The sequence below is a fragment of the Alligator mississippiensis genome, chromosome 12, assembly GCF_030867095.1.
Source record: "Alligator mississippiensis isolate rAllMis1 chromosome 12, rAllMis1, whole genome shotgun sequence".
Taxonomy (NCBI): Eukaryota; Metazoa; Chordata; order Crocodylia; family Alligatoridae; genus Alligator; species Alligator mississippiensis.
Window position 1 is genome coordinate 33,099,474 of NC_081835.1, and position 144,179 is coordinate 33,243,652.

Sequence of the window (144,179 nt, forward strand, 5' to 3'; positions counted from 1 at the left end):
TACAGTGAGCCTGTTATGTGGCTAATGAGAAGGAAATCTGAAAACAGCAGTTTGACTTTTTTCTACCATAGTATGACCCATGAAAAGTGGAAATGGTAATGCCACTAGGGCTATTAGTTGCAACTGATCTCTGCCTTTGTCATTGGAGTACCATAGATGCAAGTCATAAATGAGGCTTATGCAGGCAAAATGTCACAATGTTGAAGTAAAGTTAACGGATTTCTTGTTTTACTTGCTGAAGTCTAGCTATTATAGGTGTGATTGCTCATAAAACACATCAGCTCTATCCTCCATTGATAATCTTGACATAATTTTGGAATCTAAAATTTAAAATATTTTACTACTATTACTGTTCTATAGGGTTGTTCAAAATTTCGACCGCCGTTTCGTTTTGGAGGTGTTTTGAGCATTTCAGTGCTTGCAACTCTGAATCCAAAACAAAACAGGAGACGTTTGTCAAAGTTCAAAATGAAATGAAACACGTCGAAATGTTTTGAAGATGTTTTAGTTTTTTGAAGGTGTTTTGAAGGAAAAGTAAAGAGAGGGAGGAAGAAGAGGGGGGAACAGACTGATATCTGTAGCTGGCTAGTGTCTGCCAACTGTCTCTGAGGTCCCTTCCAATCCCAGTACTCTGGGGGAGGGACCTAAAAAGTTTTTAAACAGTATATAAGCTTGTGAGTGCCTTAGCTGTCAGCCTGTCTCTCACCAGAGAGCACCATTTGAAAGGCACTGACTCTGACTACTTCTTAGCTGCTACTGTCTAGCTAGGGGGTGTGTCTTCTACTTGCAAAGAATTGGATAGAATATATCTTACACTGACAGCTTAGCTATACTAGCCTAACTACAAATCTAGTATTGTTATCCCTATATCATTTCTTTTTTTTCCTGCATCTATTCCTTTGAAATTATCCTTTTTTTTTTTTTTAACCTGAAGAAAAAGAAATCTGTGTTTTGCCTGACAATGTGAGTGCTGGGGACCGTTCAGGAATGCACAGCATAGTTTAGATAGATTGCACATACAGACACCCACATATAGATACACTATACACAGTCAGACACCTTTTCCAGCACAGGAAAACTTGAAGTGTGCTGGAAAGGCTGGCGCTGCCAAGTCTGGGAGGGGAGTGAGAGGGGGCAGAGGGACGAGATGTCAGTTCCCTGACACCCAAGCTGAGACGCAGCCTCTTTTCAACCAGCCATGAGGTTTCTGCTGGTACTGGGAGCAAGGAAGTCACAGCAGTGCCTGCAGCTGCACCCCCTCTGACACCAGCTGTGATAATAAACCCCAGCACCAGCAGCATGACAAAAAGCAGCACCAGCAACACAGTCTCCTCCACCTCAATTGCAGGTCCCAGCATGAGCCCCCCACTCCCAGTCTTAGAGGAGCTCAATCTTAAAGTAGGGGACCTCAGCTTGATAGCACAAGAAATTCCAGGGCAGGAGGAGGAAGCAGAGTTTGTGCTCCACACTCCTCAAAGTTCCCCTAGAGCCAGGCCTCCTTCCCCAGAAGGGACTGTGGAGGAGGCTGTGGGGCCAGCTGGCTCAGATCCTCCTGTTGTTGTGTCTCTGCCTGCTGAAGAGGGGGATAAGGCAGGAGCCCCACCTGCACCCCAGAAATGAGGAGGTAGTGTGGTCTGGGATCATTTTGAGATGATCTCACATATGCTACCTACTTGCAATGCTGAGCCAAAACCAACTGGGGCAAGGGGGGGGGGGGGCGGGCAGGGAATGCATGAGGACCACGGGGATGCTGATGTGTCTCTGCAGGCACCACCCCCTTGCCCTTGCTCCCCCTGAGCCTGGCACCAGTGGGAGCATGCCCAAAAAGAAGCCCCTCTGTTGCTTGAAAGCCCCCACCCCCAGGCCACCCTGGAACAGTGGGGGAAAGGTAGGCTCACAGGGGGTCACATTCCCAAGGCAAGTGAGGTCACCCACAGCATTGGAGAGATGCTTGCTGTGGATGGCCAGCCCTTCTCCTTTGTTGAGCAGCCAGGGTTCAGGCGGTTCATGGCACTTGTGGCCCCATTATACAAGGTGCCCACATGTACCAACTTCAGCAGAACAGTGGTGCCCTCCCTGTATGAGGCATGCAGGGAGTATTTGAGGGAGGGGATGTGCAAGGCAGGTCCACAGATGGCCATACACTTCACCTCAGACATCTGGAGCAGCCTGGGTGGAGATCAAACCTACCTTTCCCTCACAGAGCACTGGTGCAACCAGTCAGGCCATCAGTGGGCTCTCCTTCAGGATGAGGTGAACGATGAGTCCCACATGGCACCGAGATCATGGGGGCCATGAACCGCTTGGTGCAGGGGTGGCTCGTTGGGCAGGGCGAGCTCACCCGCAGGTTCATGGTCACCAATAATGGGACGAATATAGTCAAGGTGGTCCACGATGCCAGTGTGGCATATAAGTTCCATCTTATTGTCAGGGATGCCTTGGAGGGGGACAAAGATGCTGGTGATGGTGCCAGCATCACCAACAGGTTCATTTCCAAATGCAGGAAGGTGGCAGGCTACTTCTACCAAAACATAAAGGGGGGCAAGATGTTGCAGGATAACAGGCAGAGCTGAGTGTTCCACAGCACAAAATCATACAGGATGTGCAGACTCAGTGGAACTCCACATGCCTGATGCTTGAGAGGCTGGTGGAGCAACAGAAGTTCATTCGTGAGATCACCTTGCTCAGGGAGATTGGAATCAGCGCCCCCCTTAAAAGAGCTGAGTGTAATACCATCTCCCAGATCTTGCTGGTCCTCAAGACCTTCCCTGAGGCCACCGAGATCCTCAGCACTGCCGACGCCCTTCTTAGCCAGCTGATCCCTGTAGTGAGGGAACTTCAGAACCAAATGGAGAAGTTCCAGGAGATCAATGTTCCTGGCTGGAGAAAGCCACTGCCACCAGACATGCAGGCACTGGTGAGGTGGCTGAAGGAGGGCATCAGGAAATGGCTTGATCCCTTGTGATCCAGTATGGTCCATGTGCTGGTCTGCATGTGTGACCCAAGGGTGAAGGGGAGCATATGCAGCAGCAAAACCCTGGATCATTGGATGGAGGTGCTGGTGAACAGAGTCAGGGAGGCAGAAGGGCATAGGAGGATGATGTGGAAGACGGGGATCCCCTATCCCATGCCAGAACGTTATCCACCAGCCAGTCTCCTTCTCTACGACAGCCACTGCCAATGTGGGTCAAGGGCATGGTTTCCATGGTGGGGTCTAGAGGCACCAGACCCCACCATCAGGCAGGTAGCACTGAGGCCTTGGTGGCTGCCTATCTCGCCGGGGACGTGGAGCTGCTGCTACGTGACCCCTTGGCCTACTGGGCAAACCGCAGCCAGATGTGGCAGGATCTGGCCAGTTCCCCAGGAACACCTGTCTTGTCCACCGACCAGTGTTCCAAGTGACAGGGTGTTCAGCATTACTGGTGATGTTGTGGCACCTCACCACACCTCTTTGGATCCTGGTTTGGTGGAGCAGCTGGTGTTCTTCAAGGTGAACCTGCTGCTGGTGGGGTTCCCCAAACTCCAGGTGCAGATGGAGTGTCACTCTCCTCCCTCCATTTCTACCTATTTCCTTTTGGTTTCTGATTTCTGAACCATTTAATGCTCCACTCTCAGAGCTGGAGGCAGCTCTCAGTGCATCACCAGCCAGCAAGGGAAGAACATGTCCCTGCTGAGTTCCTGTGCCAGGGTAAGCTTGGAGGTTTGGGATGGGACTATGGGGAAAGAGGAGACCCAAGGTCATAGGCATGATCTAAAATGTCACCCTGCCATGGTTGGGAGGCCTGGTGGGACTGCCGGTGGCACACCAGCTCCCAGGACATGCCAGGACCAACAACTTCCTGGGTGAAAGGTGGGTAGGAGGCACCTTATAACCTCCAGCCACCACACACACACACACACACACACACACACAGTCCTGGCTGGGGAAAGCACAGACCCCTAAGATATTTGAGAGGCCTGAGGCTTGCTGGTTGCAGTGGAGTTGTGAGGCTCCAAGCGAGCTCAGCTTAGCTGCCTGGGATGCCACTTGTGAGGCATGGGCCACAGTGTAGGGGAGGTGCAGAGCTGCAGAATTACACACCAGGCAGACAAGGTTCTTTGGGTCAATCCAGTCTGCTTTTGACACCAGTGTCCAGATCTTTTTTTATGAAGACATTAAAGAGTACAGATCTAAGAATGGAGCCCTGGTGGATGCCACTAGTCACTGAGTGCCATGTTGATTCAGTTCTGTTAACTACCACTCTCTGATTCTGACCTCAGAGCCAGATCCCCAGCCATTGGACTGTGGAGTAATCAAGGCTGCAGTTGCCCAATTTTTCCATGACATCATGGGATACCAGGTCAAAGTCTTTTTAAAAGTCCAAATATATTACATCAACCTCTTCCCTTTTGTCCAGGTGATACATCACCTGGTCATAGAAGGAAATGAGATTGGTCAAGCAAGACCTACCTACAACAAACCCATTCTGGCTATCCCTCAGAATGTTGCCTTCTGTCAAGAATGGTTTATTTGACAATTTTTTTCCAAAATCTTCCCAGGAATTGAGGTGAAACTGATTGGCCTGTAGTTTTCAGGGTTTTCTTTCCTGCCTTTCTTGAAGATGAGCACTACATTGGCCCTCTTCCAATTCTCAAGTACTTCACCTGTGTGCAACAAATTCTCAAATAGACTCACTAGTGGTTGTGCTATGATGTCTGCCACTTCCTTTAGCACTCTTGGGTGCAACCTATCTGGACCAGCTGATTTATGGGGATCCAGCCTCTCAAGATGCTCCCTCACAAGATCCATGCCAATGGTAGGCATATATTCATATTCACCCTGGTCATCCCACAACATGTTTGGCAGGGTGGTCTCTTTGGGATGGTGAAAATCTGACACAAAGTAATCATTAAGTAGATCAGCTTTTTCTGGGTGTTGCTAGTCAGCTGCCCCAGTTGATTTAGCAGGGGTCCAATGTTGCCCTTGTTTTTCTTTCAACTCCCCACATATCTGAAGAAGGACTTGTTATTGTCCTTGATTCGTGTAGCCAGATGGAGTTCAGTTGCAGCCTTGGCTTTTCTAGTTTGCTCCCTGCAGGTGCGGACCAGTGCAGTATAGTCCTCTTTAGTAGTGTTTCCTGTCTTCCATCCATTATACGCCTCTCTTTTTAGATTTGGGTGTTCTTGTCTTTGATAGATTTTCAGTGTGCGCTCATTCTGGTGCACAGTTGTTGCTTGGTGTCTCCTACGTATTTTCCATCTGGGCATTTGGTGCCTTGATGGAGATATGTATTGTGAAGATATCTCCATACTGAAGATATTGTTGGCAGGTTTTGCATGTCTTGTCATGGAATGGTCTGGATCCATTCAGTGTATTTTGGGCTGTAGGAAGTTGGCTTCTGGTGATGAGGCTAGCAAGGTGCAGTGCTTGTTTGAATTTACAAACCACTTTTCACAGATGAGCCTATGAACCTCCTAGGTACCTCAAGGACCTATATAGACATTGGAATTATGACACACTACAACCTGCCAGACATCTGACTCCTCAGGTACCTCTCCACTTTCACCTGCTACATCCTCCTTCCCCCTACCCCAGCCTGTCTCTCACCCCCTGATGCTTCCATTTCCATTTTCACTGACTGGCTTTCTTGCCTGCATCGCATGCCAGCCTCTGGCTTCTTTACTATCCCTTCCATCCAGGGAGAGCACACACAACAACTGCAGGTGCTTCCTCAGCCTGACAAAGGGTTTTCAACCCAAAAGCTTGCTAAGATATATTTCTCCAACTATTCAGTTGGTTTACTAAAAGATATTGGATTGACACCATGAACCTTGTCTACCATGTCCTTAGACAAACGCAACTACAACCTACACCCCTAGCACTTGTTCCCAGTCAGCTGACCAGAAGGTGGCAGGGCCCTGGGCACATCTAGGTTCCAGAGCTGTGGCTGGTAGGGAGAGCTCTCTGGCAGCTGCTGGAGAAGAAGCTCCTGCAGGAATGGAGAGAAAGGCTCAGAGACAGTTTGGCTGCCTGAGATGCTAGTGCTACTGCGCTGCTTACCCGTTGTTATTTAAAGTGGTGGACCAGGATGAGGTTGTAGGGGAGGAGGAGACCTCATTGGGGCACACTGCCGTATCATGTGACCAGTGAGGGTGCAGTGACAGGGGCATAGAGAGCCCAGCAACAATAGAAGGTAGAGTGAGACTGAGACCCCATTACAGGGATGATATTGATATATGATCTGCAAGGCATGGGGCATGGTAAGGGGTGGTTGGAGCCATTCATCTAGCCCATAAGGCTCAGGGTGACTGCTTGAGGAACCTACTTAAAGTTGGTCCCAGCAAGGGGTCCAAGAACCTACAGGGCTTAGTGGGGTCCATTAGGACCGTGACTGAGCAGAAACTCAAGGGCAGCCTCCCTATGATCTTTTCCAACAAGATGTGGTGGCAGATGAGAAGAGAAGATGCTCACAAGGTGGAGCTGGCATGGTTACAGGGCCCTAGGAGTATTACCGCCATCTCTAGAGACCCTACTCTGTGACAAAGTGCAGTTTCCCAGAAACCCCTGCACCTATCTCCTTGAAACATGGCAGACTTCATGGCCTCAGTGGGGGCCATGAGTTTTGCTTTCAGCACCTTGAGGTGCAGTTTCCCAGAAACCCCTGCATCTATCTCCTTGAGTCTTGGCAGGCTTCATGCCCTCTGAATGGGCTACCATTTTTGCAATTTTCATCAGAAGCAGGCAAGAAATGAAAAAAGTTATATGCATTTTAGTCATTCCCCATTATAGCCTATGACCGAAACACCGAAACAGCAACAAAACTTGAAAGACTTTTGGCTGAAACGAAATGAAACAGCAATTCAAAACACCAAAATGAATCACTGTTCCATTGAAATGCTGAATCCAAAACTGAAATGAAATGCAGGCATTACTCACAGCCCTGTTGTTTTATAGAGTGACAGGTTCCAAGGCTAGAAGGGACTACTTTCCTAACTGAATCTGACCACCTGCATAATATATGCCAGAGAATTCCAACAGCAGTTCCTACAGTGGAGGAAATTAATTTTCCTTATTATGTAAATGAGTATTATCCAGTCCAGTGACTGAATTATTTTAAACTTTTCCCAGAGCCCTTCTAAGTTACTTACCTTTTAATCCTGGGCTACTCCCATTTAGAAAGTATGGTTATAATCCCCTGGAAAATGTGTGGAAGGCTAAAACTACCTGAACTAGAGCATGTTTTAGAGAGAGATCCAATTACAACTGAAATGCTCCAAGTGGTGGTGGATTTACCACATGTCTGGGTAGGTTGTTCCAGTAGTTCATCACTTGCACCATTAAGTTGTTGCTTCTTATTTACAAAATGAGTATTTCTGCCTTGATCTTCTTTCTTTCATGTCTCTGATGAAATAGAGACTCCTAACATTTATTTTTCCCCTTCTCTGACTCTACTATGAGATAGTCGGAATAGATTTGGTTAAAGCATCTCAATGATAGTTATGTTTTCCATTCTGTCCATCTTCCATTTTTAGCAAAATGAAAACTGAATATCTTGTCCTTTAATACTGAGTTCTTTAAATACATCTGATGACATTAAGGATCTTAAAGACAAGATAATTGAAAGAGAATGAAAACAATACTTTGCATTTATATTGTATCTTTTGTTTCAAGATTCCAAGGGCCTGTGCCAGTACTACCCATGTCTCTTATCACACCTTTGCTTATGCTTACTTAACAAATGAACAGAAAGAAAACAGCAAAGTTTTAGCTTGCTCAAGATCACTCAGCAAATTTGTATGCACTCAGAAAATAGAACCTTGATGACATAACTCCCAGTTCCTCTCTTCTATTACACTACAATATTTTTTCCTAATAGGGTAAGAGTAGGCAGGAGAAAGCTCTTCTCCTCAGCCCATCATATCTTTGTTGCTAAGTTAATTTAGCAATTTTAGAAGTACTGAAACACTGTGTTTTCATTCTCACAAAGAAATGCACCAGGCTATCAAGATGGCAGCAGGAGGATAGTATTGTTAGGCTGAATTTTAGAGGTCCTTTAGAAAATGAGAGCATGAGGCCTTCCTGACTATAGGGGTATGAAAGAAAAAACAGTGTTTCCTCAACCCATCCCTAAATCACAAGACTAAAGTATATCTGCTGAGGCCTAGACATTATATGAAGTATACCTGATGAAGTCTAGAGATTATATGTTATGGAAGCTGGTAGTATTATGTCTGGGCTGCCACACTATCCAATGATATATACCGCTGAGGGGGACCCTACAGGGATGAACTCTTAATGAAGTTCTGCTTACTATTTCTTTTAACTAGTTCCATCAAAGGAGCACATGGAGGCATGTGTTGCTATGCTGCAATCATAGTATAATGTGGCTGTCAGCTTATATATTGCTAAATATCCTTCCTGTCCTCTGCATGATCATATCTTGGTGTGATTATTCTGGTACACCTTAAGCAGGCCCAGCACTTATGCCAGTAGAAACACTTTAATTAACTATGTTTTGGTTCTTGAACTTATGTTTAGAAATCCAAATTTAAATGTACACACTGGGTCACCATTGATTCATAGCGTGTGGATAGGAATATCTGCTTTTAGGGATTGCTGCAGTACCTAGAACAATGGATCAGCCAGTGACTCTGCAAATGTTACTTATTAGCTTCACTTCCAGCTGAATACCTCTCTCAGTCAAAGTAGAACCAGTCTTGTTTCCTTGGCACATTTATAGATTAGCCCTGAATGTGTAAATAGAATTTTCAACTTGATTTTTGAGATATAATTACATTTAAGTGACAGCAAAAGAAACACATACTTTGGATATCCATTTCTCTTTCTCTAAAATCTTAGTTGCTGGATGCAGATTTGCATGAATATTTTATATAGTGAAAGGTAGCATGCATGCACTAACTTTAGCAGAACTTATTAGGGGAAGGAGAAACAGTACATAACTGTTACTCTAACATAACTATCTCTGCAAGTTCAGAATCAATTGTGCATTTTCTTAACAGGAGTAACTAGCATATAGTGGCTGGTAGAAGTCTTACATACAGTAAACATGGAAAATAGTTGAAGCATAGAAAATTATTAATGTGTTTTCCAGTGAAATGAACAAACACTGAAGAATGTTAAACACAATACCCAAGATTTATAGCACATCACAATACAACTTGGTATCTCTAAAAAGTGCATTATACTGGGGAAATTATAAATAAACAGGATACATGTGAAAAAAACAACAATTCAAACTCCATATTTATACTACATGAAAAAATTATGTGGTAAGCAATCTATGCCTTCAACAAGATGCATGTTCCCAGGTTTAAAAATGTATATTATAGAAGTCAAAATGAGTATTTGGCTAATAATATAAACTGCAGTCTGTTTCTTTCTATAAACTTTCCAGATACTTCTATATCACTGAAGATTTCTATCTTCTCTCCAGTTTTAGTATACATAATGGAAAGAGGTAGTCTTAAAAGATGTAAAAAATGCACAATAGCCTAGCAGTCCTTAGACTGGCCCCTGAGTTATCAGGGGTCCTGGTCAAAGCCAGATCCCCTATAAATACTTTGAACTCTTAAGCTCCTATTTGCCATATGAACATACACATTGCCCACTTTCACAGACACTTGTTTTACAGATAATTTTCCAAAGTTTTATACCTCACGCATGATTATTTTTCCCTTGAAAGTGAAAGGTTTTGTGTCACTGAAGAGTCATGAACACTTCATTGTTTTTCCACACCAAATAAAATCAGCCACAAGATAAATTATGAAGAGATACGAAGGATCTTTTTGAAAATCTTCTTGAAGTTCTCATTGCAGAGAGGATAGATAAGTGGGTTAAAGGTGGAATTCACATAGCCAAGCCAGATAGTGAACATGTGTAACTTAAACTTCTCACACCTACAAACAGCTATTATCATAAATACCACAAAGTATGGAATCCAGCACAACATGAAAGCTGCCATTATAAAACCCAACTGCTTGGCTGCTTTTCTTTCTCTGTTCATATGTAGTCCTTGTATGTGTTGCTTGGAATGGATGCGCAGTCTCTTCCAGGTGTTTTTCAGGTAACCAAGACCTACAAAATCTTTGTTATTAGTCTTTTCTTCAGAACCAGAATTTGACTCCAAAGTAGGATCAGAGTCATTTTTACATGAGGCCACTTCTGCGAAAGTGTGTTCAGACGTGTCACTTAATTCAGGATCCCCTGGGCAAGGCACCTCTTCATTCTGTTTGTGCTTATCAACTGACGTATACATCCTGCTCACTTTTTCTATGCCTGGCTGAGTCTGGGCAATAGTGAGGGGGAAGCAGCTAAGTTTCATGACTTTTCTGTCATTTCTTCTAGGGAGGGCCTTTGAGGCTTTGTCTGAGCTGCCTCGGTGAAGCTTTGCCTCTACACTTTCAGAAGGAGGGAAGTTGATATTGACATTGCAGCTGGGATCTACCAAGCTTTTTTTCAAAACATTTGTGTTTAAGCCCAAGTTTTCCTTCTGGAGACAAATGTTATGCTCTTCTTGAACCTTATCACTATGTGTGATTTTGTTTTCTGAGAAAGACCGATATGATCCATTGATGAGTTCTCGATGCTGACAGTGTTTCTGAACAGCCCTGAATATTTTCACATAGAACCATAACATCAGTAAAGATGGCACATAGAAGTTGACAATGGCTGTTGACACCTTAAACCAGGTGACTTTGTGGAACTCAGTTTCACAAACATCTTCACAAACCTTCCTTTCTCCACCATTGGCAAAAACATGCCAACCCAGAATTGGTATGATCCACAGAAAAGAAACTAGCCAAGCTCCGGAAATCATTACAGTTGCTCTAGTTTTGGTCCGGTACTTGAGATACTTGAGCGGCTGCTGAACGGAACGATAACGATCTATGCACAATATGAAGAGGCTGAAAATGGAAGCAGTGCTGGCTACATAATCCATCGAAAGCCAGAACAGACAGATTGGTCTACCTAGTACCCATGTTGGAGTCAGTAGGTACACGATATTCAGGGGCATAACAACTGCACCAACTATAAGATCTGCAACAGAGAGGCTAACAATATATAGGTTGCCAACTGTCTGTAATTTCTTTTCTGTTCTCACTGCATATAGGACCAATATATTTAGGACAATAGTGATCAGCGAAATGCAACCTAGGACCAAACCTAATGGGGCTAAATGGACCCCTGTTGAGTTCTGTGTTGTGGTTTTGTTCAGGTCACACATCTTGTGGTCAAGGTCACAAAGTAGGAATCAAGGCAGATGTGAAAATCCTGGAGAATTCACTCTTTCTACCTATTTCTAGTGAGTTTATGGTGAGCTGTTTTTTTATTTTTTCAGTGGCTGTAAAAGAGAAAAAAAATGCTTAATAATTATAATAATGAAATAAAACAAAATATATGTTCCATAGTTTAACACAGAGCCTTTACTTTCCTCAATGTGTCCAAAAATCTTTGTATGATCCTTTTTATGCCATACCAATCACATATGACTCACAGAATTCTCTCATCCTCAAAGTTCTGACTCGGGTAAGTTTTCAGTTTTATATACTGCGTTTACTTGATTCTAAGACAAATCTAATTTGTTATAATTTTCCATGTATAGAATCAAATTATTGTTAAATGGTAAAATGGATAAAATGGTTGTAGGATCATCTTTAACTCATCCTTCCCACTGCTGCAGGGAAACAAGAAGTGGGGAGGTCAAGTATCTTACCTCCTGCTTGTGCCTGCCTCCTCCCTGCTTCCCGCCACCAACCCTCTGCTCCCTTCTTCCCCCAGCCTCTGCTCTCTGGTCTCCTTCCTCTTCCCCAGTGTCTTTTCTCCATGGTAAATAGAGAAAAAACCTCATCTTAGAATCGGGTAAATGTGGTATTATGTTAATAACTTTACTTATTTGTGCATCTAATTGGCAAACTTCTAGCTGACTAATTGGTGTTTGGTCCTTCTGATAGAATTCAGTGTGGCCATGTAAGCCTGCACCTGTAGACTGAATATATGCAGTACACACAAGCTAGGTAGCTGCAGGCTACACACTGGTTGGGCAGCCACATGACTACATACATACATACCTGAGCATAAGTTGAGGATTGATATGTTGTTTTTTCAGCAACAACACTCTGGACACTCCTATGTTGAAATAACAAGTATTTATTAATATAATTCTCTGGAATTATATCCAGGGTGGATCTTAACAGTTGTCCTAGTACAGGGGTGGGAAAAATATGGCCCGTGAGGCCATTCTATCCGGCCCATGGGGCCCCTAAAAATTTTAGAAAATTAAAATGTATCTGTCCTTGGTTCCTGTCAAAGATGACAGGGACCAAGGGCAGTAGGACCCAGAGGAAGCCCTGGAGAGTTCCTGCAAAAGCAGGGTCCGCCCAGCCCAGCCCAGCCCAGCCTCCCCCCCTTGCCCGAAGCCCAAGCAGGGGCTTCTGGCCTGGGACCATGTGGCTCCTCCAGCGTGGGAAACACAGGTAAGGGGGGGGGGGAACGAAGGGCAGGGGAAGAGCTGGTGCTAAGCACAGGGGGAAAGCAGCCCCTCCCCCGCCCCATGCCCAGAGCTCCCTGTTGTAGCCGCCCGCAGGCCATGCAGGGCTGTCCTAGCAGGCACAGGCAGCCCCAGGTAGCCTGTGAGGGGCTGCAGTGCGGGGCTGCAGCCATGGGGCAGGGGAGGGGCTGCTTTTCCCTCCACACTCAGCACCAGTTTGTAACCCACCCGTGCTGGCTCCAGGCTTGCCCATTGGGGCTGCGCCATTGTGGCAGCAGCTGCGGCCCCCCAGCTTGCCACACTGGGCAGTGTTTGCTGCTGCTGCCCAGCACACGAGCTCCAGGTGGGCAGTAGCAGCAAACACTGCCTGGCATGGCAAGCTGGGGGGCTGCAGCTGCTGCCACAATGGTGCAGCCCCAATGGGCAAGCCCAGAGCTGGCACAGGGCCCAGGCTGGCAGTGGGGCAGGTTACAAACTGATGCTGAGCACAGGGGAAAAGCGGCCCCTCTCTCACCCTGTGCCCAGTGCCCCATGCTGCAGCTACACGCAGCCTGTGTGGGGCTGCTTGTACCTGCTCAGGACAGCCCCGCATGGGCTGCAAGTGGCTGCAGCAGGGAGTGCTGGCTACAGGGTGGGGGAGGGGCCACTACCCCCCCCCCCCCCGCACTCAGCACCAGCTCCTTCCCTGCTGGCAAGCAGGGGGTCAGGGCTGTGTGCTGCCCCCTGCCTGTACCACGGGGCTGGGGGGGGGCACTGGGAGTGAGTGGATGCAGGAGCAGGGCCCACACCCACGTCCCAAGGCCAGCACCAGCAGGGCCCAGAGCAGGGTGGCAGGGTTACAGAGTCCTGGCTGGCAGAGGATCTATGGAGCCAGGCCAGCTCCCCCCTCTCCCTGCTGGTACAGCCCAGCACAGCTCCACATACCCCTGCCAGCCTGTGCCCTGCTCCGGGCCCCACCAATGCTGGCCCTGGGACATTGGTCCCAAGACATTGGGACATTGGTCCCAAGATGGTGACCAGGGGGCAGGGCACCTTTCAAGGGGTGAGTCTACCCATGTGGCCCTCGACAGCTTGCCACAACTTGGTAAGCAGCCCTCTGCCCAAAATAATTGCCTGCCCTTGCCCTAGTATGTATGCAAGACTTATACTTGCTCTGTCCCTGACCTTGACCCAGCCCAGTCCTGGCGAGTGAGAGGAACCAAGAATATATCCCCTAGCTCCTTGTGGCAGTGAAAAAGGAGTGCCCAGTGCTGCAAAACTGCCACAAAACAAACTAAACCCTGCAGTGCTGAAAATGAGGTCTTTGGCCTTAAAGGGACAGTGCAAGGAAGGTACAATAAGACACAACACACCTTCCCCCTACGCAGAATAGTCAGCCAACCATTTGGGAGGGCTCCACTTCTGCTGTGGTCTTTCTGTAGAGCCTGACTCAGTGAGGGGTTCAGCAGATGATGGCCCTGTCAGCCTATCACAAGAATCAACAGCAATGCTTCCTTCTCACGGTATAAAAAAGGGTTTGAGCTGGTGGAAACAGGTAGGCACTTGCCCAGTGACTACATATCTGTTGGTGGTGGACTGGTGCCTGGAGACTGTTCAGGTGTAGAGTTATTAGTAGGAGAATGTCCACGCAGCTGGTCCACATGAAGTCTCCAAACTCGTCCATCATCAGTCTGGACTGTATATGATATGGGTCCTGTGATGCTTACTATTTGAGATTGAACCCACTGTGGGTCTGTCTCATAGTTCCGAGCAAACAGAGTCTCTTGTGGAAACAAAAACACATAAGGTACCAGATGCCAATGAAGAGTTCAGCTTTTTTTCTTTCCTGAACTGCATGCATCTCACAAGGTCTGGATTAACACAGTCAAGGCATGTCTTGAGATGATGAGCCATAAGAAGCTCTGATGGGCTGGACCCTGTTGTAGGCAAGGAATTACATGTTGAGCAAATAGAATTCTGGCCAGACTGGTAGGCCAGTCTCCTGTAACAATTCTTTTCAATGCATCTTTTGTGGTCTGCACCATTCACTCAGCTTGCCCTTTGGCCTGGGGCCTGTGAGGTGTAATGGTAACAGTTCAAATGAGGTTGAGGCTGGTAAAGTTTTGGAACTCTGCTGAAGTGAATGTGCTGCCATTATCAGAAACAATATTTTCGGGCACACCATGGGTTATGAACAGCTGACGGAGAGCTGTTATAGTGGCAGTTGATGTAAGGGTTATGACAATAATCACTTCAAGCCAGTCTGAATACGAGTCAACCACAATTAAGAAGTTCTTACCTTGGAAAGGGCCAGCAAAATCAATGTGGATGCATGGCCAGGGTTCCTTTGTCATTTCCCAGAAAAATACTGGTGCCTTTGGTGAATTATGACGGGTTGCATGACAAATACTGCAGTCCCCTTCCAACACTTTCTATGGCATTGTCCATACCTGGCCACAACGCATAACTTCTAGCCAGTGCTTTCATCCTCATAATGCCTGGGTGTGCTGCATGCAGTGTTGTTAGTATGTTTTGGTGCCCTGCTTCTCAGATTATGATACGATTTCCCCACAAGAGACACCCCTTGTGGGCAGGCAGCTCACGTTGCCATGATGAAAATGGCCTGAATTTCTCAGCCGATTTGTCTGCAGGCCATCCCATCCCCTCCATACCCAGTTGAGGACACAGGCAAGGATAGGGTCTTTTGCAGTCATCCTTGCTAACTGATTAACTTGCAGAAGGGCTTCTGACATGGGTTCCAGCATAAGGACTTCTGCTGGTGGAGGAGTTGCACAATAAGGTATTTGTAGTGGTAGGCGGCTCAGTGCATCAGCATTTGCAATCATTTTTCCAGGTTGTATATGAGTGTATAGTCAAATGCATTTAGCATGATGCTCCAACTTTGCATAGGGGGAGACAGAATACGAGGAGTTGGTTTGTCCATAGTAAAAATTTCAAGAAGGGGTTTGTGGTCCATTCAGATTTCAAATTTGCAGTCATAAATATAATTGTGATTTTTTTTTTTTACTTCTGCAATGATTGCCAATGCTTCTTTATCAATCTGTGCATAGTTCCTCTTGGTTGAAGTCATTGTTCTTAAGTAAAAAGCAACGGGTGCATCTGTGCCATCAGGCAATGTGTGACTGAGGACAACACCAACACCAAATGGCAAGGCATCACAAGTAATGGACAGTGGCTTCTGCTCGTCATAGTGAACAAGGACAGAGTCTGATGTCAGCAACTTCTTGATGCCCTGGAAACCCTCTTTGTGCTGGTAAGTTCATTTCCACTGAGCTCCTTTATCCAATAAATGATGAAAGGGCTCTGCTATGGTGGCTTTGTCTTTCAAGATGTGATAAAAATTGAGAAGTCCTAGGAATGGCTGAAGATCTTGTCTGCATTTTGGTATAGGGGCATCACATATTGCTTTTGTCTCATCTTCAACTGGGTAAATGCCAGAAGCATCAAACTGATATCCCAGAAAATTGATACTGGAAACTCCCAATTGACATTTCTCTCATTTTTCTCTGATACCTGCTATATCGACTCTCTGTAAAACTTCTGAGTCTCGCAGTGAGTTTCTCTTGAGACAGGCCCATGATCAACACATCAACGTATGGAGCAACCCCAGGAATTCCTGCTAGCATTTTCTCCATGAAACACTGGAAAATTCCTGGTGCCACAGAAATTCCAAACTAGAGGAACTTGACATGGAATGCGCTCCAATGTGTAATTATTGTTTGGGCCTGAGAAGCCTTGTCATCCACTATCAGTTGCCTCAATTTCTGGCAAAAAGGGCAAAAGTTATATTCTGAGCCTTCATGCAGATAGGGGCTATCGCAGGATCCATTTGGAACATGGCAGGTGGACTTGAGTAAGTTCATAATTCCTTAGAGAATACCTGGGGAAACTCCCTTGCAAGCTTTTCCAGACCTTCTGTGCAGAGAATGTGTACGCCTTGAATACTGATTCCCAATGGTGAGAACTAGGGCTTTGCGAAGCTTCAGTCGCTGATTCGATTCAGTGGAGATTCAGCCCGATTCGGCAGCTGAATCTCTGAATCTGAACTGAATCAGGAGACCCTTTAATCTCTCTGAATAGAATCAGAACCCTATGAATTGATCCAGAGAGATTCGATGATTCGGACATAGGCACAGGCAGCTCATAAACTTTGAGATGCTCGAGCATCCCCCCCCGCCAACGCTCCAGATGCTCCATCCAACCCACCATCTGAGCATTCACAAGCCATGCCTAGTACCTCGAGGTATGTAGAAAAAACATTTAAAGCTGTGTCTATGGCAAAACTGCTGATTCTCTGAATCAGCATTGAATCTTCAGATTCGGATTTGGCTGAATCAAATTGGGACAGTGATTCAAATCAATTAATTGAATTAATGTCCCCTTGTAGCATGAACTGAACTAATGTAGCTGATGTTAACATAGTGTAATAATAGTAAAATATAACCATGTTAGTCTTGTCCTGTAAGCAACTTGAAAACTCCATTTTGTATCCTTCTGCTTGACGTAAGGGAATGAACTCTGCATAGCCTTTATGTATGAGTGTGTGTAAAAGGGTGAATGGTGAGACAATGGCATAAAGATGGGAGAAGATGATTTAACTGTTTATGTAAGCAACAAGGTGCCAAATGTAAGTTACCAGTCAGTAACTAACTAACAAATGGCTGAAGAATCCCTTTGAAGCTGGAGGGTACAAAGAAGATAACAAGGAGAAGAAATGCACCCATCCTGCCAGACAGGCAGCAAAAACACTCCAAAGCTAAGATAAGCTGAAGACAGAAGTAGAGCAACCGCAAAAACAGAAGCTGGGTATGGAAAAACCCCAAAGCACTGAAACAAAGGATGCCAATCCTTATAAAAGAACACTTTGAAAATGCCAAGTTGGGTGAATCTCTTTCTGTACTGCTGTTTCATCGGAGCACAGATGCATCTGTTCACCCCGCTCCAGCTGTTATCTTTAAATCTGCTATCTTCAAATTATCATCATCTACTCAATAAGTCTGGGTTGGCCACCCTGGGCTGATATTGAGCAACTATTGCTAGTAACTATATCTGGTGTATGTGTGGATAAAATGGTTGTTTTGTGTATGTGTATACCTGTGTGTAATGATGTGTATGATGATTTATGTCTGTTTGTATGAATGGTGTGCCCAAACCTCTGTGTCTAGCATATGTAATCAATAAATGCAGCACCTTGCCTTATCCCCCTTTATAAAGTCTCGCTCATGATTTGAGCAATTGGCAATTTGTGTAACACCCTGAATCAGGCTGAATCTGAATCCGAATCAAATACAGCCCACTTTGCACACCCCTAGTGAGAACCAATTTCTTCCCAGAAGGCTTTTGAGGAAACCCTTAGTGACAATGAGGGGTAGATGCTGTCTAACAGATTCATACTGGACATCTACACTGCAGCTGCCCAAAGTTTCCACAATCTGTCTATTGTAATCATGCAGGCGACACTCAGGTTTCAATAACTTGGGGAGAGGGTGCTGAAACAACTGGAAGAAGGTGTTTTCATCTATGATGGATATTCCTGAACCAGAGTCCACTTCCACTTTGCACTTCTGTCCATTTATTACTACAGTTGCAATCATCTCAGAACCTTGAAGTCCAACAACACCAACATTTTTAAACAAATATAGTTTTTGTACCTCACGTTGTGGGGAGGACTCTAACCTCTGAGTGGTTTAGGAATGAATACATTTGCCAGTCTTTTTGTCTCCATAATTGGCCTTTGAGTGGCAAATCCTCTCTATGTGGCCTTTCTTCTTGCAGGCATGACATTCTGCATTCCTAAACCTGCACTCCCTTCGTCTATGTTGGCCACCACAACTCAAACACGTCTGTAGATTAATTGGCTTACGTGGTGCTGTTGGTGAGGGTATAATCTGCTGAATTTTCTGGTGATGATCTCATTCTTGACCTTTTTGGAGTATGTGAACGTTGATGGAGGACACTTAGCGAATTTCTCTCATGTTACAGGATGCTGCTTCAGCTGCCAAGGCTTTTTCTTGTGCAGTAGCCAAAGTCAAATTTGGTTAGAGAGCAGGTGACATTGGATTGTTTCATCTTGAACCCCACAGATAAGACAGTCATGAAGCAGGCCACCCAGGAGATCACCGAACTCACAAAATTCTGCAAGGTGAGAGCTCAGCCAGGTAATTTGTTATGCTTTCATTGGCCTTTTGGTCCTGTTTAAAAAAAATGAAATCTCTGCAGAGTAACAGATGGCCTTGAGCAAAAATATATCTTTAGCAGAGTACTTAGTTCAGCATAAGACTTAGTATTTGGTAAGGCAGGTAGTGCGAGGGAACAAACAATGGCAAATGTTTTGGCACCACAGACTGTCAGGAGGATTGCATGCTTTTGTTCTGGGTTTCCCACTTTGTTGGCTTCCAAGTAATAGGATAGTGTTTCAGCATAAGAGTCCTAAGAAGCCAGCTGGCTCACATCAGATTCTGCTATATGACCCAATATAGCCATCTTAACTAACATCAGCCATAATAGAGAGAAAAACAAAACAAAGACAAAAAAAACCCAACCTTCCCTCACAAAAACACAGCCTCGTCTCAGAATGCTGTCCTCACCATCTAGGGGTGTTTTTAGCAAGCAATCCTGTCCTCGTTGCCAGATGATATGTTGTGAGTTCAGCAACAACACTTTGGACACTCCTGTGTTGAACTAACAAGCATTTATTAATATAACTCTATGGAATCATATCCAGGGTGGATCTTAACAGTTGCCCTAGTATGTATGCAAGACTTATACTTGCTCTGTCCCTGACCTTGACCCAGCACAGTCCTGGTGAGTGAGAGGAACCAAAAATATGTGCCCTGGCTCCTGGTGGCAGGGAAAACGGAGTCCCCAGTGCTGCAAAACTGCCGCAAAATAAATGGAACCCTGCAGTGCTGAAAACAAAGGCTTTGGCCTTAAAGGGATAGTGCAAGGGAAATACAGTAAGACACAAAAAGGATCCTCCCACAACAAGGATCCTCCCATCAAGTGATGAGTGGCTGGTGTACCCCCCTTGTCAAGAGAGATTTTGAACTGTGGGTCCATCCAGTTTCCCAGCATGGCACTCTAACCACTACAGCACAGATCAGGCATTTCCAGACCCCTCTCCAATCACTCCTTTTCAAGCTCAGCCATTGCCCCTCAATTTTAATAGTTATTAGATAAAACAGATAGAATAGGATAAGGAAGTTACTGCCTCATTGGAAACAAGGCTCCAGGGTAAAAATGAGCATTGATCTTGCTGAGGTACACACTCTCTATCTTGTTCTCTTTTTCCTAGGCACACCTATCTCCCTCTCTTGGCACTTGGGGGTAGTTTCAAAACGTGTGCTGGAGAGAGCACTAAGGCCATGTGTAGACAAAACAAGAGGCATGTTTACACAACACTTTAAAGTGGGCTAAATGCTTTTGCACTGCTTTAATGGTTTCGGTGTTTGCACGCCTCAGCGGCATATCGCTCATTAATTCCAGTCACTGTAGGAAATTTGGCAGCGTAATGTGCCTTAAATGACTTGGGGCTCAAACTAAAAATCCTTTGAGGAGTTTTAGTTTAGCAAGGAAACCCTGCAGGCAGCCAGCCTGAAAGCAGTCCAGGAAAGCAGCTCTGCCCAAGAAAAGCAGCGAGCCTGATCTTTTTTTTTTTTTTTTCTTCTTTCTCCCCTGGAACCTGCCTGCCTGCCTGCTGTGCAGGTGGGACTGGTGCTTCCCTCCACAGCTGCGGTGTCCCCCGGGACTATCCAAGCCAGGTGCCTCCGGGTGGGTGCTGCTGGGGGGGGGAAGGGGCACAGCTGCTGTGGAGGGAAGCACCAGCTACCCCCTGGAGCCCAGGGACTGCTCTGTCCGCTGGCAGCTTGCCCTTCCCTCCCCGCTGGAGAGCCAGGTAAGTCAGCAGGATGTTTGCACAACATGGGGGTTTAATCAGCCCTAAATTGAAGTGGTGTTTTTTAAAATCCACCGCTTTAATTTAGGGCCCCTGTTTCATCGGCACATGCTCTAAGCTGACATGGTAGTTGGAACATTGTGCTGGAGACACACAGGTTCAAACCCCTCTGGGTAAGGGAGGCCAACAACCTGGTCTGGCTTCCTGGGACGTTGCCCTAAGGCAGCACTCAGCTATTAGGGCTAAAACCTGAGAGGTCCTCCCTATTTCTCATCTCTCTGTTAGTTGTGAATTTCTGGCTGGCTTCATTTTTGGGACTTAGGTGCAGGCATGGGTGTACAATGGGCATACTACAAAGCTGTGTAGCTGCCGAGCCACAGTGTAATTTACTGAACAGGCTCAGTTTATACATGCATGTTTAAGCATCCATACTGCAAGGGAAATTGCTACATGTGCTTAAGTGCAAAAATACCACTAACATGGCTAGAAGGCTGCCATTTAGATGCACACAGTAAATTCTCCAAAATAACTAATCCAAATATAAAATAAACTGTATATATAATAAATTGGGTTAATGACTCAACAAATTAATCTAACTTAAGTTTTTAAGCTATTAGCCTCAAAATAAAAGAGTATCCTCAGTCTCAGTGTTGACTGGCAATATTTGCTTTGGCAAAATGGCTGAAGTCAAGAAAGCTGAAGTGAAAGATGAGACTGACTGTGGTTTAGCAGCCTGTCAAAATTGTTGGAAGTGAAGTGGGAACCTGAAAGCCATGGGGAGGCCAGCACTACAGAACAGGTAAGAAACAAGAAGGTAAGAAACAATGGGCCCCTTGGGGACTCGGAGCGGGGGGGGCAGCAAAGGCACCAGTCGCAGGGCTCAAGTGCCTATATACTAATGCTAGGAGCATGGGGAACAAGCAGGATGAATTAGCGCTCCTGCTTGCACTAAACACCTATGACTTAGTGGGGCTAACAGAGACCTGGTGGGATTCATCTCATGACTGGGCGGTACGTAGTGAGGGCTATAGATTGTATAGAAAGGACAGGTCAGGGAAGAAAGGGGGGGGGGTTGCACTTTGTCAGTGAGCAATATACATCAACCCTCATCAAGACAGAATCTGAGGTTGAGGAAGTAGAAGGATTGTGGGTTAGGCTACATGGGGGGCAAGGAGAAAGGGATTTGGTGGTAGGGGTCTGCTACAGACCCCCACACCAAGGGGAAGAAATAGATGCGGGACTCCTGAGGCAACTCTTGGAGACCATAAAAGCTAAAGAGGCGGTAGTCATGGTGGACCTAAACTACCCGGACATCTGCTGGGAGACGCAGACAGCAAGGTCCCATCGCTCACGCAGGTTTCTAACCTGTGTACAGGACCTCCACCTGACACAGGAGGTGCATGGTCCCACTAGGGGGAATGCCATACTGGATCTGGTATTGGCAACGGGAGATGACATGATAGGGGACCTCCAGATCGGTAGCCATTTGGGAGACAGTGATCACCTTATAATAGAATTCAACATAAGACGGCGAGTGGGTAAGGTAACTAGTAGGGTGAAAGTGCTAGACTTTAGGAAAGCTGATCTCAATGCACTCAGGCGATTAGTCAAGGAAGCACTGCAGAGTAGGAGTTTTGATGGGATGGGAGCCCAAGAAGGGTGGATGTGCCTAAAGGAAACGATCCTTCGGGCACAAAGCAAGACGATCCCCGAGCGAGGCAAAAGAGGGAAAGGGGCCAGGAGGCTTCCATGGCTGACCAGAGAAATCCAGGGCAGCCTAAGGGCCAAAAGGGGAGCACATAAAAAGTGGAAACAGGGTGAGATCACTAAAGATGAATATACCTCCTCTGCTCGTGCTTGTAGGGAGGCAGTTAGGCGGGCCAAAGCTACCATGGAGCTGAGGATGGCAACCCAAGTAAAAGACAACAAGAAATTGTTTTTTAGATATATTGAGAGTAAAAGGAAGGCCCAGGGAGGAATAGGACCGCTGCTAAATGGGCAGAAACAATTGGTGACAGATAGGGGGGGCAAGGCTGAACTCCTCAACGAGTTCTTTGCCTCAGTGTTCCTAAGTGAGGGGCACGACAAGTCTCTCACTGGGGTTGTAGAGAGGCAGCAGCAAGGCGCCAGACTTCCATATGTAGATCCTGAGGTGGTGCAGAGTCATTTGGAAGAACTGGATGCCTTTAAATCGGCAGGCCCGGATGGGCTCCATCTGAGGGTGCTGAAGGCACTGGCCGACATCATTGCAGAGCCACTGGCGGGAATATTCGAACGCTCGTGACGCACGGGCCAAGTCCCAGAAGACTGGAAAAGGGCTAATGTGGTCCCCATTTTCAAAAAGGGGAGGAAGGAGGACCCGGGCAACTATAGGCCAGTCAGTCTCACCTCCATCCTTGGTAAAGTCTTTGAAAAAATCATCAAGGCTCACATTTGTGAGAGCCCGGCAGGGCAAATTATGCTGAGGGGAAACCAGCATGGGTTTGTGGCGGGCAGATCGTGCCTGACCAACCTAGTCTCTTTCTATGACCAGGTTACGAAACGCCTGGACACAGGAGGAGGGGTGGATGTCGTATACTTAGACTTCAGGAAGGCCTTCAATACAGTATCCCACCCCATACTGGTGAACAAGCTAAGAGGCTGTGATGTGGATGACTGCACAGTCTGGTGGGTGGCGAATTGGCTAGAGGGTCGCACCCAAAGAGTCGTGGTAGATGGGTCGGTCTCAACCTGGAAGGGTGTGGGCAGTGGGGTCCCGCAGGGTTCGGTCCTTGGACCGATACTCTTTAATGTCTTCATCAGCGACTTGGACGAGGGAGTGAAATGTACTCTGTCCAAGTTTGCAGATGACACAAAGCTATGGGGAGAAGTGGACACGCCGGAGGGCAGGGAACAGCTGCAGGCAGACCTGGATAGGTTGCACAAGTGGGCAGAAAACAACAGGATGCAGTTCAACAAGGAGAAATGCAAAGTGCTGCACCTAGGGAGGAAAAATGTCCATCACACCTACAGCCTAGGGAATGACCTGCTGGGTGGCACAGAGGTGGAGAGGGATCTTGGAGTCCTAGTGGACTCCAAGATGAACATGAGCCGGCAGTGTGACGAAGCCACCAGAAAAGCCAATGGCACTTTATCGTGCATCAGCAGATGCATGACGAATAGGTCCAGGGAGGTGATACTTCCCCTCTATAGGGCGTTGGTCAGACCGCATTTGGAGTACTGCGTGCAATTCTGGGCGCCACACTTCAAGAAGGATGCGGATAACCTGGAGAGGGTACAGAGAAGGGCAACTCGTATGGTCAAGGGCCTGCAGACCAAGCCCTACGAGGAGAGACTAGAGAAACTGGACCTTTTCAGCCTCCGCAAGAGAAGGTTGAGAGGCAACCTTGTGGCTGCCTATAAGTTCATCACGGGGGCACAGAAGGGAATTGGTGAGGATTTATTCACCAAGGCGCCCCCGGGGGTTACAAGAAACAATGGCCACAAGCTAGCAGAGAGCAGATTTAGACTGGACATTAGGAAGAACTTCTTCACAGTTCAAGTGGCCAAGGTCTGGAACGGGCTCCCAAGGGAGGTGGTGCTCTCCCCTACCCTGGGGGTCTTCAAGAGGAGGTTAGACGAGTATCTAGCTGGGGTCATCTAGACCCAGCACTCTTTCCTGCTTATGCAGGGGGTCGGACTTGATGATCTATTGAGGTCCCTTCCGACCCTAACATCTATGAATCTATGAATCTATGATAACCAATCTCTTCCCACCTATCATAGCATTACAAGCTGCATTCAAATACATTTGAAGATAACACAAAATAATCACATTTCAAATTTAAATTAATAACAGTTTAGGGGAAACTAACATGATTTTTCAGGACTGATAGCTTCCAAATCATAAAATATACGAATGCATGCTTTTTTTTAAGACAGTGAGCATATTTAACTGATGGATCATTGAGGTATCAATGGATCTAAGCATATATACTCCTGTGTGCACTCACATTCGCTACCAGCTGTCCACTAAAAATTAAACAAAACAAAACACTGGAGAAAATACAAGACAAAGTTTTATCCCTGTGCTAGAGACTTGTCGTATCCAGGTAGCTCAATTTAACATGAAATTGACTTAAATTATTTAAATCTGGGTTGTATCCAAGTAAGACCATTTCATAATAGATTTTTGTACCACTTAAGTTATATTAGCTTTTAAATATATTTCAGTTAAACCAGGGTAACTTATGTCTGGACATGATCTGAGGTGCTAAGAGAAGGCAAGGCTGCACATATAGTATAAACTTACGCTCACTGCAGGAAAAATTGATTACAACTGTTTGCTTTTAATATGTTATTATAATATGTCTAGGGCTTCTAGCATTAATCCACTTCAAACTGTTTTTTTCCTTCCTTCCTTAAGGGTTGGGATTCTCTAGATAACCTCAGGGAGCTGCAGTTATTGCATTTCATTTATTTACGCATCTAACTTGCAATTAAGTTTGGGTTGCTACATAAACCCAGAGACTTGTTTTAAGCATATGCAATGGAACAGGAAGTGGTAGACAATGGCTGGCAGAGCTGAGATTTTAATTTTTTATGTGTCAGGAAGGTACAGGTAATGGAGTAATAGACACAGATCTGTCTGCTTGCTGATTCTAAACGCATATTTTATAATTAATGTAATTTTTACAGAGCTATACAAAATGTCTCTTCTTATGAAGCAAATGTTTGCCAGGAAAGCCTGTGTTTTTATATTAAGATGTATCAGTTCTGAACATAGGCTCTAATTGTGAACATGAGCTCAAGTCTTACTGATATGCTTAACATTAGAAATACATTTAAGTACCTTCTGTATCAGGGCCATATTAACCACCGATAAGTGTGCCACATGCCAATGGCTGTGTGATATGTTTTTTTTTAAATTTACTTGTATGCAATGTTTCAAATAAAACTCCACTTACATGCATTTCCTGTTACAGAAAATCAAGAGAAAGCTCTTTTTGAGCATAAGTAGACAGATGTATTGCAAATACAACCTACCAGGCTGCTCCATGTGTGTGCACACATGCATGCACACAAAACTAAAACAACTTGTTGCAACAAATCAGACAGTAGTACAGCTCAGTCTACACTGGAGAAAGATTCAGCATACCTCATCCCTCTGTGCATGCAGCTGATGAAATAAGACCATCGGGTGGGGAGGAATCAGCCAGTGGGTTCTCAGTTTCATTCTTTCTGACAATTTTTTTTTTCCTAAAGGTATCACAAATTTAAATTAAACAGACTTGAATAAAAGACTGGGTGCACAATGGTGATGGAAAGAAATCAAATAAGCAAACGTCTTCTGGCAGTGTTATTATCCCAGCACTCTTTCACCTCTTCCCATGATGCATCTGTCTCCAGACAGCTTTCTGCACACAAACAGACCACCTCCCATCTCCCTGTCCCCACTTCCTTTGCAGATTTAAGAGAGAATGTGCAAGCTAGTTATCCTGGTGACACTGATTCAGACAAACATTTTTACACACGCCATCCAGAATGAGGGACAACATCTTACATATCCAAACAGCCATTGTACTCACTATCTATATTAGACATACAATCAATTGCATATGAAGGCTTTCATATATAAGGGCAGAAGCTGTATGTTGAATGTTTGGCCCTTAAGTCAACTCAGTATTTCTACCATATTATTCCATTCTACAGTATAGCATAAGCACAAAATCTAAAATGCAAAAAATAAAGGGAAAAAGTAGCAGGGAAAAAGGTAGAAAGAATGAGAAAGGTGGTCAAATAGTTACCTGTGTTCCCTTAGACAAAAAAAGCCTCCATACCTTTGATGTAGTCTGCTTCTCTTCCATTAGCCTCATGGAATGACCTAGGAAACCCTAAATCATTCCTAACTTCTGAGCATCCAGTTGTGAGCAGACTTACAGACTAGCCAAAAGATTTATAATGACTCTTACCAATGATGGTGACCTGTATGATTTTCCTGTCATTTCTCTTCCACTGAATTTAACTTGTGTCTTTTTCTGTCTTAAATACAAAGGTGATACCTTTGCCTGTATGTTTCTGTGCAGCATTTACCTGAATAGAACACAAGCACATACACTGGATTTCTGATCCTTATTATTTCAAAAATGTACAAGACAGACACTCCCCTGTACTATTTTAATACATATTCTAGCCAGTGCCAGTGCTGGAATGTCTGCGCCTTCCTTCATGCAGGGAGGTCAAATTCCTTATTCTATAAACTTTGTACTCAGAAGAATTGACAGTCAGCAGTGCTGGTGCTATAAAGCAGAGGTGTGGCTGCTACAGATAGGAAACTGAGCAAGGACAGAACAAAGATACAAACAACGGGATGCTTTACTGGGAGGAAATTTGACTCAGTGAAGGCTTCAAGGTTCTGCCATGCATATTTCCTCCACATCATCCCTTCAGTGGTGTGGGAGTGACAACTTCCTGGAAGGAGCACAGGGATTAGAAAATTCCAGAGGATTCAACCCTGAGCCTAGTTAAACATGAAGAGCAGATGCTCTCTGTACTTTCCTAGCCACCCACCCAGAAACACAGCCTCATCAATGCCTAGCAAGTTATCGACTTTCCTATCATAGCTATCCCCTACTCTCCCTTTATGGGAATTAGAGGCATGGAAAGTACTTAGCTTCCAAAAGGGAAAGATGTCCTTGAAATAATAACTCACAGAAATTAGTGATATTTTCCATTTCTTTTCTTTTATTCTTTTTAGTGCTAAACACTACCAAAAAAAAGAAAAGAAAAAAGAAAAAAAGTGAATTTTAGCTGAATTTCACAACTAGAGTAGCAGCAGAGGAAGGAGTCCGCCTTGACCAGCTATTTAATGTCTGCAAATGAAACAACTTTTATAACAAATACTGATAATGTCAAGACATTTAGGCTGCTTGCAGACATTAAACAGCTCCTTCCCTGCCCAAAAACAGCGTTCTACTTTAAATGAGGTGCATTCCCACACTGAGCCTAGCACACAGTCAGAAAAGGCACCAGTTGGACAGGGTTCACCCAACTTCTGTATAGAGCTGGTGTTTTAATGGGGCTTTCTTAGTGCTTTTATCTAATAGATGATTAAATCAGCTTTAAATAAAAGCACCAAAAAGCCCTGCTGAAGTGCTTGATCTATACAGACGCTGTGGAACTGGGTCAAATTAATGTGCTGCTTCTTCCAGTAAAGCATGCTTTTTTGTTTTGTTTTTAAATGTCTGTAAGCAGCCTCAGATATGTATGGGAATATATATAAAAAACTTGAAAAATGTGTGCTTATTGGAAAATACATCTGTCCTTCCCAAATAAAGCTGAGCAACAGGAGAAAGATTGTTGAAACAGTTGCAATCTTGCTTGTATATGCGTGTGAGTGCTTTCTCTCTCTCATCCCCCTAGCATCTACACTGACTCACCATCCCTAATGGTTTCATCTTCTCTGCTTCAAAGACACTTGGTGAAATGCTATTTCCATTCTAATGTGGAACTGAGGCATGGGGTACATTATGGAAATCCAGAAAGACTATGGCAGAACCAGGAATGAAGCCTAGGGTCCTCTTAATCTCATGGCAGCATCCTATCCACTTCTCTCAATGTAAGTGGCCAAAATGTAATAATGGTTATAATGTGTCATAAATCCGATGTCTATATTTTGTCCATGATTTTTAGTATCCAGGAGGTTGATGAAGTGGAGTTCATAGGCTCGTCTCTGGGAAGTGTTTTGTAAGTTTCCTTTGAGGATCAGGACTGAGAGATTGGAAAGAGAGTGGTTTTCTTGTGAGAAATGTGCCCCCACAGGTAACTGGGTATTCCTGTCTTTGATAGATTTCCGGTGTGCATTCATTCTGGTGCACAGTTGTTGTTTGGTCTCTCCTACATATTTTCCATCAGGGCATTTGGTGCGTTGGATGAGATATATTACATTTCTGGAGGTGCAGCTATAAGATCTAGGAATGCTGATGACTCTTTTGTGGGGTGTAGTAATTGTAGGGGTGGTAGAGATGTGTTGGCAAGTTTTGCATTTCTTGTCATGGCATGGTCTGGATCCTTTAGGTGTGTTCTGGGCTTGAGGAAGTTTGCTTCTGGTGATGAGGTTAGTGAGGTTCGGTGCTTGTTTGAAGGCTAGGATGGGTGGCTCTGGGAAGATCTTTTTAAGAATAGGGTCTCTTTCTAGTATGGCTTGCAATTGTTTGAGGATTTTCTGTACGGGTTGGAGGGAGGGGTGATATGTCATAACCAGTGGTGTGCGATTTGTGGGGGGTTTTCTTCTGTACTGCAGCAGTTCTTCATGTGTTATCCGGGTGGCTCTTTCAAACATACGCTCTCTCTCTCTGGAGGAGTGTCCTTGTTGGGTGACAGCCTTTTATAAATGTCTATATAAATATAGACATTGGATTTATGACACATTATAACTTGCCTGACATCGGACTCCCCAGGTATCTCTCCACTATTCATCCCCCTTCTCTCTCTCCCCCCCCCACCCCCCGCAGCCTGTCTCTCACCCATTGACTCCTCAATCTACATTTTCACTGACTACCTGTCTTGTATGCATACCAGACCAGCCTCTGGCTTCTTTACTTTTCATTCCATCCAGGAAGAGCACACACCAACTGCAGAAACTTCCTTAGCCTGACAAAGGGTTTTTGAACCCGAAAGCTTAATAACTGTTTTCCAACTATTTAAGTTGGTCTAATAAAACATATCAGATTCACCCAAAGAACCTTGTCTGCCTACTCACATTTATTTAAAACTTGATTATACAAGTACTAAATAAACCTGCCGTAATCACTGCACAGTAGCGTCTTGTGTAGTTGTGCCCACTGAGTTCAAGGCCTGTTCCAGGAAATGGCTTGTTCTGTCTGTTTATAGTCATTACAACCTTGAATTTGCGTGCATATGAGCTGTGATTTCCTCTGTAAGCGACTTTAAAAGGTTCTGAGGGTTTTACATTTGGAGCATGATGAGACGGAAACAAGCAAGACAATATTTAATTGGCAGATTTTCTCCATACTCTGTTCCTTCAATGTTAATATGATGTTCCCTGTATGTACTTCCCACCTAATTGTTTTTAAATAAAACAGAATAATCTCTTTCAGGAGTTCATAAATTCTGTCTAGGGACTGAAGGACCTGACGGCCAGTAGCTCAGTATAAACCAGAAACTCTATCTTCCTGCTGCACTCCACTTTCAACAGCTGCCTTTTCCTTCTCCACTGTGGAAATTCATGCTCCCAAATGACTGCTATCATCCAATCTTGGATCTTGGCAACATGCAGCCTGCTCTGCTTGAAGATGCAAACAAATTCTGCTCTCAGAGCCAAATGATGGGGGCCCTTGTCAGCTGTGTGCAGAGAAGGAAACCATCTTTCCCCTTTCCCATGCCTCTTGCCTAGCTAAGCAGTGATTTTCTACAAAAGAAGTCTGCGTGTTCTCTGCTCTCTCATAAACTTCTGCTTTCTGTAAGTGAAAAAGGGCAGAGAAGAGTCAGAATCACAGGGATGCTTCTCACTTTGCACTTGCCCACAGAGTGGTATCAGTATAGCAAGGAAAGCAGTGAGCTTCAACTTAAGTATTGTATGTACACAGAATAGCTCTGGACAGGCTGTGTTAGTCAAGACATAGTTTTCATGATATTCATCCCTTGGCAATGCAGCTCCACAACACCTTCTTCTCAAGGCTGTGGATTCAGTATGACAATGGTACCTCTACTGTCATTAAGTTAATCACTACAATTCCATGACATGAATAACACACTCCGCTGCACAAGTTTGTCCTATAGAAAATACTGTGAAAAACAGCATCCGTTCTTAATACCATACCACTCAAATGTACATCTGCCCCTCCCTCTAAACTATTTTAACAGAACATTGTTAGTACCATAACAACTCTGTTTAAACATTTAACTTCTTAATATACTTTAACATTGAGAAGTATTAATGTTCCCTCCATTGCAGGCAGGACCCTGTTGATATATAACTAACTATAAAGAAAACAAAGTCTACCATCTTGGATAACTATTAAGATGTGTAAGTCCTGACTTTCTAAAATGTCTGAATTAATTATTTTCCAGAAAGATAAAAGTTTTTACTGTAACTGGAAATAAGCCATGGCAACTTGTTTGTTACTGTACAAGGAGGAATATTAAAGGCCCTGATGACTCACTTTTGCGGGTGCCAGTAAGCTCTATAATAAACAGAAGAGAAGTGGAAGTAAGTTTCTAGAAACAGAGAATCGGGGCTGAACCATCCTCAGGGAAGACTCTAAGAACAACCACAACTAGAGAAAATAAGGTCTGGGCTGAAAATTTGAATCTCTTTTGTTTATTAAGCTGCAAGTAGAAGGCACACTTTGACCTCAGACCACATATACAGTAGGCCTCTGTGAAGTGGCTAGTGTTTACTTCAGATTCAGCTGATTTGGGGGACAGTGATTCGATTCAGTGATTCGAATCAATATCCTGAATTGATTTGGATTAAGCTGATTTGAAGATTCGGCTTGTGCCCAATCTCCGAATCATACAGACCCATCTGTCACCCACTCTCTCATCCCCAGCAATAGCTGCTCCACCCACCCCAGCTCCTGGTTCTTAAAAAAAAAAAAAAGCTCCAACTCACCAAGTGCTGCCAGGCTGGGGGGCAATCTCCACTGCCCCCCACTGCTCCATGCTACATGGCGAGCTCTGCACGAGCCCTCTGACCCCCCTGCTGCCCCAGTCCCCACCCCCATGGCTGCCCCGCCTGCCCCAGCTCTGGTCTTTTAAGAGAAAAAAACCCAAAAGACCTTGAACTCACCAGTTCCTTCCCAGTGGGGGGTGATCCCTGCTGCCCCCCACTGCCCCATGCTGCATAGGGGGATTTGCATGAGCCCCCAGAAGCCCCAGGCTGCTGCAAGAGCCAGTGAGTTTGGGGTGTTTTGGGGGGGGTTCCTTAAAGAACCGAAGCTGGGGCATGTGGGGCAGCTCCCCAGTCGGAGTGGGGCTAGGAGAGTGTGCAGGGGTCAGTGGGGCTCATCATAGAGCCTCCCCATGCAGAATGAAGCAGTGGGAATCGCCCTCCTGCCTGGCAGCACCCGGTGAGTGGGACTTTATTTAAAGCACCTGGAGTTGGGGCCAGGTGGGGCAGCCATGGGGAGGGGGGCTGGTGAAGTGGGCGGGGGTTGTGGGGCACTGGGGGGATGCTGGGGGAGCAGGCAGGGAATGGGGCCTGTCAGGGGTCCCCCCCTGGTACCCTCTTCCCTTCTCCAGCTCCCCCTTCCCCACCCCCTCCTTACCAGCTCTGAGTCCGGCTCCAGCTTGCTGATGCAGCAGGCAGGGACTGTCCAAATTGAAGCTGTCCAAATCTTTTCCAAATTGATTTGGAGAGCTTCGAATCAATTTGGACCTTTTTATTGGTCCCCTGGTTCAATTCAGCTTTGGAGATTCAGCCTGCAAAACGGTCCAAAACTCCTCTGAATCAAATCAGCACACGAAGCTTCACACAGCTCTAACATACAAACTGTTCTGTGCCAAGCTGAGAAAACTACCAATTCCCAATGACCCTCTGTTCTTCAACCTTGAGTGATAAACACTTAAAACAACAAATGATTAAATTCCTCTTCTTGCTTGAAGACTTGTTTATCCCATCAACAAAAAGCAGTAAAATTACTTTCTGTGCAAATTGGCCCTTGAGTGATAATTCTCACAGAGGCTTGAGAACTAACTGCTTTCAAAGCATTGCCATGTGTAACTTAGTCTTGTTTTCACAGACTCACAGAATCATAGAAAGTTAGGGTTGGAAGGTGTTAGGGTGATAATATTTGGAACTTGGGAAGCACTGGATTTGCATCTGAATAAAGGCTTTAATCTGCGTCTCAGCAAAAGCTGCTGGTCACAAGGCAGAGTGATATATTAAAAATAACATTGCAAATTCTTAGGCAAGCAGTTTTCTAACAATGTCGTAGTGTTAGAGACCATTGTGTAAGAAGAACAAGATGCAGCCCACCAGCTATCGTCAGGAGATAAAGCAGAGGCAAGACCTTGGAGATGAAGAAGGAGTCAGGAAGAAACCAGAAAGAACCAGCAAGTCACCGGAGAAAGCTGAGGTCAAAGTCTTGAGTACGCGCTCTTAGCAGAGAGGCATGTATGTGAATTAAATGCATAGGCAATTCCATGCTAATGAAGTAAACAGTAAACCGAGGTGGAGCTTAAGATGGGAGGAAAAATGGGTGGAACAGAAGGAGGGACAGAGGTGGAATGAATGTTAATAAGTATGAACCAAGGTGTATAACATGTGAAAAGAACTAATGTTCAGTACAGGTCCCCGATTTGTTGGTTTTTTAGGACCTTTGCCCAAAATTGTCTTCATTCCGAATAAAGCCATTGCGAGCAATGTGTGCTGGTGTTTGCTCTCCGCCTGCTCTGGCTAATGAGTAACAGGATCCATTAGCAATTAGATCGTCATCTCCCCAGTTGTTGGGTACTGCATGGAGTCGGGGTCTAACAGAAGGGACCTCAGGTGGTTATCTAGTCCAACCGCCTGCTTAAAGCTAGATCATTCCAGCCATGGCTTTGTTGATCTGGACCTAAAAAACTTCCAAGGATGGAGGTTCCACAACCTCTCTAGGTAACCCGTTCCAGTACTTCACCACCCTCCTAGTAAGAATTTTTTTTTCCTAATATCCAATCTAACCCTTCCTTGCTGCAATTTGAGACCATTGCTCCTTGGTCTGTGATCTGCCACCACCAAGAAGGGTCTAGCTCCATCTTCTTTGTAGTCATCCTTCAGGTAGTTAAAGGTTTATATCAAATCCCCACTCCGTCTTCTGCAGGGGAGGAGGATCTTTTCAGCCAGACTGGCTGACCTGCTCCACCAGGCTTTAAACTAAGTCAGCTGGGGGACGTGGGGACTACCGCCACTGCTGGCCCACTCAGCAACCCTTGCAAAGCCAGCAGGTCAAGGCACTTAAGGGAGTCCACCCCTGCTACAGCCCTGATACAATCTGTGGCCTAGGCAAGAGCCCCCAAGGGGACACTGGCCTGCCTGTGCACAAATGCCAGGAGCTTGGGGAATAAGCAGGAGGAATTCGTCCTCCTGCTTAACACAAATAATTATGATGTCATAGGGATAACGGAGACCTGGTGGGACTCCACTCATGACTGGACCATGGGTATATACAGCTATACCCTGTACAGGAGAGATTGAGTAGATCAAAGGGGCGGGGGTGTAGCTCTCTGCAAGCTGATGCTGGCGACCAGGGCAGACGACTGGAGACCTTCCGGGTTAAAAATCAGTGGGGAACACAGCACAGGGGACACAATAGTGGGAGTCTACTACAGACCTCCCACCCAAAGTCAAGAGCTTGACCAGAAGTTTGCTCGGGAACTGGCTGAGGCTGCACGCTCCAGGACCATGGTTGTCATGGGTGACTTCAACTACCCAGACATCTCATGGGAGGATCACTCAGCAAAAACTGAGCAGTTGCAAAGCTTCCTATCATGCATGGATGACCTCTACCTGACTTAAGAAGTCTACAGGCCAAAGAGAGGTAAAGCGCTGCTCAACCTGGTACTGGCTACTGGGGATGACCTAATCGGTGACATAGTGACCGATGGGAAGCTGGGTGACAGTGACCATGAGTTGATCACCTTCACCATCCATCATAAAGCTGGCAAGTCAGTCAGCAACACTGAAGTCCTTGATTTCAGGAAAGATGACTTTGACAAGCTCAGGAGGCTTGTCAGTGAGGCCCTAAGGGACCACGACCCCAGGGAGAGGGGAGTCCAGGAAGAGTGGTTGCTCCTCAAGGGAGCAATCCTCAAAGCACAAGCTAAATCTATTCCATCTTGGAGGAAAGGCAGCAAGAGGGCACAGCAGCCCCCCTGGCTCTCCAGGGACCTAGCAGACCTCCTAAGACTAAAAAGAAAGGCTTACAAAGGATAGAGGGCGGGATTCACTTCCAAGGAGGAATATTCTGCACTGTTCTGGTTTTGCAGGGAGCAAGCCAGGGAAGGCAAGGCTGCAACTGAACTCCAACTAGCTCCGAGTATCAAGGACAATAAAAAGTCCTTTTTCAGATATGTGGGGAGCGGGAGGAAAAGCAAAGGCAACACTGGACCCCTGCTGAACTTGATGGGACAACTGACGCCCAGGAAAAAGCCAACCTATTAAATAGGTACTTTGCGTTGGTCTTTCATCAGTCCCATGGGACGTCAATGACCACTACGTGACAGGGAGATCTGGTTGAGGGAGATTCCCTGCCCTCCATCAATGCTGACCTCCTGAAGGAACACCTTGAGAGGCTGGATACCTTCAAGTCAGCTGGCCCTGACAATCTACGCCCCAGGGTACTCAAGGAGCTGGTGAGCATCATAGCCCAGCCTCTGGCAAAGATCTTTGAGAACTCCTGGCACTCTGGTGTAGTGCCCAAAGACTGGAAGAAAGCCAATGTGGTGCCTATCTTCAAAAAAGGGAGGAAAGTGGATCCAGCAAACTATAGGCCCATCAGCCTGACCTCTATCCTGGGGAAGGTCTTAGAAAAGTTTATTAAAGTGGATATTCTTAATGGACTGGCCAACACCAACATCCTGAGGGATAGCCAGCATGGGTGCGTTGCGGGTAGGTCTTGCTTGGCCAATCTCATTTCATTTTATGACCAGGTGACCTATCACCTGGACAAGGGAGAAGAGATTGATGTCATATATCTTGACTTCAAAAAAGCCTTCAACCTGGTATCCCATGATCACCTCTTGGCGAAACTGGCCAATTGTGGCCTTGGGTCCACCACAATCTGCTGGCTGGGAAATTGGCTCTGTGGTTGGACCCAGAGGGTGGTGGTTGACAGAAGTCAATCTTCATAGTGCCCTGTGACCAGTGGGGTCCCCCAAGGCTCTATCCTTGAAACCATATTGTTCAACATCTTCATTAATGATGTGGACATTGGAGTCAGAAGAGGACTGGCCAAGTTTGCCAATGACACCAAACTTTGGGGCAAAGCATCCACACCTGAAGACAGGAGGGTGATCCAGGCTAACCTGGACAAGCTCAGCAAATGCGCGGACAAGAACCTGATGGTATTTAACATGGAAAAATGCAAGGTTCTCCACTTTGGGAGGAAAAACCTGCAGCATCCTTATAGGCTCGGCAGTGCTACGCTGGCTAGTACTATGGAAGAAAGAGACTTGGGGGTCGTCATTGACCACAAGATGAACATGAGCCTGCAATGCAAAACCCTGGCTTGCATCTGTGGAAATAAGTTTAACCAGGTCTCTTACTTGACTAAGAAGAGAGACAGAGAGAAAGAGAAGAGAAAAAGATGCTGATGCTATGTGTTTCAAAATGTTCTAAGATAAGGAAAAACCTTCATGCCTTGTTTTGTCTTGATATCTTAATCTCTGTGTACAGATGTTAACCTCCTCCTTTCCGGGAACCAGAAACTGATAGCTGTTCCCAAAACACAATGTGTTTGCTGAATAAGCAAACTGCCTACGTGTGCCAAACGAATGATCAAATTCTTCCTCTTTCTTCAAGGTTGCTCTGTCTGAGCCATGCATCTTTTCTCGCTGTCTAAAGTATAAATACGCTTGTAAACTTATAGAGTTCAGAGTTCCTTTGAGAACCCTCCTTGTGATCACTTGTATAGCCCTAAATAAACCAAGATGCCTCTGTCAATTCTGATACAACCACAATGCAAAGTTTGATTTCTTTCACACATCCATAGATGCTTCTCAAGCAGATCCCAGGACGTCATTCTCCCATTGTACTCGGCCTTGGTGAGGCTGCAGCTCGAGTACTGCATCCAGTTTTGGGCCCCACAATTCAAAAAGGATGTGGAGAAGCTTGAGAGAGTCCAGAGAAGAGCCACACGCATGACCAGAGGTCAGGAAAACAGACCTTATGACGACAGCCTGAGATCTATGAGGCTCTTTAGCCTGGAAAAGCGCAGGCTCAGGGGTGATCTGATGGCCACCTATAAGTTTATCAGGGGTGACCATCAGTATCTGGGGGAACATTTGTTCACCAGTGTGCCCCAAGGGAAGACGGAGGTCGAATGGTTATAAACTACTGCAAAACCGTTTCAGGTTGCACATAAGGAAGAATTTCTTTACTGTCTGAGCCCCCAAGGTCTGGAATAGCCTGCCACTGGAGGTGGTTGAAGCACCTATATTGAACACCTTCAAGAGTAAATTGGATGCTTATCTTGCTGGGATCCTATGACTCCAGCTGACTTCCTGCCCTTCGGGCTGGGGCTGGACTCGATGATCTTCCGAGGTCCCTTCTAGCCCCAATGTCAATGAAATCCATGAAACTCTATACCCATTACTATTATAGGTTCTAAATTCTCATTCTGTTGCATAAATTCAAACAGAACACTCCCACATCACATGAGTCTTACAAGAATGTGCTGCCTTTGCTATCTTCTCCAGAAAATCTTGGAACTAGGGGTGCACCGATAAAAAACTGGGGGGCCAATATCAAAGGCCAATTATTAATGAGCCATATTGGCCAATAATCGATCCAATTGCCAATATGCAGCCCCTCAGCTTGGAAAGCAGCATCTGGCTGGTAAGTTTATTGGGGAGGAAAGCGAGGGAAGGGAAGTGCGGGGGACAGATCGAGGCCCCCATGATGAACCACTGTAGCCCACCCCATAGCTCTCCCCTCCCAGCGCTGCCACCGCTTACTCCAAGTGCAGCCCAGGCCCAGCACCCCTGCATAGGGAAGAGCCCTATGTGGCCCCTGGCCCCGTCTGCAGCAGCAGCCCGCCACCACCCTCTGCACAGATCTGGGGGGTATGTACCACCCATGCCTCCCCCAGGGGTGCATGCAGCAGTGGGAGCCACTGCTCCCTCCTCGTGCCCCCCTGGATGAGTCACTCATGGCTCCATCCCGTGCCCCATCCTACCCCACTTAGGCAGCACCTGCCCCAGCCCCACTCCCTCCCTCACCATAGAGGTCTCGATCTTCCTCACTGCCTCTTACCCCCAACAGACTTACTAGCTGGACAGTGCTCTCCAAGCTGCTGGGCTGGCCATGTACAAGCTGCAGCTGTGCGCATGCATGTGGGATTTATTGGCAACATTATTTGCCACATCAGCCAAAAAAGCCAATTGCTGATAATGTCAATTTTCCTTTTATCAGTGATGATACAATATGGACCGATGTATCTGTACACCTCTACTTGAATTACATGGTGGAGTAAAAAAGATCCAGATTCAATAAATGACCTTTGAATAACATCAAAAGCAGCTTTTGTGCCCCAAAACTTGCAAAGAACAATTTCTCCGACTATTAAGTTGGTCTAATGAAAAAATATCACATTTACCCAAAGAACTTTTACCCAAAGAAAGCAAGACTTTCCAGGCAGAATACAGAAATAATTTTGCTGGGAATGAACTGAATTGCTTGAAGACTTATCAATTATTATTATTTAGATTTATATCCCACTGTGGCGGCTGGGGCTGCTCGCAGGGGTTGGAAGTGACGAGAACAGACCCCGATGCTCCCAAAGGCAGGCCCAGGAACCCTAGTGCACCTCTAATGGATGCCTTGTGAGGAAGATCCATAAGGGCCCCACAGTGGACTCCCGAAATGTCTGAGAGTTTTGAAAAATTAAAGGAGGCACTGCGTAAAGATGTAGCGGTACATGCCCCTGATTTTGCAACACCTTTTATCTTGCAGACGGATGCATCAAACAGCATACTGGGAGCCATTCTAGTGCAACAATGGGAAGGAGTAGGGTGCCCCGTAGCATTTGCAAGTTGTAAGCTTAACTCAGCAGAGGTCAGGTATGTGACTATCGAGAAGGATACACTGGGCAATAGAGTATTTTAGATATTATCTACTAGACTGGGAGTTCATCGTAGTCATGGACCATGCCCCATTGCAGTGGTTAACAAGGTCCCACATAGAAAACACTCGTATAACCCACTAGGCATTGGCCCTGCAGCCGTTCAAGTTTATGATAGTACATTGTCCTGGCGAGGACAACCTCATTGCTTATTTCCTTTCTAGGTATATTAGCCAAGAAGACCCAGGAGAGGAAATGCTGCAAGCACACAAGAGGCAACACCAGTTGGCAAAGGAAGACCAACAAAATGTCAAGACATCACAAGGCAGCTTAAGGGGGGAGGTCTGTGGCTGCTGGGGCTGCTCATAGGGATTGGAAGCACTGGGAACAGAACCCAACACTTCTGAAGGAAGGCCCAGGGACCCTTATGCCACAGGAAACTTACCTGGGAGGGAGACGGAGACAGGGCTGAAGCTGTGTGAACCAGTGCTGCATCGACTTTTCAAATGACGTTCAAAAAGACCGGGCAGCAGCTGGCTGATGACATCCACCACGAGAGGTTTAAAAACCCTGGCAGAAGCTGGGTGTGTGTGGGAAAGGTAGGAGGCAAGACACAGAGCTCACCTGGGTACAACCCAGCAGAGCAGATTCCCACCACGACACTGTCCCACCATGGGCAAGCGGGTGCAGTGCAAGGGAGCCAGACAGGACTCCCCAAAGCTGAGCTCCCCAGAAAGGGGTCTGGGGTCAGACACTGCCCATAGGGCCCTGGATTGGCACAACCATCCTCTAGCCTGTGGAGGATACCACAGATACAGGCCCGGCGCAGGGACGAAGCACGGCCAGGGATTAGGGGCAAGTGGCAAGCTGCAACTACAAGCCTGCACTTCATACTGAGGCCGACAGGGCCGAGGTCCGATTGGAGGCCATAGGAGGCTGGAGCCAGGGGTTGGAGTGGCAACACAATGGCCCTCACAGTTGGTGAGTGGACTGGGGTGTAGGGGAAGCAGAGCCCCAGGATCAGCTGCATCAACCCAGTGAGTATTACTGTCTCCAGGCCAGGGCAGGAACACCACTCCTTTCAATTATGGTTCCATCAAGTTGTGGCAGATGAGTTGGGGGTCTGGCTCAGGGAGTGGGGAGATACAGCACCAACTGATGGCACCACAGTGGTGCACTGGCAGGGAACTGTTGATAGAGGATCAGTGATTCCGACCTGGCAGAGGCCACCATGCAGCTGGCAGCCATGGCTCACACAGAGCTCCTAACCCAGGCTATATCCTGTATTCTGATGCCTGTACTTTTTAATATTCATTGACAAATGGGAAACTGTACTAACAGGAAGAAAATGTAAATAACCAAATGAAAATGATGTTAAATTTACTGAGAATCAAAGCTGCTGTTGCCACTCAGAATTTTAAAGTTGCTTTAATCTAATACATATTAAATGGATGTTAATGAACCCACACTTAGCCATTGCTTATGCACCATTCGCTTTTAAATATTTCCATTATGTTATATAAATTACAAACCTAGTTAAAAATCGTGAATTTAGACAAGCATGAACTGAGATTATGTTTAGCTCTGACAGAGAGAGAAACATATGGCTGATTTTGTTTGTTTGTTTTGTTTTGGGTTTGAGAGAGAAAGCAAGAAAGGGAAAATAAAGTTCTAGTCTTTAAGAGATTGCACCTCCTTAATTTGAAAAGGATAGACCAGCATGGGTACAGGCAGAGGCAAACACTTTAGCTCCAATGGAATGTGGCTCCAGCGGAATGTGGCTCCAGCGGATCCAGTGGCTGTGAACCAGGTGTTGCTAACCCCTAGTTTAGTTTGTTTATTTCTTTGCTGGTAACTTAAGGCTTGTGTTATTTGAAGGGCTGAATTCAGGGGGCAAAATCAGTCTAAAAGGACCAGTAAGATAATCAGTCTGCTTATAGGGCTTATAGCACACAGCACATATTATTCCTGGACAAGTGTGGAGATCTCCAGGATGGGGGGAGGGGGGGCAGGGGGCACTTAAGAGCTTCTACTTACCCTTTAATTAATGGTTGACTTGAAGGCAACATTAAACATTGACACAAACTGAGGACTAGACATTTCTTGTGTTCTTTTGCCACTTTCACATTAAAATTGTCTACCCCAAGTTATAAAAAAACCTGGCCTTGGTTTCCCTTGAATAAAGGACAACAACAGATCTGATCAGCACAAAAAAAGCACGTGAATTCCACAGTTTTACTATTTTAAGAAATGATCTTTAAAAGCTTAAATTCTATATTTTTTATTCTAGAAAAATCCTGCTCTGAATCATTCCTTGAAAAAAAGAGGCCACAGTTTAAAAAGCTGAAAAAAGTAGATTTTCAGTTTTGAAGTTAAGTTCTAAAATCTGCTCTGAAAATGCATAGAAAGAAAAATATGGACGTGAGACTTTGTCATGATGTTTTGTAGTTCCCCTCTTCCCCACCACCCTGAAAATTTTCAATGAACTCAAATATGGTTAGCTGAACCCTGTAAGCAGACTGATTATCTTGCTGGTCCTTTTAGACTGATTTTGCCCCCTGAACTCAGTCCTTCAAATAACACCAGCCTTAAGTTACCAGCAATGAAATAAACAAACTAAACTAGGGGTCAGCAGCACCTGGATCAGAGCCACTGGATCCACATTCCAGTGGAGCTAGAGTGCTTTGCCTCTGCCTGCACCATGCTGAGGCTGGACAGCAAGGACCTCTACCCACATCACCACCACTTCTCTCTTCCCCCTGCTCCTCAGCTGCAGTACAGGTGTGGCTTCCAGCAAACAGGAAACTTAGCTGGGGCTGAGCAGCTTCCAGATGTAGCTGGGGAGTTGGGGGGGGGGGGAGGGGAAACGACTGTGGGTACGGGTCCCACATGCACAGCCCCAGATCAGTTCACCACTGGCTGGATGCTGTCCTTGTGCAGCATCCAGGATGTTTCTGGGGGAAGGTGGAACAGGAGATGCATTCTGTTTTGCTTTTACTGTGGACAAACAGACTGACAGACATGAGACAGTTAAAACTGCAGCATGCAGTTTACATATTAAACTGGAATGAGACCAATCAGTGAACTGTACACTCTTATAGCTGATATATTACTGTATACTTCTGATACAAACAAACTTCCCAGAGGCTCTGAGGCAGGCACAAAAGAGCAAAGTTGTTAATGACCTTTTTTTTTTTTTTTTTTAACTTGTTAGTGCGAAACATGTTAAGCTAAGGGAAGAAGTTCCCTTATGTGAATTTGTGGACCATTAACAGTAAGCTAGATGAAGTAAGATTCATCCATCTTGGGGACAAAATTCTACAAACATCATATTTGTCCAGGGACAAACTACTTTAACCCAGGACAAAGTGCAGTTGTTCGGACTGTATGTCTGTTGTCCTGGGATAAATCCCAAAAAAAGTTCATAGGATAACTACTAACAGTTTATCTGGGGGCATAAAAAAAGTATGTCTGAATGGTTGTCCTGGCATTGCATCATTGAATCAATGGCAGAAAAACATCCATGCATTCAGCCATTCACTAAACCCTGAGCAGAAGGGAGATGTGTGTACCGACCAAGCCTGGGATATTTCTGTTCCAAGACAAAAACAGGCACAAATTGTCCAGGGATAAAAGCAAAATCTGTTCCTAACCTTAATTGTTAAATTGTGTTTGATATCTTAAAAGAGTCACTGGGGAACTGGTTCTCATATCCCAGAACAAATAAAACTCTTGGACAATCTACCCTTTTGCCTAGCAAACCTTTTTTTTTTTTTGCCTGCCAACACCTTTTTTCTAGGTAAACTAAATCTTCAAATGCATATTCCAGGAACACATGACAATATGCTGATCTTTTACCCCTGTGCCTAGTAACCCTCCAAAGGAAATTTAGAAGAGGGTATGCTTAGCAAAAAAACTTGGGCCTTCATTTTACTTGTACTTTCTATCAATGCTATTGATAGAAAGTTACACATTGCACTTTGCAATGGTCTTGTTACACATTGCACTTTGACCTGCTTACATGTTGATTGGTGTTAATATCAGTTTGAGTTTAGAGCAGTCACACCTTGGGTGCATCTTCAAATGTGCTTTACTGTGCATTAGGCTAATCCAATGCACAGTAAAGCACCACCATCTACACATGTGTGGCAACTACTGTGCAGTAGATTAATATGAAGTGCAGTTGGCTAGTACCAAGATACAGGTATTAGCCAACAGCGCTTTACTTTAATGTGCCGGAATGCATGTGTAGATGCTGACCCACGTGCAAACTGCTCCTGGTCAGTCCAGGCAGCAGGGGGCCACAACTACTGCTCAGTTTAGGGGTGGAGGGAGGAGCTGTCCTTGGCTCCAGGGCAGCTCCAAGTGGTATGGAGCTGGGGCTTACCTCACTTCTTTTGCCAGGAGAAAATTGATTCTTCTGATGAATTAGATTAACTGGAGAGAGAGTGCCTGGTTGGTTGTGGCTGTTTTAATCCCTGATTACCGTGTCTTATGTTGTGATGGTGTCCATTCAAATCTATTGGGGTGCTGCTCTGTCATGGCACGGTTTGTAGTTTCCAATAAAATATTGTTTGACATAGAAACATGGTATTGGTCAGCACTTTGGTGTGTGCAATGTTAAAACTGTATCATCTGGTGCCTGTTACATTTGAAGGAATCTGCTTGGGAACCTTTCTTTCATGGTAAATGTGAACTGGGGATGAATTTCTTTCCATTTAGTTGAGTATATAATTTGTTCCCATTCTCTCAGCTGCCAACTGATGAAATGTCTGGGCTACAAATAACCCACAAATGGCAAAGTTCAAGTTTGAGTCTGATATAGTGGGAAACAGCAGCTCAGCTCAAGTGATGACTAAGTTAACTCTGGCTGCTTCCTGCCCATTAGTCCATCTCCTCCCAAAAGCTTCAGACCAAACAAACTGGGGCAACAGAAAGATGCTCTTTGTCAGTCCCTAGAGCCATAGATTGTGGTGTGTTCCCTTGTTTACCTCTGCAAATAGTGTCAGGGCCATGCCTGGTGGGGGCAAATGGGGCAACCGCCCTGGGCCTCACACTTTGGGGGGCTCCATGGACAGTGTTGTGCAGGCCCCGTTGCAGCCGCCATGTGCTGCCGCTGCCACGGTTGCCAACCACTGCCAGTTCCGGCTGCTCACCATCCCAAAAACCCCCAACTCCTCTGGCTCTGGCTGTTTGCCACCCCCTCCCCCCAGGCCCTGCACAGGCTGATATGCCCCAGGCCTCACACACTCCTAGGGACAGCTCTGATAGTGATCGTCTCCATTTCCCCTCCAAGGACTCACCTGTGGTCTAAGCAGGGCAGTGCCACCAGGGAAGTTCAGAGCCCTTCTCGGGCAGGCTCTCTGAGGCACTGTCTCCAGCCCTGCCCACTGGAAAGGAATATCAGGTGAGTCCCTGGGGGGAAACACAGGCACCCAGGCAGGTGTGGCCAGAGCCTGGACCTCCCCTTGGCTGCTCCACAGGGGCAGAGCAGTGCAAGAGCAGCCCTGGACTAGGATGCTCCTGTAGTGCTCAATTTGCTCCCGACTTGGGCACATGTGTAGATGTGGAGAAAATTCAGGTGCATTAACTGTCAATTAACTGTCAAGGGACAACATGTCCCTTAAACCTAAAAACTTTCTCTGACAGTCCCCCACCTGCACAGCTGTGACTTGCCACTAAAAGGCTGGTAAGCAGGGTCCTGACTAGGAGCTATAGCTATGGGTTGGTACTACAGGGCTGGTAAGCCAGAACAGGCTTTTATTCCTGCTATAGGTGGGGGTGAGAGAGATGGGTTGGGGTGGTGGGGCGAGAACATAAACCTGGGAGGCAGAGAGTTAGTGGGACAGGGTGTGGGTAATGAAATGAGAGGTGGAAAAGAAATTGGGGTGGGGAAGGGTGGTGAAATGAAGGAAGTCAGTCACTTAAGGATAAAATAAAAGTAGTAAAAAAAAAAAAAAAAGAAAACTTAAAAAGAAATAAAGATGAAATAAATGAAAGAAGGTCTCATTTTTTAATACATTGGCATATAGAATTGTGCTGGTAGTATTTCCTGGGGTGGCGAGGAGCTGGCAGTGGTGAGAGACTTAGTATAAGTGGATTTATTAGAAATCTAAGTCCACTTTAATCTGGGTTGGCTCTACAGTTCCTCTGTCACTTAAACTGATGGGGGAAAAAAAAGAGAATCTGGCATAATTCCCTTAGTTCACTGGATCTTAGTTGATTGATTTTTCTTCCTCTGGGCAATTCCTATCTTTCTAGAGGAAACTAAAAAGCAATGTTTTTAAAAAAAAAACACTCTTAATTAAAACATCTTATTTGTATGTATTCATTAGGTACCAATACTAGCTGGACATGTAGTTTGTAAATAGTAATATTATTTCCCTATATATTGACACTGTAAGACTAGCATACTCTGAGCCTTTGCTTCCCCAACACTGCAAAACATAGACAGTAGGTTCCAGAATGCACAAGCAGCAAATAACAACTTGCAAAGTAAAAGGCCTGTGCTAAATTCACTCTTGTCAGCAACTAAGTGCCAAAGGGTGAGTCATTACACATAAAAATAGCTGCAGGGTTAAAGTGTCTGCATAGGACTGGATAGCACAGGAATCAGAAATGGAAGCACCTATGTACTTAAAATCAAGCATATGCTTACAGCTTTTCTTTTTTTAATGTGCTTAGGTCAACTGCAATTTAGTTTTACTATCTGCGGTGTGTCCTGATGAGTGTGCATATGTGGTATGCAGCGCCATACAACCCATCTGTGCATTGTGGTTCACACCATACATGCCACACATATGGGCGTTCCCCACACCACTAATTTGCAGCACAGGGGGTGGGGGGAGGGGGGTTTGACACTGGGAGATCCAAATACACGCCCAAAAGATTACATACACTTTTTAATAATAAGACTACTTAAACGGCCTATGAAAGTCTACAGTAGATTTGCCATCACTGCATATTTATGTGGAAAAAGGATCTCTTATGACAGCCAATTAGGTTAAAAATATACAAGGGTGAAAAGATAAAGTACTGGAGGAAAGGTATTGCCTCCTGCCTAATTCAGGCCCTAGACTAGATAAAAATATTTCCTTTATGACTTTAAAAGTCTTAGACTTTATGAGATCACAGAATGATACATCTCTGGAAAGTCTTCAATAATGTATGATGTAACAAGGAGATTGCAGAGAGAGAGAAGAAAAATGCAACATGATATTTGGGTTGAACATCTGATTATATAGACTGATTAGTGGGAATGTTCAGCACAAACTCCAGCTTATCAATTTATTTTAACTTTCCAGTTCTCAATAAACTTTCAGACAGTCTAAGTGTATGCTACTAATCTACTGAACCAGGATTGTATTTCATATCACAGGCCTTTTAAAAATGTTCATTAAATATTCCTTATGTAGTTAAACTGTGCTTGAATGGTCTGGACATTTTTCAAAACTGTTGTATCAGAGGAACAGAATTATTTCTATAGTAAAATGATTTGCATTACCAACTGGAAGCTTAGTATTTCAAATCCATGCTTTGAGCTATGGAACTGGAACATAGTGTTAGTGTGGCCCAACCTTTTTTGGACTTTGTCTAAACTGAAACTGAAAGGTATAGAAGGATGTTAAATCTCAGATTCTTATGACTCCAAAACTGGAGTTTAAGAAAGAGAGAGAGACTTCCAATAAAATGCCGAATGAATGGTATGAACTCCAAAGGATCTTCCAATAAATTATACTCTTTAAAAACAAACAAACAACAAAACTTTATTTATTAATGAATCTAACATCAAATAACAGATTTAATATTTAAATATACATGCAATCCCCTAAAATATATATAAAGACAAATATTTATCTTTAACAGTGTTCCCTTAACCCAGGTCAATATCTACAGGAGGTTTGTGTTCTTTCCTTCTCTTCCTTTCAGTCCCTGACAGCTCCTTTGTTTCTACTGATCTAAGCTTTGTGTTTCTTCACTTACTATAATAATGCACCCCTTCCTTTTTCCCTAGAGCTCTGCATAATATATATCTCACTATCTTCTACTCACCTCTGCCTTCAAATTTTAAATGCGTTCCAAATTTGTTCTTAAGTGTTAGCACTTGCACTTTTTTGCAATACTCAAAAAAAGTTTATATTTTCTGACTTGGTGGAACAAATTTCTTTCTTTTTTTTAAAAATCAAATTCCAGTAATTTCCACCAAATTTCCAAATAAGCATCTTTTTTCCTCCTCCCCTGCAGAACTCTTACTTGACAGGACAGTGTTTCCATTACTAAAATTTTCCAAACTTTTTTAAACCAGTCAGTGATTTTAGAGGTGTCACTTCTCTTCTAGGCTTTTGAAACTGTAATTCTTCCAGACAACAAAAGATGAGCGACTAATTCCTTATTACTCTTATATGTTTCAGAGTCCTCAGGAAGGTTCAATAGGAACACCAAGAGGTTATCTGATAGCTGGCATCTTGTTATTTCCCTCACTGTCTCCAGCCTTCTTCCAGAACAGCTGGATTCTGGGACACATTCACAATGAGCCAATGATGCATAATTTACTCTAGCGTAAACCCACCCTGGGCAAGCATCTACATGTGTGGGGACCCAGGAGCAGATTTGCTGCTCTTGGCAGCAGTCTGCCCCCTGCAGCAGACAGGGGGAACTTTAAGCTTCCCCTTGGTGCTAGTCCAGGGGCTGGTAAGGAGCACGGGGTCAGGAGACAGCTGGGTCCTGGCAGGGGCTGGGATATTGCTCCCTGCCCCTGGGAGCTGCCTGCTGCCGGGTGGGCTCCGGGGGCAGAGCCTGGGTGGGGACAACGTCCCCCTGCCCTGGCAGCAGGGAGCTTTCAGCCCCAGCTCCCCAATTCTGATTCTCAGCCCCCCAGCTGGGGACTCATTGCTAACTTCCCCACTGGTGAATCAGGACAAGAGGCTGGGATCTGCCCCTCCCCCACAGCTATTTCTAAGCCCTGTGCCTCAATCACCTGATTGGGATGCAGGGCTGGGAAAAATCTGCAGGCCTGGGACCTGGCCCTGACTAGGACAGTTCCTGGCAAGCCCTAGGCTGCACAGGGAAGTCTGCATGTGCAGCCCAGAGCTGGCTGGGGATTGCCTGAAATGGGACAGTCCCCAGCCACCTCCAGCCTGCATGTGCAGATTTTTCCTCACAGCCTGGGGCCAGCCAAGAACTGTCCTGGTCAAAGGCAGGTCCCAAACAGTTCCAGGCTGGGTGGGGAACCCTTCCTAGGCAGGGAGCTCCCAGCCCCATCTACAAGATTGCAATTGCAGTTATTGAAAAATGGAATTTTAATGTCATCTTTGGAATTTTGTATATCTACAAAACTTCTAAATATATTTTCTTTACATCATTATCCAAACTTTATTATAGCAATACTTTCTCAGCTATTAAAACTTACTAATACATTAATTGAAAGCCCTAATAATAATATAAAATTTAATCCTAATAATCAGAGGTAACCTGGTGGCAGCCTGTAAGTATATAATAAGTATGCATCAGGAAAACAGAGAACGTCTGTTCACCAAGGCACCCAAAGGGAAGACAAGGTCTATCTAAAGGGTACAAACTGCTGGAAGATAATTTTAGACTGGATAAAGAAAAGTTTCTTTACCATCCAAGTCTCCAGAGTCTGGAATAGATTCCCACCACAAGTGGCGCAAGCACCTACTCTGGATACCTTTAAGCAACGCTTGGATGCTTATCTTGGTGGGGTGATCTGACCTCAGCTGAATTTCTGCGCCTTGGGCAGGGGGCTGGACCCAATGATCTTGTGAGGTCCCTTCTAGCCCTAATGTCTATGAAATCTATGAAATCGCCATTAACATGCACAATTAATGCAAGAACCAATTAACATGTTAACATTTTTAATGTGTTAATTGTGCAGGCAGCTCCACTGTGGTGGCTCTGTGTGGGTCCTGGTGGGACGCGGACTCTGAGTAGCTGCAGCAGGAAGGTATGGGGGGGGGCACACCCACCCATCTACAACCCCCATCCAGGACCCCACGCAGCTAGGGTGGCAGCACTGGCGGTTTGGGGAAGGTGGCGCTGGGCTGCAGCAGGGTTGCCTGGCATTCTTGGCTCTGGGACACGTCAGAACTGCCTGGGACCCACTGAGCAAGTAAGCAGGGAATTTCAGGCCTGGGCTGGGGCCAGAGCAGCTTCCCCCAGCCTGGGATACCAGGTTTCAATTTCATAGATTTCATAGACATTAGGGCTGGAAGGGACCTCGAAAGATCATCGAGTCCAGCCCCCCGCCCAAAGGGCAGGACATCAGCTGGGGTCATAGGATCCCAGCAAGATAAGCATCCAGTTTCATCTTGAAGGTGTTCAATGAAGGCGCTTGAACAACCTCCGGTGGCAGGCTGTTCCAGACCTTGGGGGCTCGGACAGTAAAGAAATTCTTCCTTATATCCAGCCTGAAACGATCCTGTAGTAGTTTGTGACCATTCATCCTCGTCATCCCTTGGGGCGCTCTGATGAACAAACGTTCCCCCAGATACTGGTGGTCACCCCTGATAAACTTGTAGGTGGCCATCAGATCACCCCTGAGCCTGCGCTTTTCCAGGCTAAAGAGCCCCAGGGCTCTCAGCCTGTCATGGTAGGGTCTGCTTCCCTGACCTCTGATCATGCGCGTGGCCCTCCTCTGGACTCTCTCAAGCTTCTCCACATCCTTTTTGAATTGTGGAGCCCAAAACTGGACGCAGTACTCCAGCTGCGGCCTCACTAAGGCCGAGTACAGGGGGAGAATGACATCCCGGGATTTGCTTGAGAAGCATCTATGGATGCAAGCCAGCGTTTTGGTCGCTTTACTAGCCGCAGCATCGCATTGCAGGCTCATGTTCATCCTGTGGTCAATGATGACCCCCAAGTCTCTTTCTTCCATAGTGCTAACCAACATAGCACTGCCGAGCCTATAAGGATGCTGCGGGTTTTTTTTCCCAAGGTGGAGAACCTTGCATTTATCGGCGTTGAACACCATCAGATTCTCATCCGCCCACTTGCTGAGCCTGTCCGGGTCAGCCTGGATCACCCGCCTGTCTTCTGGTGTGGATGCTTTGCCCCAAAGTTTGGTGTCATCGGCGAACTTGGCCAGTCCGCTTCTGACTCCAGTGTCCACATCATTAATGAAGATGTTGAACAGTATGGGTCCAAGGACAGAGCCCTGGGGGACCCCACTGGTCACAGGACACCACGATGAGTGACTTCCATCAATTACTACCCTCTGGGTCCGACCCCGGAGCCAATTTTCCAGCCAGTGGATCGTGGGGGACCCAAGGCGACAATTGGCCAGTTTCTCCAAGAGACGATCATGGGACACCAGATCGAAGGCTTTTTTGCAGTCAAGATATATGACATCAATCTCATCTCCCTTGTCCAGGTGATAGGTCACCTGGTCGTAGAAGGAAATGAGATTGGTCAAGCAAGACCTACCCGCAACAAACCCGTGCTGGCTATCCCTTAAGATGTTGGCGTCGGCCAGTCCATTAAGGATGGCCTCTTTAATAAACTTTTCTAAGATCTTCCCCGGGATAGAAGTCAGGCTGATGGGCCTATAGTTAGCCGGATCCACTTTCCTCCCTTTCTTGAAGATAGGCACCACGTTGGCCTTCTTCCAGTCTTCGGGCACTACACCAGAGCACCAAGAGTTTTCAAAGATCCGCGCTAGAGGCTGGGCTATGATGCTCGCCAGCTCCTTGAGTACCCTGGGGTGAAGATTGTCAGGGCCGGCTGACTTGAAGGTATCCAGCTTCTCAAGATGTTCCTTCACAAAGTCAGCATTAACGGAGGGCAGGGGATCACCCTCACCCGGACTTCCCGGCCCTGTAGCAGGCACAGGCATCCCATGGGGCTGATGAAAGACCGACGCAAAGTACCTATTTAATAGGTTGGCTTTTTCCTGGGCGTCAGTTGCCCCATCTGGTTCAGCAGGGGTCCAACGTTGCCCCTGCTTTTCCTCCGGCTCCCCACATATCTGAAAAAGGACTTTTTATTGTCCTTGATGCTCAAAGCTAGCTGGAGTTCAGTTGCAGCCTTGGCTTTCCTGGTCTGCTCCCTACAGGACCGGACCAGTGCAGAATAATCCTCCTTGGAGGTGACTCCCATCCTCCATCCTTTGTAGGCCTTTCTTTTTAGCCTCAGGAGGTCTGGTAGGTCCCTGGAGAGCCAGGGGGGCTGCTGTGCCTTCTTGCTGCCTTTCCTCCGAGATGGAATAGACTTAGTTTGTGCATTGAGGATCGCTCCCTTGAGGAGCAACCACTCTTCTTGAACTCCCCTCTCCCTACGGTCACAGTCCCTTAGGGCCTCACTGACAAGCCTCCTGAGCTTGTCAAAGTCGGCTTTCCTGAAGTCAAGGACTTGCGTGTTGCTGACTGACTTGCCAGCTTTTCGGCAGATGGTGAAGGTGATCAGCTCGTGATCGCTGTCACCCAGCTTCCCATCGATCACTAGGTCACCGACTAGGTCCTCCCCAGTAGCCAGCACCAGGTCGAGCAGCGCTTTGCCTCTCGTTGGCCCATAGACTTCTTGAGTCAGGTAGAGGTCATCCACGCACGAGAGGAAGCTCTGCGACCGCTCAGATTTTGCTGAGCGATCCTCCCACGAGATGTCTGGGTAATTGAAGTCACCCATGACAACCATGGTCCTGGAGCAAGCTGCCTCAGCCAGTTCCTGGGCAAACTCCTGGTCTAGCTCAGGCCTTTGGGTGGGAGGTCTGTAATAGACTCCCACCATTGTGTCCCCTGTGCCGTGTTCCCCACGGATTTTAACCCAGATGGTCTCCAGCCGTCCACCCTGGTCACCAATATCGGCTTGCAGGGACGCGTAGCTTTCCTTAACATAGAGAGCTACACCCCCGCCCCTTTTCTCTACACGATCCCTCCTGTACAGGGTATAGCCATCTATCCCCATGGTCCAGTCATGGGTGGAGTCCCACCAGGTCTCCGTGATCCCTATGACATCGTAATTGTTTGCACTGAGCAGGAGGATGAGCTCCTCCTGCTTATTCCCCAAGCTCCTGGCATTTGTGTACAGGCAGGCAAGTGCCCCCTGGGGGGCTCCTTCCTTGCCCACAGATTTTACCAGGGCTGGGGCTGGGGTGGGCTCCTTTGAGTGCTGTGATCCGCTGGCTTTGCAAGGATTGTTCAGCGGGCCAGCAGTGGCGGTAGTCCCCCCGTCCCCCAGCGGGCTTAGTTTAAAGCCTGGTGGAGCAGGTCAGCCAGTCTGGCTGAGAAGAGCCTCCTCCCTAGGGGAGAGAGGTGGAGACCATCTCTTCCCAGCAGCTCGCTGCCTCTCTCGCCAAAGAGCGGGCTGTGGTCATGAAAGCCAAAGCCTTCCTGACGACACCAGCGCCGCAGTCTTTGGTTGACCACATAGATCCTCCTGTCCCTTCTCAGCCCATAGCCTGAGACTGGGAGGATCGATGAGAACACCACCTGTGCCCCCAGACCCTTAAGCCCCGCTCCCAAATCCCTGTAGCGCCTCATGACCTGGCTGGGAGTGCTCCGAGCCGTGTCATTGGTGCCTACATGAATAAGGAGCATGGGATAGTGGTCTGTGGGTTTGAGGAGCTTGGGGATCCTCTCTGCAATGTCCCGGATGCGGGCCCCTGGGAAGCAGCAGACTTGCCGGGCTAAGGGGTCGGGGTGGCAGATTGGCCCCTCCGTCCCCCTCAGGAGGGAGTCTCCCACAACAAACACCTTACGTTTTGTCTTGGGGAGAGCAGGGGCGGGAGTTGCAGTTAGGCCCATGTTGCCTGTGGGGGCCGGCAACTCAGCAGGCTCTGCTGGGGCAGCAAGAGGTGCGTACCTGTTGCTCAGTTCTGGCGGGGGAGGGGCCTTGGTGCGGCGGGCCTTAGGGCCCTTGACCACCTTGGTCCATGCCCCTGGCTGGACACAGCAGGAGGTCCCAGAGTCCTCCTCTGGCCTGGAGGGAGACTGTGATCTACCCTCTGCCTCCCGGGGGAGAAGGGCCTGGCAGTAGGAGTCTATCTCCTGCTCGCAGTCCCTGATGGCACGCAGTCTGTGGACTGTGGCCTGGAGCTCCTCCAGCTGGCGTGCCAGAGACCCCAAAAGGGAGCAGACCCCGCAAGGGGAGGTCGCCATGCTCCCAGGCCCCAGAGCCTGAAAAAGGGACAGGCAGCCCCCGCAGCCGAGAGCCAGGGGCTCCGTCTGCGTGGAGCCCGGAACCAGGGGCTCCGTCTGGGTGGCCGTCTCTGAGGTGCCAGGGGGGGGGCCGCGGAGCCCGAGGGGACCCTCGGGGTGCGGCGCATGCCCATCCATGTCATGCCTCCGGTAGGCTGGCTACGGCTGGGACTGTCTACCCTGGGGGATGCGCAGGCAGGGTCTGGCGCCCTCCCGCGCGAACTCCGCGCTAACTCATGCGCCGGCAAAGAAGCGCGCCTGTTTGTGCAGCCTGTTCGTGCGGCTCCGGTCGCGTGGCTCCCTGGGGGGCTGGGCGAAGTAGGGGCCTGGGCGGGGCTTGACCCGGCCCGGCTCCACTCAGCTGCCGCCTCCCACACACACACTAAGGGGGTTAGCCCCTTCTCTCCACGGGCCCCGCTTACCCCGGCTGCGCTGGGGGTCAGCGGGGGGCTCCGTGGCTGCTGGAGGGTTTCTGGGGGGCTTTGGGGGAGCGGGGGCGCAGCGAGCTTTCACCCGCGCGTCTCTCGCCGCTCCCGCGTCTAACTGGGCTTTTTCCCGGTCGGCGGGCCCTTTTAAACTGCGCGCATGCGCAGTGGGCCTGCCGTCGAGGAAGCTGCTCTTAAGGCAAATACGGGGGCCCTGCCCGGGATTTGGGGGACCCTGCCTTACTGGAGGGGGGCTGGTGAGTACCCCCCCTTCTCTCTCTCTCTCTCTCTCTCTCCCTGGGGGGCTGGGCCAAGTAGGGTCCTGGGCGGGGCTTGACCCGGCCCGGCTCCACTCAGCTGCCGCCTCCCACACACACACTAAGGGGGTTAGCCCCTTCTCTCCACGGGCCCCGCTTACCCCGGCTGCACTGGGGGTCAGCGGGGGGCTCTGCGGCTGCTGGAGGGTTTCTGGGGGGCTTCGGGGGAGCGGGGGCGCAGCGAGCTTTCACCCACGCGTCTCTCGCCGCTCCCGCGTCTCAAGGTGATAGGTGCAGGAGTTTGGGGGGAACTGCACCCCAAATTCTTGAAAGACAAACTCATGTCATGTGTATGTGTTACACCACAGGGGGGTGAAAACTGCAGGGGTGGTGGCCCCTGCTGAGGCCACAAAGCCTGCCAACTGTCAAGGAGATAAGTGCAGGGGTTTGGGGGAAAATGCACCTCAAGCTGCGGACAAGCAAAACTCATGACATGGGTAACACTGTGTGTGTTAAGGTGCAGCAGGATGCAAGCTGCACGGATAGTAGCCCCTGCTGAGGCCACAAAGCCTGCCAGCTGTCAAGGAGATCAGTACAGGGGGGTTCTGGGACCCTGCACCTCTAGCTGCTTATGAGCAAAACTCATGACATGGGTGCTTGTGCAACTGTGTCTGTCCTGGGGAGAGACGGGGTGGGGGCAGAACTACTGCAGGCCTGACTGCTAAGCTACTATGTTACCAGTTAATCATGATCCACTCAGGGACCAGCTCAATAGTCAGTTGCTAGCTAATGTAACCAGTTAATTTGCAACAATTAACACCTACAAAACCACAGACTAAGGAAATAATCAATACAGACAATCAACTGCCTCAAGACAGAGACAGTCAGTTGCACAAGCACCCACGTCACAAGTTTTTCCTGTTAGCAGCTAGAGGTGCAGGGCCCCAGAATCCCCCTGCTCCTATCTCCTTGATAGCCAGCAGGCTTCGTGACCGCAGCAGGGGCTACCATCCCCGCAGTTTTCACCCTGCTATGCCTTAACACACAGTATTACCCATGTCACGAGTTTTGCCTGTCAGCAGCTTGAGGTGCAGTTCCCCCCAAACCCCCGCTCTGATCTTTTCGAAATTTGGCAGGCTTTGTGGCCTCAGCAAGGGTTACTACTCCTGCAGTTTTCACCCCCCTGTGGTGTAATATATACAAGTGACATGAGTTTTGCTTTCAAGAATTTGGGGTACAGTTCCCCCCCAAATTCCTGCATCGATCTTCTTGGACCTTGGCAGGCTTCATGCTCTCAGCATAGACTACCATCCCTGCAAGTTTCATCCCAATAAGACAAAACCAAACAGAGTTATAGATGTTTCATTGATTCCCCATTATACCCTATGGCCGGATCTCTGAGGCAGCTCTGAAGCTTCAGAGCCACTTCGGCCAGATCGAAGCAGAAACCCAGTCTGGAGCTCCGGATCAGATCCCTGGCATCTGAAGCAGCCAGATCCAAAGCCGGATTGAATAGCTGCCTACTTGCACAGGCCTATAGAATAGTAGCCAGTGCTACTACTGGGAATACTGAATACAAATTCTAGAACTATAGAATAAAAAAATCTTATAACTTGCTGAGCCAGTTGTTAAGTCATTTGGAGCTCTCCAGACAGGTAGTATAGTTTTACTGCAATTCATTTTTTTTTTTTAATTTGCTAATAGTCTATCACATTGTTTTTCCCCTTTGCATAATATGACTGTGTAGTGGGTTTGTGGTTGTTGCTTATCTTACAAAGTATCTAAACACAATATGCATCCTTCACTTCCAGGCATGCCTGTCCCATAAGCATCTTCCTAGATTAGTCAGTCCTCAAATACTAATATAAACACAATCTATAAAGGGTTAACTCACAAGTTTGAGTCCTTTTCAGCCTCTGAGAAGGTGCCTCTGGCTTGTTGCTACTCCTTTCTGTCTTCAGACTTTCCTGTCAGGTTGCCTGTGACTCAGCTGTCTGCCCTAGTGCTGCTGGTCCCAGTCTTACAGCCCCTGGGTCTCTCCCCAGGTCCTGAGAGTCCCTGGTCTGGTATTGCAGGCACTGGCTAAGTCATTCTCTCTCACCTTCTATCTGTCTGATTCCCTGGCTTCCTCTCCTTGGGAGCCTTTTAACTTCTTGTGATTGCTAATTCTCTCCCTCCACTGGCCCAGTATTCCTGTGCAGCCTGTACTTAGCATTACCACTTGCATCTGGGCTGTAGTCTATGGTTCCAACAGCCTGCCACAGGCTATTTTATATATTATACTTAATTTGTCTGCTCTTTCAGTTTGTAATAAATCTACCTGGCTTTAATTTCTATTAATTTTTAATACAGTTTCTGTCATTGATTAATCTGATATAACTTGTCTTTCTAACTCACTAGCGACATTTTGCATTTCCTATCTTGCGGTCTTTCTTAGGCAAGGCACTTTACTTATTAGGCTGCCTCTAATGACTGCCCTGAAAACATTTAATAAAATATTATTTTAAATTTGATTTACATTATTCTCAGTGGGTGCATCTACATGAGACATTTACTTCAGAGTTGCCTAACAGGCTCTGCAGTAAATGTCTCAGTATCTACACATGCAGTGCTATTAGGACAGAAAAAACTAATTTTGGTTAGTACTTGTAAATCAAATACTATCCTGTGGTGTTTTTTACTCCACAGCAATGAACATGTAGATGCTGACAGGCCTGGCTGGGCAATGAAAGTGCTTCAGTGTGGAGGCTGCTTGCTGGCTAGCCTCCACTGCAGCATGCTGAACCAGGTTGAAACAGCCTTGGGTTGGCAGGAAGACTCCCCAGACCTGCTGCCAGCCAGGACTACTCTGACCCAGCTCACCGTGTTTTGGTCCTGGGTCCATGTTTAAATGTGATATGCACCAGAGCTTATTGCTGTGCATTAAAAGAACATATAGCTTGATTTTTTTTTTAATAGTTCACTTTTTTTAATAGTTCACTATCCTACAAAAGTGGGATATTTAGTTGCCAAGTTTTCATCTTGGGTGTACTACTCATACACACATAGCCTAGTCATATTCTTAGTGCTGTCCCCGATTTTCTATCCTGTGTTATACTTCCATTAAACCAATCTACTTTTAAGTCCTTAACATAGTTATAGACCCCTCCCAACATACCTCTTTATATTTTTCTGAAGTTTGAGACAGCTTTCTAAAGAAAAACATCTGGTTTTGATTAGGTGCATAATTACTCCCTAAAGTTAACATTCTATCACCAATAGTTCCCTTAACAAGTAGGTATCTTTCTTCCTTATCTATACATTTTTTCTTTAACTGAAAAAAATGTTTTAATATGGTAAATATAATTCCTGTCTCATTTGATGTATCTGGGGCATGGAACCACTTGCAGCAGGGCATGGCAGGGGTGTGTGCCCCCTGGATCTGCGCAGGGTGGCCAGAGCCGGGGCTCCACCAGGCTGCGCTCCAGCCAGGCAGCGGGGCCTATTGCCTTTTTGTATTTACTGTGTTGCTCCTTAAGGTGGGTTCCTTGGGTGAAACAAAAATACAGTGCTTCATCTTTGATGGGTTGTACCACTTTCCTCCATTTAACAATACTTTTAAAACCCTTAATATTTATAGTGTCACATTTGAGTTTCTTAGACTTCACAAGAATAGTAGACTGCTCCCTGTTGAACTGTTTCTGGCTACATGTCTGAATGGGTTGCTGGAGGCTGAGTTTAGGTGAGACAGCAGGGACTTTGTCTCATTGTGAAACTAAGCCCACAAGATCATGTGACATCTCAGAAAGCACACTAGCTGCTGCTGGACATAGTGCAAGAAATAGGAGCTGAGGGTCTTGCTGCTCCCAGCTGCCAACTACATTTATGTTGCCTCCTGTGTCAGGTCCTGCCTGGAGAGGTTCCTGAAAGATGCTATGTGAGCCAAGTACAAGAGTGACCTGAAGGTGATACCTGATCAAAGCAAAATCTTTGAGGTAACCTCAAAATGGGATGCCAGCAGCCACTTTATGCCCCACAGTAACTTCATGCATTTCACAGACTGACCCTTCATCTACTGGGACTGTTTCAATTGCCTCCTGCTCAATGGCAGCATCCACTATGGACACTGTAACAAGAGGTGCTGCAGGTGGGAGGATGAGTGCAAGACCCTGCCCTACATCTTGTGTCATGTAAGCCCCACACAAGAGCTTTTCAACTGTGCCACAACACCACCTTAGAATCATGTTAGGATAGTAGCTGTGAATCACACCATCCCAGGCTGTGACAGTCAGCTGTATTTGATATTGTGGTCAGGGACAAGGACAACAAAAAGTCCTGTGATTGATGTGACTATCCCATTTGAAAACTGGTATTCACCAAAGCCTGAAAGAGAAAGCTGATTACATACAGCCACTGGCTGATACCCTGAGGGAGAACGAATACGAGATGATGATGCACACACTAATCCTTGGAGTATCTGGAGCATGGGACCCAAGCAACAAGAGCATCCTGTGAGCCTGCAGAGTACTCATCTGCTATGCAAAACTGATGAGGTGCCGTGTGGTATCTGATACCATCTGGCGCTGGGCCATTGCCAATATGAAGACAACCATCTGAGACCGCTATCCAGAAGAAAGACCCAGGGGACAAACTGAACAACTCCCACACACACCATTAACTACCAAAGACTTTTAATGCCTTAGACTTTTCCCCACCCCACCAATTGTACACCACGTGATAAAATGAGTGGGCAATTACTTCAGGTGAAGGGCCACTTAATGAGTTTTGGTAAGATGTTGAGGACTGCAAGGGTAGCCCTGCCCCTTAACAGGTGCCCCACCTACTGGTCATCATCTTGGGACTGGAAGTCCCACCTCCTAACCCCTGACATTTGCCACTGGAAGTCCCTCCCCTTGCCCCCAGAAGTACTCCTTTTGGGAAGGGGATTTGCCATCTTGGAACTGGAAAAAAAAATTATACTAAAAATCAAATGTTGACAATAATGTTTTAATTTTATTTAAAAAAAAAATTTGTCCTGGTCTGTGTGGTGTATATAGAGGTGATTGCATAAGAACTCAAAAGGAAGTCTTACTTTTGCATATTGTAGGGAAGTGTGGAGGGGTGGGGTGGAGGGGTGTTTGTATGTGGGGTGTGGAGGGCATGGGGTGTGTGTATGTGGGTGGGTATGGGATTTGTGGGGTATCTGGAGTGGGAAGGTGGCTGGGGGTGTGTTTGTGGGGTGGGTGCATGTGTGGGGGTGTGTGTATGGGTAGCAATAAGTGGGGCTCCCCCCAAGGGAGTACAGGTGTGTGGCGGGGGGGTGTCGGGGAGGGTGTCAGGTAGGGTGTTGGCAGAGATGACCTGAGCAGTTTGCAGGACCCAGGGCAAATCAGCCTATGTGGGGCCCCACCCACAGACACGAGGAAGCCAGCAGTGGATTTGGCTGCAGGATGAGTGGGGAGGGTGCCAAGTGGCGAGAGGTGACAGATTCAGCAGCAGATTTGGTGGAGGCGGGGGAAGGGGAGGGGGAAGTGGCTAGACATGAAGCTGGTGGCAGCACAGAGTTGCTGCGCTGCTCCACCTGGCTCCGTCGGGCCCCCCAAAGATCAGGGCCTGGGGCAGTCGTCTCAGTTTGCTCCCCCCTAGGGATGGCCCTGGGTGTGGGTGAGTGTGGTGTTTGTGGGGTGTGTGGGGCAGATGTGGTTGTAGGGTTTGTGAGTATGATGGGGTGTGCATGGAACACACACTCCCCTGCACACACTCCTCCTGAGCTGGTCAGCACCTGTACCTGCCTCCACCCCGCAACAGCCCGGAGCCAGCTTCCCCACCACTGCCAGCAGCGCACAGCCCCTCCCTGTCCTGCCCCATGCCAGATTCACCGCCACTGGAACAGATCAGATGGAACCTGCGCGCAGCCCTGACTTGGCCCGCCCCATGTCGCCCACCTGTGACGTGTCCTGCCACCCCATGAGCATGCAGTAGGGCAGGGGTGGCTCTGCAGCTGGATTGCCTTTCTAGATAGTCCAGGTGGCAGCACCTCCTTCCAGTTGCAGCTGTCACTGGCCACAGCCCTGCAGTATCTGTAGGAACCCACATACACAGCCACAACCCCACACACCCCGTGACTGCTCCAGGCTTGCCTGTCCAGGCTCAGCAGCAGCAGTGCTGGACAGAAGCTGCTGCTAAGCGTGGGGTAAAAGCAAACCCTCCCCCTCCCACTGCCATCAGTTCCCTGCTGCAGCCATCCAGAGTCTGCACTGGGCTGCCCTGCATCTTTTCTGCACTGCCATCTCTGCCCCCCAGGTCATCCTGGAGGCAGCAGTGATGGCAGCAGAGATACAGGGAAGCCCCGCACAGGCTCTGGGCAACTGCAGCAGGGAACTGCTGGCAGTGGGAGAGGGAGTGGCCACTTTTACCCTGTGCTGAGCAACAGCTTCTGTCCAACCCCACTGCTGCTGAGCCCAGGTGGGTGAGCCTGGAGTAGGCGTGGGGTATGTGGGGCCGGGGCTGTGTGCACAGGTCCCCACTGGTGTTGTGGGGCTGAGGCCCCTGGTAGCAGAAGCAGCAGATGGAGGGAGCCACCTGCCACCTGGGCTGCCTAGAAAGGCAGTCCAGCTGCAGAGCTGCCTCAGCCCAGCTGTGTACCCAGGGGACAGCAGGATGTGACAAGGCTGGACTGTGCCAGGGCTTGGGGACTGAGGGACCCACCACAGGCTGGACAAAGACCAGCCACAAGCCAGATCTGGCCCACAGGCAATATTTTGCCCACCCCGTGATAAAACCATTGTCTAAAAAGATTTTGACACTTTACAGCTCTATACTGATACAGTTACCATACAAGGGGCCTTACCTCTCTTCCAATCATGCTATGGCACTGGAACTTCTTAGCCCCCGATACCCCAGGTTAATGTAGCCTGCACGACTGCATGTTCTAGATTGCATTCACATATACCAGCTATGTACCCATGTAGTTACCATGAGTGGGGCCCTATATTCTCTTTCAAATCTATAAAGCCATGTAAAAATCTATGATTTTACCATTCACTATTAACATTTTAAACTTCTCTTTGTATCTGTGCCTATATTTTGTGTGTAAAATTAAATTATTTATTTTCTGAGGGATCTTTTTGGATTCAAAATGGTTTTTGTTTTTATTCCACTTTCCCAACATACCCACCCTAATCCCTCCCCACCCCCTTCCATAAAAATAAACATCTTTAATTTGAACCACAAAAGTATTACTAATGCTTTGTGTCTCCCCAGACTCTTCCTCCCTCCTTCTTGTGTCCCCAAACAATCCCTACTAAAGCGCCCTTCTCCCCCTCCCTTTCCACTCCTAAAATGTAAAGGTTCACCATTCTTCCAAGTAAAATTAGTGGTTAAACTAATTAGTGTGGTGAACTCCTTGAAGGACCTCTGACTGCCATGTTGGGTAACATCTTGTCATTATTTTAAATGCTAGATCCAGGAGAGGCAGAAAGTTGTATAAAAGGTCAGTCTCTCCCTCTGAACATACTCCATTTTAAATCACACTTATTTCTCCCCTTCCCCCTTGTTTTTTTTTATCCCCCTCCTTCCTTTTTTTCAATTATGTTCTCCCTTATAAAATTTCAAACCTCACATATGTTTCTCTACCCAAATTACTTCTGGTAGTGTTCCAATCTCTGCAGGATTTACTTATATTAAGAAAGCCTATTCTTATTTTTTGTTTTTACACAGATTTTCTTGCAAATCAGTAGCTTTGGATTTCCTGTTTCTATTCTTCAAGATCTTCTAAATTTTTTCTGTTTACAATTTGACACACTATGTTTCTGTTTTGTTTGTTTCATGTTTCAACATGCATCTGAAACTTCTTGTGCTTCAATGTCCTCTTCTAGCAGTTTTAATCTGCTGAGTATTCTGACTCCTGCTTTATCTTTAATGGTGTATCATTGTACTTCCTGAGCAAACAAGAGCCTAAAGGCATATCCCTATCTTTATCATAATTTTGCTTCTCTAAGACATGTTGTAAACTCTTTCAGTTCTTACCTTTTCTTTTTTTTTTTGTGGAGTACAGGCAGTCCTCGACTTAGAACATTTCTAGTTATGATGAACGATGTTTATGACATTTGTAAATTAACACTCTGTTTTGAGGTTCCAATGCAGGTTTCACCTTCACGATGCTCAGCACAGCTCTGTCCAGCTGGTTAGTCTGTTGTGGTGGGGAAGAGGGAAGCGGCATGGGGGGGCAGATCAATGCCCCTGCAGCAAGGGAGGGATTATGGCTGGGGCTGGGACAGGAGCTGGGGCAAGCTGCCCAGCTGGGGCGTGGGAGTGCAGGGAGGGGTTGAGGTGGCTCCTGCCGCTGCATGCTGCTGGTTCAGGACACAGGGTTGGCATGTGCCCCCAGACCTGCGTGGAATACATGGGGCCGGGGCTGAGCTTCAGTTGGAAGGCTCTGGCCTTCTGCTGCTCACCCAGCCAGGGTGGCAGGATGTGGGACAGCCCGTTGCACTGCCTTGGACAAGCAGTGCGCAGCAGCAGGAGTCATCCCAGCCTCCCCATGCCTCCCAGATGAGCCATGGCTTCACCCTGCCCCACCCTGCCCTGCCCCAGCTGGGTGAGTGGTGGCAACAGCAAGGCATGGTGGGGGTGTGTGCCCCCAGATCTGCACGGGGTGGGTGGTGGATCAGGGGCTAAGGGGGGGCTGCAGCCACCCTAAAATTCCCCATAGCCCCTGCCACCCAGCCGGAGAATAGCCTGGTGCACCTCCAGCCACCCCGTGCAGATCCAGGGATCCCAGCTGGGGCAGGATGGGGCAAAGCCACAGCCTGTCCAGGAGGCATGGGGAGCGGGGTCGGCTCCTGCTGCTGTGCAACATTTGTCTGAGGCAGCAGAGCAGTTCCGTCCCGTGTCCCGCAGCTGGGTGAGTGGTGGGAGGGCAAAGGTCCCACTCCCAGTGCTGCCATGCCTGGCCAAAGCAAGCTCCGAGTCCTGCACCACCCTGCCCTGGCTCGGCAAGCAGTGGTAAGGTATAGCCCCTGCTCCCAATGCCGCTGAGCCCATCCAGAGCACAAGATGGTGCAGCCCAAGCCCTACCCACCCTGTGCAGATCCAGGGGTACACACCCCCCATGACCTCCTAAGTCAGCAACATGAGCTGCCTCACCTCTTGCCTGAGTTCCATGCCCTTCCTGCCCCAGCTGGGCAGCTTGCTCTAGACCGTCCCAGCCCCAGCCCCAATCTCTGCCTTGCTGTGGGGTGTTGATCTGCCACCCCACACATTTTCCCTCTCCCCTCCCCCACCACAACAGACTTACCAGCTGGACACAGCTGTGTGAAGTGTGGTAAACAAACTAATCCCCCATTTGTAGCATTGTTCTTATTGGAAAACTGGTTCCAAGTTATGATGCTTTGACTTAAAACATGGTTTTCAGGAAACAATCATGTCGTAAGTCTGAGGACTTACTGTATAATAAATTTTGAAAAATATCTACTTTGTATCCACCTGACTTAATTGCAGAGAGCTCTCCAAATCTTCTCATAACCTATTGTTTCTGTTCATAACAATCCATTCTTAGAACTGGCTCCAAGGTTAGGGACAGATCTTAAAAAAGTCAGAGCCTGAATTGATTCAACCTTTGCAGGTTAGTCTAATTTGCCTAGGTTGAATCAGTTTGTAACAGGACAAACATTCTCTCTGGACTGAGGCAATGCTGGCACATGCCTGCAGTTGCTCAGGCCAGGCTCCAGGGGAGAGCTAGAGCTTGACTTTGGCTGCAGGGAAGCAATGCTGGGGGATGTGGTCAGTCCAGCTGAACTGACTAGGGTGGGGTTTAATTCCCTCTCTCTGTCCCACCAACAGAGATGCAAGCTAGGTCTGCTGGGCATTTTCCCCTTGCTGCTGCAGCAGCAGGGTGCCATGGCCCCTGAGGAAGAGAGGGGCAGGGAGGAGGGTTAGTCTACTCTCTACACCCACTGGCAGTTGGGTCTGCGTGCTGTCGCCACCATGCTCACTCCCTGAAGCAGAATTAGCTCCCTGATGTCCCCTCCGCCAGACGACAGAGGGAGGAGGAATAAATGCCATCCCTGCCCCCACCCCACCGCTACAGCAGGAGGGAACAGGGCCCTTATTGGGGGTAGCAGCCCCTGTCATAATGTTGGGAAGCGCGAGCCCCTTCCCAGTGGGGGCACTGCACTGCGAGATAGGCAGAGCTGCAGCAAGCTGTGCATGGCAGCTCTGGGGTCCAAAGCAGGGCCAAGCCCTCCAAGCCCCCCACAGTGCTGCCATGCTCTACAGGAGCTCTGCCAGCCCTGCAGCGCAGCCCCTGCTGGGAAGAGGCTTGTGCTTGGGGAAATGGGGATGGGGGCTGCTGCCCCCATCATGGTTGCTCCCCACTCACTGCTTCAGTGACCTGAATTCTGATATGAATTCATCAATTTCATCTGTGGTAATAAGAGGCACTTGGGTCTTCCGCTTCATTTACTTTACTTTCAACTCGAGCAGCCTCACGGTATACCTGCTGCTTTACTAGTTCATTTCCTTGTGAGTGGCCTGTCCTTGAACCTGGGGTCTCAGCCTGACCAGCACAGCTGCTCATCCCAGATGCCACCCAGACTGCACAATACTGGCCTGAAGTCTCCATCAGGATTTAGCCTTCTACCCACTCACTTGCACCCAAGTGGACAGTCAGGGTCAGCTGACCCCTTGCTTCCTTTGTATAAACTCCTGAACAGGAACAAGATGCATTTGGTCCATAGGGTTCAATCTGATCTTAGACTGCTTTGCTGTACCATCTGGCTTGTGCTCTCTGCTCTTGATTTCCTGGCTTCTCAACACAGATGGCTCTTGGACTCCATTCTCTGCCTTATTTCCCAGATTCATGATTCTCCTAGACTCTGCTCTTAGATTGACCTCCTGGATTGTTCTTAAATTTTGCTCGCTCCTGACCTCGATCAGAACTTTAATCCCTGAGTGGCCGCAGACCTAACTGCTTATGACCTAGTGTGATGGTTCCTTTGGACAAAATGGCTTCTTATGTCACTCCCTTTATATATGGCTGCCCCCTAACATTTAGGAGCCTGAAAGGGATTAGGGAGAGGTGATGCCTTTGGATTGTACCAGATTCCCCCTGAAACTATAGTTCTAAGTAGCCATCTCCCCCAGTGGATCTCTGGTCCTCTTCTCTAAGGCCTCTAACAGATATTCATTTGAAGACATGATGGGACCTGATCCATGATCCCAACAATTATGCCTTCTGCCATGCCACATGTGAATAAGAGGAGGTGTGACTGTGGGATCAGGGATCAGATCCTAATCAGGTCATACTGCCAGTGCAGAGGGCCTGGGATTATGATCCTAGGCTCATCCTGCACCAGCAAGGTGGGTGCCTGACAATCAGCTGATTGGTGGCTGGCTCCAGGAATCCAAAGGGCTGATTCTAGCCCTCGTGTGGTCCCCAGAGCCAAATAATGATCAGCTGATTGTTGGCAGGATTGGGACCACCCCAAGGTTCCAACCCCAGGGTTGTCCAGATCTGCTATCAGCTGGCAGGGACTGTAGCAGGATTTGAACCCCAGAGCAGTCCCTATCAGCCAACAACCAGATGATCAGGAATGCCCAAGAACTGAAACCCCATGGTGGTCCCAATCCTGTTCAGGATCAGCTCACAGGAAACAGCCTGGGGCTCAAACCATGGGCCAGTACTGATCAGCTGATGGTCAGCTAGCCAGGCCTGCCCCAGGGTTCAAATCATGGTGCAATCTCTTCTACCTGACAGCAGACTGGGATTGTTTCAGGGATGGAATCCCAGGGAAGACTGTGCCACACATCCAGTTTAAATTGCAATGGAAACCATCCACAAATGATTACATATATTTTGTATAATAGACTCTGTAGCTAGTTTAATTTTTTATTGCATAATTAATCCCATGAATATATGGCTGGTTTACATTTCAAAACATGATTAACTAATCTCAAAAATTAATCAAATCTCAAAGCTGGCTTCCTTTCCCTCACTGAAAACCAGTAAATCAAATGTTTCAGAGGCATCTTGCTATCGGACAAAATCCAGACTTTTGGCTCTGGTCTAAATAATACTGAAGTGGTGAGTGTTTCAAATTTCCTTTCATAATGAGGACCAGTGAAATTTACTAAAATTGCAGATTACCTCTTCAAAGAAAAACAAAAAAAATGCTTTAAAGGAGTACTAATTAATCTCTCCCTAACTTAGTCGAATGATAGGGAAGAGTGGCTCTTTACAGACTAAATCAGAGCCATAAGCTTTTGTAAGCAACAGCTTCTTGTCAGACACTGAGCAAGCAACCTATTCCTTACAAAAGCTTATGATTCTCTGTATTACTCTATAATGGTTGAGCAAAATATGGCAGCCTGGGCTATGGTGTGTGTGGCTGATCCTGTCACCCCTGGGTGTGCAGCAGGGCTGGGGAAGCATGGCAGCTGGGCTCCATTTCCTGGCAGCCCGGATGGCAGTAGATTCTTCTGACTGTCACAGCTGCCAATCCCAGCCCCACTGCTCAGGCACCCTGGCCTGTCTGCACCACACCCACCGCTGGGGGTGGGACCTGCATGGGCAGGGTGCTGAGTTAAGCAGCTAGGATGGGGCCGCAACCTGGCAGAGACCAGTTTCTGGGAGCGAGATGGTTGCGCAGGGCCGGGGAGACCCTGGGATCTTGGGCCAGTGACAGTGCAGGGTCAAGCCCAGGACAGAGCCATGATCTGCTGCCTATGTGCTCCTGTGACAGGTGCAGGTTTCACAGGCAGAGGCATGTGGGGAGCTGATCATGGCTCTGTCTTGGGCCAGCCCTATGCTGTCACCATCCCAAGATCCTGGACCAGGCCCCAGATGCAGCTCTCTTTCTGGCCACAGCCCCATCCTGTACACCCAGCCATGTCCCTTGCCCATGCAGCTTCCAGCTGGTCTCCATGGAGACCCCAGGATCACAGGGGAGTGACAATATGGGGTCAGGGCAGAGTCCCAGTTCTACAGGCAGGGATATGCAGGGCACTGCCCCAGCTTTAGACTGTCACCACCCCGCAATCCCAGGGTCTCCAAGGAGACCAGCTAGGAGTCGTATGGGCAGGGCACACGATCAGGCAAATGGGATTGGGCCATGGCTGTGTGAAGAGCTGTGTGCTGAGCCAGGACCAAGGGCAGAGCCACAATCTGCTCTCTGCACACTCCTGCCCACAGAACTGGCACCTGTCACAGGGGCAGGGCTGTCCCTGGGGGATGCGAATCAGGGCAACTGCACCAGGTCCTGCACTTCAGGAGTCCCACAGAGCAGGGCAGAGAGGCTGCAGCTGCAGTTTAGCCCACCGTCCCGCCCGGCAGGTTGGATGGCTCTTTGCTTGTTCCATCTGGAAGTTCCAGCCACGACCCATCCTGCCATGTCCGGTGTGCCGGGGCTTTCACTTCCTGGCATAAGTGTGCCATGAGACCTGGAGGGGGTCCCGCGCAGGCTGCTTTGCCCCATACTCTGCACCCTGCTGGGATCAGCTCTGCACAGGGACATGCAGGCAGTGGATTGTGGCTCTGCCCCAGCTACAGCCCCACACTGTCATTGCCTCCGGACCCCCCGCCTCGTGATCCTGCCCACCCCTGACTCCATCCCAAACAGGAACTTTTGGTGAACTGTTGTATGGGGGGGGGGGGGGCAAAACTCCCAAATAATCACCAACCCCTAGTCTATAAATTGTCATTCTGTCATGGCTCTCCAAACTCAATGAAATTGAACAAGCATTAATCTTACAACGTTATTCAGAAACTAATGCAGACAACTTCCCAAGGGAAGCCTTGGGTAAGGTATAACCACAAAGTTTATCCTTAACACATGAAAAAAAAACAAACAGGAAGACTGGATTTTTTTTTATTTTCACCATTAAGTTCATTATCATAGTTTTACTATTCTACTTTTCCCTCATCTCTGTGGTTTTGTGTTGAAACCAAGGCATGTGCCTTTGACAGACAAGAAAAAATAGTTTTTTTACAAAATCCAGGAACAGCCTATGAGTGGAAATTCCCTATCTCAAATGAGTATTAAATATATTTTTATTTTTAAATGTGCATCTATACTCACATTCTTCTATCTTTCTATTATACGCTTGATCAGTTAAACAAGAGAAGACATATTTTTCTGCTAGTAGTTCCTCTTAACTCAGGTCTAATCTAATACCTCTTACATCATATTCATTTAAATTCCCTTGATTAAAAATCTATTCTCTTTCTGTTTCCTTAATTTTGGGGACCAAAAAAAAAAGACCTCTTTGCCTGATAGACAGTGTCTATAACAGGAGTGGACAATTATTTCAGGCGGAGGGCTGCTTACCCAGTTTTGGCAAGCTGTCGAGGGCCTAAGGGGTAGCCCCGCACCTTGACAGGTGCCCCACCCCCTGGTCACCGTCTTGGGACCAATGTCCCAATGTTTCAGGACCAGCACTGGTGGGGCCCAGAGCAGGGAACAGGCTGGTAGGGGTATGTGGAGCAGGGCTGGACTGCACCAGTAGGGAGTGGGGCACTGGCCAGGCTTCATAGAGCCCCTGCCAGCTGGGACCCTGTACTCCTGCCACCCTGCTCTGGGCCCCGGGTCATCGGTGTGAGCCCTGTGCATCCGCTCACTCCCAGTGCCCTCCAGTCCCGCAGTACAGGCGGGGGGCAGCACGCAGCCCCAACCCCCTGTTCCCCAGCAGGGAAGGAGCTGGTGCTGAGCCTGGGGAAAAACAGCCCCTCCCCCACCCTGTGGCCAATGCTCCCTGTTGTAGCTGCTCATGTGGGGCTGTCCTGAGCAGGCACAGGCAGCCCCACGTGGGCTGTGAGTGGCTGCAGCATAGGGCGCCAGGCACAGGGCATGTGAGGGGCCACTTTTCCCGTGCACTCAGCTCCAGCTTGTAACCCGCCCCCAGCCTGGCCCCCACACTGGCTCCAGGCTTGCCCGTTGGGGCTGTGCCATGGCGGCAGCAGCTGCTCAGCATGGAGGAAAGCAGCCCCCCCGCTTGCCACACCGGGCAATGTTTGCCACCACTGCCTCTGGGCTGCCCAGCACACAAACTCCAGGCAGCCAGCATCAGCAAACACTGTCTGATGTGGCAAGTGGGGGGCTGCAGCTGCTGCCACCATGAACAGCCCCGTTGGGAAGCTGGTGGGGGGCCCAGGCTGGCAGTGGGGGCAGGTTACAAGCTGGTGCTAAGCACAGGGAAAGGGGCCCCACCCCCGCCCGATGTCCAGTGCCCCGTGCTGCAGCTGCTTGCAGCCCACATGGGGCTGCCTGTGCCTGCTCAGGACAGCTCAGAGCAGGCTGTGAGCAGCTGCAGCAGGGAGTGCCAGCCACAGGGCAGGGGAGGGGCCACTTTTTCCCAGGCTCCTTCCCTGCCCGGGATCCTCCCCTGCCCTTCCCCTCCACCCTTACCTGAGTTTCCAGCACCAATGCAGCCACATGGTCCCAAGCCAGAAGCCCCTGCTGGGGCTTCTGGCTGGGTGGGCAGGGCCGAGTGGGCCCTGCTGTTGTCGGAGCCCATCAGGCTTCCCCTGAGTCCTACTGTCCCTGGTTCTGTCATTTTTGACAGGAACCAAAGACAGATAAATATAAATTTTTTAGAGGCCCCACAGGCTGATTAGAATGGCCTCGTGGGCCAGATTTGGCCCACAGGCCAGATTTTTCCCACCCCTGATCTATAAACTTGCAAGTTATTGTGGTCTTTCATGTAGTAGGATCAATAATATACGCCCTGGCAGCAACAATGTAACTCCTCCATTTATGCATCTCTTTCTAAACTATCAAGACCCATTTCAATTTCCAGTACAAAGACCAGAGAAGGGGAAGAAAGGCAGGGGGGGTCCCTCTATCTTGGGCTCTAGGTATCCTGGACAAAATTTAAAAAAATACAGTGACATTAAGAAGGTTTCCTCAGACCTGGGAATAGGCAACAATGCCACAAAACACCAACAAACATACAGATTGTGTGTGCGTATGTGTCTCCCTTACCAAAAGCCTAGCTAAAAAGATGGAGGACAGAGGAGTGACTTCCTAGGACCTTAATAGAGGGTAAAGCTACATCTTGCTATATGGTAGAACCTTTCCTTGTTACTGGCACAGGGGAGTCTCAGATGGCAAGCCTCAAGGCACATAGGGATAATATTTGTCAAGACCCATACCTTAAATTCAACCAAAAACCTTTATAGAGTTACTCTCAAAATAGAACCCAAATTGATACGGTCACGTTGTCTCTTCCTTGCAAGATGCAACGTTAATAAAAAGAGTTTTGAACCAGAAAACCTAGCTTGCATTAAGGGGTCAGAACCTAGCCCAGTGAAAGGTGACCATCTTTAAAGGCCCAGTAATGCCATCCTTACTCACCCTAGTGAGAACTTATATGAGGAGTGCCATTGTATACAGTGGAACAGTGGGCGTCAATAAGTATTTATCAAGGTGGTTACAGGTATTGTGTATCATCCCATTTCAATGAAGCCTAGTTCTCTAGAAAATGCAGGAAGAAGAGGAATTATCAATTCACCTAAAATTATACCAAGGGGGCCAGTACACAGGCACACTAATGCAGAAGGCAGTATTTCTTAATAATATCTGAGGATGCACTATGAAAATAACAGAAAAGTAGATGGAGTATAGATTGCTCCACCTGATTTTCTCTTCCATGAGTGGAGACAGGGCTTGTACACAGGGGGCACATATACACAAGACTCTATTGCATAGTCCTTACCACACACTTGTTTAATATTTGTATTAGCAAGTACTAAATGCTACTACTTGCTAATACTAGTGCTAAATAAACGTGCAGTAACCAGAGTTACTGTGTAATAGCGCCAGTGTATGTCCTTTAGGTGACACCACTGAGCAGTAGCCTAATAATACTTCAAAGTAGCATATTAGCACTGTCCTTGTCATGATGCACTACTGAACAGTATTTTTTGGCTACTGCACAGTCAGCATCTCACATAGATATGCCCAGGGGCTACTACTATGAGGGCCCTCCTAATTGCAATGGAAAGTTGGGGCAGTATCTTGCCTTTCCAGCACTATCTGGCAAACAGGGGTCTGAAGGCTTATCTATGCAGCTATCCAAAGGCACAATTGTAGTTTGTATAGGTGCACATTAACTATAAACGTAGCTAGCTTGGGATCTTAAGGCAGCACCACCCAGCAGCTCTCTTCTGTGCAAGCTATAGAAGTCCAGTCAGAACTCTAGGTAAGAACTCAACTGCTAAAACTTAGCTCACTTTAGCCATATGATGATTACCCTTTACCTCTAGTAGGACCACAGCTGGCTTTATTCTGCCTATGACAGCTATAGCTACCCTCCTAGATTGCGACTTAGACATACTCTCTTTGGCTGTACTGTAATCCTTCTTACACCGATGTGTGTTCAGAGTAACTCCAGAGTCCACTTTCACCAGGGTAAATTGAGACTGAAACAGGGACTTCAGGCCAAAGTTTTACAGGGGTCTCTACTTGGTCACAAATATGCAGACACTACAAGCATTTTTACATGTGTGCTGGGACATGGTGCCAGGCACAATCTCAGTGTGAGAGTGTGACAGGCCACCACCCAAGTTACTTCAGCTCTGCAGCCTATGTGGCTGGGCTGCAATTAAAATGACCAAAACCAAGCAGCTCGGGAATGCACACCCAGTTGGCCCAGAGGCCACATGCTCAAAACAGGCCTGGGGGCTGAGGCACAGGCTGGACACATCTGGGCACTGAAAGTGGAGCTGGATGCTTTTCCCACTGCCAGTGTGGCCAGGGGAGCAGCGTGTGTGCACTCTGTGAGGAAGACTACTGCGGAAAACCCGGACGCATTCCTGAAGGCCGGGTGGAGACCAGTCATGCTCCCTGGGTCTGAAGAGCCCAGGTGAACACAGGAGGGCTCCTTTGACCATGGAACCTGGAAGACTGAAGGGGATGCCCACCCAGCCCAACCAACAAGCAGCTCAGCACAGATGCAAGCCCACTCGCTACTGCAAACCAAGGACAGCCTAAGAACGAGCAGGTCATGTGGGGCTGCAAGAGGGCAGCCCAGTGGGCCCTGTGGGCACCAGACACAGGGGAACCCCAGTGGGGAGCCCCATGGACCCCATGCATCCCATCAGTGTAGCCATGAGCCCAGAGCATGCTAATGGGGGACTGGTAGAATGTCAGGTCCCATAAAGGCACGGCATGGAATTACATGGGGCTGTGGCTTCCCTGGTCTGGTGGCTGGATGGGAAGAACCTGTAGCAGGAAGCCAGCTCACCAGGAAGACAGTTAAACCCAAAGCAGGCAGGGAGGACAGAGCAAAGAGCGCATCAGGCACCCAATCCCCCATGCTCAGAGGTGAGCTGTTTGGTGTGGGAGCAATGTTGCCCTGGCCACCACCCAGACTGAGCTCTTCTGGTTAAGTTTTCTATTGTGTTGAGATTTTCTGGGAGCAACAGGACAGCAGTGAGAACCCTGCAGTACTCCTTCTTGCTGGGGCCCAGTGTGGAAGAAGCAGTCTCTGATCATGCCAAGGCACTGCCTGGATCCATCGTAATACTGCTAATACACTGCATAATACACCCCATACTGGTGAACAAGTTAAGAGGCTGTCACTTAGATGATTACACAGTCTCGTGGGTGGCAAATTGGCTAGAGGGTCGCACCCAGAGAGTGGTGGTGGATGGGTCAATATTGACCTGGAAGGACGTAGGCAGTGGGGTCCCGCAGGGCCCGGTCCTTGGACCGATACTCTTCAATGTCTTCATTAGTGACTTGGACGAGGGAGTGAAGTGTACTCTGTTCAAGTCTGCGGATGATACAAAACTGTGGGGAGAAGTGGACACACCGGAGGGCAGGGAACAACTACAGGCAGACCTGGATAGGTTGGACAAATGGGCAGAAAACAATAGAATGCAATTTAACAAGGAGAAATACAAAGTGCTGCACCTAGGGAGGAAAAATGTGCAGCACACCTACTGCCTAGGAAATAACCTGCTCGGTAGCACAGAAGCGGAAAGGGATCTTGGAGTCCTAGTGGACTCCAAGATGAACATGAGTCGTCAGTGTGATGAAGTCATCAGAAAAGCTAACTGCATTTTATCATGCATCAGCAGATGCATGACAAACAGATCCAAGGAGGTGATACTTCCCCTCTATTGGGCGCTGGTCAGACCGCAGTTGGAATACTGCATGCAGTTTTGGGCACCATACTTCAAGAGAGATGTGGATAACCTGGAGGGTCCAGAGAAGGGCCATTCATATCGTTAAGGGCTTGCAGGCCAAGCCCTACGAGGAGAGACTAGGGCACCTGGACCTCTTCAGCCTCCGCAAGAGAAGGTTGAGAGGCAACCTTGTGGCTGTCTATAAATTCATCATGCAGGCACAGAGGGGAACTGGTGATGCTCTACTCACCAAGGTGCCCCTGGGGGTCACAAGAAATAATGGCTATAAGCTAGCAGAGAGCAGATTTAGACTGGACATTAGGAGGAACTTCTTCACAGTTAGAGCAGCAAAATCTGGAATGGGCTCCCAGGGGAGGTGGTGCTCTCCCCTACCCTGGGGGTCTTCAAGAGAAGGTTAGATGGGCATCTGGCTGGGGTCATCTGAACCCAGCACTCTTTCCTGCCTATGCAGGGGGTTGGACTTGATGATCTATTGAGGTCTCTTCTGACCCTAACATCTATGAATACCCAAGTGGAAATGGGTGGGGTTTAGGGGAGGAAGAGTCACACCAATGGAGTTGTCCCTGGCCCCCAAAAGAACTACTGAGCACCACCACCAGAGGTATACCAAGGAACAACAAGTCATCATGGGCAAATAGGGTCAGGTGCAATGTGGCCTAAGGCAACAGGGTCTCACCCACTGGCCAGTTGAAAGCCCAAGGTGACCGGGTCTCACCCACTGTCCAGGGTCTCACCCACTGGCCCCCAGGGGGGCTGGAAAGGGGAAGTGCTGGGCCCCTAATCCTGACATATGGGGCAGGAAAGGGGTAGAGATGACCATGCAGGGCCCAATCCTGGTGCAGGGAGGGAGTGATGCTAGGCCCCATGGGGCTTTATCTGGCCACAGACTGACCCTGCTTCATGCATCTGGCCTGCAGGGAGAAAAGGTTGAGCACCAGTGCTTTAGAGGGAAAAGGTATGAATGGAGCATATCTAGATCAATCCATCTCCTGTTATATCCCACTTCGCATATATTGCTGGTTTAGCAATGTCAGAGTACACATCCTACCGTGAATTTATCTTATTTCTTTTTAAACCCTGTTATACTCTCTGCATCTACAGGCTCCATTGGCAACAAGTTCCACACATTACCGACCATATTTTCGCACATATAACATGCCCCCAAATAAAACACACAACTTGTTTTTGGAAGGCAGTATTTGGGGGTGGTAAGTAGAGGAAGATTTTTCCAGAGTCATGGCCCATTGTGCAACAAAGTAAGTCTTCCTAAAAACATAAAGTGTTCAGAAGTCTGGCATCAGGAAATTCCTGGTATAGCAGAATGTATCCCAGGATGCCACATTTCCTGGGCATTCTGTTTTCCCAAGATGACTTACTGTCACAGTTTCCACACAAGGTTAGGTCCCATACTCTTGCAAGGGCAGTAGCAAGACTATTATGTCTTTACTGTAACTAGCTCTTTATACAAGTTCCTGTAAATAAAATGTTTCTACACCACAAGCCTCATCAAGATGCCACCAACAGTTCACTTGATGCTGCAGGCACAAGCTACTGCAGTGGTCACCAACCCGGGGCTTGTGACTGACTGGCCAATCCCAGAGCCTCTTTAGGTCAATTCTGGGCTGGGGAGAAAAGCTGGGCATGCACGCACCTGCCACCTTCAGCCCTAGCAAGTCAATCTAAGGGAGGGAAGGGGCAGGGGCCCGATCAAGGCCCTCTACAGCTCAGCCAGGAACAGAGGAAGGTAAGTAGAGCCCCAGCCCCATTGGGTGGTGGAAGGATTGGAGCCAGGGGGGCTCCTCTAGGGGCTCCCTCCCCATCTCTGAGGGGGCGGAGGTGGTAGCAGCAGAGGTAGCTGCTGCTGCTGTACCTCGAGCCTCACTGCAGCTGGCCATGTGCGGCTCAGCTTAGCAGCAGGAACTCATGTGGCAGTAGGCCCCAGCCAGGTCTGGGGATCACCTCCACCCAGGGGCATGTTTAGGGGACTCCTGCCACTAGGCACAGCCCGGCAAGGATTCCGGGGCTATGGCCCCCCACCTGTGCTCTGGGATGAAGTGGCTCCTGCTGAGGGCTGCTGCTGTGTCTGGAGCATGGAGTAGGGGGAGGGGGCATAGGCCCCCAGGGCCCCCCCTGGTCTGCCTACCCCATGCACTCCTAGCCAGTGGAAAGTCCCAGACCCGGCTGGGCTGGGGCCCAATGCCACTTCTCTGCTGCCGCTGGGATGAGCCGCACCTGCCCGGCAGCCAAAACCATGCCCCCTCCCCTCCTGTGCTCTGGGTGCAGCAGCAGCCCTCAACAGCAGCCGTTTCATCCCAGAGCACAGGTGGGGGGGGGTATAGGCCCCTGGGGCCCCCGTTACCCATGCCAGGCTGTGCCCAGCAGCAAGAGTTTGCACCCACATGCCCCTGGCCAGGGGTGCATGGGGGGCACTCCTGCCACTGGGCGCAGCCCAGCAGGGCCCTGGGGGGCCGTGACCCCCCACCTGTGCTCTGGAGGCCTCAGGAACCTATGCCTCCCCCCATCTGTGCTCTAGGAGCACCGGGCAGGCAGCAGTAGCCACCTCTGCCCAGAGTACAGGTGGAGGGGGCACAGGCTCCCAGGGCCTCTGCCAGGGTGCACCCAGCAGCAGGAACCCCACCTCTGAAGAGCCCCTGGCCCACAGAAACATCTAGGCCCAGGCAGGTCAGGCCCTGGGTGCAGTTCAGCACAGCAGCACACAAGCAGGCTTGGGCCCTAGCCTGACTGGGTCTGAAAAGATCTGGTCATCCAGGGGCATGTGGGGGAAGCTCCCACCACTGGACACAGCGCAGCAGAGGCCTCAGGGGCCCGTGCCCCCCCCCCCCGTACTTCGGATGGAGCCAGCTGCTGCTAAAGGCTGTCTGTTGTATCCTGAGCACAGGTTGGGGAGGAAAGGGTCGACCAAGGGTGCAGAAGCATTGAGCAGCCCCTTGGGCACATGTGGAATCTGGATTGCAATCCTGGCTGCATGTGTGCCCCTTCACCCCTACTACAGCTGCCCAGAGTCTCCAGCCTGGCTTCTCTGCAGCCCTACCCACTGTCCCTGCCACCTACTGTTATATAGTGTTATTTCTACATTTTCTTTCAAATGAGCCTTGCTCCCTTGCCTGCCCAGTGGTGGGATGCATGTCCCAGTGAGGGGAGGAGGGGTGGCAGGGCAGAGGAGCACAGTAGGTCCTGGGATGCCCTTTAGTTCCAAAAACTGTTCTTCACCATAAAAAGATTGGAGATTACTGAGCTACAGTGCTCAGCCAATAGCTAGAGCTGTGAAAGGACTGACACAAAACTCTTCGCCTTCAATTCGCTGAGCGGACACAAGTGACTGCCACCTTGGCAGCTGCATGACTTGGACAGTGTCTTCAGGCTTGCTCCTCTCCTAGCAAAGAAAATAGCTTCTCTGCTTAAAATACACATTCCAATTTTTGGGGGAAAGTTATGTTGTATGCAGAAAAAAACATGTGTGCTATATAAAAAGTACTTCCTTTTGCTTAAAACAGGCTTCCTGATAATATCAGGGGGGTGAGGAGAGGAAGATTGCATTTTGCCTGTGAATGTCTAGGAAACAGCTGACTACTTCTCAGTGAATCTAAATATTTGGAATGTGGGGACAGGGAGGAGACCAGCTGCTTCAGTGCTGGTAAGTAAGAGCAAATAATTGTAATTCTTTTGCTGGATCAATTTTGCAATGTTAATGTTGAATGGTAGTTGTAAAATGGACAAACGTGTAATGAAGTCTGCTGATACAAGTAGGTCAGGTGCTGATGTTCTCATACTACAAAAAGTTATAAATAGTCCCATTGAAATAAATGGGAACCTTGATGGAATAGGGCACTGCAAAAGGATAGACACATCTGGCTGAATGTGCTTAGCTATCAAGCTGTTAATACTCTATGAAGAAGAAAAAGTGATACAAAGTGTAATCAAGTTCTATTGATCATACAATGTGCAAACAGCCAACACAGCATAAAAATCATAGGCTCATAGGAAAGTAGGGCTGGAAGGGAAATCACCAGGTCATCTAGTCTAAGCTCCTGCTCAAGGCAGGATCACCCCTGACTAAATCATCCTAGACAAGTGTCTGTCTAACCTGTTCTTAAAAACTTCTAAGAATAAAGAGCCATTATTTGTCGAGGTAGCAATGCTTGACTACCCTTGTAGTGAGAACGTTTCTTCTAATCTTCAACTTAAAGTTCCCCTGCTGCAACTTGAAGTCTGCAACAAACTCCCCCAGGGGTGGTACAAGCACCTACTCTGGACTCTACCAAAAAAACATGTGGATGTATTTCTTGCTGGGGTCACTTGATCGCAGCTGACTTCCTGCCTATGGTGGGGGAGGTTGGACTCGATGATTTTATGAGGTCCCTTCCAGCCCCCAATGTCTATGAAATCTATTAAAACATCCCTAGTTTTCCTCACCCCAGTCTTTCTTCAAAAGCTATGTTTTGCAGACCTCTTAAAATCGTTTTGTGGCTCTCTGCTGGACTCGTTCCAATCTGTCCACATCCTTCTTGAAGTGTAGGGCCCAAGACTAGACACAGTACTCCATGTAAGAAGCTGAAGAATCAATTACCTTGATTTGCAAGTGAGATGCCTGTTATTATAACCCACTATGCTGTTGGCCTTTTTTCAACAAAAACACATGGTTGGGTCATATCACACCTATGGTCTATTGCAGCTCCCAGGTGCTTCTCTGAAGCACTGCAGTGTAATGCTCAGTCAACCCTAAGGAAACGTTCACCTAGTGTACATGAGTATAAACCTCCTGATTCACTCCTTGAAGGCAGCAAAGGAAAAAATTCCAGGGGCAAAATTCACAAAACACTAAAATCCAAAAATTCCTTTAAGTTTGATCCTGTGAAATGTTGGTAGGTACTAAGATTGACCCCCTAACACTACAACAGAACCAACTAAAAGAAATAAAACTGACCAATATTGCTATATATTTCAGAGTTGGCTTTTACTAACACAGGGCAAAAGTCTACTCTGTCTATACTGCATTTGTTAGGTAGTATTATTAAGGCAAGACAGATGATACAAATGCAAATCATGAATCAGTAAAAGAAAGAACAAAATGTTTAGCCTCACAAATTGAGAAAATTAGGAAATTCTACGTTTATTTTAGTTATTAAACTGTAAAATAATAATTTACCAGTAGATTCCAAAGAGCAGAACAGATATGCATCTGTAAACCACAGCCCGGTTGTTCATAATAAACACAACATATAAGTTAAAATTTATATGAAAAACAAGCTGTCTTTTGTTTCCTGTTAGCATGAAGCTTTGTGGTAAGCACTACTATTTTAAGGAAATTAAATATGGCCCTGATCCATGTGACTGCTTGAGTAATGTTTGATGCAGAACTTGAGGTGGAGAAGGAAGTGGTTTTGTTTCATCTGCTTTCTCTTGATATTGAGATGAGCTGACCAAAAGTTGCTGCCTCAAGGCTACACCAATTCTTACCAGGTTACAAACCCAAGCATAAGGTGCTTGTATGTCCCATTTTGGCTAGGACAGTCCATTTTTCCTCTCCCCACTCCCCAGTTCTTCAGCATGCTCAGCTGAGACCACAGAAACAGAAGCTCAGAAACAGCTGAATGGACTGGAGAGTGGAGATGGGAGTAGAAAGCTTCAGTGATGCTGGAGGTTGTCCTGTTTTGATACTCAAGAAGTATGGTCACCCTCCATAAGGAGCTGTGTTGCTAGGCAGTGAGGTAGTATACAGCTGGTTACACTTGCATTATCTCACCCAGGGATTCTCTCAGACAAGGGTCGTCACCAGCTGACTACTTAAATCAGGATTGCTGTCACTTTAGTAGAATAAAGGGGCCAAGGGGATGGAGCAGTCAAAGATTCTGCTGCATTATGTTGAACTATACTAAGACAACATCTAAACTCCCCATTATCTCCTGAAATTCCTCAGGTCTGGAGAACGATGAAGTAAGAGTAGTATCAGCGAGTTTTTGCCAACTATTGATAGAACTCAACACATTGTCAAAAAGAGAACTAGAAGTATATTTGAATGAAACTATCTAGCTAAGACCCCTCAATTTGTTGTAAAATTGTGTGCATTCAACTTTTCCAAGGACATCCAAAATAAAAATGTTTTCCAACTAGCTTTTCAATGGTACTGTAGCCACTGTCACACCTAAACAGTTAGTCAAAAACAGGGGCAAAGTAGGTTGTTTGGGTTAAAAAGAGAAGTTGTTGATGAACTGGGGTATTTCTTTGATGCAATCCTATTTATAAAAAATGGACCAAGTTCCTTTTCTCTGAAATCAAACTTGAATCAATATGAATCAAACTTCAGGAGACGAGTCTCTTTCCTCACAGTCCCAAGCCCCTTTCCAGCCAGCGTTTAGGCTAAAAGTTCTCTTTCTCTAGGCCACTTTTAGGGATGTTTTCAGAGCTTATTAGGGTTTTAACCTTGCTACTGTGCTCTGAATTCTGTGATTTTCCAGCAGCTCCTTCCACAGGTGCACATGCTTCCACCAAAATATTATCAGCAAGTACTCTTTTAGTCCCATGTAACTGTTTCTATTATGTTTGGATTGTGACAGGTACCTGTATTTGGAATGGAAACCCATCTTGTTTTGGCTACCTACTTCCAAAAAGGAGCTTAATGGCTTCTAAAACCCTGTGCAAAGTGGCTAGTATTTGCTTCAGATTTGGCCAATTCGGGGGAAAGTGATTCGTTTCGGTGACTTGAATCATTGTCCAGAATCGATTTGGTTGAATCTGATTCAGAGATTTGGCTGCTGCCAAATCAGTGGAACCTTCAAATCCTCAACCCCCACTCACTTTCAAAGCCCCTGCCCCCATGGCTGCCCTGCCTGCCCCAGCTCCCAGCCCTTTAAAAAAAAAAATCATCGAACTCACCAGGTGCTGCCAGGTGGGGGAGGGGGGGGGCGATCCCCCCACTCGCTCGTACTGCACAGGGGGCTCTGCCATGAGCCCCCAGAAGCCCTGAGGCTGCTGCAGCAGCCGGTGAGTCCAGGTTTTGTTTGTTTGTTTTAAGGGCCAGGAGCTGGGGCAGGCTGGGAGAGTGGAGGGCGGGTCAGGGGGCTTGTGGCAGAGCCCCCCATGCAGTGTGCAGCAGTGGGGACTGCCCCCCTGCCCGGCAGCACCCGATGAGTAAGGGTTGGGTTTTTTTTAAACAACCGGGAGCTGGGGTTGGGCGGCAGCCATGGGGGTGCTGAGAGAGCAGGTCGGGGTCAGGGCACTCAGGGGGTCTGGGAGAGCAGGCAGGGGATGGTGCCTGGCAGGGGTCCCCCCCATTGTTCCCTCCCCCCTCCTCCAGCCCCCCCTTCCCCACCCCCTACTTACCAACTCAGAGTCCAGGTCCAGCTCCCTGCTGCAGCCAGTGGGGACTGCCCAAATTGCTAAAGCTCTCTGAATCTTTTCTGAATTGATTCGGAGAGCTTTGAATCAATTCAGGCCTTTTAACTGGTCCCCCGATTTGATTTGGATTCAGAGATTTGGCTGCTGAATTGGGCCGAATCTCCTCCGAATCGAACCAGCTCCCCAAGCTTCACGCAACCCTAATGCTCATGAGCTTCAATAATGTTTTGCCCTATTCGCAACAGTAGCATCCTCTTATAAGATCCTAACAATTCACAGACATCAAACTACTTAGTTTTTCCACTCTTGAGTGACAAATCATATTCAGCAACACATTCAAACTGATTTTTAATATTTTGTTCCCTGAAAACAGCAATCCTGAGGTCAACGACAGAATGCCTAGGGAGGCTGAAGTGTTTTTCCACAGGCCTTTATTTCTACAGCTGATGTCAGATTGGCATTTATTCATTCTTACATGCAGAAATATCACCCTTTGTACAATACAGTGCTTTCTACAAGCAGGTGATGGCATATATGACACTGATAGATTTGCAGGTGAATGAACCTTGGATGTTATAATTGTCATTTATGGTCTGTATTGATTTAGAGACACAATAGGCATTTGGGTCTATTGCAAGGACTGGTGCCCTGCTGAGGATGAGATTTAGTCAGTCTGTTGCTTGAGAGACGCTGTTTGAGGTTGGGGGGGCTGTCTGTAAGCCAGGACTTATTTGTCCCCCATGGCTACCTTGAGATGGTTATCTTTTATCAGGAAGAGTTGGAGTTCATTAATGACAGGTCTACAGTGCTCACCCTAGAGGTGTAGGTGACAACGGGAGAGATCTTCTTGTCCTCATGGAGATGGCATCGTACCGGGTTGGAGCAAGGTCCAAGTTTGGCTTTGTTGGTTTGACAGCTCCTTAAGGTGTTCATCCTGTTCAGCGGGATCAGAGCAGAAACAGTGGCAAGACAGAGCATGGCTGTAGACCAGAGATGGGCAAAGTATGGCCTGTGGGCCAGATCCAGCCTACTGACAGATTGTGTGCGGCCCATGGTGGGTCCCTCAAGCTTGCCAAGCCCAGGTGCAGACGGCAACCTGGGCTGGGATGCCTAATGATGCTAGACACACCTGACAAGATAGGCAGTTACTAGCTTCCAAGCCAGAGTCCCAGCACCAAGGCAGCTGCTCCCACTCACCTGCCCCAGCAATTGCAGGGAGCATTGGTGCCCAACACAGGCTGCAGGGTAGGACCTCATGCTGGGTACCTTGCAACAGGAGCCTGGCAGTGACCAGCTGCATTCATGGAGCTGCTGCTCCCAATTGCCCATACTGCACAGCATCTCTGATGTAGCCCCCATTGTGCATCTCCCACCCTGGACGTGCTACCTAACATGCCCCACACAGCTCTGCTAGCCCATGCTCTCCTTCCCCATGGCCCAGGCTCTCTGGTGCTTCCCACCTTAGCGGCAACTCCACCACCTTCTGAGCCTTGACATGCTATGAAGTTTCCATTTCCATTCAACCCTTTGTTGCCATCCCCAGCTCCTTCAAGCCGTGCCTGGGGTTGCAAATAGTGCCTGCTTAGGTGTCTCTTCCAGCACCATTTGGGTTGGTCTAATGCTCGGGCCCATGCAGCACTGGGAGTTAGAGCATCTGCAGAAAGATCTGAGGCCCCACTGGGACTGCAGAGCTTATGGAAGCCCCTTGCATTCCCAAGGTCTCCATGGAAACTGGTTGGGGCTCACACTGGCAGGGCACCCAGCTAGGCAGACAGGATGGGGCTACTTAGGGAGTTTTGGTGAACTGCTGCGGGGACGGAGGGAGGGGGCAGTTCTGATCTGGTCTGCAATAAGGTCACTACAAGTCCTTTATGTGGCCTGCGGCCCAAATAATTGTCCATCCCTTGTGTAGATAACAGATCTAGTGGTGTATTTAGGGTGAAAGCTGGTGGTGCAAGGGTAGCTGTGGCAGTTGGTTGGTTTCTGTTACAATGTAGTGGTGATATAGCCATTGCAAACCTTCACTGTAGTGTCTAGGAAATGCATTTGCTGGGCAGAGTACTCCAGAGTTAATTTGATGGAGGAGTGGGATTTCTCTAGAGATTCCTTCCCACACATCCATATTATGAAGAGGTAATTAATGTACCTGAAGTATACCTAGGGATAAGAGTGCAGCTGTTGAAGAAATGGACTTCTAGGTCAGTCATAAATATATTAGCATACTGGGGAGCCACACATGTGCCCATGGCTGTGCCTTTCATTTTGTAGGTATAGGGAGGCCCCAGATCTGAACTACTTGTGAGTGGCAACAGAGCAAGAGAGCATAAAGGAAACAAGCAGGTTTCTTGTTGGTGATAAAATTCTTTTTGGCTTGTACTCAATCCTTATGGGAAATGCTGGTGTTTAGAGATGTGACATCCATGGTAGCTAATATGGAGTTTGTTGAAAGCTTTTCAACAGAGCTTAGTTTCTTCAAGTCTGTGACATCTTTCAGATAGCTGGCAGCTCCAATAGCATATGGAAATAAGGTAGTCAACATAGCCAGAAACTATGAGGGCAGTGATAATGCCAATGCCAAAGACAGAGGGGCATCCTAGGGGGGCATCCTAGGTAATAAGTAAAAGTTTCCTGGCCTAGGTTCCCAGGAGGTGGAAGCAGAAATCTTCTCTGATCCTTTAAGAGTTTATCTAGTTCCTCCTGATATTGTGCTGTTGGGTCCCTTGTCAGTGTAACATATCAGGGTCACAGGGGTGGCTGTGACGCCCCCGGGTGGCTCCGCAACCATACCATGCTCCACCCCTAGAGCATCTTCCTGTTTCCCCTGCCACACCTTGACATTATTTATAATAAATAGGGAGGCTGCCCACAGGCATTCGCTACGCCTCAGTCCCATTGGACCCTGCCAGTCTTTGTCTGCACTCAGGACCCTGGTTGGGCCTGTGTAAGCCGAGGCCCTTGGCTGGGCCTCTATAATTGGCTGGGCCCAGCTGGGAACCTAAAGCCTTAAGAGCTAATTGCGTGGCTCCAAATCCTGCCTTTTACCATGTCCCATGTCTCACAGGTGATACAGGTATGCTGTTCCCTCTGTTGGGGCTCTGTCCTCCTCAGCCTCTGCCACCTTTAATCTCACTAGGCCTTCTAGTCTGGGATCACTGAATTGGAACGGGCTTTGAGGCTCTAGCTCAGCTTGCCCCTTCCGTTACCCGGCCTCAGGCTGAGTAGGAGCCAGCAGTGGACAGATATGTACCATCACATGTAGAAGAGCACTACCCTCTGCAGGTATGCTTTACACTGGAGGATGTTACCCTTACACATCACCAGAAAGCAGAAAAGAATCATGGGGAATGGGGGTGGGGAAAGGAATCATAATTTGTTGGTTTGCTTAAAGCCACTCATCAGAATGGACCTCCCTTTCCCATCCCTTTGCTGCAGGAGTGGAGGAGCGACACTACCAAAACCGGTGACCCAAGAAAGGTGCGCTATCTTGCAACGTGCATGTCAAATCAGAGAACTGTCTTTGAAGATCAGCTGAGAGTACAGTATAAATAGGTTTCTTCAGAAGCTTGTTCTGAACCCTAGGGATTAACAATGCTGAGCCTGATAAAAGCAACCCGAGTGTCTTTTCTTTACAAATGAATCACTTAGGAAAACACAGCTCATAAAACACTAAGGTATTAAAGCCTCTGGTTACTAGTCAGACTGTGAAACAAGACACTTTTAATATTGCTTCCTTGCTTTCTGCATTTGCCATTTCCATCAGTGTGCCTTCAATTACAACCACAGTTTGTTTAGTTTTAAAAGCCCTGTGGTGCCACAAGTATGAATTGGGATTTGTATGGGGTATATACTGGAAGGGAGAGAGAACAGTGAACAAGGTAGGAAAGGGACTTAAGAGACTTTCCAACATGTACTTATAAAAATAAACACAGAAACTAAATTATTTGGTGTGCAAATATACAGGAATCAAAATGGAAAAGGGTAACACAAAATTAGCATTCAGAAGATTCATAAGTGCCCAAAATAGCAGTGACCATCACATACACAAAACAAAAGATGTTTAATCTACTATAAAATTAAAAGTAGCACAAAGCACTTACTGGAAAAGGTCTGCAACAGGAACCCAAACCCTGTTACCTGTGCACCACAAAGGGAGAAGAGAAGGGAACAGACCCCTTGTGGGAACCAGACAGTGGGCACTCACAAGGGAAAGGGATTACAGCAAGCAACTCACAAGAGACTCAAGGTTGGATGCCAGGGACTGCTAACAAGCTGGGGAGGGCTGTGGGGCAACAAAAGCCAAACAGTTCGTTAGGCTGGGCAGGAGCACCTGGGCCCATCTTCAGGGGCAGCAGTCCAGTGACATGGTTACAAACAAGCCCAGTCACTGATCTGGGGCTGGTAGTTTAGGGTAGCAGGGGAAGGAACAGAAGACAAGGATGACTGACAGTGAAAAGAAAGTACTCTGGGGAATTGAGACAGCTCCTTGTGAAGGTGACAATTGTTATGGTTATGTGGGGTTTGTAGTTGAGTTATAACCAGATGGTAAGCCTTTTGTGTTCTGGTGCTCTCCTGTGTATTTAAGTTTAAGACCAGAGAACTGAGAGTGGCTGTAGGGGCAGAGAAGGCCATGAGCACGGTACCTGACAGGCACCCTCTTCTGCACATCTGAGGCCTGGAGAGCCAGGGTCTGAATCAGTGGACCTAGGTTGACAAAGTAAGGGCTGAGGGAAAAGGCAGAAGCCTGGACAAAGATTGAGGCCTGAGGGACCCAACATTAGTCTGGCACACAAAAAGAGGAAGAGTGACAAACAGTCCCAAAAAGGGGCAGGTGGTTCAGGCATGGCTAAGGGGGAAGCAAGAAGGCCAAAATAATAACCCAAAAGCAGCCCAGAAAGGACTCTCCCACTCCCAAGAAAAGCTTGCTCTCTCCAAATACATGAGTTACCAGCAAATCATGACAGGCAAGAAGGAGGTAGTACAAGAAGGAGCAAGAATGAAAGCCAGGACAGATCACAAGGTCCCCTTCATAGCATCTGATGAAGTAAGCTGTCACCTACAGAAGCTTATGCCTCTCTGAACCAGCTATCTAAGGTATCCCTGCTTTGTCTTTTCCCCAGGACTGTTATGCTAGGTGGTGCCCTAGGTTTGGGAATCTGTTTCTCAGAGTTTGCTCTTGTGGAGATTAGATGCTGGCTTTTTGGGAAAAAATCCTTGTCAAGATCTGCAGTCTTTTGGGTGCTCCCCTCAAACACTGGAAAACAACTATCATCTGACAAAAATGCAGTGTAGCTCATAATAGCAGGACCTGGTACTGGGGACGTTGCTGGAAATCTTGTTCTTGTCACTGGAATATATATACTCCTGCCAATGTTCTGTTTCCCCATTGCAGCATTGGAGTGTCAACATTGGAACACTTTGCATTCCAGTGACTGGGTTAGGATCAGATTATCTCCTCTCCACAGTTTGCAGTGAAATTTGTGACTGCTGCATGGTTCCATGAGGATGTGCAAGGAAGCACTTGCTAAATGCTGAGAAGGGTACATGAACTGAAAAGTGTGCAAGCGTTACAAACCTGGCTGATGAGATGCAGACAATATGAACTCAGAGCAGTGGCAAACAAACAGGTGTAGATCAACGAAGAGCAGAATAGCAGTGGGAGTACTGTCAGAGGAGGAAAAACTTATTCTAAAATAAAGATGTGTCAGTGCAAACATTTCTGGATTAATTTATTCTGAAACTAGCTTAATTAATTTACAAAGTAAATTATCTGATTATAAAAAGGAACCAAATAAGGCATTTTAATCTGAAAAGCCCAAACATAAATACGAAAAAAAAAGTCTTTATCATGTGGGCAAATCCTTGCATGCATTTTGCAGCAAAATGCCTATGGAGATATACCGATGTAAAATAGATGTGGTAGAGACACAGGCTCTGCACCTCAGATTCAGAGGCTGTCTCTACATGAGATGCTGACTGCACAGTAGCTCATTGCTACTGCACAGTAGCATTGCCTGACACAAACCATGATGTGACACTACTGCACAGCAGTAGCAAGCTACTGCACAGTCAGCATGACCAGAAAGCTGTTTGGGGATGCTACTGTGCAGTAACACTGGTTACTGCACAGTTAGCGTCTCATGTAGACACGACCAGATAGTTTCAGGTATAATGACCTGCTTAGCTGTTTAAGGGTAGAAACTCATGTCTTCTTTGTGGCAGAACAAACTGCTCTGTCCCAAGATAGAGCAGTTCCCGTTCAGCTGCCCCTTGCAGGTGTCCCAGGACAAAGGCCCAAATCTGCTCCCACAAAAAAATGTAGTAAAGGACCTTGCAAAGGGTGTCTAAATGCCTAGCCCATGCAGTATGGCAGGATAGAGGACACAGGCATTCCACAAGCCACTGCTTTTGCACAATCCAGTGCCTCTTCACCCCAGGGCACATATGCAAGTGCAGAGTGATGAACTTCATGAAGTTTCCCAGCTCTGCACCATGAAATGCATGTCCCGGAATCCTCTGGAACATTTTCCTGCAAGGAATTTCAAGACGTGCAATTTATGCAGCAGAGCAAAACAACCCTATGCAGGTCCCTGCACCCTGTTTACAGATTCTCTTTCTGGATTGGAGCCAAGCACCCTGGGCTGCTATCTTGTAGCATCAGGCTCATGCCACTCTCAGGACTTCAAAGATTCAATCCTGTGGGACAACAGGCCATGGTGATATCTGTACCTGCCACTCAATTGGGATCAGCTAAGCCAGAACACATCCCAGCACCGCGGATGCCATGACAACACTGACTTCTGTTTCTAGCTAAAACGACATTTACAGAAAACAGAAAGATGAGAGGGAGAGGATAGTCTCAGTATCAGATCCACTAACCAGTCCTGCTGAGTGAAGTTCAGTTTGGTCCTGAAGAGAGGGTTTTTCCATCTGAAATGCTGAAGGTGGCTGTACCAAGGCTGTGACATGTTCACCATGCTGCAGTTGCTATGACAACCACAGTACAGAGGAAAAAATAACAGCAGGGTCTGATGGAAGAGTTCCACACTTGTTTCTTTAATCCCACTCACTTTATGCAAGTAATAGCTACAAATACTGGCTGATGGGTTGCTGCAAACATCTTTTAAATTGTTCATTTTGCTACTGGAAGTGTAGATCCAGGCAACAGGAGAGGAAAAAATAAAAATAAATGCCCTGCTGCTTTTAAAATGACCCATAAGCAGATCTTCCTTGCCAAATGGCAGGGGGAATGCATTGCTACAAAATATCATGAAGACTGATGTATCAGCAGGATTAAAATGAATTGGGCATTTTTATAAATAATAAGAACATTCAAACTTGCATTAAACAGGACAAAAATGTATGAGAGCTACAGGGTTCGAATTACAGGAGGTGCTCCAGGGGGCTGATCTCCTCCCCCCCTCCTTCCCCCCCCCCCTTAAGAGACAAGAGCCCCACTGTAAGATTTGAAAATCATAACCGGGGGCGGGGCTCTGAATTTATTAGTGAATCGTGATGCACAGCCTAATTTTTCTTTGCAAACCCCCCCCTCCCCCCGAGTCAAAGTGTAATTCAATACCTGGTGAGCTAGTTGTACATAAGGTAGTGATTGCCAGAAAAATATTTCATAGATGTCATAGATGTCATAGACATTAGGGCTGGAAGGGACCTCGGAAGATCATCGAGTCCAGCCCCCCCACCCGAAGGGCAGGAAGTCACACAACAAAAGGAAAAACTTCTGAGCCTGTTCTGGGATCTAATTCTGTTACTGGTAGCTGCCCCGAGCCTGTGATCTCTTTGATTCATTTCCTCCGGGCAAATCACTATACTCCATTCATGTTACTGCATAAATGTCCATTATGTTTTGCATCTTCTTCTAAACCATATTATAATTTACTATAAAAAGACAAGCGAGTGAATCAAGCAAGACTGCTGAAAATCCCTAGTAAAGCTAAGGACAACTAAATCTGAAATGCCAAGTTTCATATTCCTTAAAGAGTTAAGGAATGTATAACTAACTGAATTTATACCTAAAGTCTAAGGAATTTATAACTGAAGTTATTTTTTCCTTATTTTTCCCCTTCATTAGAATTGTTATCATTTTATTTCTGCTATAACTACACAAACGTTAACACAATGAAGAACAAGAAGTTTATTCCTATACAACTCTTCTATAAAGAAAAATGTTCTCAAAAGAATGCACATTGCTTGTTTATCCGGAACTATTTTCCTGAATGTTCTGAATATTGCAGAAACAAAATATTAGTTAACTTAGCGTTAGTTAAATGGATGCACTGCATACTCATTTTCTTATTGGTGCTTAGCAAATATATGTTGAAATGTTGAAATTGGTAATGTCAGCCTCAACAATTACAGAATAAAACAAAGGAGTAGGTGTTACGTGTCAGCTCTGTGTTCCTGGGCAACCCTGGCACAGGATGCAGTCTGTCTGACTCACAAGGACTCACCCCCCCCCCCCCCACCTAAATGAAAATGATTAAAATGCAGTGAGAGACGCACCTAAGACCCTCACCAGATAAGGGTGACAAGAGTGAATCAACTGCCCTAGGTCTCATTTTACATCCGAGATGGAACCAGATGACCATTCATTTACATGAGAGATGGAAAACAGAAAGCCTGAAGCAGAGACTGCAGTGAATTCTGGGACCAGAGAAGCAGGAGAGCACTGCATGATGGGGAATCTGTGCTTCCAATGTTAATCAACCCATGTTCACACACACTCAGCTCAGCATTTATCAGACCAGTTCTAATCTGGATTTGCTAAGGACTTTTCTCCCCCCAGACACACACACACAGCTCTAAGTTTAATAGGCATCTCGGGCCGTACATTCCCCGGTCCCACTATGGGAGGCCTATTTAAACTTGATTGACTAAAACTCGGTTGCCGGGTTAGGGAATGCTGAGGCAAGAGACCGAGTCAGAGGGGGTATGGGCAACATTGGAACAATGGTTAAGGGTTCATCACAGCATCCAGCCTGATGGAGCCCTAATCCCAGCTGTTGTTATATCTTTCCCGAGACGACTGGTGGAAGTCCTCTCCACAAAAGGTTATGAGCACCCCAATAATTGCTTTAAGTCTGTTAAAAGACTATAGTAAGATCTGGAAAAGTCATGCTAAGCTGAGGCTTGTGCACAACAAGTAAAAATCCAAAATCCTGATGCTGCAAGCTATCTATTGTTCCTGAAGAAACCATGAGATATCCCATCAGTATATCTGCCATCCATAGGAATTTCAAGCTGGCTCCCAAGTATTTGGGTTACTCCCTAATCTTAAGTGTTTCCTGATTATCAGTCAGTTTCCTGAGATGGTCCAAACCAGATAACCCCTTGTCAATAGAAAAGACAATGATTTACACTACTGAGGGTGCTTCGAAGCAGCTGAACTGAGGGTATAAAAATCTGTAAAAAGTGTGTGCTACAAGAAGAAAAAGAAGAAGAAGGAGGAGGAAAGGAGAAAGGGGAAAGAAGGAGAAGAAAGAAAAAAACTCCTGTGCTGACACCATCCCCTGTCGTTCTTGAGACGCTGGAAGAACAGATCATCTCTCTCTTCAAGGATTGTGCTACAGACTCTGCCTGTCAGCTTTGCAGCCTGAGTACCGTGGACTAGGTGAGATCCCAGCGTTCTCTCTTCTTTTCTCTCTAGGCATAAACTTCTGAACCTGAACTGTATCAGTTAAGCTTGAGCTAAGTTTCCCCAAATACTTAGTGAAACCAGGGTAGTATTGTCATTGTTTGTGTTTGTTTTTCTTTTGCATGTCTATTACTACTAGTACTATTATATATTTCATATGCTTAGCAATAAATAACTTTTATAGTCAAACTGGTAGTAATTGGGTATATTTTTCCTTCCCTGCTTCTTTTTCTTCCCGCGCTCTGCAGCAACGCTTCTTTTACCTAAGCTAAAGATCCCTGTGAAGCCCAAATTATTGTGGGGTCTGCTCATCAAGAGGCCAAAGATTGGGACGTGCTGAGTTTGAAACACATAAGGGGATCAGCTTGTACAGGCTGATTGACCCAGTTTGACTCAGACGTGCCCTTATGAACTGAATGCTGGCCCGTGAGGGTGTCAGCTGGACACCCAGCCAGATTCAGAGGGATTTTGTTCACCTGTGTGCTTGTGTCTAACTGCATTTTATTGTTGCTCTTATGAACTGATCCTTGGCATATGAGGGTGTCAGCCTGTCCATGCTGATCAGCCCGGCCAGGTCAGGTGTGTCACGTTAATTTGTGTGTGTTTGTGTGTATGACTGATTTGGTGACTGGAGGAACCCAGTCCCACTGAGATTGAGTCCTGCAAGATAGCTCCACTGGAGGTGAGGGCTTGCAGAAGGGAGAGATACAGCTCCGTATAGTAACACAAGCAGCACATTGACAGAATCACCAAGACCCTAGAAACTATCCTTTAATAAATGAGCACACCCCAAAGTAATGGGCAAATTTGGTAACATAGGAGATGTCTTATGTTATATTCCAGATAAGGTTCTGACCTGTAAAAGATTTAAAAGATATAATTGCATCATGTATAAACATGCTCACATGGAAAAAACAAACAAACAGCACCTTTGCTCTATTTCCTGATCTGTAATTGATTCACTGTATGGCTTTGAGTAAGTCACTTAGTGCCAAGACTCATAAACATGTTAACACCCCCGTGACCTGCCTATATGCCATTATAAACAAGAAGTAGACACACTACGTAGACCCCTACACTGATGTAACTTAGTAGAAAATGGTATAAAGTCCCTGTGGGAAAAGCAGGGATAAAACTTCACTGGTGAAGTGCAAGTTTCCTATATCAGTCTATCATGCATCTCTTTCTGTCCCAAGGTAGCTTTTTGCTCAATGCAAACGAGGTATTACCAACTCCCAAGCCACTTAGTGGTGCAGCCTACATAAAGAAAATTGCTCGGCATAGCTGTACTCACTATAGTTTGGAATAGTTTATTGTAGAAACGTAAAATAAAATAAAAATCTGACTTCAGTTATAAAATAGAAGATTCCTAATTGGGGAGTTACTTTGGAATAGTTATGACAGTCAGTTTTCCCACAAATCAAATGCTCACTCTTGTATGCCTAACATTTTATTACCAGTATATATAGAATAGAAATGATAATACTTTCATACTTTTGTAAAATTCTTTGTATATACATTATATGTATAGGTGTAAATATGTATATTTACACCTATACATATAGTGGTCACCAACCAGTGGATCTCGATCCACCGGTAGATCTCAGAGCCTCTGGGAGTTGATCCGAGGCTGGGGTGGGGAGGCTGAGTGTCTATGTGCATGCACGCACATGCTCCAGCCCAGCAGGCCAGTCCATGGGGGAGGGAAGGGGTGTGGGCTAGATCAAGGACCCTACAGTGAGGGACAGTGCCACATAGGCAGGAGCAGGGGTAGGTTGAGTGGGGCCCCAACGGGGTGCTAGGGAGGCATGCCCCCAAATAATTTTTTCTCCCTCTGCCCCACCTCTTTCCTCCCCACAGATTTACCTGCTGAGCAGGGGGACAGGAGGGGAGGGGGGTGGAGGCAGTGCACGGTAGAACTTGAGTTGCTTTTACATGCCAAACGTGATCTACTTTTAAAGGTTAGAAACAACTGGTATATAGTGAAAGGTTCACAGGCTAGGGACAGAGATTATTACACATAAACTGGTTTAGGTGATCAGAAACTAGTTTAAATGTGCAACAGAACAAATGTTCAGTGCACATAAACCAGTTTGAAAATGGCTGAAACTTGTTTAAGAAAAACCTGGTTGAATGCAGTATCAGACTTAACCGATTTGGGTCAAACCGGTTTATGCAATGTCTGTCCCAGACCCCTTCCTGTTTTAAGTTAAAGTAGAGTCCCCCAGCATCCCAGATGCTTTGCAACTCTGGGCAGGGCTCTGCTCTCTGCTCTAGCCCGGCAGAGCTCTGCCCAGCCCTCTGCTCCCTGGCTGCAGCTCCAGCAGAGACTGCAAGTACAGCCACATCTGCCTTGCTTCCTCCTGCTCTGTCCCCCTCCTCTCCCCACTCCCTGCTCAAGCTGGGATTCCCCAGTCCCTTCTGCCTTACACAGATACCTCTCAGCATTAACTAGCATACCACATGCTGGCTACAGTCTGTCCTGTGGGAGACAGGACAAAGGCAGACAGGACAATGCTAGCTTAGGGCTTTTTGGAGCTAATCAACAGGTAGCTGGTAATGTTGCTCTATTCCTTCCTTGGAAAAAGTTGTTTAAGGATGGCTTGAACTAATGAGAGAACCTTTGTTTTGTTTGATGGGCTGATAAATGCTAACAACTATCTGTGTAACCCCTTGCTGTGTAACTCAATGCTCTGTTATGAACAGCTGGCAGCCCGACTGTGACGCTCACTGGCCAGGTTCCCTTTCCGAGGGTGCATGCTGCTGCATGTGCCATGCTGCTTTTTCCAGCAGCAGTTTCTTTTGTTTTTTTACACCAAGATCTCCTCATAATTTGCAGTGCAACACACAGGTGCACGTGTGCCACATGTGGTTTGCAGAGCCTCAAACTCCTTTGAGGTGCTGCAAATAGCACATGCAAGCTCGTAGGGATGCACCCAAAGAGCTTAAAGGGTCATTTGACCACAGACTACATGGGAAACAGAAATTTCATCTAGCAGGAAAAGGTGTAAGAACATCCAGTAGCTAGAAGTTGAACCAAGATGAATATAGATGAAAAACAAGTTGCAAATTGTTAACATTGAAGAAAACTAGTAATTAAATTGAGTAAACAAGGATTCTGGCAGATTCTCCACTATTTTTTTTCTACAAAATATGCCCTCATTCAAATTTGAATCAATTGAGGGAAGTCCTATGGCCTGTGTTTTTCAGGAAGTTAGATTATAAATACTGAAAGGACCATGGTGATATCAATCTTTGAGATCTACAGATGAAGGCTATTAGCAAAAGCTCTTAATTTTGGTAATTTTTGATTTAACAGAAATAAGATATTAGAGAGAGCTCAGCATTGGTTTATCTGAAAAGTTGCAATTTATTGTGTATCTGGTTTTCAGTTATATAAATTACAGAAAATTACATAACACAAGGAAATAATCTCTCTGAATGTTACTCATTTATAAGCATTATACATTTATGATGTTTTGCTTTTGCTTCTCCTCTCAAGCAGAGTCAATCTAAAGAAATTATCAGAGTGCAGCTTTAATGTAAAGGTAGTGCTAGAGTACCTAGTATTCTGTTTAAAGTACATTTGTAATATTTCACCACTAACAACTGTGATAAATTACATTTTCCCAGAAATATTGTGCAGTACGGGCGGGAGGAAGGGGGGGGGGAGTTGTCTTTTCTGAATTGTTATGAGTTTTACTTGGAATAGAATAGAAGCTAAGACTAGAGCCTAAATCTTCTTTCAGGCTATTAGAGACATGTTATTGGTAAAATGCATGTTTCACAACACTGTAAAATATTCCCCCAGACCTAACACTCCAGATGTAGCATGACACCTCTGGTTTTGTTTAAACTCAGGGAATAAAACAGGACTCATAACAGACTAACAAGAGTAAAATAAAGCTGCTTAATTCACAGAAGAATTGTACAGGTACAGAAAATGTAAGAGTATATTTATCATGTCAAGTACTTGACTTATTTTCATAATAGAAGAAAAAAATACTTCCACCATCTTTGAAACACAAGAGTAGACAGTACTTAGTGCCAGTAGACTCTGAATCACTCCTTAGTCAGCTGGGTTAGGGACAAAAATTACAAAATCCAGAGCCTAAATTGATTCAAACTTCACAGGTTAGTCTAACCTGCCTAGACTGAACACATTTAAAGTGACTCAGGAAATGCAGGCACATGCCTGCAGTGGCTCAGGCCAGAAGCCGGGGGACACTAGAGTGAGTCCTCAGCTGCAGGGAAGCTATGTTGCAGGAGAGGGGCGTGGCCTAAGTATGATTGGGGAGGGGTTTAAAACCACACCCTAACCTGTAGGGACCTCAGCCAGTGTGTGCCTGGAGGAACAAGGGAGAAGCAGCCCCTGCCAGGAATTTCCTACACCTGCCCTCACAGCTCCAGTGGCGGGGGCATGGCCAGCCCCCACAGCAGCATAAAGCAAATAGAGATGGGGGTTTAATTCCCACGTCTGCCCCGTCCCAGTAGCATGGACCCCACCCAGAGTCTGCCTGGCCGGGGTGCAACAGTTTGTATTAGGGTCCCTGTGCCTTGCTGCTGCATAGGTGGGGGCATGGCCAGGTGCCTGCTGGCATGGCCCTCTGAGGCAAAGGTGGCAGGGAGGGGGTTTATTCCCCCCCACCTCCTCTCTCCCCAGGACCTGAGCTGCAGTCTGCCTGGCAAGAGCAGAGCAGCCTCTGTCGGGTATTCCCCACCATTGCTGCTGGAGAGGTGGGGGGCATGGCAATCACAGGGGCTGCTGACCTGTCAGGGTCCCTTCTCCCCTCGCTGCTCCAGTGGCAGGAGCAGGGCGTAGCCAGAGGCCAACCAGCATGAACCCCTTAGGAGAAGTGGACAGGTAGGAGGTTTATTTCCCACTTTTCTCTAGCGTCTGGTAAAGTAAACGGAGACAAGGGTTACATGTATCACTTCTGTCCCAAGCACTGAGGTCTCCAGAATGAACTCCTGCTTGCTATATGGCACCTTCTCAGAGCTTTCCAAACTCAACCAAGCAGCAAAGGCAAAGATAACACAATGAGATACTACTAAGTGAAATCTGGGTCCACTTGGCAAGGCAAAGGACAAAATGTCTTTCAAGCCAGTTTAGTATGCCAAGCTGATGTCTAAAGAATACTGTGTAGCTAACTGGATAACACTGTCATTCTTTATTTACAGACTTTCTTGGTTTTGTTAAGAAACATAATTGGAATACATATGCATTGACTTCACTGAGATAAGAAAACATTGTTTTGAAGACTTTAATGGTAATTCATTACATTTATTTTCCTTGTTTGTAAATTTGCCATGTGAATTAAAAGGGCCCTTTGAAAATGGCTAAGCTGCTACACTTGTATGCTGTACTCTCTAACATACAACATGCCTCTAAATAAAATACAGATCTTACTTTTGAAAGGCAGACTGAAGAAAAAAAAATAAACTTGAGAGCTTCTGCAAGGGTGAAAGAAAAGTGAAAGCAGAGGGCTAGAGAGCCCTGCATGCAGTACATGCAGCTTTAGTTTATTTTCCTTGCAGAAGCTTAAGCAGCAGAAATTGCTGTTACCTTATTTCTTCAATTATAATGTTCACCCCAATTTCTAGAAGATGAATTTTGGAAAAAAGGTGTGCTGTATACACTGCCAGATCAGGGCCCTGTGGAACCACCCTGGGGCATGCATCATAAAAATCAAGGCCCCGCACTACTTCCCTTTTAAGTCGCATCTTGTCTTTGGCTCTTCCCCTACATAATTTTCTTAGCTATGATTCAGTCATGGAAATTTACCCTTCTGCATACAAAAAGAGTACCTATAAATGGACTGTTAAAATGGCATTAGGTTTCTGGTTTCTGAGCTGTGGTTCACAGACCCCTGGGGGTCTCCAGACTAAGTCTGAGGAGCTCACAAAAGATGAGTATGAGCAATCAAAAGTATGTGAATACCCACACTTACCATTCAAAGGGGTTCACACTAGAGGTGCACCGATATATCGGTGTGATATCAGATTGGCACTGATATAAAGAAAATTGACTGTATCAGAAATCAGTCTGATGTGGCCGATAACTTGGTTGATGAATGCCTGTGAGTGTGCACAGCAGCAGAACAGCACACAGGCAACCAGGTGCACAGCCCAGCAGCTTGAAGAGCTGCGTGCAGCTGATAAGTCTGTTGCGGTGGAAGAGGAGCGGGGAGGGAAGGGACGTGCGGAAGCAGAGGATTATCCCCAAGAATGAGTGAGGCTGGGGCAAGCACTGCCCAGCCAGGGCAGGGTAGGGCATGGGATGAAGCCGCAGCTTGTCCAGAGGGTGTGGGATGGGGGTAGGGGGTGGCTCCTGCTGCTGCACACACCCCGGGAAGGCATGGGGGGGAGCATGTGCCCCCTAGATCTGTGTGGGGCAGGGCAGAGGCAGCGCCAGGCTCTCCCTAGCAGGGGTTGGGCCAAGCTGTGCTCAGGAAGGGCAGTGGCAGCACTGGGAGGGAGGTCAGGGGGGTGCAGCCACTCCAAATTTCACTGTAGTCCCCTCAAACCCCCCTGCAGCCTGGTCCATCCCCTGCTGGAAAGAGCCTGCTGCTGCCCCAGCCACAGCCCACAGCAACAACCCACCCTGCCTCACCCCATGCAGATCCAGGGGGCACATGCCCCCCCCCCCCCATGCCCTCCCAGGGTACACGCAGAGGCAGGAGCTGCACACACCCCCCTGCACCCCCAGGATTTCACAGACTTCATAGACATTAGGGCTGGAAGGGATCTCAGAAGATTATTGAGTTCAGCCCCCTGCCCCAGGGGCAGGAAGTCAGCTAGGGTCAAAGGATCCCAGCAAGATAGATGCCCAAATGTTTCTTAAAAGAGTCCAGAGTAGGTGCTTGCACCACCTCTGGAGGAAGTCTATTCCAGGCCTTGCGGGCTCGGACAGTTAAGAAGCTTTTCCATTTGTCCAGCCTGAAATGGTCTTGGAGGAGTTTGTGACCATCTGACCTTGTCATCCCTTGGGGCACTCTGGTGAACAGGCATTCCTCCAGATTCTGATGTACACCCCTTATATACTCATAGGCAGTCACTAGGTCACCCCTAAGCCAGGCTGAAGACTCCCATTGCTCTCAGCCTCTCATAATGAGGCCTGTTCTCTTGCCCTCTGATCATGCACGTGGCTCTCCTGTGGACTCTCTCAAGCTTTCCACATCCTTTTAAAATTGTGGAGCCTAGAATTGGATGCAGTACTCCAACTGTCGCCTCACCAAGGCCGAGTACAGTGGGAGGATGACATCCTGAGATTTGCTTGAGAAACATCTATGGATGCAAGCCAGAGTTCTGTTTGCTTTACCAGCTGCGACATTGCATTGATGGCTCATGTTCATCTTGTGGTCAATCATGACCCCACATGTCCTGTTCGGCCATGGTGCTAGCAAGCGTAGCACTGCCAAGCCTATAAGCATGATGAGGGTTTTTTCTCCCGAGGTGCAGTACCTTGCGTTTTTCGGTATTGAATGAAATCAGGTTTTTATCCACCCGTTTTCTAAGCCTGTCAAGGTTGGCCTGGATCACCAGCCTATCCTCAGGTGTGGATGCCTTACCCCAAAGTTTGGCATCATCAGCGAACCTGGCCAGTCCACTTCTGACACCAAGGTCCACATCATTAAAGGTGTTAAAGAGTATAGGTCCAAGGACAGAGCCTTGGAGGATCCCACTGGTCACAGCATACCACGATGATTTACTTACATCGATTACTACTCTCTGGGTCCGACCTCAGAGCCAATTCCCCAGCCATTGGACTGTGATTTAGCCAAGGCCATAGTTGGCCAATTTTCCCATGAGGAGATCATGAGACACCAGATCAAAGGCTTTTTTGAAGTCCATATATGACATCAATCTCTTCTCCCTTGTCCAGGTGATCTGTCACTTGGTCATAGAAGGAGATGAGATTGGTCAGGCAAGTCCTACCTGCAACAAACCCATGCTGGCTGTCTCTCAGGATGTTGCTATCAGTCAGTTTGTCAAAAATGGTCTTTTTATAATTTTTTTCCAAAATCTTCCCAGGGATTGAGGTCAAGCTGACTGGCCTGTAGTTCCCCAGATCTACCTTCCTCCCTTTCTTGAAGATAGGTACACCACATTGGACTTCTTCCAATCTTTGGGTACTTCATCTGTGATGAGTTGCAGCTCTGTCCCACACCCCGTCCTAGATGGGCAGCGTCTGCCCCAGCCCTATCCCCACTCCCCCCCTCACCGTGGGGGGCACTGATCTGCCCACCTACGCCCTTCCCTCCGACCACAACAGACTTACCAGCTGAACACAGTTGTATCAGAAATCGGATCAGTATCAGTTGATATGCCTCTTACAAAATCGGTTATCGGTATTGCCCCCCAAAATCTCCATCAGTACATCCCTAGTCCATACCTCCATTCACATTTTTTTTTAGGGATACACAAATGAAAAATGTTTGAAAACCACTGCATTGGGTTTCAATTTCTACAGGGGGTCTGTTCTAGGTACACAGGGGAGTTCCCAGGAGTCTGTTTTAGGTATAGTTGGTGCTTAATGCTTTTTACTAATTAATGGTTTGGATGAAGGAATAGAAAGCTTCCTGATCAAGCTTACAGATAGCAAAACTGGGACCGGTTGCAAACACTTTGGGAGATAGGATTCTAACGACTTTTGAAACTGTGCTATAGACACAATTAAATTTAAAAGCCAAATGCAAGGTGCTACACCTAAGAGGCAAGTACAAATGCTCAAAAAGCCCGAGACTGAATTAATTCAGCTTTTACAGGTTAGTCTAAGCTGCAAAGTTTGAATCAATAAGCAAATGAACAAGCATTCACTTTTGATTCAGAAAATGTAGCCACATACCTGTAATGGCTCAAGCCAGAAGCCAGAGGGGCGCTACAGCACAACTCTCTGGCATGTAGCCAGCATGGGCTTTGTGTTTGCTTCTTCTTCCTGCTGCCCCTGAGGTCTCTGGGATTTGCAGTCCACAATCACAGCAGAAGGACTCTGTAGGGTTGTTCATCACTTCCTTTTCCTGCTTTCAGGTGCCTCTGGGATTTGTAATCCAGTCACAGCCAGCAGTAAGTTTTTTAGCAGAGCAGGGCTGCTCTGTGTTTAAAGGAAGGGAAGTTTAATCCCCTTCCCTGACCTGAGACCCCAGCCAGAGTTTGCCTGGGGAGGGCAGGGGGCAGTGAGCCATACAGTGAGGACAGGCCAGTGAGCCAGCCTTCACTGCTTCAGCCAGGGAACAGAGGGATGGGACCAGCTGTGCTCTCTGGATGGAGCAGATAGCACAGCCCAGCCCAGGGCTGCAAAATACTGGGATGCTGGGGGACTCTAATTTCATTTGAACCAGGAACGGGTCCAGGACATAAGTTTCATAAACTGGTTTGACCTAAGTCAGTTAAGTCTGATACTACATTCAACCGGATTAATCTTAAACCAGTTTCAGCCATTTTCAAACTGGTTTCCATGCACTGAACTTCTATCCTATTACAGGTTTAAACCAGTTTCTGATCACTTAAACTGGTTTCTGTGTAACTTGTGTCCCTAGCCAGGGAGGAAAAAACAAATGTACAAATACGGAATATGGGATAATTGGCTAGGCCAGGGTTGCTCAACCTTTTCGTGTGGCAGGCTGAATGAGTGGTACAGGGCCCATCTGTAGGCCAAGTCGGATATGCCAGGATCAGGCCCCTTGCCACCTCCATTCTGCCCATCGTTGGATGAATCATCGTTCTGCCCCATCATTCTGCTCCACATTAATGGATCAGGCCCCACACTGCCAGATAGGGACCGTGTACCACCTCCTTGAGACATGTGCCCCTAGATCAGGGCCCCACACCACCTCTCTCAACCATGCCACCACCCTAGGGTTCCACACTGCTCAAAACACCTCACTCAGCTCTTTACTGCTGGTACTGTCTCCTTCATCCCCCTCCCTCACCTCCATGCTGCTGGCACCAACATCCTAAGCTCTGCATCCCCTCCCTTGGCTCTGTGCTATTTCCTTGGGGCTCTCTGACACCAGATCTGGGCCACATGCTGCCTCTGCTTGGCCCTGCACTGCAGGTTTGGGCACCACACTATCTCCAGCTGGCCTCTGGGTGCCTGGACATGTCCTCATGCAAATCTAGCATTCTGTCCAGCTCACAGAGCTCCCCATGGGTCCACACATTTGGCATCAGGGGGGATGCAATTGATGCCTTGCTACCAAATTTTCAGACTTGTGGGGATCCCTAAGGGCTAGATGGTGCAGGTCTGCAGACTGGAGCTGGCCTGCAGGCTAAGAGTTGAGCACACTGGAATTAGGCAGTAGTAATGCCTAAAAGTATTGGGAATTGTGGTGGATTAAAGACTCACCATGAATGCAGCACATTGTTTAGTCTCAAAAAAAGTGCAAATGCACTTTGGAGGTACAGTGACAGTATTATCTATAAGACATAAGGGGTGACAGTATTATTGCATTTAGAACTGGATATTGTGTGCAGGTCTGGGCCCCACATTTTAAGAAGGGTATGGAGAAACTGGAGAGGATCCTGATATAAGTGACAAAAGTGATAATGGGTTGGAATGCAAGCCATATGAAGAAGATCTGGACAAACTAAATAAATTTAGTTCAGAAAAAAATAAGATTAGTGGCAGGGACAGGATAACAGTTTTCAAATATGTGACAGGCTTCCATAAAAGAGACAGAACAGTTTTTCCTTGCCACAGATGGCAGACCATGAAGCAAAGACTTCAGTAAAGCAGATTTAGGTTAAATCACAGAAAAGCTACCTTATTGTCAGAACTGTAGGACAATGGAATAGTCTGCTGGTGCCCTGTCTTCCTGTGTACACCCTGTAGGGGGCAGTAAATAATGGGTGCATCTACAGAAGGTACTTTACTATGCAGTAGAGCCAATTATACAGACATTTACTGCACATGAATTGGCTCTAATCACAAGTAAATTTGCTACCTGTAAATGCAAGTGACAAATTTACTTCTGAGTAGTTACTGCACATTAGTATAGATGCCTGATTGGAAGCAAATGTGATCCCGGTCAGCTAGGAAGCAGGGGGGTGGGAAGATGCCTGACTAGGAGCAAATTGCTCCCTAACCCCAGACGCTGCCTACTGTTGCTGTGGTGGGCTCTGCCATCGAAGCCTGGGAGGAGACAATGTTCTTCTGCCCCAGCAGCAAGGAACTCGCGGTGCCAGCTCTGTAATCACAGGGCTTACTCTGGCAAATCCTCAACTCCCAGCTTGAGTCCTGTGGTCACAAGGCCAGGCAGGGAGAGTCTAATCTCCTAGTTCCAGTCCAGTGGTCAAGGGGCCTGTTCTGGGAGAGCCTTATCTCCCAGCACCAGCTCTACAGTCACAGGGCTAGCACTGGGAGATCCTTCTCTCCCAGCACTGGACCTGCAACTGTGAAGCTTGTGCAGGGAGAGAAGGATCTCCCAGCCTGGGCTCCATGATCATGGAGTGGGGGCTGAGAGATCCCTGCTGTCGGAGCAGAGGGAAATTGTCCCTCCCCAGGCTCTGGTGGTGGAGCCTCCCTCAGCAGCAGGCAGCTCCCAAGGGAAGGGAGCAATGTCCCAGCCCCCACCAGGAGACAACAATCTCCTGGGTCCTGGGCTAGAATCCAGGGGGAGTCTAGAGCTCCCCCTCACCGCTGCAGGGGCCCACTGCAGGGCCACAGGGAGAGGAAGCAGTCTGCTGTGGGGAGCAGTAAATCTGCTCCTGCATCGCTGCACATGAAGACATGTGCCTGCAAGAGTTTACTCTTGAGCAATTTACTTAAGAGTAAACTGTTCCTGGATTATTTGCACGTTCAGACATATCCACTGTGGAGTACCCAAGATCAAGTACAATAGAGGGTGCTGCTCCCCAGCTCTCACAGGCATCCAACTTAGTGCCAGAGTGTCTCTTTCTCTACCCTGTTGCATCTTTAGTAAGTTTGGCCATAATTCTACTGTCCTTAAAAAAAGCTAGATGGCCTGTGTGTACTGATCACAGGAGACTTTTATAGCATCATCCTGTGGCTCAGGAAGCAACCAGTTGATAAACTGTTGACAGGAAGCTGGCTGGAGAAAATCTGTGTTGAAGAATATGCCTATACGCCTTGAAGACTTGAGAGCTTTCATTTACAGGAAACCAATTATCATTTCATTACACTTAAAATCAGAGCTGGAGAATGTGGAAACACTTAAACATCATGTGGAAAGCCCATTTCAATGCGGTGTTGGAACATTTTCCTGAACTGCTTCCAAATGTTTGCTTGCAATGAACTGCTTTCCAAAAAGAAAAACAGCCAGAATCACATTGTGGCTGCTGTTACCTAGCAAGCTGAAGGCTGATATTTAGCTATTGACCTTCAGAATAGTAAGTGGAATGGTCTTCCTGGAGCGAGTAAAACAGAGAGAGGTTGGATCAAGTGCCATTTTAATCAATCCAAATTCTGACACTGGCTGCCAAAAGAAAGTCTGTTTGAGTATTTTATTTATTGGTCAAAACTTCCAGCATGTAGCCAAAAATGTAATCTAGTAAAATGCACATATCAGGATTGTGTGCGTACAGCCCTGATGTTTTTATGCAACTGTTTGTTGCTTGCATGTTTGTTTGGGTTTTTTGACATTATGACTGATACTGCTAAGTACCATAACTGGGGAATCCTTTGCTAAACTGCATAGCCATACCCACAAGGCAATGGCCTTTAGATGCATATTAATGGATTTGTATTGCAATCTCTAAGTCATACTAATTCAGATTTGTCTTCCTTATCTATCAGTAACTTATGTTCAAAGCCCTGAATAGAAATCTTTCTGGGTGTCATGCTTTATTTAAATGTTAATTGGGTATGAATTTATAGTACTGACAGACTTGAAGTGGACCACCTAGAGAATGCACCTGTACAAGTCTCAAGCTGAGGCACAATTCTTGTCATTGTGCATCTGCTGGGAGGATATCCAGGCACATCACTCCTTGGACTTGTTAACACCACCTCTGGAGCAATTGTCTAATAGTAGAACCTAATGACTTAGGAAACTATGCTATAGACAAAATTAAATTCAAAGCCAAATGTAAGGTACTACATCTAGGGACAGACTTCTAAATTTAGCTCCCTGCAATTTGTGACTGATAATGGAAATATTTTATCCCAAGTTACTGGATTGAGGGAGAAGTTGATGATTTCTTACCCCAACACATTAACAATGCTGTTTCTACTGCCGTTGTCTACATATTCCTTTATGCTCAGCCATATAAACTACTGCTATTTCCTTAATAGCACATTCCTGGATGGCAGAGTCATGGTAGAGAATAAATCCCTTTCAAACAAGATTCCTTCTCCAAACATCTTTTTTTCTTTCTTTTAATAAGAAAATTGTTTTATACTCAAATATATTTTTACCTTTCTTAAAATAATACTGTCAGGGAACAGATGTATCCTTCCTTGCCCCTCCTCCCCACACTTATTTGGCTTTCCACATTTAGTTTTTCTTTTTTTTTTAACGTGACGTATGATTACTGTATCCCAGACAAAACAAAAGTCCCCATAGAACTAGGTCACAACAGGTCACAAATAAACTCTGAAGGGCAAACCGGGAATACTTCCATACTTCTCCATTTACAAAAATGGCTCAATCTGCTTTTCTTTCTCCTTTTAAGTCATGTTCTCAGGAAAAAATTAGAAGTCTTTTTTTTTTTTTTTTATATGGCTCTCTAAGTACTTCCCATAAAGTTGATTATTTTTTTTCAGACTTGGAGGATCATTTTGACTCAAGACCATAACTGGAAGTTAATGGATTGGTAGATCACATCTATGATAATCACATCTATGATAACACAGATGTGCAGTACATCAATGTTGGTGCAGTTACTGTTATAATCAATGAGACAGCATTATCCAGTAGATATGAAACTGAAGTAAAAAAAGAATAGTTTTGTCCTTAGCTCTGAACTGAATACTCCTTTAAGCTCTGGAATAGTTGCACTTGTTCCTTTGTAAGAACTTTACTTTTTTCTATAAGCCTTCAATGTATACATCAAATATTAGAATTTATGCTATAAGTTGATAAAATTTAAGTTGAAGCTTAATGGATGACCAAACTGTAAACAAAGTGAAGAGCTCTCTCTCATAAATGAGGTTTTCCCCAATATCACTTTACTACTGTTGCTGAGAAGATGCAGTCCATCATAGTCAGATACCTTTATCAGAAAACTAGAACATTACCACGGTTCACTTCCACAAGAGGTGCCATTAATAGTAACAATAGCTGCATCAGTGCTGTGTTTGTATTTGAAGCTTTTTAATATGTTACATCATCTTTATCTTAAACATTCATACACAAACCATTGAATCTGCCTTAAAATGGGATCTCTTAAAACTTTTTTTGGCCCAACATTACCGTTTAACTTGCATAAGAGACCATCTTAGATGTATTTTATCTTTATCTTTATATTTCTTTAAACATTATTCCAGATATATAATGGAGGTCCACAGTTGTTCAAGTAATGAAAAGCGATGGGGTCCGTCAGCATTGATTTAAGCCTTTTTCCAAGTGACTCCATATGTTGTTAATAGAGAATTACAAGTGAAAAAAAATCAAACACAGTGAGAAGTAAATGTCAGCATTTTTTGCTACCAAGTCACATTCCTCTATCCAACATGTCTGAGTTTAAATTCTCTATTGTCATCAACAGTTTCCATTAGAACTGAGCTATCTGTAAATACACTGAACTGCTGTCTAATTATGGATAAATAAAAATATATTTGTTACCAGAGCTATCCCTAGGGGTGTTTGGGGCCTGGGGCATATCAGCCTGTGCGGGGCCTGAGAGAGGGGCGGGGGGTGATGAGCGGCCAGATAAACCGATCTAATGGAAAAATAATATTTGTTATGAAATATACCATAGTAAAATGAACTACAGGTATTTTGAGCCTTGAGAACTTATAGTTCCTGTCTATGAATTTACTCACTCTGTAATAGAAAGGTTTCTCCTTTTAAGCCTTAAAATTGCAGTTCTTCTAGCAATATACTTAAGTAAAATCGTATGGTTTGTGTAATAGAGCAATAATAGGCTCTCAGCTTCAATTTAAACCAGTCCTAAATTATGGAAATTCATATGCTTTCAGTTGTCATTGTTTATAACAAACAAGAATTAGAGCCCTGTCATCATGAACAGATCACATTGCAGCTTTATAGTCTTTAATCTGATGATATCCAAGTGCTTCAGAAACATTTAATGAAATAAGGCTCTAGCAATCCTATGAGCCAGATCAGGATCAAGCTAAAATGTAAGAAGATAAATTAATGACTCATGGCTCCCAAATAAAGGTAAAAATAAAATAAAAGTAAAACAATATTTTATCTATCAACCCAAGCTATTCATTAGTGCTTTAAACTATTCTGGAATCACTTAACCTACTACTGAAATGAGCCAACTTCAAACGGCACAAATTGTTTAGAAAAGTTGAAAATGATATTTCATAGATTTCAATTCAACCATATAAAAAAAATTACATTTTGATAAGGCTAAATTGCTTTCATGGTGAGCTTAGGGACCCAAGTTTGATCGTTATAATATAAACACGTGAACATTTTGACGGGCTGATTACATACATTTATATATATATCTATAATATATAATATATCTATATCACACAAGACAAAATATTATGTATTTTATTTTATATCAATAAAAATTCCACAAATTAATTATTAGGTTTAATATCAGTATTCTAACTGACCAATGTTATTTTGATTTAATAGGCTTTGTTTTTGAAAATACTACAGGTACTCGGTTTGTTTAATTGGTATTGAAACTACTCATACTTAATGGCTCTAATTGGTGGCCTGTATTGGATTTAGTACTTAGCCTGAAAATATACTATTGCAACTGTTAAAAAGAAATACAATTTTAAAAATACCATGGAGCCAGTTAGCAAGTTAGTTAGCCTAGCAGCTAGCCTGCCTAGCAGGGAGCCAGCTTGAGGAGCTGGGCAAGCTGGCCAGCTACGAAGTCAGGCAGGCCAAACAGCTGGCAGGCAGCCAACAGCTTGAGGGAGACAGCCAACAGGAGAGAAGGAGAACTCACCAGCCAGGAAGCCCACCACTGGCCAGACAGGCAATTCAGGGATATTAGCAGTCCAGGGAGCTTGGTTTCCTGCCGGCCAGCCTTTCTGCACAACCGGTGTTAACAGTACTGGTGTAAGCAACAACTCTTGATGAGAAACTATTATTCTAGAAGATTTCTGACAACTATAGTAATAATGTAATAGAGCACAACAAGACAACAATGTACCTCATTGAAATTTAGGTAAGAATTTTGAGTAGGAATGATTGGAAAAATCTTTATCCTGGAAATTTGTCCAGATGCTTGAATTAGCACCACTACTCTTGAAAAAACTAACATAGAGATTCTGCCTGTCTTTAAAATTTCTCAAGAGATACAATACAATACAATACAGTGTATTAGGATTTGTAATTACAACTTCTAATGCAGAAATCTAGTTCTGTAAAGTCAGCAATTTTTTCCAAAGGAAATAGTTTTTTTTTTTTTTTTTTTTTTTTTAAAGAAATGAGTTTTGATTTTAAAAATAATGTTCTCTCAGAAGTGTCCAGTTTCTATGAAAAGTTTCAATTATGGGGGGGAAAGTCAGGCAGAAAACCTAAATTTTTGATTGAGAAATGCTGCCTTAGTGCCTCATTGGAGCTAAACTATAACTGTCGCATGTCTACAAACTTCTCTGTGCCTAGCTCTGCAATATGACTCTCACTTTCAATGGGCTATAGCAGGGGTGGGCAAAATACAGCCTTGCAGGCTGGATTTGGCCCAGAGGTACTTTGTCTGGCCCACAGCAGGTTTCTTGGTCCCGTGTGGTCCAGGCACTGTCTGGCTGTGGCACGTCTTGCCGCCGCCCTCTGGGCACACAGCAGGGCTGGGGTGGCTCCGCAGCTGGACTGCCTTTCTAGGCTGGCCAGGCAGTGGCAGCTTCTGCCGTCTGCCACTGCTGCTGGCCCCAGCCCCATGGTACCAGTGGGGACCCATGCTGCACAGCCCTGACCCTGCATGTCCTGCACCTGCTCTGAACTCACCTGCTCATGCTGAACAGTGGCAGCAGCAGTGCTGGCAGGTAGAAACTGTTGCTCAGCACTGGGAAAAAGCAGCCCCTCCCCCTCCCTACTGCTCCCTGCTAGCCACCCAGAGCCCACACTCGGCTGCCCTGCAGCTCCTCTGCACTGCTACCGCTGCTCCACGAGTCAGCCTGGGGGCAGTGGTGACAGCAGCAGAGCCACAGGGCACTCCAGCATGGGTACTGGGCAGCTGTAGCAGGGAGCGCTTGGCAGAGGGGCCACTTTTCCCCAGGGCTGGGCAACAGTCTTTGCCTGCTCAGTGATGCTGCTGTTGCTGTTTAGCAAGAACAGGTAAATCCAGAGCAAGTGCAGGGCACACTAGGTCAGGGCTGTAGCATGGGACACTGCTGATCCAGTCCTGCTGGGGTGAATCCCAAGCGGATGTGGGGTGCACTGGGGCTGCATGCTGTTGGCTGTGTGGGGAGGTGCTGCAGTGCGCGAAGGCTCTGGGCTGTTGCGGGGCAGGGGTGGGTGCCGACCTGCTCAGAGACATGCACAGGGACTCCCATGCACACTCCACCATACCCACAAACCCTCCCCTGCAAACCCCACAACCACACCCACCTCCACAAGCAATCAGATGCTGCACAAACACTGCACTCACCCACTCCCTCTCCCACACCTCCACAAACCCCACTCCCCTTCCCACATGCACCACACCACACCCCCTCCACATGCCTTTGGGCAGAGCCCCGTTCGCTGCTATGCGTGCACACCCCACACACACACCACACCCCCTCTCCCCTGACACACACACACACACACACCCAGCCACCCTCCCCCTCCACACACCCCAAAAAACTCATACCCAGTGTTGCCTCTAAGCTGTGTGGTGCATACGGATGTGCAGGCGTGCTCTTGCCATGCTAGCAGGCATGCCTGCGCGGCCTTGCATGCAGCACAGCTTGGAGGGAATACTGCCCATACCCACCCACACATCTGCAAAAACACACCCTCCACAAACCACTCATACCCACATACACACAAATCCACACACACACACACACACACACACACACACACCCATAGCCCCCAGAAACCCCATACCCCCCACAATATACAAGAGTAAGACTTCATTTTGAGCTATTATGCAATCACCTCTATATACACAATACAAATACACACAAATAGAGGTTCACTGATACATCTGTCCCACACTGCATTGGCACCAATGAAAGGAAAACCGACATTATTGGCAATCAGCTTTTTTTGGCTGATGTGGCCATAATGTTGCTGATAAATGCCATATGCATGCACACAGCCACAGCACAGCATGCAGGCAGCCAGGAGTGCAGCCCCAGCTGATAAGTCTGTTGTGGGGGAAACGGCATTGGGCAAAGGAAGGGGCATGGGGGGGGGGGGGCAGACCGAGGCCCTTGCAGTGAGGGAGTGGGGCTGGGGCAGGGCCAAGTGCTGCACAGACAGGGTGGGGCAGGGCACAGGATGGAGTCATGAGTGGCTTGTCCAGGGGTCGTGGGGGGCAGCTCCCACCACTGCACACACCCCAGGTGGGCATGCGGGGTGTGGGCCCCCTGGATCTGTGCGTGGGGCAGGAGCGGGCTGCTGTTGTGAGCTGAGGCCAGGGGCAGCACTGGGCTATTCTCAGCAGGGGGGGCTGGGCTGGGCTGGGCTGGGCTGGGCTGAGCTGGGCTGTGCTTGGGGTGGGCAGCAACAGGGGAGGGCTACACCCATCCCAAAATTTGCTGTAGGTCCCTCGTAGCTGTGCCACCACTGCCTACCCCAAGCACAGCCCAGCCCATCACCAGGAAGAGCCTGGCACCTCCCCATACCCCAACCCGCAGCAGCAGCCCACCCTTACCCCGCACACAGATCTGGGGGGCACACCTCCCCCCACCCATGCCCTCCTGGAGTGTGTGCAGTAGCAGGACCTGTTCCCCCCACCACACACCCTGGACGAGCCGCAGCTCCGTCCCACACGACGCCCTGCCTGGGCTATGCAGTGCCTTCCCCCTGCCCCAGGCCCAGCCCCACTCCTTCCCTCACTGTAGAAGCCTTGATCTGCCTGCCCCATGCCCCTTCTCTCCCCCCACAACAGACTTACCAGCTGGACCCTGCTCTCCATGCTGCCAGGCCACATATCAGCAATCAGATTCGTATGGGCGGATATGACTCGTTAAAAGTCAGCCATCAGTATTGGCCCAAGAGTCTCTATTGGTGCACCCCTACAGACAAACCAGGACAAAAATATTTTTTTAAAATAACATTAAAATGGTATTGTGGATGCTTGATTTTTAGTATATTTTTTTCTCCCCAGTTCCAATATGGGAAACCCGCTTCCCAAATGGCATACTTCTGGAGTAAAGGGAAGGGCTTCTGGTGGCAAAGGTCAGGGGTTAGGGGGCAGTACTTCTAGTTCCAAGATGGCAACCAGGGGTGTGGCACCTGATAAGGGGCAGGGCTATCCTTGCAGCCCTCAACAGCTCACCAAAACTCGTTAGGCGGCCTTCCAGCCAAAATAAATTGCCTGCTGCTGGGCTACAGCCAGAAGTCTCATGAGCCCAGCATGAAGAGAAGAACATGAAGCATTTGAACTGCAACTCCCAGGAAAATATGCAGCACTCTCTTAACCAGTTCTGTTTTGGTTTTTGATCTCTCTTTTTTTTTTTTAAAAGACCAAAAAGTCTACATTTTCCTTGTAGAGATAATTTTCTTTACAATCAGATTTAGCTGCTAACTATAAAATAGGACTTTTATACCTGCTACCCATGATAACAAGAATACCTACATAGTTTGTACCAAGATAACTTATGACTTACGAGGGGAGGCCAAGGCAACTGGGCTTGTTTAATGACTTATGAGAGGTTGAGGGAACTGGGCTTATTTAGTCTGCAGAAGAGAAGGCTGAGGGGGAAAGACTCAGGCAGACTTTAACTACCTGAAGGGTGTTTCCAAAGAGGATGGAGATAGACTGTTCTCTCTGGTGGCAGATGACAGAACAAGGAGCAATGGTTTCAAGTTGCAGCAAGAGAAGTTTAGGTTAGATATTGAGAAGAATTTTCTTACTACAAGGGTGCTAAAGCACTGAAATGGGTTACCTAAAGAGGTGGTGAAATCTCCATCCTTGGAAATGTTTAAGGCCCAGCGTGACAAAGCCCTTGCTGGAATGATCTTGTTGGGGATGGTCCTACTTTGAGCAGGGAGTTGGACTAGATGACTTTCTTGAGGTCCATTTCAACCCTAATCTTCTATGATTCTAAGATAACCTATCTAATCATTCACAGTATTTGAATGATAAGTATGGAGGTGGAAAATTAAAAAATGTGCACCCCTCTGGTTGACCATCACACAACTGATTCTTGGAGTATTGAGACATGCACGCACCTAAACCTAATGTGGGCTTATTACTGACAGTTTAACCAAGAAGATTCATAACGAAAGACCTTGCTTAGGTCATAAGGCATTGGGACATTGTACAATGAATAAGAATTCCTTTTCCAGTATGGTTGTACTTCAAAAGCATATGTATATACCAAGTAAAGCATGCTTATCTGGATTACTGAAAAACATTAGCCTGATGTCATAATTCTACAGAACTGCCTGGAGTTCAATTAACTTTGCAGAAGTAATGAAAAATGTAGATGTGTTGATAAATAAAATGGCCTCATGGCTCACTGAAATCACAGTATCCATTGTGTACAACTATTCGGATGACCACTGATATTTACAAATATATGCAAGAACCCAGAAAGCTTTTCAGTTTTCCAGGTATATGCTATTAGTTCCTTCCATTACTGATGCTATCAAAACACAGAAACAATAGCAAAGTCACAAACCATCTGCCTTTTTTAACAAAGCAATTCAGTGTATGCTTAGTCTTCCGCTTACTATACATATGTCCAGTATTTATCTCAGTGTGGCTATGATTTCAGTTGGGGTATCTATGTCCTTTTAGAATATAAAATTAAAGCATAATAGAAAAGAAACTGTAATGATTTCAGCGCAAGCCAAAAACACCCTCAATATGTCCAATGTAGAGTTTGGTAAACACTACTGACATAGTGTTCACTCTGCCATGAGCTGAATGCCCTCAAATCTCACTGGCTACAATAGAAGGTGAAGGCACTGTACCATGGTGACTTGTAGGGGATGCACCTGGGTGCATGTGCACCCCTTGAGATTGGGCGTGCACCCCCTGGAAGTGACAGCTGTGAATCTGAAAGTGATAGCGGAAGTGCACTTCCGGTTTCACCGCTGGAGGTGGGGGGGCGTGTCTGGGCTTGGTGATGGGCTGCTGGGGATCACCACCCCCCTCCCATCAGTGAGCTGGTGCCCCCAGAAAGGGAGGAATCAATCGCCAATGCACTGTACATCCTCATGGTGGGCAAGAACTACAGTGTCAACAATACATACTCCTCCTATTATTCTCCCATCTTAATTTATCAGAGGGCTTTTTGTTTTCATTATGCAATTCATCATTGAGTGGTAAAGTTTCTGGCTGTGAACAACACAAGGAACATTGAGGTGTTCAGACTGTAGGTTTCTAAACTGCTCCTGTGAAAGCAACTGTCAAAGATGACAGATATTTATTCTTTCCTGGTGTATCTTCACTGGAATCAGCAGAGCTTGAAAGCAACAGCAAAGTTACACCAAGGATGAATTCATTCTATCCATTTACTATCTGTCTACTTTACAAAATACTGGTGTCTTGGATTTAAGACACTGTTCTGTGCCCAATACATTTATATGTTTGAAGTATGTATTAAAGATGATGAACCAAATCCTTAGGATCCCTTTGGCCAATTCACCTACACATAAATAGCCATAAACCTGACAGGTCTTGTCACTTGAATCCCCCTGTGTCTGGGGAATTTGGGGACGCATATAGAGCTCTAATGACAATGTGTAAGCCAGTCCTGTTCCTGGCTAGGGACAGACATCACATATAAACCAGTTTAAAGCTAGGGACAGACATTCAAAAAGTCTGAGCCTGAACCAATTCAATCTTTGCAGGTTAATCTAACCTGGCAAGGCTGAATCACTTTGTAACTGCACAGACATCCCAGAAATGCCATGCCTGCAGTGACTCATGTTAGAAGCCAGGGGGCACTAAAGCAGGCCTCCCTTCCCTTGCACAACACTGAGCTGAAGGGGGGGATGCGGCCAGGCCCAGACGCTCTGATGGACCCAGCAGGGAATTGATAAGTGTTTATCACCCCTAACTCAGTGTTTATCATCTTGTTAAGAACACAACAGAGGGACATTACCAGCTACCTGTTGATTCAGCAGGGATGGTAGCCAGCATGTGGTCTGCTAGTTAACACACAGACACTTCCTCAGCAAGGGGAGGGGGGAATTCCTGCTTAGCAGGGAGTGGTAAGGGGGAGGGAGGAGGGAACAGCCCGCAGTCTTGCCCAAGCTGCAGCCAGGGAGCAGAGGGGTGGGGCCAGCCCTGCTGCTGGGTAGAGAGCCCACCCAGCTCAGAGAGCATGTCAGGATGCTGGGTGACTGGTTTAAGTTAAACCAGGAAAGGGTCTGAGACAGACATTGCATAAACCTGTTTGAGCCTAATCAGTTAAGTCTGATACTACATTCAACCAGGTTCATCTCAAACTGGTTTCAGGCATTTTTCAAACTGGTTTATGTGTAACGTCTGACCCTAGCCTAAGTGATCAGAAACTGGTTTAAACCTGTAACAGAACAGACATTCAGCGCACATAAACCAGTTTGAAAAATGGCTGAAACCAGTTTGAGATAAACCTGGTTGAATATCATAGATTTCATAGACATTAGGGCTGGAAGGGACCTCGGAAGATCATCAAGTCCAGCCCCCTGCCCAAAGGGCAGGAAGTCAGCTGGGGTCATAGGATCCCAGCAAGATAAGCATCCAGTTTGCTCCTGAAGGTGTTCAATGCAGGCGCTTGAACCACTTCCGGTGGCAGGCTGTTCCAGACCTTGGGGGCTTGGACAGTAAAGAAATTCTTCCTTATGTCCTGCCTGAAACGGTCTTGTAGTAGTTTATGACCATTCGACCTAGTTGTCAACCCTTGGGGTGCTCTGGTGAACAAACATTCCCCCAGATACTGGTGGTCACCCCTGATAAACTTATAGGTGGCCATCAGATCACCCCTGAGCCTGCACTTTTCCAGGCTAAAGAGCCCCAGGACTCTCAGCCTGTCATCGTAGGGTCTGCTTCCCTGACCTCTGATCATGCGCATGGCTCTTCTCTGGACTCTCTCAAGCTTCTCCACATCCTTTTTGAATTGTGGAGCCCAAAACTGGACACAGTACTCCAGCTGCAGCCCCACCAAGGCCGAGTACAAGGGGAGAATGACGTCCCGGGATTTGCTTGAGAAGCATCTATGGATGCAGCCAGCGTTTTGGTCGCTTTGCTAGCCGCAGCATCGCAGTGCAGGCTCATGTTCATCTTGTGGTCAATGATGACCCCCAAGTCCTTTTCTTCCACAGTGCTAGCCAACATAGCACTGCCGAGCCTATAAGGATGCTGCAGGTTTTTCTTCCCAAGGTGGAGAACCTTGCATTTATTGGCATTGAATACCATCAGATTCTCGTCCGCCCACTTGCTGAGCCTGTCCAGGTCAGCCTGGATCACCCGCCTGTCTTCTGGTGTGGATGCTTTGCCCCAAAGTTTGGTGTCATTGGCAAACTTGGCCAGTCCACTTCTGACTCCAGTGTCCACATCATTAATGAACATGTTGAACAGTATGGGTCCAAGGACAAAGCCTTGGGGGACCCCAATGGTCACTGGACACCATGATGAATGACTTCCATCAATTACTACCCTCTGGGTCTGACCACGGAGCCAATTTTCCAGCCAGCGGATCATGCAGGAACCAAGGAGACAATTAGCCAGTTTCTCCAAGAGGTGATCATGGGAAACCAGATCGAAGGCTTTTTTGAAGTCGAGATATATGACATCAATCTCTTCTCCTTTGTCCAGGTGATAGGTCACCTGGTCATAGAAGGAAATGAGATTCGTCAAGCAAGACCTACCTGCAACAAACCCGTGCTGGCTATCCCTTAAGATGTTGGCGTCGGCCAGTCCATTAAGGATGGCCTCTTTAATAAACTTTTCTAAGATCTTCCCCGGGATAGAAGTCAGGCTGATGGGCCTATAGTTAGCTGGATCCACTTTCCTCCCTTTCTTGAAGATAGGCACCACATTGGCCTTCTTCCAGTCTTTGGGCACTTCACCAGAGTGCCAAGAGTTTTCAAAGATCCGTGCTTAGAGGCTCGCCTATGATGCTCGCCAGCTCCTTGAATACCTTGGGGTGAAGATTGTCAGGGCCGGCTGACTTGAAGGTATCCAGCTTCTCAAGATGTTCCTTCACGAAGTCAGCATTTATGGAGGGCAGGGGATCACCCTCACCTGGACTTCCCTGTCCCGTAGCGGGCATGGGCGTCCCATGGGACTGATGAAAGACAAACACAAAGTGCCTATTTAATAGGTTGGCTTTTTCCTGGGCGTCAGTTGTCAGTTGCCCCATCTGGTTCAGCAGGGGTCCAATGTTGCCCCTGCTTTTCCTCCGGCTCCCCACATATCTGAAAAAAGGACTTTTTATTGTCCTTGATGCTCAAAGCTAGTTGGAGTTCAGTTGCAGCTTTGGCTTTCGTGGTATGCTCCCTACAGGACCGGACCAGTGCAGAATAATCCACCTTGGAGGTGACTCCCATCCTCCATCCTTTGTAGGCCTTTCTTTTTAGCCTCAGGAGGTCTGCTAGGTCCCTGGAGAGCCAGGGGGCTGCTGTGCCCTCTTGCTGCCTTTCCTCCGAGATAGAATAGACTTAGCTTGTGCTTTGAGGATCGCTCCCTTGAGGAGCAACCACTCTTCTTGAACTCCCCTCTCCCCGTGGTCATGGTCCCTTAGGGCCTCACTGACAAGCCTCCTGAGCTTGTCAAAGTCAGCTTTCCTGAAGTCAAGGACTTCCGTGTTGCTGACTGACTTGCCAGCTTTTTGGCGGATGGTGAAGGTGATCAGCTCATGGTCGCTGTCACCCAGCTTTCCATCGATCACTAGGTCACTGACTAGGTCATCCCCAGTAGCCAGTACCAGGTCAAGCAGTGCTTTGCCTCTCCTTGCCCATAGACTTCTTGAGTCAGGTACAGGTCATCCACGCACGAGAGGAAGCTTTGCGACCGCTCAGATTTTGTTTAAAACTTAAACCAGAGTCACCCTGCATCCTGGCATGCTCTGTGGGCTGGGCTCTCTGCTCCAGCCCAGCAGGTAGCCCCACCTCTCCACTTCCCAGCTGGAGCAGGGAAAGGCAGGGATAGGCAGGGTCAAGGGTCTGGCTAGAGAGGAGTTTCATTCATCCCTCCCTGTCCTACCAGCAGGGACCTGAGCTGGGTCTTCCGGGCGCCCTCCCTTCGCTGCTGCACCTGCGGGTCAGCATGACCCCTGAGGGGACAGGGAGAGGGTTTTTTCTCCCTTCTATCCCCACTGCCCCCAGGAGACCACAGCTGGGTCTGCCCACCCCAACTACTGCCAACCAGGAGAATAAGCCCCCTCCTGTCCCCTCTGCCAGACACCAGAGGGAGGGGGAATAACCCTGGTCCCTGCCCCCTGGCCCCCCACACCCTAAAGGGCCCTGCCAGCTGGTGTCTGGCCCTGCCAAGTGGGTGGGCTTCCCAGGCCAACTTGGAGGTGGCGGCAAACCCAGAAACTGGCAGCCGCCACCACGGTGCCCCCTGCCTTGTGCATCACCCAGGGCTGCGGCCTAACAAGCAGCTGCAGGCTGGCCAGGGCAGGGGGCTGTTCTGCCTCCCTCATCTGCAGCTACTGCTGCCACTGGCACACTTCCTACCCCACCACCCAGAGCAGCTTCTGCCCCATGTGTGGAGCTCTGGCTTCAGTTCCCGGATGCCATGGAAGGCGGGAGGTGCCCAGGTGGAAGGCTTCAGTCCAGGGGCTGCAGCCAGAGCTCCACGTGTGGGGCACAAGCTGCAGGTCCTAAGCTTCGCCCCCTGCCACCTCCTGGCGTGGCTCAGGAGTGGCAGGAATGGGAGGGGGAGTCACTGCAGCAGGCTAGGGAAAGCTGACTTGACCAGGCAGGACTTTCTCCCCTCACCTCCAACTGCGATTCCTGCCACACTGCATGGTGCTGCCTGTGGCTAGGGGAGCTCCCTTCAGCCCAGTGGCTTCAACCTGGGCTGCATTCAGCTGGGCTGAAGCCACCAGGCTGAAGGGAGTTCCCCAGCCCCAAACAGCGCTGTACGGTGCAGCAGGAGCCACAGCTGGAGGCGCGGGGAGAAAGCCCAGCCAGGCCAAGCCGGCTTCCCCATACCTGCTGTGGTGAGTCCCACTCCTGCTGCTCCTGAGCCACTGGGGGGAAGACGGGGGAAGCTTTAGCCTCACAGCCTGTGCCCTTTGCATGGAGCTCTGTCTTCAGGCCCTGGATTGAAGCTTTCCACCCAGGCACCTTCCCCCTTCCAAGGCATCCTGGAGCTGGACCCAGAGCTCTATGCATGAAGCAGGAGTTTCCTACCTCTCACCCAAAGCAGTGCAGCAGTGGCAGTGGCAGCTGCAGGGGGTCAGAACAGCCCCCTGCCCTGGCCAGCCCACAGCTACTTGTTAGGTTGCAGCCCCAGGTGTTACACAGGGTAGGGGGCGTGGTGGTGGCGGCTGCCGGACTTGGGGCCTGTCGGCACCTGAGCTGACCTGAAAAGCCTACTCACCAGTCAGCCAGATGCCAGCCAGCAGGGCCCCTTGGGGGATGGGGGCAGGAACTGGAGTTATTCCCCCTCCTTCTAGTGGAAGGGACAGGAGGGGGCTTATTCTGTCACTCAGCAGTGGTTGGGTTAAGCAGACCTGGCTGTGGTCCCACAGGGACAGTGGGGGTAGACGGGAGAATAAGCTCCCTCCCTACCTCTTCAGTGGCCATGCTGGCCCGTGGCTGCAGCAACAAGAGTTGGGGGGGGGGGCCGCCTGACAGACCCAGCTCAGGTTCCTGCCAGTGGGACAGGAAGAGGGGAATGAAATGCCTCTCCAGCCAGTTAGTGGGGACTGGCCACATGCCCCCAGCACAGCTCCCCTGCAGCTGACGGTCCACTCTAGCACCCCTGGCGCCTGACCTGAGCAACTGCAGGCATGTGCCTGCATAGCTGTGCGATTACAAACCGGCTCAGCCTAGCTAGCGTAGACTAATTTGCAAAGATTGAATCAATTCAAGCTCTGTCTTTCTGAATGTCTGTCCCTAGTCCCTGTGTCCGGGAAGTTTGGGGAAGCATATAGAGCTCTAATGACAATGGGTAAGCCACTCCTGGCCAGGAGGACATGACCAACTAAAAAGCATATGAAATCTATACCCCTGCAGTTCTTGACTCTTTGATTGGCAATGGCTGAAAAGCAGAGCTAAGGGTACTTACTCTACTTCACAGGGAGGAGCACTGTAGAACAGGGGCTCACAAACTATGGTCTGCAGGTGGACACAGCTCACAACAAGGCACAGAGGACCGGTGGTATGGGCTGCTGTTCATACACTCTGCAGTGCTCCCTGCTGCTGTAGAGCCTGCTGCTCTTCCCCATCTTCACTTACCCCTGCTGCAAAGGGATTGGGAATCCACAGTGAGAGTTAACACAGGCAGCTGGCTGCTTCAGGGAGTGGAGACTTGTAACACATGGCTGGGACTGGATCATAAAAAGCAGCCTTAACTGGCAAAAAATTGCCAACCCCTGGTCCAGAGAGAGCCCAAGGACTACCTTTATCAGCTAAAAGCTCGTCTACACTAGAAATATAGCTGCATCAGCAGAGCTCATTAATGCAGAGGCAGCATATGTTGTCAGAAGGTGGTTTTCTGCTGGAACTCTTCTATGAAATGGTGTCTACAACAGAGATTTTAGTTGGTATAATAAGATCAGCTCAAAAGTATCACTTTTCATACTCCTAGCTGAAGTCACTATGCAGGCAGAACTTAATAGTGTTGACCTGATTAATAACGTGTTAAAATGCAATATGCTCTGTCCACCCTAAAATGTAAGATGTGGTAGTTAAAGCTTACTGATAACATGTTTTAAAAATAAACTTTTTATGCTAGTGTTTCTTTTCTAGATTTTTTTTTTTTTTGTAACCCACAGTGGTAATCTGTGTGTACTCAAATTTCAGCAATACACACATGCAGATGAGGTGACTATGCAAAAGTCACATCTTATTTTTAACCCCGGCCAGAAGCATGAATAATGCCACATACAAAAACTGGGACAAGCATATTTAGTAGGCACCAATTAAGGGCCCAACCCTGTAAATCCTTACTTAAGCAAATGATATTCATTCACATGTGAAGTCTGATGTACTTCAATGGGACTAATGGTACACATAGAGATTGCTCATAAGTGAGGCTTTGTTCAATGCATATATTACTTACCTCATCCATTAAATGAATTATGCCTCAATTCTTGTAATGCTGAGACAGATTGATGTACTCAAAGGTAAAGGGTAGTTTAATACTGTCATTTTAGGCAGAAAAAGTTCATAAACTGAGACAATGTAGGTCAGGTACATAAGAAGGTTTCAGGTTAGTATAGGCAGTTAGACAAGGTTCTTTGGGTAAATGTGACTTCTTTTATTATAGCAACTAAGTAGTTTGAAAAAATGTTCTTTGCAAACTTTCCAGTACAAATGTTCTTAGCCCTTGAATTTCAAAGAAGAGCCTTTGTTTCTTGTAATGAAGCCAGATTGTTGGAAACCCCCAACAGTCATTTTTAACTGCAATACCACAAACAGGCATCTCTACAGCATCATTACCCCCAAGATTGGATACTGTCTGCGTACAGGTTGTAAATGCTCATAAGCCTTGACTACAATAATTACAACAGCTTGTACAGGAAATGCCCTACAGCTGATTCGGTACGAGACCATTCAACAGATAAAGCCCAGATCTGTTGCTCCACTTAGGGCAGCGGTTCTCTACCTTCTCAGATTCCCAGCGCCCCTTGGCAAGCCTCTCACCTCTCTTTACTCGGGAGCTGGAGGGGAAAGAGCAGGGCAGTTCTGCCCTTACAAACAACTGGGAGCGAGCAGAGCAACTCGAAACGCCTCCTACACCCTAGTCTCTCTGGAGCATCACGAGGGGACGCCAAGTCCCGGAGACGGCGCTGTGCAGCTGCGCGCGCCTTTATACTAGCCGACAGTGGCGCCCGGGCCGAGAGTTCCGGATTGCGACCGGCGGCTCAGAGCGGTCCCGGAGCAGCGCCAAACGCAGGTGCACCTTTCCGTGACACGGCTGCCCCGCTCCGGCTCCCAGCCCCACCCGCATGTTCCGCGCACAGCGCCGGGCCCCTCCACTGCGATCCCTAAGTGCCCGAGCAGGCAGCGGCCGGAACCCCGCCCGGGCTCGGTCCCGTGGGACCTGCCGCCGCCCGGGACAGAGCCGCCCCAATGCCCTGCGCCGCTACTCACCGTGTCTAGCCGGTCCCGAGGACGAGTGCGCCCCCCCCCGAAAGCTTCCGTGATGCAGAGGCAGCCCCGGCGGCGCGGGCGCATTCCGCTGGAGCCGGATGCAGGCACTTGCCTCTGACTGGCTTCAGCCCGGGCGCAGCTTCTCCGCGCTACGCTACCCCGCCCCGCCCCGCCCCGCCGTCTCCGGCAGCGCCTCGGCCCCGTGGGTCTTGAAGGGAAGAAGGAGGCCGCTGTTCGCGTAGGGAAACGAGAAGCACGGAGCCCGCAGCGCATCGCTGAGCCCAGGCCGTGTGGCTGCGGAGCGAGGAGCCCCACGGCGCCCGCCCCAACTCCAGGCAGCTTGTGGCCGCCGCTGGCTTGTCCCGTGCGGGAAGGCCAGGCCCGTCGGCGGCGCCGGAACACACGGCCCAAAGGTCGCCTGGAGCGCAGAAGAGCCCCGGTTCACCCAGCAGCCCCCTGGGGGGCGCCACATCATGGCCCCGGTGAAGGAGAACGGAGGCCCTGTGTCTCAGCCTCCGTGGGAGGGACGGGTCCAGCCAACAGCTGGGTTAAGTCCTCCCTGGTCTTGACGCGGCCGCCAAACCGAGGGCTTTGCCTGGTGGCTCCTGCATGAAACTGCGGCCGCTGCAGGGTGAGCCCGGCGCTGGGGTGACCCGTTCCCTTGCAGCAGCCTCACAACCCCGTTCTGCTCTCGGGACTGGAGACTCCTGCTCCTTTGCGGAGCTCCGTGCCCCTACCCTGTGCTGCCCAGGTCCAGCTGGACCATTTACACCTCTGAGTTCACTTTTGGTGCCAAAATCAGCTTTCCAGCCATGCCCTTGCTATTTTGGGTACTTGCACACAGTTTGCAATCCTAGTCTGCATACAGTAAGGCACAGCCTCTGGCTACTGAGCGCCTACAGGAGGTTGCATAATCGGGCTGGGCAGGTTGGTGACTCTGTATTCACATAACTGAGCCCAAGTCCCAACGTTTTACTGTGGCCAAAATAAGGAAAAGGAAAGCCCTCTTCTGCTTTAGTCTTAGTAGCTCAGTGGTTAGGGCACTTGCCCAGTGGTTAGGACCCAAACTTAATTTCGCACCTTCCCACCCTTGTATATCTTTGACTGTCTTAATGCTCTAATCACTCAGCTGTTGGGGCTTAAGCATAGCAGAACTGCCCTCCGCTCGTCTAATAGCTGCTTAACATGTTTTTTTGCCAAGTATGATTATGAATGTATAGTTACCATTGCAACTGCCTGACCAGAGCACAGCTTACTGCACATACATGGTATCTGTGTGGATGCTTACATATCCACATTGCACATGGGGTGGCATAAGTACCAAAAAGAGCAGTTCTATGGCTTGAAATCAGCCATTTCAGTGTGTAAAATGAAATAAGATTTGCCCATTTGTTTAAGGGATAAATAAAACAACTTTGAAATTCTTTAGAAACGTTCTCCACAGGATCTTAAAGGTATATACAATCTGGTGGATTTTAAGGTGTGTGAAAAAGGTATTATTTCCACTTTACATATGGAAAAACTGAGAGACCGAAGTATTAAGTGATGTATGTGAAGTAACGAAGGCAAAAATATAAACCAGGTTCCAGATTGTGTGCTCTAGCCACAAGCTCATCATTCTTGCTAATGTACATCAGCATATGTATTTAAGTGGTTCAATATGTGATGATATTTGTGCCCTGGATGAGAGGTTACATAAGAATATTGGAGCTTTTCCAGGTCTAAAATTATGACAAAAAAAATTACTACACATTTCATAATTTGCACTTTTTCAGTGTATCTGGTTAGTGTTAAATTGGATTGTTAGGTTTCAGAGAGGTTAGACTTCAGAGGGAATAAGTAATTTATGATTTTTTTCTCCCTAGTCTGTTTAAAATCACACTTCATTATTTATTCATCCACTTCGTATCTTCCTGTTTAAATTGTACTTCAGAAAACTCTGTATAAATTCTGTGGGTGGATGTTGGGAAATATCATCTTGGTAGTTTCTTGTAAACTACGCAATGAAATGTTTTAATCAGCCTTTCTCAGCCAAATTAATTTATGCAAACTCAATATTCATCAACTCTGAGGTATAACAAGATGAACTAAATTGAAACAATTTTGCACAGGTTCTAATCTACCTAAGGTATACATAAGGAAAATGAGTAATCGTTCTTTTAGAGCTAATGTGTGCTTTTCTTTTGTGGTCATATGTGGTTGGGAAGCAGGTTGCATTGAATAGAAAGGGATGCTTTCTTTGGTCATAGGCAGAGTGGGAGGAGGTGGAGTGAAGTGGATTATTTTTTAATTGGGGGAGATAATAGGGGAGTTTATTTTGTTGTAATTTCTTATTTGAATATTTTATTCTGTTTCTATATTTTTGTCTTTCATTGTAAACTACCCTGAGCCTTTTTTGGGGAGGCATATAAATCAGGGATCAGCAACGTTTTTGGACAGAGTATCAAAAACACCCGTAACCTTGACTTGTAAGATGTTGGTATGCCAGGGGCAGGTGTCAGGGGACCCATGAGAGGCCTGATCCTTGTTGTGATAGTGCAGCCCTGGCCCATTCCGCAGCATTTTTCCCCGAGGCATATGTATACCTGCCGTCAGCAACAAGTCAGGGCAGGGCTCCGTGGACCCTGGTGCAGCCACTTGTAGTCTCCTGGCTGCCTCCCACAGCTGGCCTGGGCTCTGAGCAGGCCCTTGCCAACCACCATGGAGCCTGAGGTGCTAGCAGCAGCCTGACTCATTGCTGGTGGCAGGTACATTTGCCCCTTGGTGTGAACAGCGGAGAAGGGGCTGGGGTTGCACTGCCACAACCCGGATTGGGCTACGTCGCCATCCGCCTCAAGGTGCACGTGCCAAGTAAAATGCCTCCTCATGCCACACTCTGACACATGTGGCAGGGTTTGCCAACCCCCTAATGTAAATCTATAAATAAATAAGTAAAATAAATATTCCCAGTCCTTGCAGCATTCCCTCAGATGTTGTGATACCAGAATTCTAATATTTTTTGTTGTTCTCTGCTGCAGTCCTTCTAGTTTGTCCTTGTCCTTTTTCAAATGTGGTGCCTAAAACAGGACACAGTATACCAGGTGAGACCTCAGCAGTGTCAAATAGAGTGAAAGAATAATTGTGCTTGTATGACAATGATGGGTTTGTTTTAATATTTAGAGTTTAAATGTGTTTATGTTATAATAATGTTGTATGCCCTAGTTTCCATAACTAGTTTGTGCACAGGGAAAGGGAGGGATTAACTGTATTTGGAAGAACTTGCAAAAGTGCTGTGTTGATGGGGAGTAGCCCATCAAGAAATCAATGTGTCAATTTGCATATGAAAACCCAACATATAACCAGGGGCCCTTAAAGAAGTTATATTTTTCACAGGATGAGGCCCCTGAAAGCTCTCTACAGTCATAACATAATAAACGTTCAAGGCTTCAGAAGGCAGACAAGGTTCTTTGGGTGAATATGATATATTTTATTAGACCAACTTAAATAGTTGGGAGAAAAAATTATATAGCGAGCTTTCGGGTTTAAAAACCGTTCACCAGGCTGAGGAAGTCTCTGCAGTTGGTGTGCACTCTTCCTGGATGGAATGAATCCAGAGGCTGGGCTGGTATGCATGTAAGACAGGCAGTCAGTGAAGATGTAAATTGAGGAGTCAGTGGGTAAGAGACATGCTGCGGGGGGGGGGGAGAACATTCATCCCTCTTCTCCCCCCTGGCCCCATCTAGCCAGGGTCAGAACAGGGTGGCATTGAGCCCCACCCTCCACCCAACAGGTGAGTGTCTGCTGGGTTTCGCCTGTTGGGTTCAATGGCACTCTAACTTGTAGCACTTTTTGTAAAGCACCATGAGTTAAAGCGTCTCCCTGACAGGCTGTCTGCACTTATCTAAGCACTCAAAGTTTAGCCTCAGCAGGTAGAAAGACTCCCTGGTGTTTCTGGTGCCAAGCAGGGACCTAAAAGTTGAGACCTTCATCAAAAACAGATACCCAGAGAGAGAGAGAGGATTCAGGGAGAGAGAGCTAGAATGAAAGAAAGGACTTCAAGAGTTTTCAAGGAAAAAGGACTGGTAGGACTATTTTACCTGCTAGCATTTTGGGCAGAAGGACTCTTATATTGTTGTAGGCCAATAAAGACACCTGATCTTTGGGCACCTGATCTAGTGCACATCCACAAAGCCTGTCATCTTGTAAAAGGCAATCAGACTGATCAAGTTTGACTTGATCTTGATGAGTGATATTGGCTCTTCCTGATCATCTTAGTATTTCTTAATATTTCCAGGTCCTTAAAAATAGATTCCTTGGTTACAGGCTCCATAATCTTTCCAGATATCAAGGTTGGACTGACTCATCTGTAATTCCTTAGATCCTCCTTCTTCTTAAACATAGGCACAATATTTGCCTTTTTCCAGTTACCTACAACCTTACTCGACTTCCCCAATTCTCAGGGAGAATGGTCAGTAGCTCTGTGATTCCTTGAGTACTCATAGATACATCTTGTCCAGTCTTGCTGATCTGAAAACATTGATTTCTCTAAATTCTTTTCCTGTTCTTTTCCCACCTCAAACTATGCATCTCCTCCCCTTATTTCCACCCTTTGCTATCTAGTAGCTGACCTACTTCATAAAAATTGAAAAGGCATTAAATACTTTACCCTCCTCTGTGTCATCTTTTGTTAGATTGCCATTTGCACTGAAGAAGGGACCATATCTTTCCTTAATCTTCTTTTGATTCTGATATGCTTAAAGCAGAGGTGCTCAATCCCTGTCCTGTGGGCAAGATCCAGCCCCCGGAGCTCCCATAGGTCTGAAAATTTCTGTACATGTGAGGAGCCCTGTGGGTGGGGAACCCCAGGTCTGATTCATGTGCACAGGGCCTGAACCTGGTGGGCAGGGGTAGTGCAGGATCCCAGGTTAAACACTGGTAAGCAGGGGCAACATGGGGTTTTGGGGCCCAATCCCATTGTGCGGTCTTGGCATGGGGCCTTGGAGCCCAAAACTTGCATGCAGAAACAGCGTGGGGCCTCAGAGCCTGGTCACAGCATGTGGGGTCAGTGTGGGGCCTGACCTGCGTGTGCAGGACTTGGCAGAGGCAGGACAGGGCCCAGTCAGCTTGTAGACTTCCAGTCTGGGCCCAATCCAGCTCCCAATCTGGCCCAACATAACTCATCTTGCCCAGGGAAGGCAGAAGATTGAGCACCAATAATTTAGAGATTTTTTTTTTATTGCCTTTTACATCCCTTCCTAATTACATCTCAATTTGCACTTTTGCCTTCCTGATTTTCTCCCTTCTTGTCCATGTTATAAGTATATATTCCTCCCTAGTAGTATGGCCAGGTTTCCATTTTTGTGCGGTTCTTTTTTGAGTTTCAGTTCATTGAACAGTTCACTATTTAGCCAGGCTGATCTCTTGCTGGACTTCCTGTTCTTTTTTTACATCAGGATAGGCTGCTCTTGTGCCTTTAATATGGCTGTAGAGGGACCCGAACCAAACGGCCACACTGGGGTAGAGCCCAGGTGCCACGCTCTCAATGGGTGTTTTATTTTCCTATTTTTGTATCTTTCCTACCACAACTTGATGCAACTAAAAAGGATATCGGGAGGAGGTATGTGATGTTATAGGGCTTGTTGAGACTTGTGTGGGTCATGATATCCAAGAGTCATCTGTGGAGCACCACCTTCCCTACACCCCACCATTTTCCACCTGGGTAGTCTGTTGGTGACGGGAGTAGGGGCCTGGCTTCATGTGCTATGTACAAAGGTCTGTGAAGAAAGAAAATTAAGCGGCCTGGGGACAGTGTAAGTTGGCTGAGCCCAGGGGTCTTACTAAAGGTCTGTAGTTAATGTCATCCAGGCCATGTAAGAAAATGACTAGACCAATATAACTTAAATAATAGTGTCTGTGTCTGCTTCAGGCCTCACCTTAGCTCAGCAGCATGCAGCTGCCTTTCTTCAGGCAGTCAGGGCTCTTCAGGGTTCGTCCCCTGCTAGGAACCCAACCCAAGTAGACTGGCCTATCTCAGGCCAAGCTCTTCAGGTACCCTGGGGCCACAGGTATTATGAACCTATATGGGGCCCCTAAAGGTACCTGACCTCCAGCAGCTGTGTGGCAGTCAGGGTTCTATGGGTAGAGCTGATGTCAAGCTGGTCTTTAATCATAGGACCCTTGGCTCTGGTGAAGGGATGTGATGTGGACCAATGCCTATGCCAATGGTCCCTCCCTTCTGAGACTTGTGCTGCCTTATGGAGGAAATTCTGGGTTGTCCTGGGCCAACCCAGACCCCTACCTGCCTCCACGTGTCTTGCGCTGTTGCCACGTGCTAAGACCCCCGGAGGGGCTAATCCATTCCTGCAACTGAGGTTTCCAGGCCCTAGGCAGTGCCAATGGTACTGGCTGCTTGCCCTCTTCTTTGGCAAGCAGAAAGCTCCCCCCAACAGGTAAGAGCATAAAAGGTGTAAAAGGTGCCACCCATTTACTAGCCAAGCATCCAATCTCTATGGTAGATTATTTTCATTCATGTTCTAATAACTTACAGCTGGCATATGCAATTGGATGCTTGATTTCTTCCTTTTCCTGTGTTAATATGGCCCCTGGGGCCACCCCCAGTGCATCCATCTGCAAAATAAAGTTTTGATCAAAGTCCGGAGTGTACAAGACCGGTTCAAATGCTGTTTTATTTGTTCAAATGCTTCCTGGGCCTGCTGGGTTCCATTTGATCTTGCAAATCACGTTGCACTTAGTGGTGCCCCTAAAGGACTTAACTATCTTTGAAAAATGTGGGATGAATTTCCAGGACCCATGAAGGATCTGACCTGCTTTTTTTGTTCTAGGCTGTTTGTAATCATTTAAATCCTGTATTTTGTCAGCTAGCAGCTGTATCCTCCTTTGCCCTACTTGGAAGCCAAAATACTGGGTCTCTTTCTGGGCGAGCATACATTTGCCTGGATTAGCCATCAATCTGGCTCCCCACAGTTCTTGGAGGGCCTTCTGTAAGGCCTCCAAGTGTTGGTCTTAGCACTCTGAAAATATAATTACGCTGTCTACATATGCAGAAGCATAGGTCTGAGGGGAAGCCAATAGACAATCCCTTGGGTGCTGGAAGATGTCAGGCACACCATGCAGTCCAAACTGCCTGTGGCAGAATTTGAATAGTCCCCATGGAGTGCCAAAGGCTGTTTTTTTCTCAGTCCTCCATGGCCATGGAGATCTGCCAATACCCTTTTGTCATGTCAAAAGTGGATATGAACCTAGCTTGTCCAATCCATTCAAGCATGTCTTCTATACAGGGCATTGAGAAAGCATCAAGCTTAGCCACTGCATTGACCTTTCTAAAATCTCTATATGGGTTCAGGGACCCTTTTTTTTTTTTTTTTTAGAGATGATCACTAGGGGCTTCACCACTGGCTGACTGACTCTCTGATAATCCCCTTGTCTAGCATCTTTTGTAATTCCTGTTTAATAGGCCCATGCAAATGTGGAGTAACTGCTGCCAGGTCTCTCTGACCACAGAACCTGGAGGAGTTGTAGTTTTATGCACCACCCTCTTTGCATGTCTGGTTTCCATGCAAAATATGTTGTGGTACTCTCATAGTAACCCCTGTGATTGCCACTGTTTTGTGGCATCGAACTGTTTACTGAGCATAGGCCTTTCTGTAAGGTCAGGCTCCTCCGGTGGTGGTCCTAACTCCAGGTTATCTGGAAAAGGGGTTGTTAGGAAGCACTCCTGATCCTGCCACTCATTTAGTAGATTGATATGAAATATTTGTTGGGGTGGTCTGTGCCTTGGCTGGATAACTTCGTAATCTACAGGCCCAATTTGGCATGACATCTCAAAGGGGCCCTGCTACCTAGATAGGATCCAACTATTCTGGTCAGGCAGTAATACCAGGACCTTGTTCCCTGCTTTAAATGTGTGCTCTCAAACCCTGTCATTATAGTAGGTCTTTTGCCAAGGGTGGGCTCTTCAGAGGTTTTCCTCTGTTATTTGTTGAGTGCTGCATAACCTTTGCCGAAAGTCTGCTAGGTGCCTAGGGGTTTGGGCTGTAGGACTTGCTGTTGTTCCCAACCTTCCTTTATGATATCCAGAAGGCCTCTGGGCTCATACTCATACACTAGTTCAAAAGGTGAACATCCAGTAGAGACCTGAGGTGCCTCTTGTATGGCCAACATTAGTGACATTAGCATTTGGTCCCATTGTTTTGGATCCTCCTGAATTCATTTCTTAAGCATGGCCTTCATAGTTCAGTTGAACTGCTCGACCGGGCCATCGGTTTGGGGGTGGTATGTGGAGGTGCACAGGTGTTTTATCCATAAGGTTTGAACACTCTGCATATCACTCCAGCCATATAATTTGTTCCTTGGTCAGTTATACTTTCTTTACGGATGTCCACCCTGGCTACTCATTTAAGCAGTTTGTCTGCTATCCTGGGGACCATTGCAGACCTGGGCTATCCTGGGATGGCCACAGGGAACCATGTCACACAGTCCATGATTACTAATATATATATATAATGATAGCCCATACTATTTTTGGGTAGGGGTCCAGTGATGTCTAAAGCTATTCTCTCGAATGGCTTCCCAATAATGGGCATCACTATTGGGGGAGCTACTGGAGGCTTCTCTACCAAGGCCTTTTGACAAATCGGGTAGGTCTTACAGAACCACCCAACCTCTTTGTGTAACCCTGGCCAATAAAATCTCTGTGTCAGGTAAGCACCCATTTTATCATGCCTAAGATGTCCACCCAGGGATCTGTTGTGGGCCCGCTGTATTATTCGTTTACTCTGGGGCACTAGGAGCTGGCCAGTCTACTTTTGGTCTTCTTTCTCCTTATTTATTCTGTAAAGAAGATTACTTCTTACCTCAAACTGAGGAACTTGGCTTGCCATCTCTGGCTGCAGCAACTCTTTATTACAGCAGGGTAAGCCTTCACCGTACATGTGGCAAAAGGCTGATTCATCCATCTGGTCCTCTTGGAATGAGCCAGACTCCATCAGCTCTTCGATATCTATCTGTGGCATCTCAGGGTCTTCCTCATTTTCTGAGGCTATCTTCCCCACTAGTCCTTCTGCTCAAGGACTTACCTCTGTGGTTGCATGGCTAGATGCTGCTGCTTGTTTTAGGGCATGCCGTGAGACCTGAAAGTGTGGCCAATTCTGCCCTAATATCATAGGGCAAGGGAGGTCATTAGAAATTCCAATAGGCATCTCATGTGTCCTACCTGCTACCATGACCCAAAGTTTCCACCACTCATATATCATAGGTTTTCCATGCATGCAGACTACAGTTGTCTTGCTGGCAAGAGTTCCCAGTCAAGGCAGTAGGGTGCCAGCATACATCATGGACTGCACACACCCACTGTCAACCATTGCAGCAATCATCTGTCTGTCCACAGTAGGTCATAGGTGTGTCCATCCAGGGCATGCATGCCTGAAACTGCAGTCCATTCATTCTTGTTCAACATCAGTGAGTTCTGCTTCAGACGGTCTGTGGGGCAGGTGGCATTCTAGGTTGTGACCTGTGAAACTCCTGGAGCATTTCCATGTAGGGTGCCTGGACAGTCCACACTGGTTGCACCTATCCTCTTCATATGCCACCCTGTGCTTATTATCCTTGATATGTCTTCATCCCAGGGGCACACTAGATCAGGTCTCTGCCCTTGCACCATGTCCCTGGGTGCCTTTTCATCTGCCCCTGCAAATGCACCAGCCAACTTGACTGTGTCATCTAGGTTGCCTAGTTGATGCTGTTTCACCCACCTTTGAGTTTGTTCCTCAAGATCCCAAATGAACTGCTTAAGCACCACCATGTCAAACATCTGGAGGAGTAGAGTCTCCTTGGGTTTAAAACATTCTGCCATGCCCTCTTTGAACATATGGGCCAGCATCCAGGATTTTCTCTCTCCCTTATTCTTGTTTGCCCCAAACTGTAAACCGTAATGTTCAGGGGAAGCCTTGAAGTGATATAATATGGCCTCCTTAACTTTCCTTTAATCCAGTGCATAGGTCTGTGGCAGGCCTTGAGCATGGTCAGTCAGCAAGAGTCCTAAGTGGATAGCCCATCTGCTGGTGTCCCACCCTGCTGCTGAAGCAATGCACTCAAAAAAGTCTAGGTATGCCTTGGGGTCATCTTCTTTCATCATTCTTGTCATCTGAGGCTCACTGTGACCCTGTGTGTTTATAGCCTGCATCTCAGCTAACCTTTCTGCCAGGCCTTTCTGGCATGAAGACAAGGTGCCATGCGGGTCCACATCACTCACCCAGGCCTGGACCAGCTCTTGTAACAGTTACAATATGGTTTCCTGTGGCGGTGGCCTAGGTGCCATAGACCTGGCTGCATCAATTGGTGTGCCTTCCATGATTTTTCTTCCTTGCCCCATGGGTTAGGACTGCTGTTGTACAAGTACTGTAGCTTCCTGGCCAATGCACCACTTGTAGAGGGACCCAGGCTGAGTGGCCACAACAGGGTGCAGCCCAGGTGCTATACTCTCAATGGGTGTCTTACTCCCCTATTTTTGTATCTTATCTGTCACAGGTTTGTGTAACTATAAATTATATCAGGAGGTGGTACCTGATGATATGGGACTCGTTGAGATGGGTGCAGGTCACAATGTCCGAAAGTCTTCTGTGGGGTTCCACCTCCCCTACACCCCACCCCTTTCTGCTCAGGTGTTCTGTTGGTAATTGGAATAGGTACCTGGCCTTCCTAGGTTCCTGGTTTCCTGTATTAGGTAGAATGGTCCATGACAGAAGAAAAGCGGCTCGGGGCCAAGGGGTGACAATCCCAACAAGAAGCAAGGGGGGCAAGAGTGCCTGAAAGCCTCCCTGGCTCACCAAGGAAGTCCAGGAATGCCTGGTTGCCAAAAAGGCGGCGTACACCCGGTGGGGGGGCTGTCTCCAAAGAAGAGTATACCTCCACTGCTCGGGCCTGTAGGGGGGATGTTAGGAAAGCTAAGGCGGACATACAGCTAGGACTAGCATCCAAGATCAAAGATAATAAAAAGTCCTTTTTCAAATATATAGGGAGGATAAAGAAGGCACCAGAAAATGTGGGGCCCCTGCAAGATGCGCTGGGCAATCTGGTGGTTGTGCCAGAGGAGAAGGCAGACATCTTTAACAAATTCTTCACCTCCATTTTCTTGTGCAGGGACCGGGACTCCCCCACTGTGTTTCAAGACGGACTCAAGGGGAACACCTCAAGACCTAAGGATGAGGAGGACCGGGTTAGAGTGCTTCTGGAGGGTCTGGACATGTTCAAGTCAACAGGTCCAGATGCTTTCCACCCCAGGGTGTTGAGGGAGCCTAGTAGGGGTTATTGCTGGGCCTTTGGTATGGCTTTATGAGCACTCACGGTGCTCGGGCCAGGTGCCAGATGATTGGAAGATAGCCAGTGTGGTCCCCATCTTTAAGAAAGGGAGGAGGGAGGACCCGGACAACTATAGGCCCGTCAGTCTTACCTCAATCCTGGGGAAACTCTTTGAGAAGATCATCAAGGAGCACATCTGTGATGGGCCGGCATCGGGGATGATGCTCAGGGGCAACCAGCACGGTTTCATTAGGGGCAAGTCATGTCAGACCAACCAGATTACCTTTTACGATCAGGTCACACCAGCATTGGATGCAGGTGTCACCATGGATGTAGTCTTTCTGGACTTCAGCAAGGCCTTTGACACTGTCGACCACCCCATCCTCATTAAAAAACTAGGCAACTGTGGCATCGATGCCTACACGGTCAGATGGATTGCTAATTGGCTGAAGGGTCGTACTCAGAGGGTGGTGGTGGATGGGTCATATTCAACCTGGGGGGAAGTGGGCAGTGGAGTCCCCCAGGGCTCGGTCCTTGGGCCCGCACTGTTCAATTTTTTTATCAGCGATTTGGTCGATGGGGTGAAAAGCAACCTGTTCAAATTTGCTGATGATACCAAAATCTGGGGTGAGGTGGGCATGCTAGTAGGGAGGGAAAGACGGCAGAAAGACCTGGATAGGTTGCAAAGGTGGGCTAACAAAAACAGGATGCATTTCAATATGGACAAGTGCAGGGTGCTGCACTTGGGCAGTAGTAACCGACAACACACTTGTAAGATGGGAAACCCCCTTCTTGAGAGCATGGAGGTAGAAAGGGATCTTGGAGTCATCATTGACTCCAAGATGACCATGGGCCGACAATGCAAGGTCACGGTCAGCAGGGCTAACCGGACCCTATCGTGCATCCACAGGTGCATCTCAAGTGGGGCCAAGGAGGTGATCCTCCCCCTTTATGCGACACTGGTCAGGCCACAGCTGGAGGACTGTATCCAGTTCTGGGCACCCCACTTCAAGAGGGATGTGGACAACATTGAGAGGGTCCAGAGGAGGGCCACCCGCATGATCCGGGGACAGCAGGGCAGACCCTACAATAAGAGGCTACGGGACCTGAACCTGTTCAGCCTTCACATGAGAAGGCTGAGGGGGGACCTTGTCACCATCTATAAACTCACTAGGAGGGACCAGAAGGGTTTGTGGGAGACTTTGTTTCCCCTAGCGCCCCTCGGGATAACAAGGAATAACGGCCACAAGTTGTTGGAGAGTAGGTTCAGATTAGACATCCGTAGGAACTACTTCACAGTTAGGGCGGCAAGGATCTGGAACCGACTTCCAAGGGAAGTGGTGCTGGCTCCTACCCTGGGGTTCTTTAAGAAGCGGCTCGATGCCTACCTGGCTGGGGTCACTTGAGCCCAGTTTCCCTCCTGCCCAGGCAGGGGGTCGGACTTGAAGATCTACAAGGTCCCTTCCAACCCTACTTCTATGATTCTATGAAAACCAAGTGGCCTGAGGACAGTGTACTTTGGCTGTGTCTGTGTCTGCTTCAGGTTTTACATTAGCCCAGCAGTATGCGGCCACCTCTCTTCAGGTGTTTGGGACTCTTCAAGGTTTGCCTTTTGCTATGAGCCCAATTCAAGCAGGGTGGCCTATCTCAGGCCAAGCCCTTCAGGTGGCTTGGGACCATGGGGCCCTTAAAGGTGCCTGAACTCCAGCAGCTGTGTGGCAGACAGGGTTCTGGTAGGGGGAGCCATGTCAAGCTGGTCTTCTATCAAAGGTCCTTGGCTCTGGTTGAAGGATGTAACATGGTCTGGTGCCTACACCAATGTCCCTCCGCCCCCCCCCCCCTTCTGAGGGTGGTGTGCTGCCTTATGCAGGAAGTTCTGGGCTGGCCTGGGCCAACCAGGACCATTGACTGCCCCCACTTGTCTTGTGGTTGCCGCCAGGTGCTGAGAGGGCCAGAGGGGCTCATCAGTTTCTGAAATTGTGGTTCCTAGGCCCTAGGCATTCCCAGCTGTGCCCTCTTCTCAAACTGGGCCACTTGCCGCCTTCTTGGGCTAGGCCCCAGGCCCATGTGCAGCCCCAGGCCCAGCTTCCAGCTTTCACTCCAGTCCAGGGAATGGGCCCATGGAGAGCACACTGCCCACCAGCTGCCTGTCTCACCAAGGGAGTGGAGGTGTGGAGGAGCTTGCTGTCAGCCTGTGGGCTAACTGCTTTTCTTCAGGGCCAACTGTGCATATGCCACCTGTTGAGTACTCAGGTGGTCATCGTCCCGGTAAGTGTAGGTCTCAGCCGGTTCCCTGCTTTCTTAATGGACAACTACCTCTCTCGGATTCATTTTTCTTCACCCTTTCTCCCATGGGATCCCATTCATTAGAAACCTGAGTTTCTTCAGGCTGTTTTTTTGTAGCCCCATGTCTATTTTTCTGCTATCCTTCCTTCTTTTCCTTAAGAACCTCCTTAGGATTTTATAGAATCATAAAAAGTTAGGGCTCAAAGGGACCTCAAGGGGCCATCTAGTCGAACCCCCTGCTCAAAGCAGGACCATCCCCAACCCGATCATCCCAGCCAAAGCTTTGTCTACCTGGTTTTTAAAAATCTCCAAGGAGGGAGCTTCCACCACCCCTCTGGGTAACCTGTTCCAGTATTTTACTACCCTCCTAGTGAGAAAATTCTTCCTAATATCTAACCTAAACTTCCCTTGCTGCAACTTGAGACTGTTGCTCCTTGTTCTGTCATCTGCCACCACTGGGAACACTCTAGCTCCATCCTCTTTTGAACCCTGCTTCAACTAGTTGAAAGCTGCTATTAAGTCCCCTCTCAGTCTCCTCTTCTCTAGACTACATAAGCACAGTTCCATCAGTCTTTCCTCATAAGTCATGTCCCCCAGCTCCATTACCATTTTTGTTGCCCTCTGCTGGACTCTCCAATTTGTCCACATTCTTACTGTAGTGGGGGGGAGGAGGGGGGATGCAAAACTGAGCAAAATACTCCAGATGTGGCCTCACCAATGCTGAGCAGAGAGGAATAATCACTTCCCTTGGCCTTCTGGCAACACACCGACCAATGCAGCTCAGTATGTTGTTAACCTTGTTCACAACAAGGGCACACTGGTGGCTCATATTGACCTTATTGTCCATTGTAACCCCCATGTCCTTTTCTGCAGAGCTGCTCCCAGCCAGTCAGTCCCCAGTCAGTACTGGTACATAGGATTGTTTCTTCTTAAGTGCAGGACTTTACACTTGTCCTTACTGAACCTCATGAGGTTCCTTTTGGCCCAATCCTCCAATTTATCTAAGTCTCTCTGAATCCTAACCCTACCCTCCAGCGTATCTACTACTCCCCTCCCCCCCCCCCCCCCCGAGCTTGGTATCATCTGCAAAGTTGCTGAAGGTGTACTCTGTCATCTTCAAGGTCATCAATGAAGACATTGAACAAAACCAGCCCCAGGACTGACCCCTGGGGCACTCCACTTGATACCAGCTGCCAGCTAGACATTGAGTTATTGATTACTATTCCCTGAACTCGATGCTCCAGCCACTTTTCTATCAGTCCATTCACCTAGCCCATACCTCCTTAACTTGCCTGGGGGAAGGCTGTGGGAGACTGTATCAAAAGCCTTGCTAAAATCAAAGTACACTAATAGTCTCCACCACATCCACAGAACCAGTCATCCCACCATAGAAAGCAATCAGGTTGGTCAGGCATGACTTGTCCTTGGTGAATCCATGCTGACTGTTCTGTCATATTGAATGAAATAGTTTGAATGTTTGTAATAGTTGCCCATTAGCCAGTTTAGGAAGAAGACAAGATTTATCTTCTTATCTAGGCCATTGTTTTGGTCTACGTGCGGGAAGTCCTGACTTTGCTCAAAGTCTTAACTTTTGAATTTTATCTTTAGAGGCCTTTAACAAAGAGAACCTAAAAATGACCCTTAAGCAAATATCCCAAATTCCGAGAGATCAAACCCTAGGGCCTTTGAAAAAATTGGAAAGAAAAGGTCACTTGCAGTGGTATGGAAGTTCCCCAAAGTAATTAAAATGATCAACTAAAGAAACTAATTACCAAGCAAAAGAATCTGTTGAGTAAGATCCGAGCCCAAATTTGGGGGTAGTGACAGGTTTGGGTAGGAGGAGCCCTAGATGGCAACTTACTCAATAAAAACTATAACCTACTCTTCCAATTTGGAGGTAAACTTCACTTGCAGAACAACGAAGGAAGAATCGCAAGTGTAGGCCGGATCAGACTGATCACCTGAACCACCCTCTTCGTGAACACGAATCTCTTAGTTCACGCTGAAGCTGCAGAGCGCCCGGAAGGGACTTAAGGAAGGGGACTTAGTCCTATCAGTATTGAGGCCAGCCCATTGAATCGTATTGCTGAGACGAGCCCATTGAACCATACTACTGAGGCCAACCCATTAAATTGTACTACTGAGGAATGAAACCATATTTAGGTGTTTGGCTTCTCGGAATTCTAGGATTGTAAGTATATTATGAAAATAATAGTATTGTTTCAAATTTAACTTTTAGTTGTAATTGTAGTTGTTTTTGTAATACTAATTCTTATAGCATTGTTTGGGAAGGAAGTGCATTCGGAGCATTGTTAGTGATATACGTAGTTATTGTGTTCTTAATGTTTGTGGTATTTCTTAAAGCTAAGCAGTGTTACATGAGTAGCAAAGAATTTTAAAATAAAATTGTGTTGTATGAATTAAGTGTAATCATTGTGAAATCATTGTGAAATCGTGCAAGTAGCTAACTACTCCCCCAGCCAGTGCATCAAAACAAATCAGTAAATTGTGTGGGATTTTCTCTATTCCATAACCCACTAGAGACATGATCCTAATCACTTTCTCCTCCAAGTACTTAGAAATGAATTCTTTGAGGGATCTGCTTCATGATTTTTACAGGGACTGAGGTCAGACTGATTGGTCTGTAGTTCCCTGGATCCTCCTTTTCCATTTCTTAAATATGGGCACTATATTTGCCCTTTTCCAGTCATCCAGGACCTCTCATGATTGCCATGAATTTTCAAAGATGATGGCCAATGGCTCTGAAATCACATCAGCCAACTCCCTGAGCACCCTCTGGTGCATCCTATCTGGCCCCATGGACTTCTACATGTCCAGCTTTTCTAAGTAGTCCCTAACCTGTTCTTTCAGCAGTGAGGGCTGCTCACCTCCTCCCAAAACTGTGGTGTCCAGTGCAGTAGTCTGGGAGCTGACCTTGCCTGTGAAGACTGAGGCAAAAAAGGCATTGAGCACTTCAGCCTTTTTTTGCATCCTCTGTCACAATGTTGCCTCCCTCATTCAGTAAGGGACCCACACTTTCCCTGATCTTTCTCTTGCTACTGACATACTAGTAGAAACTCCAGTTATTTTTCCAAGTTTCCACTTCTTATAAGCTTCTTTGTGATTTAGTTCACTGAAGATTTCCCTGCTGAGCCAAGCTGGTCTTCTGCCATACTTGCTAGTCTTCCTGCACATAGGCATGGTTTGTTCCTGCATTCTCAATAAGGCCTCTTTGAAGTACAGCCAGCTGTCCTGGACTCCTCTCCCTCTCAGTCTGGCTTTCCAGGGGATCCTGCCCATGAGTGAGTCAAAGTCTGCTTTTCTGAAGTCTAGGGTCCTTACTCTGCTGCTCTCCATCCTTCCTTTCCTCAGGATCCTTAACTCAATCATTTCATGGTCACTGCTGTCCAAGTTGCCATCCACTACTACATTCTCCACCAATTCTTCCCTGTTTGTGAGCAGCAGGTCAAGAAGAACATAGCCCCTAGCCCAACCTGCACCAGGAAGTTGTCCCCAATATTCTTGAAAAACTTCCTGGATTTCCAAGGCACCACTGCATTGGCCTCCCAGCAGATGTCAGGGAGACTGAATTCCCCCATGAGAACCAGGGCTTGTGATCGGGCAGCTTCTGTTAGCTGTTTGAGGAAAGTCTCATTCACCACTTCCTTCTGGTCTGGTGGTCTACAGCAGACCCCCATCACAACATCACCCTTGTTGCTTTACCCCGTCACCCTAAGCCAGAGACTCTCAACAAGCCTATCTCCAGTTTCACATTGAACTGATGAGCAATCATATGGCTCTTTTACATAAAGTGTAACTCCTCCTCTTTTCTCCTGCCTGTCCTTCCTGACCACTTTGTAGCTGTCCATGGCAGTGATCCTGTCATGCGAGCTATCCCACCAAGCCTGTGTTATAGTTCCATGATTGTGCCAGGACTTCCAGTTTTTTCCTGCTTGTTTCCCAGGCTCCATGCTTTTTGTGTATAGGCACCTAAGATAACTAGTTGATTGTCCTGATTTCTCAGGAAGTACGATCACACCTCTCCTGTTGCCCCCTCCTGCTTGCTCTTCCTCCAGGTCTACCACTTCCCCATTTACCTCAGGGCTTTGGTCTCCATCCCCTGGCAAACCTAATTTAAAGCCCTCCTCCCTAGATTAGTGAGCCTGTCTGTGAGGACACTCTTCCCTCTTTTTGTCAGGTGGATCCTATCTCTTCCCAGCAATCCTTCTTCTAAGAAGAACAACCCATGGCCAAACAAGCCAAACCCCTGATGGTGATACCACCTGCACAGCCAGGTGTTGATCTGCAGGATGCACTTGCTCCTGTCCAGGCCCTTTCCCTTGACTAGAAGGATCAACAAGAATACAATGTGAGCCCCAGACCCTCTCACCCTTGTACCCAGAGCCCTGTAGTCACTTTTGATATGCTCAGGGTCTCCCCTGGCTGTATCATTGGCACCCACATGGATAAGCATCATGGTCAGAGGGCTGAATGGAAGAGCAGCATGGTCAGAGGGCTGGATGAGCCTCGGTAATCCCTCTGTGACATCTTGGATCCCAGCACCAGGCAAGCAGCACACCTCCCAAGACAACAGGTCAGGTCAACAGATGGCTCCCTCCATCCCCTGCAAAAGAGAGTTTCCAACCACCACAACCTATTGTTTCTTCTTGGTGGTAGTCATCTCAGTCCTTCCCATCTTGGAGAGGCTGGGCCTGTCTTCCTCCACCAATGGAATGTGCTCCTTCCTCTCTGCTGGTAGAGCTGCATATTTGTCCTCCAAATAAACCACTGCAGGTGAAGGTGAAGATCTCTGCTAGCTGCCAGAAGTCACAAGCCTCCAGCTTCCACCCTCCTGGGTGTCCATGCCCTCTCTATCTAGCACTGTGCCTGGCATTTCTTCCTCCACAGCCCCAGAGGTCTCCTCAAGCACTGAATTGATGAACTCCTCATGGCAGAGGATGCTTCATAGCCTCACCACCTCCTCCTGTGATTCTCTTGCCTGTTCCCAGAGAAACACCACCAAGAAACACCAGTCATACTGCAGGCACTCCATGACCTGGCTGCCACTGGAAGAAACCTGCAAGCCACAATCAGCACAGCGCCAGACCTGGATCTGGGTTAGAGCATTGATGGTGAGCGTTCCTGCCTGGACAGTAGCCTCACAGGTGCAAGCAGAGGCAGTGACAGTGGCTCTGGCATTGTGACATCCTCCAGCCATTTTCCTGGGTCTCTTAATCTGCCTTCTCTCTCTTAAAGATCTTCTTCCAAGAAGACCTTCCCTAGCAAACTCACCAGGAAACTGGCCTGTTTATTGATCAATGGCCCCAAAGAGTTCCCTTTTTTTCTGTTTCCTCACACCAAGCTGAAAGACTTGCCCTTCAAAAACTGGGGGAGGGCCCACAAACTGGCCTAGGAACTGGCCTGTGAACTGCCTGCAAACTGCTTAACCTGTTCACTGACACCCTGGTCACTGTCACCCAAGTTGCCTTCTATCTTCAATTTTTCCCTGTTTATGAGCAGTAAATATAGAACACAATAAATGGATTATTTTTTCTTAAGCTTATATTTTCTGCCTCTCTCACCTGCAGGGTATAGCCTATGAGAAAAAGGCAGCTAAGTTGGGCACTGAATATACTGTCCAAAAGAAGTGGATCCTCTTTTCCACTCCTTCCATGTTTAAATCCTACAAATTATTCCAGTTCAGAATTCTTTGGCTTTCGATCTTGAGCATAATTTACTTTGGATCTCACATTATTCCTAAAATAGCAGCAATAAAATAAACTTACCCACTTGTGCACACTCCTTTCCAAATTATTCCCTGTGCCCAGCATATTGTAAGTAGCAGTATGTACAAAATAGTATCAGATGGCTAAAATATTTCCAGGTATTTTCATTGTTTTACACTCAGTTTTCAGTCTTATTGTTTTGGGGTTTTTTTCTAATTATTTTTCTGTTTTTTATTAATAGTCTTTTGCCCTGTATTAGCATTAAAGGCCTTTGTAAACTATGTTTTTAGTTCAGCACTATAACATTTGGCATTTTGATTTAGTATATATGTGCTGAGTTTCAATGACAAATGCTTGCTTGTCAAGAGAAAGTCTGAAATAATTATTTTAATGTCTTAATCTTAAGGAAAAATAAATAAATAAAAACAATTCTCCACATCCTATTCCACTCTGTATCGGGTATTACTGAGTAAAATTATACAGCATAACACCATTTTTTAAAAGGGGCTACTGTGAAGGAAGTGCATATTTGACCCCAGCAATCTTTTCTGCCCACAGCAGCAAGGCTGGACCTGACAAGGTCCCTTCCAGCCTTAAACTTCTGTGAATCTGTGAGTACCAGATCTGTAGAAGTTAAGCTTAAGAACCCTTTTCCATTGAAAGGAAACTTCTTGGAAATATACATGCTTACTTAGAGTGCCTGTAGACATGCCAGGAGGCTGCTTTGATGTTCTGTAATTACAGCGTGTTGGAGTAGACTCGATTACTTGAGTCTGCTGTTGCATGCTAATTAATGTGCTCCAGGCAGCCTCCACATCTCATGTATCACGTCCCTGCATTTCAAAATGGCAGTGGGGGTGTTTTAACTGAAGTTCATTTGACAAGCTTTAGTTAAAGTGTCCCCTCCACTCTTTTGAAGCATGGGGATGCTGATACACAACATGCTGCAGTGCTTTAATTAGATTGGCTCTTGGAGCCGCTCTAATTAAAGTGCCCTCCCCACCCCCTCAAACATATGTAAAAACACCCCTAAATTGCTGTGAAAATTAAGTATCCCACTTCATGGGAGTGTAGGGTATGGTGTGTGGCAGAAGGCCACCTCTGTTTTGCCCCAAAAACTCTGCTCTGTGACAATTTGGTTGGTATGGGCCCTGCAGAAGGTACACACCTTACCTTATCTCTTTAGGTAACATGAGCTGAATATATTCCTGAGGGAGGGGAGAAACCTACTCCCTCTGCCTACGTGACTGATATCATATATGTGGGTGAGGGGCTGGGCACCCTGGTGGGCTAGAGACTGTGAGTCTGCCCAGCAACCAGTGATTCATTTCAAATTGGTTGGTTGACAGCCAACAGCTGCTGGCCTTTATTGGACTAGGTGAATGAGGTCATAAGGGCTATATAAGTTAAGGACTGCCCAGGAGGAAGGGGCAGCAACCATGAGGAAAACAGAGGGAGAGAGAGAGGGAGGAGCTGGACCATCTGAAACTTGCTCTCTCTCTCAAAACTCATGATCAAGGAACTGCCTACCTCCAGAGGGAATCTCCACCTACCTCTGCGTGATCCTTGTCATTAAGCTATGTGAGATCTAACTAGATATATAGCTTGCAGTAACTCATATGTGTGATCAAAGGCTACTCCAGCCACCCTCTATGGGATTTCTCTGATACTACTCAACTTTGTACCCTATTCCAACCCTGCTCCTTGTAACCAATAAAGTTCTCCTTTGTACCTAGCATGAGACTTATTGGGAGTGGGTCTAGATTATGCCTTGGGGTCCCCTTGGTTTGGCTGACTAAGGGAGACCACTACTTGTGCTTCCACCTGAGGGAAGCACCCCAAGTTCTTGAAGTGAGTCAAGTACTGTCGAGGGCTACTAGGCCTGTGTTTCCCATGGGGCGCAGAGCCAGAATCAAGCCTATCCCTGGGTGGTGGCAACTTTACCCCCAGGGTAGCGGGTGTGCTCCAGGAAGGGGGTGGGACAGACGTGAGGTGCCCCCTGGGAGGCACTCGAAGCCTGGAAGGTGGTCGGGTGCAGTGAGGTGGGTGGCTCAACACAGGAGCACCTCCTACTGGCCTGCCACATAGTGTCTTTTGACTCAAGGTTTCTTAAGACAGATCTGGTAGTGAAAACAGCTTTTCTTAAAGTTAACAGTTTCTATCAATATTTATTTGCACAACTCTGGAAATAAAATCATGGCTTGGTTTTGCTCTACATAGTCTTAATTCAGGGGTGAGCAAAATATGGCCCATGGTCTGGATCTAGCCTGCCAGGTACTTTCATCCAGCCTGTGGTGCCCCCCAACTAATTGCACCCTCGTGGGTGGAAGGGCTCTGCCCACCAGCAGTTTCCAGATGGGACTCCTGCTGCAGCTGGAACCTGCTTATTTGGGGCAGCAGGTAGGGAAGCAGCAGGGTTGGTGGCAGGGGTGGAGTTGCAGCCGTGTGGAAGTGGGAGTGCAGCATGGAGCCTGTGCCCAGAGGGGCAATGAGAGCACAGAGCTGAGTTGGGCAGCATGTGGGGGCACCCCACACACTCCCTCCATGGCATGCAGCCCCCACTACCAGCAGCAGCAGCAGGCCGGGAGGTCAGAGCACACATGCCCAGTGCAAACATGGCTCTGGCCAGCGCTGCATGGGAGAAGGGAGTGGAGCCTGCCCCATCACTGGGGCTCTGCACTGCCTGCTTGCAGCTCCAGCACTTGCAGTGGGGGAAGCCCTGCACTGGAGTCTGCTGCCTTCCCTGCTGCACAGGTTCTTGCATTCTGGTGGGAGTGGAGGGAGCCCTGCCCCCTGCTTCCCTGCAGACTCTAGCGCGGGACTTCTCTGCTGCAAGTGCGGAGCTGCAGGTGCATGGCATGGAGCCTCTGCAATAGAGGTGGCCAGCGCTGCACTGGGGGTGAGGAGCTGTTATCAGATTTGCCCATCACTTTGGGGTGTGCTCATTTATTATGGGTACCTTTCTCGGGGCTCTGTAATTCTATCAATAAGATGCTTATGTTACTTGTATTTTTATATGGAGCTGTATCTCTCCCTTCTGCAAGTCGTCACCCCCAATGGAGCCATTTTTCAGGACTCGGGTTCAATGGGTTCCTTCAACCACTGAATCAGTTGAATACATATACGTACACACACACACACACACACACACACACACACACACACACAGATTAACAGGACACACCTGAGCCAGGCTGGATTATTCAGCATTGACAGGCTGACACCCTCATGTGCCTTGAACTCAGTTCATCCCTTATTTCAGCAGGACAATAATAAATGCAGTTAGACACACATACACACATAATAATAGAGTACGTCTAAGCAGGCTGGATCCGATCAGCACTTTCAGCTGATCTCTGCATATGCCTCAAAACTCAGCACGACCCAATCTCTTGTCACAACGGTCCTAGTAGTAACTCCCTTGATGATCAGACCCCACTGTAGTATTGGGCATTACAGGGATCTTTGGCTTAGGTAAAAGAAGTGTTGCTGCAGAGCAAATGGGGAGGTCAAGGGGAAGGAAGAGTAAGTGAAGAGATGGGAGCCCAGGAAGGGTGGCTGTGCCTTAAGGAAATGATCCTTCGGGCACAGAGGGAGACGATCCCATTGCGAGGAAAAAGAGGGAAAGGGGCCAGGAGGCTTTCTTGGCTGACCAAAGAAATGCAGAGCAGCCTATGGGCTAAAAGGGGGGCATATAAAAAGTGGAAACAGGGAGAGATTACCAAAGAGGAGTATACCTCCTCTGCTTGCGCTTGTAGGGAGGCAGTTAGATGGGCCAAAGCTACCATGGAGCTGAGGATGGCAAAGTAAAGGATAACAAAAACATTGTTTTTTAGATATATAGGGAGTAAAAGGAAGGCGCTGGGAGGAATAGGACCCCTACTAAATGGGCAGAAGCAATTGGTGACTGACAGAGGGGACAAGGCTGAACTCCTCGATGAGTTCTTTGCCTCAGTGTTCCTAAGAGAGGGGCAAGACAAGTCTCTCACTGGGATTGTAGAGAGGCAGCAGCAAGGTGCCAGACTGCCACGCGTAGACCCTGAGATGGTGCAGAGTCACTTGGAGGAACTGGATGCCTTTAAGTCAGCAGGCCCGGATGAGCTCCATCCGAGGGTTCTGAAGGCACTGGCCAACGTCATTGCACAGCCACTGGTGGGAATATTTGAACGCTTGTGGCACATGGGCCAGGTCCCAGAGGACTGGAAAAGGGCCAATGTGGTCCCCATTTTCAAGAAGGGGAGGAAGGAGGACCCAGGCAACTATAGGCCAGTCAGTCTCACCTCCATCCTTGGCAAAGTCTTTGAAAAAATTATCAAGGCTCACATTTCCAAGAGCCCAGCAGGACAAATTATGCTGAGGGGAAACAAGCACGGGTTCGTAGAAGGTAGATCATGCCTGACTAATCTAGTCTCTTTTTATGACCAGGTTACAAAACACCTGGACACAGGAGTAGGGGTGGATGTCGTATACTTAGACTTCAGGAAGGCCTTCGATACGGTATCCCACCCCATACTGGTGAACAAGTTAAGAGGCTGTGAACTGGATGACTACACAGTCCGGTGGGTGGCGAATTGGCTAGAGGGTCGCACCCAGAGAGTCGTAGTGGATGGGTCGGTTTTGACCTGGAAGGGTGTGGGCAGTGGGGTCCCACAGGGCTCGGTCCTTGGACCGATACTCTTCAACGTCTTCATCAGCGACTTGGATGAGGGAGTGAAGTGTACACTGTCCAAGTTTGCAGATGACACAAAACTGTGGGGAGAAGTGGACACACCAGAGAGCAGGGAACAACTACAAGCAGACCTGGACAGGTTGGACAAATGGGCAGAAAACAACAGAATGCAATTCAACAAGGAGAAATGCAAAGTGCTGCACCTAGGGAGGAAAAATGTCCAGCATACTTACTGCCTAGGAAATGACCTGCTTGGTGGAACAGAAGCGGAAAGGGATCTTGGAGTCCTAGTGGACTCCAAGATGAACATGAGTCAGCAGTGTGACGAAGCCATCAGAAAAGCTAATGGCACTTTATCATGCATCAGCTGATGCATGACGAACAGATCCAAGGAGGTGATACTTCCCCTCTATCGGGCGCTGGTCAGACCGCAGTTGGAATACTGCATGCAATTTTGGGCGCCACACTTCAAGAGGGATGTGGATAACCTGGAGATGGTCCAGAAAAGGGCCACTCATATGGTTAAGGGCTTGCAGGCCAAGCCCTATGAGGAGAGACTAGGGCACCTGGACCTCTTCAGCCTCTGCAAGAGAAGGTTGAGAGGCGACCTTGTGGCTGCCTATAAGCTCATCACGGGGCACAGAAAGGAATTGGTGAGGTTTTATTCACCAAGGCGCCCCCGGGGGTTACAAGAAATAATGGCCACAAGCTAGCAGAGAGCAGATTTAGACTGGACATTAGGAAGAACTTCTTCACAGTTAGAGTGGCCGAGGTCTGGAATGGGCTCCCAAGGGAGGTGGTGCTCTCCCCTACCCTGGGGGTCTTCAAGAGGAGGTTAGATAGGCATCTAGCTGGGGTCATCTAAACCCAGCACTCTTTCCTGCCTATGCAGGGGGTCAGACTCAATGATCTATTGAGGTCCCTTCCAACCCTAGCATCTATGAATCTATGAATCTATAAGTGAGGTTCAGAGAGTATAGCAACAAGCTTCACCATAAAAGTTATTTATTGCCAGGTATATGAACTTATGATGATACCAGTAGTAATAGCCATATAAGAGAGACAAATAAAACGGTTACAATATTACATATTTTCAGTTAGGTATTTGGGGAAGTCTAGCTCATTTTTGATTAGCAAAAGTCAGGTTTAGAAAGCTATGCCTGGAGCAAAAGAGTAAAAGTCAGGTTCCTGGAGTCAGAGAGAGAGGGAGAGAGAGATATTTGGGGTGTCACCACTCAGTGAAGCTTGAACCAGTCAAAGCTCCCAGGTGTTTGTTGGAGCTTGCAGACAGGCAGAGTCCTGAGCATCATCAATGGAGGGATTCCAGGCAGAAAAAGAGTAGAACTGGTGCAGCTTTGGATCCAAGCACCAGGAAAGAAACTTGAGCTTGGGTAGGGGTTTTTGTAGAGAACTAACAATGGCTCAAGGGAGAACACTAGGTTTCTTTAGGGGTTAACAATGGTTCATATGCTGGATAATAGGAACTGATCACTGCTGGCTATGGGTGGCACTACCTTGAGGGAGCTCACAATACAGACAGGCAGATTCAGTGTTTTGGGTACCAATAAAGGAGTCATGACTAGAATTGAGCTGATAAATGCTGAGCTGGG

At 47.5% G+C, this 144,179-nt stretch overlaps 1 protein-coding gene across 6 annotated transcripts; it reads right to left on the reverse strand.

The window, feature by feature from the left end:
- Positions 1-9,113: 9,113 nt before the first annotated feature.
- Positions 9,114-118,683, reverse strand: HRH1 (histamine receptor H1). Of its 6 annotated transcripts, XM_059715957.1 has the most exons (5): positions 26,202-28,778; positions 25,520-25,620; positions 13,841-18,679; positions 12,070-12,127; positions 9,114-11,342 (listed from the first exon to the last, which is right to left on the reverse strand). In XM_059715957.1, exon 5 carries the CDS (start codon positions 11,223-11,225, stop codon positions 9,762-9,764), a length of 1,464 nt encoding a protein of 487 aa, XP_059571940.1. In that variant the 5' UTR covers positions 11,226-11,342; positions 12,070-12,127; positions 13,841-18,679; positions 25,520-25,620; positions 26,202-28,778; the 3' UTR covers positions 9,114-9,761. The 6 variants fall into 6 exon arrangements, with proteins under 6 accessions (XP_059571940.1, XP_059571937.1, XP_059571938.1 ...); XM_059715954.1 differs by lacking the exon at positions 13,841-18,679; XM_059715955.1 differs by lacking the exons at positions 12,070-12,127; positions 13,841-18,679; positions 26,202-28,778 and adding an exon at positions 118,594-118,683.
- Positions 118,684-144,179: the final 25,496 nt, after the last annotated feature.

Excerpts from the sequence above, each read along its gene's own strand:
- HRH1 (XM_059715955.1), bottom strand. The coding sequence starts at position 11,225 with ATGTGTGACCTGAACAAAACCACAACACAGAACTCAACAGGGGTCCAT.